Source organism: Typopeltis vanoorti, chromosome 2, assembly GCF_054136105.1.
Source record: "Typopeltis vanoorti isolate ZY-2024b chromosome 2, IOZ_Tvanoo_1.0, whole genome shotgun sequence".
Classification (NCBI taxonomy): Eukaryota; Metazoa; Arthropoda; class Arachnida; order Uropygi; family Thelyphonidae; genus Typopeltis; species Typopeltis vanoorti.
In genome coordinates this window covers 164,999,170-165,109,003 of record NC_143550.1, presented here as the reverse complement: position 1 = coordinate 165,109,003, position 109,834 = coordinate 164,999,170, and the positions used below count along the sequence as shown (strand labels likewise).

The 109,834-nt window shown below is 34.6% G+C and overlaps 1 protein-coding gene and 1 pseudogene across 1 annotated transcript; one reads left to right on the top strand and one right to left on the bottom strand.

Moving 5' to 3' along the window:
- The first annotated feature begins 5,609 nt into the window (after window positions 1-5,609).
- LOC150109612 (OTU domain-containing protein 5-A-like) lies at window positions 5,610-6,229 on the top strand (annotated as a pseudogene).
- Window positions 6,230-20,697: 14,468 nt separating this feature from the next.
- On the bottom strand, window positions 20,698-108,145 carry LOC150109611 (putative nuclear hormone receptor HR38). Its single transcript, XM_090409198.1, has 10 exons — window positions 107,444-108,145; window positions 68,217-68,311; window positions 50,035-50,276; window positions 43,189-44,066; window positions 40,454-40,637; window positions 36,169-36,298; window positions 35,699-35,859; window positions 31,123-31,325; window positions 27,263-27,441; window positions 20,698-21,405 (listed from the first exon to the last, which is right to left on the bottom strand). The coding sequence occupies exons 3-10, from the start codon at window positions 50,056-50,058 to the stop codon at window positions 21,149-21,151; spliced, it is 2,016 nt and encodes a 671-aa protein (XP_090265324.1). The 5' UTR covers window positions 50,059-50,276; window positions 68,217-68,311; window positions 107,444-108,145; the 3' UTR covers window positions 20,698-21,148.
- Window positions 108,146-109,834: the final 1,689 nt, after the last annotated feature.

The following is a 109,834-nucleotide window of genomic DNA, read 5'->3' as shown; positions in this document are numbered from 1 at the left end:
GGCAGATCAGATTATATAAAATTAGAGTTCAATATTCTAACAGTTAACTGATTTCCAGCAATTTTGACATGTGCACGGCTAACATTAAAATCTTAATGTTGTCTTTAAAATACTCATTTTGAATAAAGCACTAAATATGTAGAAAATAAAATCTTTACACTCACATGCTCCTAATCTACCAGTTTAATAGGATTTCAAGAGTCAGCCTTAAAAACAGGGGGGGTCAAACATTATTCCCTTGGAGTATCTTGTTTTGACTCTTTATTCTGGATGAAGTCCTCTGGAATGTCTTCCATAAGAGACGAATCCGCGTCCAGTAAGTTACTAGCTTCTTGAATCGGTTTTGATTCACTTTCAACGAGGCCATTACTTATGTCCTTCTCAGAGGGACAATTTATATTCGCCACTTCATTGGCTTCTCCTGGAATTAATTTTCCATTTTCAGCTATATCCTTTTTAGAGGATGGATCCATTTCCACAAATCCAGTGGATTCTCCTGAAGTCCTGCCAAGCGTTTTATTTTCAATGATGCAATCAGCATTTTCTCCCGAGTATAAATTGATTTTTGCTGTTTCATTCGGGTCTGTTGCTTCAAGATCCAGTTTCGATTTCTTATTCTCCGTGAGGCCAGCAACGCTTTCTGGGAAAGATGACGAATCTGTCAATTCCTTTGATTCCAAAATATCAACTCTCCTTTCAAGGATGTCATCAGTTATGTCTGCTCCAGAAGACGAATCCATCTTTGCAAATTCACTGCATTTTCCCGAAATATTTTCACTTAGACTGCCAGTTGTGTCTTCTCTCAAAGATAATTTGATATTTGGCAATTCATTGGAGTCTTCTGATGGAAGATCTAGCTTAGGTTTCTTATTTTCCAACCCATCTACTGGAGAAGATGAATCTGCGAGTTTATCCGATTCTTTTCCTGGAATATCTGATCTTGGTCTCCTTTCAATGAGGCCATTAGTTACGTCCTCTACCGAGGAAGACGAATATATCTTTGCAAATTGATTGGCTTTTCCTCCTGAAATATTTCCGAGGAGGCTATCAGTAGTTTCGTCTCCCAAAGATGAAGTCGTATTTGACAAGTCATTCGAGTCTTCTGATGGAAGATCTAGCTTAGGTTTCTTATTCTCTAAGCCATCAAATGGAGAAGATGAATCTGTGAACTGAGACGATTCATCTTGAATATCTGATCTTGGTCTCCTTTCAAGGCCTTCAGCTATGTCTTCTCCAGGAGAGGAGGACGAATCCATCTTTGCAAATCCATTGGATTTTCCTGAAGTACTTTCACTTAGGCTATCAGTTTCCTCCCCCGAAGACGAATTCGTATTTAATAATTCATTCGAATCTTCTGATGGAAGATCTAGCTTAGGTTTCTTATTCTCCAAGCCATCAACTGGAGAAGATGAAGAACCTGTGAACTGATCCGATTCTACTCCTGGAATACCAGATTTTTGTCTGCTTTCAATGAGGCCATTAGTTATGTCTTCTGCAGAGGAGGACGAATATATATTTACAATCTCCGAAATATTTTCACTTAAGCTATCAGTCGTTTCCCCTCCCAAAGAGGAATTCGTATTTGACAATTCATTCGAGTCTTCTGATGGAAGATCTAGCTTAGGTTTCTTCTTCTCCAAACCATCAAATGGAGAAGATGAATCTGTGAATTGAGATGATTCTTCTTCTGGAAGATCTGATCTTGGTCTCACTTCAATGAGATCATCACTATCTTGCATTGAGCTAGAGGAATTTGGGCTCTTCTCACATTCATTGGGGCCTACTCCTGGACCTACATGTGTAAGAGTCCTACGCTGAAATCCATCAGCATCCTCCTCTGAGGAAGAGGTGGATAAATCTATGTCTGCTAATTCATTAGGTTCTTCGTAACGAATCTTAAGAAGATTTACGAAAAGAATTTCGTCACAGCTAGTGTCCCGAATACTCGTTTCTATTAAAATTTCCCCATCTCGTGCTAATTTCTTCCGAACACTTTGATCCATAGGGTGCAAAGCACTTTCAAAAAGTAGTACACTGTCTCTGCAAGGTGTTATGGTTCGCCAGTCCCTGCGCACTAGGCAAACTTTACCTTTATCCATCAAAGCGAGCTGTTCTATCCCAGGATTCAAGATCACCACTGAACTGTTGACATTCATGAGCATGTATAAAGGATCAGCATCGAGCGCCCAAGCAGGAAAAATTGCACAGTGCTCTGAATTCGTTTCTACCGGTCCAGATTCCCACAAACAACTGGTCCTATCAGGATAGGAAAATTTCATCCAATTGACCCTAAAATATCTCTCTTCTTCTTCTTCGGGGACTACCGCTGCCATTATTTATAACCACTGATAACTTAGTCTAACGTTTTCCTCTGTTTGGAACACTTATATGTGTACTCACTCTTGAAAAATCCCTCGATCAGCACATGCGCTAAGATATCCGAAGAAGTTAAATTGGGGTGGCAGGTATTCGTTTTGCGTTTACCTTCAGTTTCTCTGAAGTCTGAGAAAGCCGACAAAGTTGGGAGGGGGGAGAGGCATTGTAGTGCTAATAACTTCCGAGCAAAAAGTTTTCTTACCCCTCTAAAGATTTGACCGAAAAATAATTTCAAATTAAAAAAAAAATACTGATATAACTTCAAAAGCCAGTATAGACTTCCAAAAAATTCCGTAGTATTTTAAAGAGACAAAATTCATTCTTAAAACTCCATAATTTTATTACTTTTAAACTGTCGAAATTTTCTAAGTTCTTCAGTGCATATCACTGATTTTAGTAACGTTTTTCATCTTCAGTTAATTTTTAAAACGACGTGTGGAAGGAAGAATATTTTATTATTATTAATATGTCATTAATAACATTTGAATGTCAATAGTACTGTTTGCTATATTGTTAATTTTCTGTTTCCCTGGCGACGGACATTAAAAGCTATACGTTATATAGTAATTCATAGCGTTTTATAATTTCTTTAGTTTTCTAATCTCTCTTTAGTGTCTACCATTCACTTCCTTGCATTTGTGATTTATCTTTATGTACCTGAATGATAAAGTTTAATTTAAATAATTTTCTTGCATTTTTATTTATTTTTTTTCTTTAGAAAAAATCGTCCATGCTTTGCAGACGCCCTGTCGATAAAAAAACAACTATCAGACCTGCTGACTTGATCTGCGTGTTTACCTTCATGGAAATGTAATGTTAAATCTGAAAGGGAACATCCACTGTTCGGGGGAAGGAAAGGGGGGGGGTGCAGGGTTCGACAGCATCAGGAGTTCAATATATAATCAAAATCAAGCATTCAACGCGTCATCGATTCAGATTGTTTTAATTGTCTCATGACCTCGTTTTCGGCTCCAAAGCTAAATACTCTTTCAAATAATATTAAATTAGATTTAAATCCGCATTAATCTTGACTTTTAATTCTGCTTAATAGCAAATTCAAAGAGGGAGAAAAGAATGTTAATGTTATAAAACTAATATTGCCTTTCAACTTAAAAAAAAAAAAAATCTAAATTCAGCACAGGTTGAAAAGCTGTAGCATATTATTAGCATGGTGATAGCCCAGACATAAACGGGAAATTTTTAGAGGAAAAATATGGTATTTTTCGTGCCTCTTCAAGGCATCTAACAAGCAATTTTCATTCTAGAAAGTGAACATTAGTTGATACGGTTTTTTGGCAAACATTTGCACTGCGTTGGCAAAGCCGATTTGGAAATGGCACCCATAGCATTTGGGTAGTGAAGCGAAATGTCACACTGAAACATCTAATAATATTTCTACTGATTATTTGAAAATAATAAATTTGATAATAATTAATTATTGCTTTATAATTGAACACAATATCAAAAACAAAAATGTGTTTTGGTTTTAAATCAGTGGTTAGCAGAGGCGTAGTGAGGCTATAGCCAATGTGGCCCCGGCCATAGGAGCTAATTTTACATAGGCGCAAACATTTAGATTTAAATTTTTTTTTTTTTTTTTTTTTTTTTTTTTAGAACGGCGCAATTTTCTTTCCTGGCCATAGGCGCCAAAATTCCTCACGACGTCTCTGGTGGTTAGTTTCAATTAATATAAATAAGCTATTTATTGATATATCTTGTATTCTAAATAAAACATCGGATTCCCCCAAGCAATTGTCTTATTTGTTTCTTGCTGTTTAAGAAATATAATATATAAAGAATTAAATAAGTAAGGAATCTGAAGGATTTTTTTGTCGAATTCTGACCAGTATTTTTGAACTTTTAACAAAACTAATCGTAGAAATCAAAAATAAAATGGTGAACTCACCTTCGGTTGAAAAGCCCTGATAAAGGTTCTTTTCGAAACTTTATCGTGACCTTCGAACCATGAAAAATCCTGTTCGAATTCGAATGAGATTTTTTCATCTCAAAACATCCAAATTGGCCCATGACCACACACGGACAGAACGCTTCGAGGAATGATGGTAGCGAGCACTGGCTGGTCCGGGCTAGGAAGTGGTAACTTTTGACCAGTACTTCATTTCGGTTCCAAATACCAATACAGGTAACTCTCGTTATCTGCGTTTTCGCAATAAGCGGTTTTATTATTACGATACTTAAGGACTATCGCTGATTCCTATCAAAGGTGCTGAAGCTACCGCGCATGCGCCTTCAGCCTCCTACGAATCTTCAATTTCAGCATCGCAGTTAAAGAAGATGTAGTTACGGTGTAGTAACCACATTAAATAAAGAACTACTTTAATAAAATAATAAAAATGGTCTCAAAAGCAAAGTTTGCGGACTATACAAAAATAAATAAATCTATTTTAAAACATAAAAAAATAAAACAATAATAAACCTTACTCAACCTACGGTATAGTGTACGATAGGTTTACAACTTTCATGGAGAGGAGGGGGGGATCACATAAAATTATAAAACTAAAAACTAAAATGAAAACTACGAAAGTACTTGTAATAGAAAATGCTTCCATAATGCTTTTTTACGGATCTCCTTCCAATTCATGCTCACGACTAGACCCACACTTCACCGGTCAGGCGTTCGACACCAAAATCTGTCAGAATAGGTTGGTCAATCCTTATTCCAGAATGTCTGGAAATGTTTGTGTTCTCGGAGCTGGTTTGGCTGTTTTCTGGGACGAAAAACCTCAGTTTTTCCTGGAGAAAACCCTCCACCACCGTATGGAACAGGCTAACTCACCTTAGTCGAAAGAGACCAGATAAAGGTTCCTCTAGTCACTGATGGGAATCGAAAAAGGTATTACCAATCATACCGCTCGTTAAAACCGACTGAGCTATTGAGATTCATTTAAGTATCTAATACAGGATGTGTGTGTGTGGGGGGACAGTACTGAACTTCGACATCCTCTTCAGAGGTATGCCGTATTCAGTACTGTTTTTTTTCCCCCGACATATTGTATTATTATTATTATTATTATTATATCAAAGTCCCGGCACTTTTCAAAGTGCGCATAGTCCTTTTCAAGAAAAGCCAGATAATACCTGTTAAAGTAAAGGTAGGAGAAGACCCTGAGGAAGATCCCTTAGTATATAAAACAGTGGCGATGAATACGACAGGCCTCATGAAGAGGAAATAGAAGAGAGGGAAAAGCTCTTTGAGGGAAAAAACTCAGAAAAAGGGTTACATCATTAAGAAGATGGATGAAGATGGTGCTTGCTTATTTAGTGCCGTAGCTGACCAAGTATATGATCAAGAGATGCATTCAGTTGTTAGGAAACTATGCATGGATTATATGTCAAAGCATTCAGACTATTTTTCCCAGTATGTAGTAGAAGACTTTGAAAAATACATTCAAAGAAAACAATGTGACCCTATTCAAGGAACCACATAGAAATGCAAGTCATTTCCGAAATGCACATTAGGCCAGTTGAAGTTTATCAGAGCTGATTAACCTATTTCATGGGATTCAGAAAACAGACAGTGATCCAATTCGGTTGAGCTATCACAGGAATATTCAATACAATTCAATCGTTGATCCCTACAAAGTAACAGTTGGAGTTAGACTTGATCTCCCATCCTTTAAACCAGGGTTTGCAGACAAATTTATTGTGAAATATGCTATAAGAGCTTCTGAAGATTTGGAATTGGAACAGGTTCTGCTGGAAGATAAATTGATAGACAACTGATTAGGAGGCCACTAATGAAGCCATCGAAGAGTAAATAGGAAGCGAATCATATCTTGAAAGGCTTAGAAAAAATGAAATGAAAACAAGGAAAAAGAAATCCTTGCAGTAACGATCAGCAACAGCTACTAGTAGTTCCAGTCTTTCATCTGAGAATATTAACGGAGGGATGTCACCTCAGACAGCAAGGCGGATATCACCTCGCCTACGCACAAATACCTCTGCATGCAACATCCCAAAGATGATAGAATGCCATACAGATGAGAAAATATTAAAAACATCAGAGAAAGGATTGAGTTCAAAAACAGAAAGCTCTGGAAACTGTACAGGAGCTCACTCATCAATGAAGAATTAGTAATTCTTCATGTGCAGAAGACTTAGGCCAAGAAGGCTTCTCCATTATTGAAACTGCAACATTTACGAACCAGTTTCCACCATCTGTGTTTGATCTTAATGACTGGGATGATACAGCCATTCTAGTCGTGTATTGGCACGACTAGAATGAACTATGGACTCTCCATACGATGAGCTTGATTTCAAGCAGTTATTGGCAATCTTCAAGCATGTAGGAGGCCTACTACAAAGGAAATGGCCAAGAAAGGTGGCAATCCACCAAATAGAAGAGGTTGAAACCACTTTTAAATTTTAAAAAAAATTTAAAAGTGGTAATTAGAGGGCTGGCTGAGACCATACCAGCTGAAGAAATAGCTACTGACCTCAGATCACAAGGCCTAGAGCCGATTAAGATATCGCGCATCTACCGAGCAGACAAGCGCCCTATGCCTCTGGTCTTGGTCGAGATCAGTAAAGATCATAGAGAAATTTACGACCTTAAAATAGTTTGCAGCTTGGTCATCAAGACTGAGCCTCTCAGAAGAAAGGGTTCAGCTGGTCACTGCCATCGCTGCCAAAAGTATGGGCATGCACAAAAACTATGCAAAGCGGATTACAAGTGTGTCAAGTGCGGTAACAACCATCCCTCACACACTTGCGTCAAACCACGAACCACACCTGCTAAGTGTGCGAACTGTGGCGCCCCACACCCAGCAAATTACAAGGGATGCTCACTCCACCCATCTAACCTGACAAGGACTAGGGAGGTAGTAACCCCGCCCACTCAGAAGCGAGTCACACACCTTAAATCGTAAATTAAAGTGCGGAATATTACACCTGATAAATCATATGCCTCTGTAGTTTCCTCATGCAACAAGCCGGCAGACTCCACACCGAGCAGCCAAAACTCTGCTGCAATGCTTGCTGCCACTTTGGGAGAAATGCTATCAGTTTTCAGCAAATCAAATCCAAACCAGGATGACACAAATAGATTTCTCAAAAATACCCAAGTCATATTCTCGTTGATTAATGGATAATTCGGCCATCACAATAAATTCTCTACAGGTTGCATTTTGGAATGCTAATGGACTCAGCAATAACATTCTAGAACTCCATGAATTTGTTATCCACTACAAAATTGATATCATGTTAGTTAATGAGACTCGTCTGCGGCCATGTGATAATCACAAACTAAGAAATTACTCGTTAAATAGAAACGACAGACCTAATGCCAAAGGTGGAGGTGCTGCAATCTTTATCAAGAAAAACATCCGTTACAATGAGATAAAAAAGATTCCTACAACTAATCTGGAAAAAACTGGCATAGAAATTTACAACATTAATGCAGGAAACTTAAAAATATATTCTGTTTATAACCCTCCAGGCAGAACTCTGTTATCCTCTGATCTTTCTCAGTTGCTTGACACTACTAAAGCAACAATAGTAGCAGGTGATCTAAACTCAAAACATCCCTTATGGAATAGCAGGTGTACCAATTACAACGGAAAAATCCTTTCCAATTTTGCTAAGTTGAGAAATATTATCATCGCAGTCCCGATTGAGCCAACGCACTATGGATCACATGGCAAGCCAGATGTATTAGATATAGCCATATTCAAAAACACATCTCATCAATTCCAGCTGCAAGTAGTTAACGACCTCAGTTCGGAACACAACCCGGTACTTCTAAAACTAGGTGAGAATCCGGAACTTATTCCCAGTCAGTCATTTACCAATTTCACAAAATTTAATGCTACAATCAACACTATCATGGATTCAGTGCCGAATATTTCCACTTGTGAAGAAATTGACGCAGCAGTCAACAACCTGGAAAGAAATATTCAAACTAGCTTAACTTCAGCCTCTTCTATCTCCACTCCAGCTCAAATAAACCAACTTCCAGAAGAAATCCTTGCTCTAATCAAAAACAAAAATAAAATCAGACGTCGCTTTCATAACACTCTGTCTCCTCAAGATCGCCAAGAGCTGAACAGAGCATCAAACTTACTTCGCTGTGCACTAAAAGACCACAGGAATTTGAAATGGGAAAGTAAACTTTGTTCCCTGACAACTGAAGATAAATCCTTGTGGAAGTTGGCAAAGGCTATCCGTACGGACCATTCCAACATCCAATCCATTCACGGAGAAAGAGGTATAGTTTATAGGGACGATGAAAAAGCAGAAGCCCTTGCTGAAGCTCTTCAACTTCGATGCATTCCTAATTATGCGCATGCGGATTTGGTCTTCATAGAGAAAATTCACCGTCGAGTCCGTACTGCGCTCCAGCAGCCTAACAACTGCGAAAATATCTGTCCCACTTCACCTAAAGAGGTCTACTCAATCATTAGGAAGCTCAACAACAAAAAAGCCCCTGGCCCAGATGAAATTAACAACAAAACAATCAAGGCCCTTCCGCACAAAGCTGTCATGCACTTGGAAGCAATCATAAATGCAATGCTCAGACTAAACTATTTTCCAACCCGATGGAAACAAGCAGATATAGTTCTCATTCATAAGCTGGGAAAAGCACCTCAGTTGCCGCAAAGTTACAGACCCATCAGTCTCCTTTCATGCTTGGGAAAGGTTGCAGACAAAATCGTCCTTGATCGACATCAGGATGTAGTGAATAATAACAACACAGTACTGAAGGAGCAGTTTGGGTTTAGAACCGGACACAGTACTACACATCAAGTTCACAGACTGGTTGAATTTATCACTACTGGATTCAATTGGAGACAACATACAGGTACTGTTTTTCTGGATGTAGCAAAAGCCTTTGACAAGGCTTGACACGAAGGCCTCATCTATAAATTATTTATGGCCAATGTTCAGCTGTCCCTTATCAAACTTATCGATTCCTTTCTAAAAAAACGGAAATTTCAGGTCAAGTTGAGAGGACTCAAATCCTCTTTAAAAAGAATCACTGCAGGTGTTCCTCAAGGCTCGTTGCTCTCCCCACTGCTTATTAACATCTTCGTTGCTGACGCTCCTATCACGACGTCAACCACCACAACTTACTATGCGGATGATATGGCAATTTTGAGTAGATCTCTCAGGTCGTACTTAGCTACACAGCGCTTGCAGACAGCAGCAGCAAACCTGGAAAGATATCTCAGGAAATGGAGAATATCTGTGAATGCTGACAAAAGTACTGCCATTCTCTTCACAAGACGGAAGGCATCACAATACGGAAAAGTCAAACTTTTCAACACAACTATTCCATGGAAATCCAGTACCAAATATTTAGGTATTCAACTAGACAGCCGCCTCAACTTTAACTCTCACATCTCTCATGCCTGCAACAAAGCAAACTCAGCAATTGCTCAACTCTACCCTCCTACTCAATCGTAGAAGCAAACTCAGCCCAGAAAACAAATTAAGAATATACAAGGCAATCATCAGACCCATTCTGACGTATGGGTCACCAGTGTGGAGCCACACCTCTCCTAGCAACATCAACAAATTACAAATAATCCAAACTAAATGCCTCCGAATGATCTTCGATACCCCGTGGTTTGTAAGGAACACCATCCTCCATCAAGACGGAAACCTGCCAGACATACCTACATTTGTTCTCCATATCTGCAACCAAGTACTTTACTCAAGCATCACTCGATCCCAACCTATTCATCCGTGAGTCATCAGATTACGATGAAAAAGACAAATGGAAACATAAACGCCCAAAGGCGGCCCTGATCACTGATTGAAATCTTTCAACACAGCCCTAAATAGGGCGAGCCAAGTGCTCAAAACATTCTTCCTCTAAACCGAGAATCATTCATACCGATGAAGGGATCAGAGTCCACGGGACTGATATCCATCAAAGCCACATCAGTTAACAGTTAACGGTGATTAATACCCTTGGAGGGTAATGGATGGCAATGCTGTAGCTAATGATGTCCTAACTGAGGCTCGGCTATTGCTGTTACCCTCCTGCCATGATCAGAGCTTTAATTCCTCAATAACGGGGAAGATGAAAAGCATTCTTCCTTCACCCCTTTAAGCCAGTCCTTATTATAAGGACTATAAGGAACGTTTTTAGCTTACCTCACCAGTCAAATGCGCGAACTGGGGGGCACCCACCCGGCAAACTACAGAGACTGCAGTCACTACCCTAAGAATAAAACAGACAAAAAAAGGAAACAGATCTCTCAACCCTTCCCGCAGGCACCAGAGTTGACGGCTCCCCAGTTGCCTGACACCCAACAAAAGACAACAAAATACCAGCTCTCACAAATGGAAAATACCAACAGACCGGAAAGCCACCATCGAAGCAGGACACACGCCGAAGATCCGCTCATCCAAAGATATCCAGCAGGACCAAATTCTTCCAAACATAAAAACAGTCATCACAGCCTCATTGGCAAACATGCTTCAAGACTTCAGTAAGTCAAACCCTTCACCAAACTCCACAAAAAGATTTCTAAAAGAAACTCAAACCATATTATCAATGCTTGTTAATGAATAAAACTAGATTACTCCTAGACTCACTACAGATCACCGCTTGGAATGCCAATGGCCTAAAACACAAGACACTGGAGCTTCAAGAATTCTCTCACAGATACAACCCTGACATAATCCTAGTTAATGAAACTCATCTAAGAGCTGCAGACAATCCAAAACTGAGAGGCTATACACTATATAGAAATGACCTACTGGACTACAGAGGTGGTGGTACAGCCATATTTATCAGGAACTGCATCAGGCACAATGGAATACTCATCCCCCAATCTCCAACCTAGAACTCACCGGTGTCGAAGTCCACACAAACTCAACTGGAAGACTTAAAATCTACGCCGCCTAAAACTCCCCTGCTAAGACCCTGCTATTTTCCGACTTGGATGCTGTACTAGGCACAAATAAATCTATCATCGTCGCTGGGGACTTAAACTCCAAATATCCTTCCTGGAACAGCAGAACCACAAATAAAAATGGCCGTATCCTCTTCAGCTACACAGGATTAAACAACGCCGTCGTAACAGGACCCACTGAACCAACCCACCACAGCCCAACTGGCACAGCCGACATCCTAGACATCGCCATCCTACACAACATCAAATACCAGCACAGCATTCATGCACTGAACGAATAATCATCAGACCACAACCCAATCCTACTTCACTTAGGGAACAAAGACCAGTCACCTCTCCCCCAAACCTCCATTATCTGGGAGAAACTTAGGAAAGTGCTACCAGAACACATTGGTTCGGTTCCCCACATAAAAGCCAAGGAAGAAATAGACACGGCAATAAAGAACCTCACCAATCAAATCAATAAAGCCATAACAGCAGCCACAGTATACACGATTACCCAGAAACAAAATCCTCTCCTGGAAGAAATCATGAACTTAATAAGGGAAAAAAACAGACAAAGAAAAAGATATCACAACACTTGTGCTCCCCAGGACAAAACAGCCCTCAACAGATTAAACAAATCTGTCCGAGAAGCTCTCCAGAACCACAGGAACCAACAATGGGACAACAAGCTCACCTCCATCTCCACAGCAGATCATTCCATATGGAAATTCCTAAACAACCTCAGGAACAAGAGCAAATCCCTCCCCCCTCTGCAAGCAGAACAGCACCTTGCATACACAGATGCTGACAAAGCCGAAGCCATAGCAAGAAACCTAGAGAAACAATGCAGTCCTGGATATGAGAACCTAAACATCAGCCATGTGTACAAGATCCATCGTAAAGTCAGGTTCACAGTAAATCGTCCCGATGTCAATCCAAGCACTATAATACCTACCTCACCTAGCGAAATAATCGGCATCATCAACCATCTCAAGATCAAAAAAGCCCCAGGTCCTGACGGCATCACTGACCAAGTCATCAAGGCACTACCACGCAATGCCATAGCACATCTGGCAAACATCATAAACTCCATCCTCAAATGGCAGCACTTCCCTCAGTCATGGAAAATAGCTGACATCATCCCAATTCACAAACCAGGCAAAGACCCACACCTACCTGAAAATTACCGTCCCATTAGCCTGCTATCCAATTTAGGGAAAATAGCTGAGAAAATCATCCTCATCAGACTCCAAGATCATGTCAACCAACTAAATATCATTCCACAAGAACAATTTGGCTTCCGTCAAAACCACAGCACCACCCAACAGATCCATAGACTGGTAGAATACATCACCACAGGATTTAATTGGAATCAACACACTGGAGCCGTCTTCCTAAACATCTCAAAGGCCTTCGATAAGATCTGGCACCAAGGCCTCCTCTACAAACTTATCATCGCTAACCTTCCACTAAACATGATACACCTGATCAGATCATACCTCTCCAACAGGAGGATACAAGTCAAAATCAAGGAAACAGTCTCAAACCAACGGAAAATCCTCACTGGAGTTCCTAAGGATCACTGCTAGCCCCGATCCTGTTCAACATCTATATGGCAGACATCCCTCAAAATCCTGTCACATCCACTATCACCCTTTATGCTGATGACACGGCTATTCTAGCCAGATCTCGCCAACCATATCTCGTTACCAAAAAACTACAAGATACCATCCTGAATCTAGAAAAATGGTTTAAAGACTGGCGACTACAATTAAACCCGCAGAAAAGCTCTTCACAAGAAGATGAGCATCCCCAAAGGAGACATCACTCTGTTCAACTCCAAAATTCCCTGGAAAACTGAAGCAAAATACCTCAGAATAATTCTCGATAAGCGGTTATGCTTCATAATAATATAAAATAAAGCTTCAAAAGTTATCGCCCAGCTATACCCCTTGATCAACAGGCTCAAGAAACAAAATTCTACTATACAAGACAGTGATCCGTCCCACAGTTATATACGCCTCCCCAGCCTGGAGCCATACCTCCAAGACAAACATCCTCAAGCTACAAAGACTACAGAACAAATGCCTGTGAATGATTCTGGACGCCCCGTGGTTCATCAGGAACGCCCAGATCCACCGGGATATAAATATCCCCTACATCTCTCCACTACTACGCTCCCTAGCAGAGAAATTCTTTATGAAGACATCTACGCATCCAAACCAACTAATACAGCAAGCCGGAAACTATGACAGTAATGACCACTGGAAACATAAAAGACCGAAAGCCATCCTAACACTCAACGACGAATAACCACTTCTGCCCACTCAAGGCGAGCTGAAATAGCTCACAAATCTCTCCCATCACTGCTCCCGAAACAGACAACAGGGAATATGAAAAGCGTCAAGCTTCACCCTCTGCGCCATATATGTCCTGCGTCCAAGATTTTAGCTTGTGGTGTGATCCCCGGATCGAGGTGAATCAATCGACCGTGAGATCCGGTGATTGATTCATTCAATCCAATACCCTTGGAGGATAATGGATGGCAGTGCTGTAGCCAATGAAGTTCTAACTGAGACTCGGCTATTGCTGTTATCCTACTGCCATGATCAGAGCTTTAATTGCTCAATAACACCTTATCCTACACTGTCCTCTACAGATAACGGGGAAGATATGAAAAGCATTCTTGCTTCGCCCCTTTAACCCAGTAAAAAAAAAAAAGAAAAAGTTTTTAGCTTCTTGTGTGTTGGCCGGGATGAGAATAGCCCTAATGCAGCTCATGCATGTACGAGGCGATTAAAATGGGTACGCTTGGAAGGCAATACTATAGGCAGCCAATGAAATTTAACTGAGGCTCGGCTGTTGCTGTTACCCCCTGGGACGCAGAGATTCGAGAGTTATATGAGTATGCTCTCTTAAGGTTTTTGCCTTAAGGGAGCAATTTGAGTCTCCGTGGAAAGTGTTCTCCGGCACAGCCCGGTGAGGGGCTTTGTCGGTGAATGCTTTTCTTCGGAATATGAGCGGTTCTGCTCGGTGGTGGGGGAGCCCGTCACTGAGTGGAACCAAACCTGAGTTGGATGGTCTTTCGGCCACTATGGAGTGATCTAGGGATCGTCCGAATTTTTAGAGGTTGACTTTACTTAAACATCGCCCCAATGCAGCTCATGCATGTCGTACGAGGCGACTAAAATGGGTACACTTGGAAGGTAATGGATAGCAATGAAGTTCTAACTGAGGCTCGACTACTGCTGTTATCCTCATGCCACGATCAGAGCTTTAATAGCTCAATAATACCTTATCCTTACACTGTCCTCTACAGATAACGGGAAGATGAAAGCATTCTTGCTTCGCTCTTTTAAGCCAGTCCTTATATGGACTATATAAGAAAGTTTTCAGCAGGATATGGCAGTGAGGGAGAGTCCATTGTCCTTCTAAGGACTTCTAAGCAACGGATGGCAATGCTGTAGCCAATGAAGTTTTAATTGAGGCTCGGCTAATGCCGTTACTCATCCATGACTAGAGCTTTTAACTCAATAACAATTCACACAGATTTTCTTCATTCAGATAGAGTCAAGGACTCAGTCCATCTCCCAGTCCTTTTTAGGAAGTTTTTAGCAGATTTTTGTGATTTGTTAGTTATAGTTATATGAAATAAAACTTCTACGATGATCTCTGTTTAAAACCCGGATCAATTTGATTCTTTTATTAATGTTAGTTTTCTTTCTCCTTAAAACACGTGCTTTATTTTTTTTATACTCCCCGAAAAATTTAACGCAGTGAAATAGTTTTGCCGATTTCTTTATACGTTGATATTTCTTCACATGTTGGTTAAGGTTTTTTTATTACTTGAACATAACTGAAATTAAAAAAGTAATTTTTTAGGAAATACTAATTTTTTATTTCAATTGTAAATTCTAATTTTTTTTTGTAAAATGTTAAATATTTTTATTATAGTTTCTATAGTGTTTTATAACAAATAAATGATTATTCGTTATATTAGGGTCACTGATGGATAATAACATTTTAATTAAATATTTTGTGTAATGACAGCAGATTTTGTTTTCAGTCATATGACCATGCACTTTAGCATCTGATGTCTAGACACTGGAGTATGAAGTGGAATGAAACGAACTGTAATAACACTTATTTTGGGTGCTATTTTATCACCATTATTTATCTAATGATTTGACATCGATAAACCAAATTTCTGGCTTTTGATTTATAAAAAAATAAATATTTTATAGCATAGGATTAAATTATAATAAAAGAAATATGTTATAAATCAAACAACGACAACAAATTTGTAAACACAATATTTTATTTGGATGACTGCATTTACTTCAGGTGCAATTTAAACAAAATTTAATATATTGTCACTTGATAAAAATATTTTAGAAGCCAAAGTTTTTCACAATTTTTTTTTATGAAATAAATAAAGCAATGCATTTGTAGATGTAATTTTTCTTCCCCTCTACAGGTCTGTATTTACAGAAATACCAGTAATTTCAAAATATAAGAGATATCTCTGTTACACAGACAGTTGGCAGAAATTGAAGACATACATATAACATTAAAATAAATCGGTGTAAATAATATAGCAGCAAATATTCCACAAATATATACATACATACATATACATACAAAAACAAATAAGACATATATTCGGTCAACAGTGATTAATAACTCTATCACAAAAATACTGTTTTGCAGATATTTACATATAATATATTTATTTATTTATATATATATATATATATTTTTGTAATCAGAAAAAAAAAAAAAACATAATTTCAGTGTGACATTCTTATGGTATCAAGATGAAACTTCCAAAATAAAGAATACTTCTTTTTAATTAGTCGAATGGCACTTCGTTTTACTAAATTAAAACTGAATTTAAAAAAAAAAGTGCCTATATACTACAATGGCAGGAAATGGGAAAAGGCAATTTATGAATATATAAATATTATTATATATATTTATTAGCAGGACGGCGACAGTAGGAGTTAAAGTGTAGTCGTTTGGTAATATGGAAGGAACAGAATATATAGATGTGGTCGTTTGGTAAAACTTATTCGTTTGAATTATTTAACCGAATGATCTATAAAAAATAAGCGAATATAAAACTTAGAGCAGCATGTAGAATTTATTATTTAATTTTTATTAAGTAATAAATTCTACAAAATTTATTTTTAGTAGATATTTCTGCTGTAAATGTAAACAAAACTAAATGATGGAATGTGATATTACAAAATAAACTAAAATGAAATTATAATACAGGGCAGTGGTAGATTAATGAGTATTCTGTAATAATATTTAATTATTATGTTAATTCTTCAGCGTATTAGTTATATTACAGTAATAAAGTCGGGTGCTTGCGTTGAAAGACTTGTAATGGAAGAATAGTATAGTTGATGAAATTATTTGTATATCTACAGGTAGAATTCAATGTTTAATGTGAAATTGTACATCATAGACTTGTAAGGCCTTACAATAAAGTTGTGCCAAAACTGGAACTCCACTCGAAGCACAGTGCTATAAATTTTGGTGTAGCTGGAACTATATGAAAGAAATCACTTAGCATACAACTGACTGATATACTAAATTAGATTTTAATGAATCTATGTTTATAATGAACATTACACATGGACAATGAAAACGCAGTTGACTAGGTCTGCTCACTCTCCGTATATGAACTTATGGTGTCTGCACATGCACATTGAGATAATACATTAATAATAACTCTCACTAGAATGAAAAAAAAAAAATAAGTACATGGCAATGTAGAGCTCTCTCTATATATAATACAGATAAAGTACACCAAAACAGTAAATGAACTCATTTTTTTTTCACTAGTTACTTTCATCTATGAAGGCGAGTGAACAGGTTAAGTGGCACCTTATATTTTTATAACAATTTTTTTTTTTTTCTGTCTGAGGTCCCTTTGTAACTTTACAGTTAGCATTACATGCCTGGGACCAGCTATGTAACAATGTCTACAATATATTAACAACACTGCCTCGGGCAGCAAACAAATAAACAAACAAAAAAAGATAATACACATTATGTTATTGATAATAACAACAGCAGAACAGTAACAGCTAACAGCGCATCGATTTAGGAAAGGTAGCTACATCAAAACCAGAAATAAAATCACATTATGACAGCAATCATAGCGGACTCGAGGAAATAATTTTTACATTAATATACGTTGATATATACGATGACTAGTTTGACAATAGACAGCTAAAGAAACAATTTGTCGTAAGAGGAGGAGGAGGAGTTTATAAACAGTAAGATTTTAGAAAGCTTAATGACATTTTACATGTAAAGCAGTGTCCTTAAGCAATTATAATCATTGTATTCGGAAGAGAACCATAGAAACAGTATTGTAGCTTGATAAATAGCATAATTCACTTTAAAATACACCTCTTGAAACACTGCATTACTTATAATACCAAACAGCAAGCCAGTTTCATCGCAATTACCATTTACAATGCTTAATTGAAGAATGTATATGAATATATGTGACCCAAATCCATTTGTGCGTATTTTAATCTATTTTGTTTATTTTTAAGTATGTCACTTATCATTTATACTTGGAAAAAAAATGGCGATATAAACCGATGACGCATAACAAGAAAGTAAAGTTATTTATGTTTTACTAATATGATGAAATGTACACACAATATTTTACATGCGAAATCTTTGATTTATTTTGAATTTTAATTATTTTCATGTCACAATTTGCAAAATAAGAATGTAAATTAAGTATTGTTTTTCCAGCCACGTTGAATTTAATAGTAAATAATAATTTATAATTTAAATATTACATTGAGAAATTTATTTTTCTACCATATTATTTTTTTAAACTCAAAATAACTAAACCTCGTAGAATCAAATAAAAAAAATGTAAATATGTTGTAAATAAAAATAAGAGCGGGGATTAAGTAGCCATATCAATCTTAATTTAAAATATTTAAAGAATTCTAATGTTTGATTCCCATAGCAAATTTTGTTTCGGTTGTATTACTATTTATAGAAAATCTTCTATAAATAGTAATATTTATATATTATAGAATTATATATTCTATATTATATATTATAGAATTATATATTATTTTGATATATATTATTTTGATATATAATAGTATTAAAAATAATAGTTTTAATACTATTATATTATATAATATTAAAAGTTCTTGAGGAAAGTTTTGTGATTAACTATTAATTTAATATTTTTATAATGATTAAGACATTCTTTAAAAAGATTTAATCATTTTAATGTTGTTTTTAATTTTAAATAAAATGAATAAATTGACTGAAGGATTTTTATATTATTATCTTAAATGAGAAATATAAATAATAACAATAATGTTGTTCTTATATTTAAAACCATGTCGAATCTTGCGTATTGTATAGAAGACAATTTCTTAAATTGTCAAATTTAAAAAACTGATCGACATGATTGTAACTAATTAACATAATTATATCTTTGGATCCCTGGTGGAACAGAGAAAACATAATTATTAATTTCAAGCACTTATATTACAGCAAAGGTTATAGAATATTCATTATTTGTTTCTTTACTTCTTTGTATCCATTGAAAAATTGAGCAGCGTTAATTAAAATTCTTGACAAGGGAGAAAGTGTCTTTCATATTGCTAACGGTGTGGTCCTGAGTTGGACTATGTCTACCAGTTACCAGTAATACAAGATATTAATTGTAAAAAAAAAAAAAAAAAAAAAACTTGGACCATATTCACATAGCGGCAAATCACTATACCCGATTTTAAATTAAAAAAATACAATATAAATAAACATTAATGTATCCGTCCCATTTAAAGTGAACTAGAACAAAAGTTCCTTGTCATTGATACATTCAAACCATATACCAATTCTCATGATGTGTCCACGTGATTCATTCAATGAGGCTATGTTTCTACTCCTGATGGTAATGCTCAATTACAATTTTGGAACTGCTAAGAATATCGATGTGAGAGAGCAATGATTGTCAAGATTTTCAGGATTTTGCTTCAAATCCTGATCGTATTCAGATCCAAACATCACCTTAAACGACATACGTTACAATATGCAACGCTAGTCTGTTAAACTGGAATAAAAAGGGTACAAATCGATCATGTGCTATTGTACTGGATCCTTTTTAACAACACTGAACACGAGTATTGTATTAGAGAGCTTTTGGATAGAGTGGACTCGGATGAGTACAAACGTAACTTAGCCTACGTGTATAATGTGGTATGTAAATAGTACCGACACTCACTATCTGATCTGGTTGTCTGAGTAGATATTGAGTCTCCTCTTTTCAATTTAGGCTGCGTATTCGATTCCATTGGGACATAATGGATTTTGCGTATTTACGTGGTACATGATTTTTATTAACGAACGTGAACCCACTGTTCTACTTATAGGAAGCCGAAAGAGACATGAATGATAACCATATTTGGTCTCTACCACAACTTCCGGATTTTTTAACCCTTAGTCCATTCATGATACTAAATGTCGTAGAATTTTACGACCTTACATAGGATGTACTTTAATAATAAAAGGAAAATGGTCTGAAGGGTCAATTTATTATAAAAAATGTTTTGAAATATTAGTGGAATCCACCAGACATCTTGAAACTCACAGGATCCATTAATGGAAGCGCGGTTCCATTAAAATAAGACGGATAACGCCTATGACCTCTAAGTGACCTATCGGACACCCAAAGTGGGATTAGTTACTCCAGGATGGTGTTTACCAAAATGAGTTGACTTCAAATCTACGTCTAAAAAACAGGTCAAACTGTATAACGATTACAACCAGCAGAAACGAACCCTTGGCTTATTGAATATTTCCGATATTTACCGAAGATATGACCATGAAATCTTAGGCCTCCTAGTAATTGAAACCTTATTTATTTATTTGTAAAGCATTTTATGCGTGTGTTTGCACGTTTTGTTTGTAACCTCTAATTCGTATGATAACATGCTAACTTTTAGATGACATTCACTTAAACAAAAACAGATAAAGATGGCACATGATTTCTATTCTTAGTTTGGAGTCGTTTGTCAACTCCCTTGCAAGACAGAACGAACGGAGAACTTTTACGAAGTATGCAGTTGTAAAAATGTGCTATCAAGGAACAATATTGTAACATATAAAATGAATACACAAAAAGTAATTAAAAAAACTATAAAAATTAAATACGTTTGGCTGATTTGGGTTGTAATGAAACCCTTCGTGAGTTTTGCTAATGCTTAAGTGACGCATGAAGGTAAACCCACCAACCTGAAGATCACATCGTATTGAATTACGAGCAAAATGAACCTCAAAGTATTCCAATCATATTGAAAGCCTCCCATATTAAAAATTTCTGCATTTTTTTTCAAATGCGTAAAATAATTTTTTCTAGCTCTAGCCAAAATATTATTCCATCAAACGTAATACATTACATTTTAAATTTACTTTAATAACTTTGTGTAATTAAATTGCAAGGAGACTTTCACATTGTAACTGTTTCTTTGTCAATATTTTTCACTTCTCGATACAGGCTTACTGTTTATATAAGCTTAAAAACAAATACACTGCAATAGGATATTAAACAGTAAATCTATTAATTCCTCCTCCTTCTCTTAGCGTATCCTTTTGATGCATCGTAATCCTTAAGATGATCCTCATTCAATTTATCTGAAGCACTCAGTCACTTTTTCTTTGTTTTTTTTTTTTTCCCAGGAACCACAGTTATTTAAACTTGTAGATATGTTTCTCTTTTTATTATTATTATTATATATATATTTTTACTAATCCTCGCTGATATCTAAACAGTCTTTGGCAAACATCTATGCACACAGCTAGGGACGATGTTGCTGTTGCATCTTCATGCACAGCACCAATCGGTGTTAAAATGGCAGGGCACGCACGAACATGTTTTCAATGAGAGGTGGAGCAGGGACTAAATCCTCCAGTTTCAAGTAAAAGATCCTTTGCAAACCTTGCATGCTGAGTGTCCTTAAATCGGGTAGTTTAGCCAATATTCGAGAAAAATAATGAGGCTTTTTTTGCGCTTCGCTGTTGTACGTCACGTGATCGCGTAAGGAGTTGGTTATGTTGGTCTGCAGCTGTTCCACTCTTTCTGGATGTTTTAGACCGTGCCTCTCTGCAACAACAAAAAAATAAAACAAATTAATCATATAAGGAATTGTTCTTGATGAAAAAAATATATGCTATCAACTTTCAGATTTATCGTTCAAGAAAATTATATGTGAACTTCTATAAAAAGTTAGTGGACTAGTTATTTCATTACGATTATTATTAATATTATTGCCACTTGTCTTCCAAGTAAAAGACATGATTCCATGTAACATAAAAAAAAAAAAAAACTCCTATATCACGGTATCTGCGAATCCCTACTCAGATACGAAATAACAGTCTATGCAAACACATCAAACAGCTACCTAACAAAATTAGAAACATTACACAGGAAAATAGTGTCAACAGTGATCTGGACACCTTACACGCAACAACCAATATCACCAGTACATGCCGAACACAGAATCCTGAGCATTAAAAACCTGAAACACTACATAACATTAATAAGGAATTACTTCAACATCACCTATCGAAACAACAGAGACACATATCGTATAACACGACCTGCAACAACTCTCTACATCCCTATCAACAACTCATACGGTTTTTTTGTGAAAACACATCTGATACCCACGCTACTCAACAACCAACCAAGTAATTTAAAACACATAGACAACTACAGAACATTAAAACACGAACTCTGGAAACTATACCAACACAGTTAATATACGTTAACACTTTTATACACATGAAAAATCACCAGCATCGAACGCCTACATTCCATCCATAAACAGTAACAACAACATAAACAGTGAAGGCTAATCCAACTCTCTTCATAAAAGCTAACCCTAGCCTTCGACGTAGGGGGAGGGGATTAGCCCGCTTCATTCAACTAATTCTCATAATCATATACTGAAAATTATTGTAATGTATATGTCAATACCGTGAATAATAATAGATGATAACACTGATATGAAAAAGAAGTGTATTTATATTTAAAGAAAAAAATATTAAAAAGAAATAAGGCACTTTAAACTGCGAACAGAATTTTCTACAGAGCAGAAAATGTAGTATGTCTTAATTGTACATGAGTAAATACTCTGTATGATGATAACAGAAAAAAATTATTATTGTTAAAAAAATTATTATATAGAGAAATTATATATATTGTTATTGTATATATTGAGTATAAATATGCAAAAAAAAAAAAACTGTAATAATCATTATTGTTAATATTATAATAATATACGTTGTAAACAATTATTATTATTTAAAAAAATATTATGTACGTGCAAGTATCTGTAATGCACAATTGTGTTCATGTAATATATTATAAATATTATGTATATATAAAAATTATCATTATTATTATTATATGCATGTATGTAAGATTATATGCATGTATCTGAGACATAATAAAATATTTACAAATTTTGAAGATAAACTACACAAAGCTATTTTAGATCTAAATGAGATATCCAAAGATTATGGTATGATAATATCAACAGAAAAATCCAAATCGATGGCCTTTAAAGGACAAGATCCAGTAAGAACTAAAATAGTAACAGATAACAAGATCCTTAGAACAGGTGAATTCATTTAACTACCTACGATGTATGATCACATATAAAAACGAAAAAGATATAAACGTAAAAATTGCAAACTATTTAAAAATAACAGGTGTAATTAACTCTATATTTAAACCAAACCTAGTTCAAAAACAAACCAGTCTAAAAGAATACAATACATTAGCCCTACCAGTCCTATTGTATGGAAGTGAAATCTGGACAATAAAACAAAAAGACAAACAAAGATTAACAACAGCAGAAATGAAGTTTATGAGAAAAACTGCAAAGTATACCCTATTTGATCACAAAAGAAATGAAGAAATTATGAAAGAATTAAACCAAGAACCAGTAATAGAAAAAATTTAAAAATATCAACATAAATGGATGGAACACGTTCAAAGAATGAAAACAGAAAGATTACCAAAACAAGCCTTAAAGTACAAGCCATTAGGAAAAAGAAAACCAGGACGTCCTCTTAAACGATTCAACGATGACTTCTAAGGCCGGAACAGGCCATACTAGGCCTAAATCCTTGATATGCATGATAATGATGATGATGATGATAATAAAATGTTTAAACAAAAAAAAAAAACTTTTACAAGACGACTTGGCCCTCCACGACATGGTCACATGCCCAATAATTCCCTTTGGCCTGAATGAATTTTTTCGATGCAAATAAAGAGAAGATCGAGAAACAATTTTAAAACCATTTGAGATCTCGTAAACAACATCCATCACCATGATCGCTTCCGTCCAAAGTTGACGATCTTTTAGGCAAAATTCCATTTTCGAAAGGCATAGTAATTGCAAGCAGAAGGTGCGATAATGAAAACAGTTTCAGACACAACAACAAATTGACTATACAAAATTACACAAATGTGCAGGAGCATCGTTTTGAGGCAAAGACTCGCCAGCCAGATTTGTTTCATCTTTTAGATAGAATTCTTAATCATTCTAACACACCTCTGTATTTCCCTCCGGTCCCATTTTGAAAAAAAAAAAAAAAAAAACTCTATGGATATCGCGATTCACACCATTTTACATACATTCTAGACAGTAAACTTAAATCAGACCCTATAAATAAATGGAACCGTGTGTGTGTGTGGGGGGGGGGTTCTGGGAGGAATTAAAACTTCCGAAGTCTAATTTGGAAACTTTCTTGGGCTAATGTAATCAAAGCAATTATTGAATGGTAGCAAACATTTTGTCTGATCGGTCACTTGGTTTATATTCAAAGGTTGACGTTCAAGACAGATGAATTAGTGTTGGAGACTGTGTAGGTTTGTATTGTAGGCGGTGATTAATCTTAAATTATAAATATATAAATAATTTTCTTTAGGATATTTTATTTAGTTTTTATATATTTAGGAAGCTCACTAAAATAATAAACAAATACCATTAATATCAACGTATTATTTTAGATATTATCAAAATATTTATAAATTAAAATAATTTATCATCATCATCATCAAATTCCTGCCATGTACCCTCAAGGGGTGTACAGGATATGACAGTACTACATGAAAAAATTACATCATTACTAACTTCCTATCTACAATTTCCCTCCAAATCAGTCTGTTACTTGTCAAGACTCCAACATTATCAGATCTTATATTTCTATCCTCTAAGGCACTTTGTACCGTATCAGTCCACCTATATCTTGGTCTTCCTCTGGGTCGTTTTCCTGCCAACCTGGCAGAGAACACTTGTTTTGCTAATCTTTCCTCTCCCATTCTATTTAAGTGACCATACCATCTGAGATTAGCTCTGCTAACGCATTCCTGGATGCTGACAATGTCAAGTTCTTTCCTAATATCCTCATTTTTAATATGATATTGCCATTGATGCCATCTGTTCACGCCTCTAATCTTTCTCAGGACTCTCATATCTGCGGTCTCTAGTCTTTGGTCAAGTGTTTTACTTCTGACCCAGCTCTCAGATCCATAAGTTAAAATTGGTTTGAACACAGTCTTGTATACAGCTAATTTAGTGTTCCGACTAATTTCTTTCTTATTCCATATGAATTTATTCAATTGACTTCCCACGATACCAGCTTTGCTGATTCTGTTGTCTATTTCTATATTTAGTTTACCATCTTCAGTAAAAATTGTGCCTAAGTAGCTGAAATGTTTTACTTGTTCCACAGGTTCTCCATTCACAACACAGTTGACATTTTCAATGATTCTGCCTATTTTCATTGTCTTTGTCTTTTTATTGCTGACTTTCATACCATATCTATTACAACAGCTATTCAATTTAGTCAGAGAATCTTGCAGACTTGTAGCGGATTTATTTAGAAGTATAACATCATCCGCATAAAGCAAAGAGCTGACATTAACATCTCCAATTTTGATATCAGGTTTAATACCACATTCCTTCATAATGTGATCCATATAGATAATGAATAACAGAGGGGATAATGTACATCCTTGTCTCACACCAGATTTAACATTAAACCATCTTCCTGTACTTCCTTCAATTCTAACTGCTGACTCACAACTCAAATAAAGACTAAGTATTGCTTGATATAATGCCCCATTGACACCATATAACTGCAGCGTATTGAATAGCTTCTCTCTTGGCACCTTGTCATATGCCTTTTCCAAATCGACAAAACTTAAATACCGATCTTTGTTATATTCCCATGCTTTCTCGACTATTTGTCGTAAAGTGAAGATCTGATCCTGACAGCCTCTATTTGGCCTGAATCCAGCTTGTTCTTCACCAAGCTTTTCTTCCACAATTCTTCTCAACCGCTTCTCAAGTATACTTGCATAGATCTTGCCAGGAACACTCAGTAGGGAAACACGTCTGTAATTCTCACCTTCAGTTTTATTTCCCTTTTTATATATGGGCACTATGAGAGCTCTACTCCAATCATCGGGAATTCGTCCCTCTGTCCAGGCTTTCTGAACTATGCAGTGCAGCCACTGTAAGACTCTTATACCACCATACTTCAGCATTTCTGGTCGAATATCATCTACTCCTGCTGCTTTTCCACATTTCAAGCCTTTGATAGTTTTTTCTACTTCAAGTATGGATATGTATTCCTGACTGCATGCCTGGTCAGTGTTTTTTATCACTGTGCTGTCATCACTGCTTGTTTCATTTAGCAGTTTTTCAAAGTAATTACTCCATACTTCAAGGATATCTTTTTCTCCTGTTTTCATTTCACCTTTATCATCTCTAATTCCTTTTACAGCACTCTTTCCTCCATTCCTAAGCTTCTTCAACAACCTCCAGAATATTTTGCCACCTTCTTGATATTTATTTTCTATATTCTTGCCAAAGTCCTCCCATGACTTTTGTTTAGCTAGTTTTACACACTGTTTAGCTTTCTTACATTTGTCTCTGTATTCTGTAAGAGTAAAAGCTGACTTATTTGCCAGGAACTTTTGATATGCTTTCTTCTTTTCCTTCACTGCCTCTTTAACTTCCTGTGTCCACCAGGGAGTTCTGATTTTTTTATCCTTGCACACAACCTCACCACATGCCTCTCTGGCAGAATCAATCAATGTTTCCTTCAGAGTTTGCCACTGAATCTCCAAGGTTTGATTCCTGTTCTCAAACTCTTTCATTTTCTTTTCAATAATATTTCTGTATTTTTGTCTACAGTTCACAATCTGAGAGCTGCTCGACTTTTATTCGCTTTAAAACTTTCTTACATGTTATTCTTTTCAATATGAAATTCAATTTTATCCTGCTCAAGACTAAATAGTGATCACTTCCAATTTCAAATCCTCTGTACACTCTGGTGTCCTGCACCAGGGAGAAAACATCACTATCAACAATAACATAGTCAATGAGACTTTTCTTATTCCTTGTCTCTTCTCTCCATGTGAATTTGTGCACATTTTTATGTTGGAACATGGTGTTAGTAATAACCAGTCCATGTCCTGAGCAGAAATCCAACAGATATTTGCCATTATTATTAGCTTTGCTCTTTTCTCCAAATTTTCCCAAAATATTTTTGTATGTCTCACAATCATTTCCTACTCTACTATTTAGATCCCCAACAAGGACCAACTTTTCCTTTTTCATTGTGTCAGTTGCTTTTTCTAAAGCCTCAAAAAATTCCTCCACTTCTACCTTAGTAGAACCTTCTGTGGGACCATAGGCACAAATAAGTCTCATTGTCCAGTTCCCCATTCTTATATTTGCCCACATTACTCTACTTGAGACTGACTGCCATTCAAGAAGATTAGCCTCGTATTTTGTGTTGAATACTATGGCTACTCCTTCTTTTCCTTGATTGTCATTGCCTGTAAAATAATTTATTAAAAATATAAACATAAAAATATAAAATATAAATGAATAATTTTGAAATATAATCAAGTAAGTTCTCGGGAAAGTTACCTGTTACTAAAGCCAAGGCACAAAGGCAGGCAAAGGCAGAGATGTCAATGTCCATGTTGTGTAAACTTTTCGAGAAGTCCAAAATGGCAGTGAGCCAGTCGCCAAAGCTCCTCTGACATTGGTGCCGGTGAAGCACAACTCCATTACAGAATGCATAGCTGGTGTCGCCTGGTTTCGCTCTGAAAATCGAAATAGAGAGAAAGAGAGAGAGAGAGAGAGAGAGAGAGACGATTAGCAAAAACTTTTCTACCGTTAATTTTTTAAATTTAGTTCTTAAAAATCAACAAATTACACCACTGATTTAATAGCAATATAACTACGTATCATATAAACATTACAAAGTCACATTAGCTCATCACGGTACTAAAATATACATTAGTACCATGAGTAAGCTAATAGAAGATTAAAAAGTAAAGTAACAAAAAAATCTGTTTTCAAGGTAAATGACATTTCACATAATTTTTTTATCATACTTAATTGGAGTAAATAAAATCAAGTGATTGTATTTAATCGAATTAATAAATTTTCATTTGAATTGTAAATTTATTGGTTTTTATTTACGTATTTAATTTCATTATATTTTTAGTCAATTTTATTTACTGCAATTTGTATTTATATATTTATATTTTCTATTTTCTAAATATATTTTCTTAAATTATATATCGTACATATAATTTTGAGTAATCTATTTCTTTTTTTTTTTTTAATTTTAAGTAATCTTTTTCTTATTTTTAAGTAAGCTATTTTTATATCAAGGCAATGAACCTATTTATTGTTTTTTGCTCATGTCACAACGAAAATGTCACCTTGATGATAAGTTGCCTACAAATAAGGGTTTGACAGATATACAGTATGACAAATTTTCTATGGTGTGGCTTATTTGTACTGTGTATAATGCCCTGTTCTTGATGCATTTTAAAGATAAGAGATTTTTTTACTTGTGAAATAAAAGTTTTAATTTCTTTAATTTTTGATTTATGATATATTTCAACTTTGCCAACCGCCATGCTAGGTATCAAATAATTTATTACGCCTGTGGACATTCTGCCCACAGGCGTACGATAACGATCAATGGGAATTTTGGACCATTCTTCCTGTAAGCATATGAGGTCCTGACTGCTGTGTGTGGGGGGGGGGGGAGTACACCCCCACACAACAATCCAGGCCTTGAGTACACCCGACGCTCCAGTTCATCCTCCGCAGATGTTCAATCGGGTTGATATTAGGGCTCAGCTGAGCCATTCAGGTGTGCTGACATTCATGTCCACAAACCACGTAGCAACAGCAGCTTTATGACATGGTGCCTTGTCTTGCTGAAAGAGACAATGGTTAGTTCCGTAGAAATACCACAAAGTAGGAAGCATTGCATTGTTGTCCAGAATGTTAAGATATCTTTCGGAATTCAATGTTTGTGGCACCATAAACAGAGGTCCGAGGCCAAATCAGTTGGGGTTACACACTCTAGTAAGAGACGTTCGGGCATCCACCATTCCTACACCTGTCCATCTGCTCCGTAGAGGGTGAAGTATGATTCGTCTCATATATTGAGGTTCAACATTGGAAATCCATGTTGTCAGTTTCGGTTCTGAATGTTTTTGTACAGATTTGTGTTCCAGTCGATGCATGGAACACTCAAACATGGCCGAGATGGAAGAGATGCCCGGCATTCAACGAGTCGGCCGACGACTGGCGGTTTTTACATATTATCCTTCGTAGCACCCTACGTTCATGTTCAGTGAGTGTAGTGAATCGTCCACTGCTGGTAGCACTTGTAGTTGGCTCCGTGCTCTTCCATCTCAGCCATGTTTGATTATCACTGATTGTTGACCGGGGATGGCCCAATTTGTCAAAATTCGCCAAAAAAAAAAGAAAAAAAAAAAGAGATAGGCCTGCAGTATGACATCCTATCACAACGCCTCTTTCAAACTTCGTCAATTCCCTTCTAGCATCCATTTCACCTGGACACAGTTGTACTGACTTGGAAGCATCATATTCCTCCAATTTATACCAGCTACAAACACTGACTCGTTACATGACAAGATGTAACTTGTCCATGGGGGAGTCCGTTAATTTCTTTCCAAGCAGCGTATATTTAATATATAAATATTAAATATAGTAAATTATATTAAATTATAAAATTCAAATAATAATAATAATTATTATTATTATTATTATTATTATAGTTAACTATTTTTGTTTCTATAATAATGAAATTCGTAATTTGATTATTTATCTTTTTTTTTTTTTCTATTGTGATCAGTTTCATTTATTATAAAAATATAAACCGTTTTGCTTTACAAGTACGCTATTTGTAAACCAAATAAGGATGGCAAAACAATATTCTTGTAATGAATAGTAGTTCATTACAATCACACTTCAATCACACGTCCAGTAGGCAGATGTCACTACTTGCAGTGTTGCCAGCAGCGAAAAGTCGACTTGTGGCGCCACCACAAAAGAAACTATACTGCATTAAATTGCATTATTCAGATTATTAATACAAAACGATACAAGTTTGAAACAAAGTAAAATAAAGAGCAAAAAATAATTATTTTAAGAGATTTCAAAATTTTAAAAACTAGAAACGGTCTATAAATTTTCCGCGTCCCCCCCCCCCCCCCAGTTAAGAATCACTGCTCTAGAGGGTTATTTTTATTTGAGGAGTTCGATAATTTGCTTAATGAAATATTTCATTCAAAATATTAATGGCATCCGAATATTCTGGTGGCTTCCTAGGACAACATTTTTTTTTTTTTCAACACTTAATAATATATGATCAAGTAGATCGTTGAAACTTCTGAAAATATGGCCACATTCACCTGGATAATAAATATTATCCATGTGACAGTAACGCCCTCATTTCTTTCTTGGATTTTCGTATTCGGTCACGATTTCAATAGTTACCTTTATCTTGAATTCCTATCAGTAAATAACTTGCATTTGAATATATCACTCATGTATACGATTTTATTAAGTATGCAATGCAATTCCTGTTGTTGTTTGTTCGCTTTTTTATTTTCAAATTCCATTCGATTGCCTTTATATTTAAAGATCATGCCAGATGTTCGGGAAGTTACTTTATGTGAACAATAACCTCCTTGATAATGGACTGGATAACTTTTCCAACAAAAAATGGTTTTAACTTAGTGATCTGCCATAACTATTAATTCGGAGATAAAGCTGAAGCTATGAGCTATCTGAATGTTATATTCTTAAACAAGACAATTTTTTTTTTAATGTGAATCTCACGTACGGAAAGTTGTAGATCTTTTGTACATTAGTACTGTCGATGCAGTAAGGTAAATACTTCATAAACTCTATTCTAGAGATCAAACATGGAATGTTAAGTGACTTCAAGCCTCCGATAAGCAGGGGAGAGCCTCACACGGGGCGATGATATCCATCTCCCACTTAAACACGATCACAAACATCTGTTTTAGAAGAACTTTATCTGAGTACCTCAAATCTACGATGTCTGCTAATTCTGTGTTATATTTGTTTGTTTTGCAGGAAAAAAAAAAACTATGCTAACACTGTATGAGAGAAGCTACCTCATCTATAAGTGAAAAAGCCCATATGAAGATAGTCTCAAGAGAAGAGACTATTCTAAATTATTAGTTCTCTATTTTATTACGATAAAGTTTTAATTAATCATATACTATTAAACCAAACAAAAGTTTTACCGTAATTTTATTTGTTTACTTTAATTTCTAGCAAAGTAGGTTGTTCGAATAGTTAACAATTTTCTCCCTATTACAACAGGGTTCAGATATCGTGTTTAAAAAAGCAAAAAGAAAAAAAAATGGAATAAGGATGTTGTACTATTGGTTTAAAATCTTAAGACAGTGCCAGATTCTTACCTATAAGCCAAACGAAGGGCAAACAGTTCTAAGCTGGCTGACTGAAACAACAGCTCCTGATCATCTTTGTCCAGATCAGCAAATCCAGGAATCTTTTCGGCAAATGTCCTGATCACGTCAATGGAAGAAGTGAGAAGATGATAAAATTGCTGTACCTTTTCTGCTTCTGTTGTAGGCGTTTCATGGCCCGTGGGTTCTCTGTACTAAAGAAGATCACAGTTATTACTTCAAGAAATGTTCATGTCGTATAGACTCATAAACAGACAAATATATATATATAATTTGAATCATTAGTCCTCTATTTATTACCTGTTTCTACTCAAAACGTCTAAAACTGATAATGCAAAACGCATTTATTTTAAGTGGGAGATGAATTTCAGAGTCCTGTTGAGAGCACCGCCCTGCTTACTGGAGACCTGAAGTGTTAAATGAGTTCCATGTTTGCTCACTGTAGCACAGTTTCCGAATTGCTTAACCTTTAGTCAACTATTGTATTCATACCAGTACATTATAAGCTAACAGCCTTTCGCAGGTGAGATTCACAATCAATTTGCAATTCGGCAATCAATTTTCCGAAGTTGAAAATATCATGGAAAATATCAAAGAATTTTTCAATGATATTCCCATCCATGAAATATTGAAAATATATATACACGATATAATTTTCCTAGACTAATCACTTTGCCACGAAGATTACATAATTGCTTCAGAGTGACCAAACATGATACTTTTCAAACCAGTTCGGATCTCCGATAAGCAGGGGTAATCTAGCGCCTGGGAATGAAAATCTTATACCCCTTAAAGATATTTACAAACATCCATGTCACAATGGGATTTGAATTCGTAACATGGAGGTTGGAAAGTGATCCAATCGGTTTATGCACTCGGCCAGGTAAGCTGTTTAACTTGCACAGTAAAATATCCGATATACAAATGTAAGCCACCGTGATATTCAACTGCGTTCACCAAACAAATAATTAGTTATTTTTTTATGATAACCCACTCAAGCAAGGTTAGAAATGTATATTAGTATCTTGAGAGAATCATGGGCTAACTAATTCTGGAGTTCTGCTCTATGCTGTATCTTTTTGTGAAGACACTTCAGATCGCTAACAAACGAAATGGTGGACTTCCACTGTTCGATAAAAATCATCTATTGTCTCCTAGACATAATAAAAATCATCCTAGACCTATCTAGAAAAATTACAATTATGAAAATAAACAGAGAGAGAGAAAATCGTTTTAAAAAAAAAGTTTCTTTCGTTCGTTTTTGATCCTGTTTCAGGTACCTTCCGACACAAATAAATCCCAGCCTCAGCACTAATAACGTGCTGTTGCATGGCTTTAATACCAAAGCCATGGTATTAGAAGCATGAATGACCAAAGCGTAATTGATAGCTATAACACAGAAACCTGTCACAATAGAGCAAACCCCTACATCCAGCCTATTTATAGCTATATCTGGCTACGGTTGCTATGAAACTTGAAATTAACCTCTCTCATCAGTTCAGTGGACAGCAATACAACAGCGTTTCCTGCAGGGCTGTATCGTTAATTATCAAGTTTTCTGCTATATTAAAGAGCTCGGTATTACACTTTTTATATCTTTCGTTAATTTTGGCACTAAAATTTCTGTTGTTTAAATTGTAATTGAAATCAGCAGTTCAGACTTTTGAAAAATTTCCAAATACCCTATTTCATCCAATTCGGTGGCGCCAAGGTGTTATCATCACACGCAAATGGTTTAAAGTGATCTAAAGAAGTTTAGACATTGTTATGAAGTTCGCCAAAAAATATACGACATGGCCCGAGGCAAGCAAATCATTTTGGCTTGAAAAGTAGTTTTAAAATATAATGAGAATTTAGAACTTTTTAAATAGAATCATGGTTCAAATATATGGAATTACTTAGCTGGTTGTATAAAATTATAAAAAAAGAAAAAAGAAGGATCTATCATAAGGTGACCATAACTAAAAATGTAGAGTTCAATAAGTAATGGTTTATTTTAAATGATCCGTCATCTATAACCAGTTACAGGCAGTTCGTTTTTGAGTTTTATAAATAACAATATTTCTTCTTTTTATAACTTCAAAGCATCCAACATGTTACCGTGTTGGTCGAAGACGAAACTGTACTATCGATCTACAGGATCATAGTAAATGGAGTTTTCGAAGAAAGAAAGAAGGAAATACGTTTATTTAAAAGAAGCCGATCGAAGTTTGAAGACCCATGCCATAATAAATATTGGGGGTGGAGCTTTCTTCGCATCATTTTCGTCAACACCTATTTCATGACAACTAGTTAGGTTACGAGCAGCTGGAGAGACCTGAATAAAGTAGGCCATGGACACTGACACATTTGATGGATTATCCTAAGACAACAGTTTCGACAGAGAGTGAAAAGATAACAGAAAACTTTATTAAAATATTTGCATGGCCTCTAAAAGACGAGGGGAGGAAGGAGAATGCGATGCGTTCAGAGTTACCTACCTAAACAGTAAACTGACTATAGACTTTAACCAAAAATAACCAAAAAATTGGGGGGGGGGGATGATACCATTCCATCGACAAGTATCGCCACCTGGTGCTAGTTATATAAACTAGATTTATATACTAGGGAGAAATAACAGATTTCTTCCTAATTAAAATGCAGAGTATACTTAAATGAAAGAATATATCATTAATTAGTCTTTGGATTCCTTGGAGGCATCACGTAATAAAGAAAACGATACATTTATTTTTTTATAAATTATAGAGAAACAATATTGCACTTAGCGATGCTTCGAAGTAACAGTATTATTATTATTATTATTTCGAAGCGTCGCTAAATGCAATTTTGTTTCTCTATAATTGATAAAAAATAAACTTATCGTATATCAATAGTGCAACTGATAAATGATAAATAATCAAATGCGAATTAAATGCACAAAGAAATAAAAGCCTTGTCACGTTTATTACACATATAAAAGGAATTTTGAAAATAATTACAAAAATTACAGTTTTTGAAACATACAAAAACTGCCGTCATAAGCAAGTGGAATAAGAATCAAATAACGTAAAGTTTTAGCTTTACGTCATTTGATTAAAAAGCGCCATCTGAAGAAATGAGTAGAAATATTTCAAAAATAAATAAGATAAAAACGATGAAATATTTGAATCAATCTTTAGATAAGTAAAGTTTGCTAATACCAATATTAGCAATGAATATCAGATCTTATTATTGTAGCATTAATATTAATAAGCAGCTATGCCAACAAACAATCGTTCCACTCTGAAATATTTATTACAAAATAATAATAATAATAATAATAAATAAATAAAAATACTTGCAGAAATTACATTTATACCATTAAGTGAACAACTCTCAAAGTTTTATTTATAAGTGTGCAATGCAAGAACACTTTGTCGTAAATTATTTACTAAACCGTAAATACATAGACGGTCTATACCGTGATTCTATATCAACTGTCTACGAATAGTGGTTGTATATAAAGATTTATGAAATCACAAAATAAAGTGTTTTCCATTGCTGAGTTGCTATTATACTGGTACTATGTGCACACACGCTTGGTGGTCAAGGGTGTAGCAACTTCAGCTCTCCCTGGTGCATTAGAAAGTGGGAGTTGTTCTTTACAGTCTAAGTTCACTTCTCTTAAGTTACAAGGCAGAGGAGTTCTTGCAATAAATGTAGTAAAGCGTAAAGTTTGTTCATATAAACTTTTATATATGTTATCCTTACTTGAAGGATCCCTCTTTCCTCTCCTTGAACTAGGATTGCGTGTTTTGGAATTACTGTTGATGCAACTAAAGCCATCAGGAGTCAGAGTTAAATGTATGTTAATTGGGTTCTCAGGCCAGTTTCTTTTAGGGAGTAACATTCATTCTAGAAAACTCATCTCCCACAGACGGGATGTGTGGCTAGTCTCTTAACTACTTATGAAGCAAAAAATATTCTTATGAAACAAAGTAGAAACAGCGACCACCATTGAAAATCAGGCTTAGGACATATTCAATTGTTGATTTGCTATTCACCTAATGAAATACTTGTGCAAAATATTGTGCAAAATTTTCATATTTTGCACAATCACAAGTACTTGAAGATGGATTCATTTAAATCAGCAACCCAGAATGCAACGTACTTTGGAATATTTTTTAATAAATATATCTTGTTGCTGTTTTTAATTGTATTTTACAACTTATAGTGGTACATGCGTTGGTCATCTATGCCAACCAACTGCTTTCTTCATATTTTCCATAAAGAGCGCTGATGAAGCAGCCAGATAGGTATTTTCGAACCTAATTGGTTTTGATTAAACCTCCAGTATATATTACAACAACTAATAAAAGTTTGCTATACTTATATAAATATCCTGCTGCTGTATAGCTCATGATAGTACATAATAATAATAACAACAACAACAACAGCAATAATAAAGTGGAAAAAATTCAGCTACTGTACCTCTTTAAATCCCATCCAAATAAATGAAAATAAAAAAAAATAATTAAAAAATTAAATGCAAAACAATATAAACAAGAACATGCATTATTTTGTTTTAATTTTGTTTAAAGCAATTTACCTGCGAATAATCAAAACTGGATAAATCTGGAGTTGTATCTACGTGGGCTCTCACTAATGCGGTGATTAAACTCACTGGGGGAGAAGGCGGAGATTCTTGTGGAGACTTCGGCTTCGAAGGCAATCGACCACGACGTCCTTTTAAGCTGTCAGTCCTCACAACTGTTGAAAGAACCCTCGTTTTAAATTTATGAAGAAGAAGAATACGAAGTAATATAGTTATGTACACTAACAATCAACAGCTCCATCTATTATTCACCTTAATGACTTACTGAAACAGGATATGCGCATTTGTTTGCTCTCTCTCTCTCTCTCTCTCTCTCTCTCACACACACACACACACACACACACACACACACACACACACACACACACACACACACACACACACACACACACACAATCTCGAAAATTTACTTACAGTATTTATTTTATACTTTAAAATAACCAAAGATACTTAATAGAACGTACCTTCTTTAACCATCCCGACTGTTAAACACTTTTGAAATCTGCAGAATTGACATCTGTTGCGCCTTCTTTTATCGACTGGACAATCTTTACTTCCTAAACACACATACTTTGCTCCTTTCTGAACTGTTCGCTATAAATACATAAATGATGGCATTCGAATAAACATAATAAAATTTCCATAAAAAGTTATGTAACTTTGGAGAAATTAATGTTGATGTTAAAATGTGCCTTAATGCACGATAGAGTTAAAACTTTTCAAAGGGAGGGGGGATTAATTCACATAAAAACTTACTAGTAAATAAACCTAGTTTGAAATATCGTATTTAAATTCTTCTCTAGAACAACTTACGATTTTTACTCTATTAGTATAATTACATTTATTATTATTATTATTATTATTATTATTATTATTATTATTTCGGGCAACTCCAAGGAGTTGACAGACTCATCGAGGGAGGCCCTAACATCATGTCAAGAACAACTATTCAACATTCACACAGCATCTATCATACCTCGCCTTGAACTCATTCACAGTCATGGCACCCACAACAGACTCTGGCAGCTTATTCCACTCATTCACCACTCTAACTCTAACACCCCTGCTAACCACATTCTTGCCCAGCTTCCATGTATGGCCCTAAGTCCTCCCACAACCAGTCCTATTCTCAAAAATATCTTCTGGATTAATCTTATAGAAACCCTTCAGTAATTTGAATGTCTCAATCATATCACCCCTTTTCTGCCTATCAACCAATTTTTGCAACCCACAAATCTTCAACCTGTTCTCATAAGGTTCATTCATATAGACCTGCTTTTGGTCACTCGTCTGGATCCTCCCCACCTCCTCCCCCCATCAAGAAGAAACCGTGGCGCCCATATCTGCGCAGTACAGTAGTCTAGATAGGGTCTTATCAAGGCTCGATACAGAGGAACAATAACTTTTGTCTCTGCTTGTTAAAGTATTTTTCAGCAACCAAGTGATTAGTTGAGCTGATTTAGCCACTTTTGCAATGTGCCCCCTAAACTTCAACTGCCTATCCACCAACACTCCCAAATCCATGGCCTCATCAATCTCCTGGAGTACGGTTCCACCAATGTGATATACTGCTGCTAATCTTTTCACCCCAAAATGCACAACCTTACACTTTGCCACATTAAATTGACATCCATTTTCCTTAGTCTAGTCCTCGAAACTATCCAAATCATCTTGCAAAATTTTGACATCCTGTGTACTCACTATTGCTCTACCCAACTTTGCATCATCAGCAAACAAGAGAACACTTCCTCTCAGATCCTTTCCTATATCGTTAATGAACAAATTGAAAAGTAGTGGTCTAAGAACCAGAACCCTGCGGCACACCACTAGTCACAAGCCGTCTTTTGGACTCTACTCCTGAATAAACCACTCTCTATCTCTCCATCAACCACCCTCCTATCCATCTCATCAACTCTTTATCCATCCCCATATGCTGCAGTTTACTGATTAGAGTTCCATGTGGTATCCTGTCAAAGGCCTCAGCAAGGTCCAGTAGAATCACTGTAAACCCATTACCCTTATCCAGTTCAGCCGTCACTGTGTTATAAAACGTGAGCAAGTTACTGAGGCATGATCTACCCTTCACAAAACCACGTTGTTCCCCATAACTTTTTTCTCTGCTTGTTAAAGTACAGTATCCCATTTTCATCTATCCAATCCTGTATTCTTCTCCTGACTAATTTCTCCAAGACCTTGACAACGATTCCTGATATGCTAATCGGTCGGTAATTTACAACAGCAGTCTTGGAACCTTCTTTATGCAGTGGAACTATTTTCCCCCTCTTTCAACCCCCTCGGGACTAACCCAGACCCGAGACTCAAATTAAACAAAATGGTCAAGGGTACTGACAATTCTTTAGACGCTTCACGTACGACACGAGCTGGTATACCATCCAATCCCACAGATGTATTGACATTGAGGTTTTGTAATAGACTACTCACCTCCACTTCATTCACCACAATTCCCGTATAATCTATTGGTTCATTCATTACTGCAATGTCACCACCTGGATGATATATTCTTGCAAAGTGCTCGCTCATTAATTCAACTATATCAACTGATTCGGTTACCTCCCTACCATCGGCATTCTTTAAAATCATTCTGCCATATACATTTTTTCTTTTACTTGCAACATATCGAAAAAACTGCTTGGGATTCTCTTTAGCTTGCATGGCTAATGTTCTTTCATAATCCGTTTTTTGCTTTTCTTACTACACTCGTTACCCTTCTCGCCTGCGCTTTATACCGTTCATGTGCCTGCCGGTCGCCTTTCTCCTTAAATTCCCTCCATAGTAGATTTTTTTTTTTTTTGCAGCTCAAGCGTAATGGTGTTATTCATCCATTTAACCCCTACTTGATTTATTACTAGAACTCTAGGTATACAGTCAGCCATTGCCTCATGCAAACACTTCCTAACTGCCTCCCATGCACTATCAACATCTAGCCCTTGCAATTTTACATGCCATGGCAGTGAACCAATCAAACTCCTAAGCTTGTCATAATTACCAGCCCGACATTAAAATATATAATTACATATTTTAAAATGCATTAAAATAGTCATAGAAAACTTTAGAATAAATGACCCGCCTTGTATTTATCACTGCCAAAATTTGTTTTAATTATCACTTGAATTCATTAGTAATACGCAAGCAACATGGCAGACGATTGTTATCCGGTTAAGACCTCTAGCGAGAGAAGCCGGAAATGTTTTGCTTCCATCTGCTTCTAGCCGTTATTCTAGTAATTATACTGTGCACTCTTTACTTCTTTTTTTTTTTTTTTTTTTAATTCGGATCAGTGCGAAATCCCTGATTATTTTACACAGTTTTTTTTTAAATTTTATCTTAGTTTATCAAATTTATAAAATCTGAGATAATTATTAAAAATAAAATAACGAACTAAGCAAGAGACATTAATAAATATGTACAGTTTAGTTCTTGAAGTTGATGTAACGTTGCATGCAACTTCTCATTTTCTCTTATTATTTAAGGAAAATTAACTCTTAAATTGTCTTAATGTTTTTAATTTATGAAATGTTTTTTTTTTTTTTTAGGAACGCGTGTGTCGAGAAAGGAATGGAATATATATATATATATATATAAAGGAATAAAATAGCATTTCAAAGATTATTTTAAATGACTTAACTTGTCACATATATTACAGTGCTTATAAGTTTTCAATATGCATTATTTTAAAAATCTGTTTCTTTGGAACCTTTCGCTATTACAAAGAAACAGATTTTTAAAATAATACATATTGAAAACTTCTTTTCAAAGTAAAACATTCCGTTTTAACAAATATTAAAATGTTTTAAATATTTAAATGTTTACATTTAAATTATGAACAATATGTAATTAAATTTATTATAATATATAGTATAATATTATTATTACTACTTTTCGGTACTAAACATTACCGTGTTCGGGTTCGTATATAATATAATATCATCTGATATATTTAGTTAGGTTTAATTAAAACGAATAGCAGGTGCGTGTGTAGCCTTATGGAAAGTTAAGGGTTTCTAACAGAATACCGTTACAAGTTTAATTCTGTTGCTGACTACAGAAACGTTTTCCAGGAGTTTTTTTTAAGTGAGTTTCCAAATAAGGGAGATTTTTATGCCGAAAAGTCTGGTGTTAAACCTACAACTGATAAAAACCCATCGTAGAATTTAGACTATTTCAGAAAATAATACGCTTTAGGATTTAAGATCACGAGATGGCGGCAGCTGTCTACCTTACTCTCCCCGAGATGCTTGCAAAGATCACTAGGGACTGTAAATTCCGCTGTCTGATAAGGACAAATACAGCTTCTCCAACCTCCCTGATTTCTAAAGATTAGTTAGGGATAGAAGAGTTCCACGTATACTTCGGGAATCTCCAATAATTAAAAATTTTTAAATATTGTTTGGTTATAATTTGTAGATCGAGTTTTATGTAAATATTATAAAATTATGCAGCTTTTATAAATTAAAGTGAATTTTAATTTAAGAAAACTGAAATCTTATTCAAATATTATAGCACTAAAGAAGCATCAGAATTTTTTTTATCAATAAATGGGAAAAAATGTTATTTTTCTTGAGTGAAGAATAGCAGAATTTAAGCATGAGCGATCCAAATTCTGGATTCCACTGTTTTATTTGATATGTGAGATTGTAATCACTTTTTCACGAATGAATAACATATTCATATTTCATATATTATTATGCTCCAGTAACTAACAACAATCCGGTATTCACCAATATTCACCTTGAAAAATCCTTTACAGCCCTCGCAAGTACGAACTCCATAATGCTGACAAGCTGCATTATCACCACAAACTGCACACAGCTGCGACGGAGAAGGTGCTGATTCGCCCCCTGGCGAGGATCTACTTGAACTAGATGTTGCAGAAGGCGTGGTTGGAGTTGTTGGAGTTTGAATACCTCGTATACTGTAAATATAAATATAAATAAAATAAAATGATCGAATTTTTGATGTGTTGGAAAATGAAAGGAAAAGAAAAGTTAAAAAAAGATGACGGGGGGGGAGGGGAATTTCGTTAAATCTTTAAAAGTTACCGGAGACACATAAATAGATTGTGAACATATTGATTAGATATAAGATATTTATTTGTAGTATACTGTTTGAAAAAAAAAAAAGTTATCTTTCAAGCATTGTGCTTCAAATAATCATCAGATCATTATCATATCATGAATGGACAAAAGGTTGTCACAAACTAGAAAGGCGACATGAGGCAACTGCCTTACTATTCATTTCAGGCAGCATTATCTAAACTAGAGATTTATTGAAATAAATAAAATTAAATAAATTTAAATTTATTTATTTATTTAAATCACTCCGATTTATCTAAATAAGTAAAAAAGCTTTGATGGGAACAGATCCATAACAGGTAAAGTTTGTAAACAAGAACCAATCCTTAAAGAGTTTTTGGCAAAATCTGAAGAAAAAAAATATTTAACTCAACTAGGGAAAGGTGAGTGTTTTTGCAGAAAAATAAAAATAAAGAATTCCATGGTGAATGCAGCATGAAAGAAAGACAAACGTTTGCCCTCTAGCATAGAACGTTAAACCAAAGTCATGGAAAGATTGCAGAAAGATACAGAAAATAAATATCATGAAGTTGACAGCATGTTTGATTGGCTAAGAATGCGTGGAGATGAAGGAAATTTTACCATAGAAAGAACTAATTATCATAAAATTTATGTAAAAGCCAAACATGAAGATATTCTGGATTAGCAGAGTAATTACTTTGACAGACTGGTAAATCAATGACAGAACAGTGGTAGAAGATACTCAAGAGGAATACAACCAGGAGTACACGCATCGATACATGAGGTAGAAATGCTCATAACAGAAACCTGAAGTGTACAATAGTAGCTGGAGCAAGTGACATTCGACTTAAATTGTTGAAATATGGTGGTGTAAACGTTCTACGCTGTATAATTCAAAAGGAATGATTACAAGATTGAGTCGAATTTTATAAAATTAAAAAAAAAATAAGAAGAATAAAATAAAACCGAATACGAGAATTATATAGGAATTTCCTTCCTAAGTTATCTAGGTGTAGATTTATGTGCACATGTATGAGAAAAAACTAAGAAAAATTGTTGAAGGGAAAACGAGAACATGTTGGATTTAGGTCGAACTGCAATGCAAGACCAGATTTGACCAGCAGTTGCTGGTGTACTCTTGTCTTGGAAGGAAGTGGAGAAATGAAGATAGTTCAGTACATTGTCCACGAAAATACTTTTAGAATACACATAAGGTAGCATGTCTAAGAGAGAGAGAGAAAAAGAAAAATAGGATTGCATCTGCGAGAGAAAGTTGACCATTAATTTGATTATCCTTTTCTGGATAGTACCAAACATTTTCAGGAAGGTTTTAGGTGCATTACTCCAAATCCGTAATTACTTAAAAATATGTAGTATTGCAAAATTGGGTGGATTTGGGATTTGCTTTCTTAATGAAGTGTTCTCGCGACTATAACCTGCAGCTTTTCAAAAAAAAAAAAAAAAAGGTTGATAAACTTGTTTTCTAACCGTCACCTGTATCTCACACACACGGCACTAATATGCTACAGGTTCGTCTCCCTTTTAGGTATTAGTTCAATATAAAAAAGTTGAAGTTCTCAGGATTGTTCTTGCTTCACTGAAGAAAAGCAAGGTGATCAGAGTTTGAGTCATCGTAATGGAAGACCTTAAGACCTAATTATAGCCATAATTATATATTACAATGGAAGGCGTGTAGTGCACAACCACTCGAGTGATTGTGCACTACACGTTTTGTCAAATGAAGAATAGAAATGGAAACTTAGATTAATAGTCTCACATTATTTTTTATAGTTAGGAAATTTGAAAATTATAGAAAAGTGAATAAATATTTAATCTTGAAAAAGCATAATAGATGTTTCATGTACAAAGTACAAGGAAATCTAAACACTTCCCTTAATTCTTTTATTGTAACCTAAATTTGTTTTCTTTTATGGAATGGAAAAACAAAAGTAAATTTAGTCATAGAAAATAATTTTTTTACATAAACAATTTTTTACTCCAACTTTGGGAGTGCCATTTCTTTGGTATCCTACACTACAAGTCCTATTCACTTTTCTGCATTCACGATTTATAATTTTTCTAAATATTTAAATCCGCTCTTAAGTGAAATTAATTAAGTGAAATTAACATAATTATATATTAGAAATGATATTTGCAACGCATATGATTAAAGTATGTGATGTGAATTATATACTTTAATCTGCAGAACATAAACAGAAAACAAATACTTGAAATAATTATATTTCGTAAATCAAGAATTCCATTACAATAATAATAATAAGTATTCGTTTTGTAGCCTAGGGATCATTAACTATAGCAGTTACGTCATAAATATACTAGTAGTATGGGATTGAAGCAACTTCTGAAGTAATATTTTTAATTTTTTAACCAAGAAATGTAAGCCAGATAATGATTATAGTATACACTTACCTTGATTCGGAGGTTATTGAAGTTGGAATTGTCAATGATGGTCTCCTGGATCTCCTGGACGTTGTTGGACTGTGATGTGATGTTGATGGCTCAGGATGGAATGGTGGCAATGGTGCTGTTGGAGTGGGCGGCAGACTGAAACTGCCACTTGGAGGAACATGAGGCATTTGAAGGGGTTCCACGGGAGAATACATCGGCAATGATTCTTGCTGTTCTCGCTGCTGCTGCTGCTGCTGTTGTTGCTGTGCTTGTCTTTGGGAAAGATACCCTAATTGGTGGTACATAGTTTTACTTGTTGATGGATACTCGGTTGAAAAGCCACCGGAAAGAAAAGCTTGAGTGGATGCTGATGTTGACGCATAAGTCGAGTGCTCGGCCCTTTCCGGTTTGAAGAATTCTTCTCTTTGCTCCATCTGACTGGCAAGTGGAGTATAAGAAGCGCTCGGAGGCTGAGGTTGGGGAAGAGGTCCCATAGAAAGCTGAAAACTTTCGCCGCCCATCATACAACTTTCTTGCGGTCGCAATTCCTCAAATTTAAACGAAAATACCCCTGAATGAGTAATTTCTCGCCTATAGCGTGGAGAATAAGTTTCTTGGAAACTGGGGAGGGGTGGCGAAGTGGACAATGTTGATATCGTTGCTGTTGGTGTAGAACATGATATGGTAGTTTCTTGCGTGCACGTCGTTGGCACGAACTCTGAATGAAACATCTCTGGAAAGTCGCTACCGCTGCTCTCTGGTGGCAGTGAAACGAACGATTCAGTAGAGGTTCCAAATTCTAATGGAGGGAGTTTGAATTCTTCGAAAAGGGATTCTTCTCCGAACTGAAAGCTGCATTCAGGGCCGAGGATACTACCCAAGCTACTAAATGGAGTTCCCTACAAATAAACATAAACAAATATATAAATAAAAATCCACATTTTAGTAAGACAAGTCTATCCAACTTCATTTTGTAGGAAACAAATACAGGACATTATACGATATTTAAAATAATTTCCGTTATTAAAAATAAAGCATATATACGAGAGTAAATAAGAACGTAAAGGCATTTTTTTTTTATTAAACTAGAAACGTAATTGGTTTTATGTCCTCGTCATCAAGTGAAATAAAGTGTTTTGGATGACCAAAAAAATACTAATCACTAGGGCTGACATTTGGGCTGAATGAGTGGACGAGGAATTTTTTTTATTTATTTAAATGCTGGAAATATTTCGATGGTTTAATTGGCTTAATAAGGTGATAGTGCCCTTTTTTTTGCAAAAAAGGTTTTATTTTCAATAATGAAATACTGTGAATTGGTATAATGAAAACACTTATAAAAACGGAGGAAATCTCACGTAAAAAACTTGCTTAATGTGAAATTTTCGAAGTACAATAGGCATCGTTAGTACAAGATCACAGAATAGCAACTAACATTAACAAATGTAAGAAAACTAAAAAAAGTCCATAATTTTCTAACTTGTTTTAAAAAATTACATAAATACATACACAGACAAAATAAAGTTATGAAAGATTAGTTGATTTAAAAAGTACTGTCTCCCATAAAGGGAATAGACGTAGACTATCGGATCTGTTTAAATTAGGACAATGAAATTTCACAAGTTTCTTTATAAAGACGTTTTCTGAGGAAACGTCTTCTATGAAGGACTCTTGTCTTGTTCCAATGAACTCTATGTTTAGTGCCAGCATGCTCCGCAGGTCCAGAATGTTCAGGCGCATGGTATTGAATATAAGACTTGTGTTCTTCTAGACGAATAAAAACAGATCTTCCTGTTTGTCCGAAATACGAAACCCCACAAGAGCAAGGAATCTCGTTGAAGTCTGGATAATTGAGAGGTGTAAGCTTGTCCTTAGGAGAAACAAGGACAAACAGGATTCAACAAAAATATTCAATGGTTTTAAAACTTTCGCTATGCGTTCACTAATGCCTTGCACACATAAGAGATAGGAATGAGAGTTATTTCTTCTGTATTTGAAGAGGTAGAGATACCTCTTCAAATACAGAAGAAGAGAAACTGTTAAAAGCATTTTTTTATGAAAGAATCCTTAAAACCATTAGACAAAAAAAAAAAAGATGGAATTAATATCGTAATTCTTTCTGTAAAAGTTCGTCTAAATTTGAGTTCGTTTGAGTTTTTCTCCGTTTGTATAATTCTTTTAGGGTTTCAGTTTCTTTATTTTTTAACCGTTTTACTCATTCGAAATGATTAATTTTTTGTTTAATTTTATTTTTTAATCAAATTAATTTTTTTTTTATTGAGCTAACATATTTATTCGTGAACTGTACGAGACACAATAAGCACCAACAACTGGAAACACGTTTAGACTTGTTTATCTTTATCTTCATTGTAAATGTTAAAGCAAAATCCTTATTCTATCACGTTTGTATTTTAGGATTATTTCATAGATCAATATTTTGTCTTTCCTGAAGAGTATACAGAATTTTTTTTTTGCAAACCCTAACCATGAAATCAATTTACTGAATCTCGAAAAAAGATTTCTTTCCAATCTGTCTGAGAAAAATCACGAGATACAGAAAATATTTCATGATGACTAAAACAACACAGTACTGAGTCCTGGGATGATTTCAGTAGCATAACTACGAGGGTCATGTCAAACGTTTGCGCATGCATAGTCAGATCGGTTCCTGTTCCGCGAAATAAGTCTTCACAATGGAGGAAGAATCGGACTCAGGTCGAATATCGCACTACTTTTGCATGGTAATGAGAGGCCACATGTTTCATGAAGTATCTGATCTTATAGAAACGCATGGATAGCAAGAGCTTCCTCATTTGCTGTACAGTCCTCACATAAGCCTTCCAAATCGATTTTTGACTCATGTTAAAATGATGATCCAGACTTTTGTAAATTAAATTATTATTGTTGGTGGTGGTGTTGCGGGTATCTCCATGGAGTCAGAAGACTCATCTTGGTGACCCACAAACCAATATTCACCCAACACGTATCATAACTTGCGTTAAACTCATTCACAACTACCTCTGACAATCCATTTCAATATTTCCCCACTCTCCAAGCAAGGAACCTAGTTTGCTCACCCTTACTAACCACACTCCTAAAAATAAATAAATAAATTTCATAATTTACGTCCGTCTCTTGCATTTTCAAAGGGCGTATAATTCTAATCCTTGTATAATTCGGAATGGTAAAAAGAATACTAGCCCCATCTTTGCCGAGTTCATATGTGGGAAAAAAAAAAAAAAAAAAACTGTTGCCAGAAATTTCCTAATAACAAGATTTTAGTTTTCTGATAAGTGATAAATAGCTTGTATATCTAATGGCATTTACTGAAAATAAGCAAATGGGCTATAAGTATTGATAATAGATTTTTCAACAAAATAAGAAGCGATAAATCATAACTAGAAAAATATCAAATTCTATTTTCCCTATGCTTCTCTTGCAGTCTGCTAGGAAAAAAAAAATAAAAAAAGAAAAGAAAAGAAAACATTAACACAAAACTTTTACAAAATAACTAAAACTAGCACTTTGCTTCCGTAATCTTTTTGCCTCTTAAAATGCGCAATAAAAAGTCCAAAAATTTTGGTGCGAAGTTTGTAAATTTTTCAAAGAAAATAAAGAAGCAAATGAATTATTTTAACTATACTTGTGAGCATTGAGGGTATCGATTTCTGACACGTGACATGCATCACCTTGGTTACGCTGTTAGCCTTTTTATAGGTCAAGGTTTGCTATACATAGACGTCAAACTTTGATGAAGTAATAAGGGTTTCTCTACTTTGGTACGCATTAATAACGATAGGTGGGGCCTTTCGTGTTTAAGCTCATCATGGCGGCAGAGTTTCTTTGTTATTATTGCTTTTACATCGGGATCGTTTTGGGGTAAAATATGTAGGAGGAGACTATTTTTAAGATGAAATCGTAATCCTTTTTTTTCGTTCCCGTGAACAGTTCCAAGTTTAAGCTATTGGATATACATAACAGAATTTAGAACAAGTAACACTATTCAATAACTTTGGATTCTAGAATTATAACCTGAAACTTTTTAAAATAGAAATTAGATTTAATTTTTTTTAGCTTTAGTAAAGTCGATATTGATATTTAATATCTATATTTTCTAATATTATTGAAATTTTATATTCTGATGATTTATTAATAACTAATTTATTAAATAGAAGATTAATAAGCACATTAATAATTTATTTAATAAATTAATTACTATATGATGTCAGGTTAGCCGAAGGAAGTGCATTTATCTCTTCTTCGCATATCATAAGATTTTCTAAAATGTGACTGTTCATTTTTTGATATTATATTTAAGCTACACGTTCTCTTTCTGTTTTCTGTGGTTTTTGTTTTCTTAGATTTTTTCTTTTTTCATTTTTTTACTGCATACTGTCCCCCCCCCCGCCCCCGTGAGCATTCCGGATTCGTACTGCAGCGTAATATTATGTCATAAATCATGCACTATAAGATGTTTGGGTGTGGTCTGGAAATACATAATTTCTTCTACAGAGCGAGAATGACCGAATCTCATCTTGAAGTGGCGTATTAGAAAATTTTGTCGTTCGGATGATTTATGTACAATTACAGAAACAATCTCACGTTTTGTTATTTCTTGAGGTATAATTGCACTTTATGTGTCTTTTTAAATGACTTATGGTTATTTTATGATGTTTAATAATGTAGTATTTTAAAAACCTTGACGCAAACGTGCACATAAAAATATGACGTTTTTCTTTTTTTCACCATTCGAGGTTGTTAAACTTCAAACATCAAACTCGTCTGCTTTTATTCGTATGTAGATAAACACAATGCGCCACGCCTCGGCAGTTTTGATAAGTATGTTTCGCGCCTGGATCACAGGTTTTGTCCAATAATCAATTTATTCCCTTGTTTCTCTCTCTCTCTCTCTCCATTAATCTAAAAGCAACTGCTAAAAAAACTAAGCACGTGCCCAGTACTTAGAAATATTAATAAATGAATATAGCATATTATTCTTCCACACGTGAACATATATTTTCTTATTATATTTTTCGTTTCTTTATTTATGAGAAGGTATAGAGTTGACATCGGCAGTTTGGAAAGCGAGATGTTTATCTGAAGTGTCAATTTCAAATGCACAAATATTTGTGGGGGAAAAAAAATTTTCCCCCACATTGCCGGATAACTTAGATATGTTGGCTCTTCTCACTGAAAAACACATATTTTTGTTGTATCAAAACCGTATTTTCTAAATTCTTATAACAAATTTTAATTCAGTGAAAATTCACACCAATAATAATATCAAATATCTCAAAAGCTAAATGTATGAAGTCGATTGTAAATTTAGATCTTAGGAAACTGCCCATAATACACATTATTTTTAATTATCATCACATAATAAAAAATTATTATGTCAAGATTCAGTATAACTGAAATATATTTGATGCAGCTGTACTAATAAAAACAAAGTGGAATCTTAAAGAAAGCGTTTTATTCAATATTGAAAGAGCATTTATATTAGATTTTTATTATTTTTTATTAATTTTTTATTAATTTTTCTTTTAGATGTACTTTTTATTACGATATTATGTAGGATTTACTTTTCGAACGCATGCACGATGAACTGTGGGTCTGCGCATGAGCGTAAATCAGGATTAGGATCGACTTTCAGATTTATGATATCCCTAAAATTAATTGGAATACTCCAGCCCCCATCAAAAAAATAAAAAATGAAAGAAAGAAAAACACTTAAAAATTATAGTTTTGAGTGAAATTCAGATTATAGTATTTCGATATTTGAATAAGAAATTATTTCAACATTATTATGGTTTTTACTAATTAATGATTTCAGCTTGTTGTTTGTGGTGCTAATTAAGTATATTTTATAGTATTCTTTATAACACGAAATTAATATTTTGAAATTGAAATAATTCTTCGTTTTGTTTTGTTTTTTTCAAGCAATTGAAATATGTACATTTTACGGTTAAGATTTCGGCAGAAAATGCAAGTTAAGCACAGCACTTTTACTTGTATTTATTTACCTTATCAACAGGACGTGCTAACTCTAATATTACTTATGAACTGTCAAAGTGAGATGCGATTGATTGCCGCTCCGACAAACTGATAAAGCCATTTAATTTCTTGCTGTTTTAGTGGCCTTTTTTTGCTGGAATTTTAGTTTAGTTGGAATTAAGACTGACTATGAGACGAGTATATTACGTCTCGAATTTTCAATGAATAGATGTTTACAGTGAGCTTGTGAGGGCTGTGCATAGGTACTATTTGGATACGAATAGACAAAGTTTGATTCGTATCCGTGATCTCCTGTAATATTATGTCTATTATTATGCCTATTATTGTTATTAGGAGTAATAGTAGTATTTATTATATACTGTTTTATTCCACCACTTGACAATATCATAAGCATAGAGATAAAAAAAGTAATAATTAAAATTAAATTAATTTTTTTTTCAATGCACAATGCTTTTGCTTATAGTTTTCCCAATAAAATTATTTGTATTTTGAAATTTTCATTAGTTATTGATAACAATATCAGCAGAAACATTCGAAAATTATCACATAAACCAATACTTGTATTAATTTTTTCAGATCTTTACGAATTTTTAAATCATATTTAAGATTTTTAAAATGTGTTAAATGTATATTTGCTAAATATATCAACATCCCATTCCTTGGCTGTAGATATTTATATATGATGCACATGATTAAGACAACCAATTAAAAACTATAAAATATTTAAAAATAAAACAAACCCTCCACTCCCTCTATTCAAGCACTAAAATGAAATCGAAAAGAACTATTAAACATTAGTAATGTGGTTAATGATCAGTTGAACCATCATCTAATTTGTTTCTTTAGACTTACTTGGGGTTGTTGCAAAAGAAGCATGGCGGACTCGGATGATGGCTGGGTTTCTGAGGTTGGGGCCGAGGTTATTGGGATTTCCAGCTCGGTTTCCGTAGAAATTAGACGACTAGAAACAGAAGGGGTATGTTCCGGCCCTGAGGTAGCTAAAGGTTGACTGGACGACACAAAAGTAGGAGTACAGACAGGAACGGAGGTTGTGGCACAGCTTGTGGTTGTGACCGGGCTCGTCAGCTCGGGAGCTATAGCAAAGAAAGAAAGAAAAAAAAAACATAAATCTCATTTCGTTTTCCATGAAAAATATATCATTTGCTCATGTCTATATCTTAAATACAATTTATAATTCATTAACATTTAAAATAAATTTTCTTTTTTTTATAAAAAATTTAAACAATCATCATGTTTACTGCTTTCACAAATGTGGAATTTCCTGCCCATCCCTCGTAGGGAAATTTATCAACACCAAAGACTCGCGTCTCTAAACAAGTCTAGCTTCCTGTACATACCGTTTTTTGAGGGGGGGAAGTCTTGTATAATGAAAGCAACAACCAATGATTAGCTTAATCATGAATTCCCATAGTCCAGAGTTCTACCATTAATAAACCACAGTCTAAATGGTTTTCAAATATTCCATGAAGTCTGAAGTACTTCATATGCTAATTATTCTCATTTTCCGTAGGGCACAGTTTGTAGACAAACAGGAATTTTAATAGCGTTCAAACACAGTAATTTCAACAAATTAATATTACTGTTATTAATTTAAATGCTATTTAAAAACTTATTATCATTTACATGATTGTTATGTCCGCATGAAATATTTAGCATTCAAGATAATGAAGGAATGATTATGATTATTTTTTATGTGGTCCTATTTTACGAAAGATCGTAAAATCTACAGTACATCAGTACTAGTTACCGAAGGAGGGAAAAGAGGTAGATAATCTCGGAACCATGATTTAAACATGCAACTTTTTAAGCCACTTCGAAACTCCACTAAGTACGGTGGTCTCACACTGGGCAATGAAATTTATTTCCTACCTAAAGACACTCACAAACATCCATGCTCACCGCGGGATTCGAACCCACAGCCTGTTACAGTGAAAGTACGCTAACCATTTGGCAGGCATAGCGTCCATCAGTCAATTAGCCTACTATGTCCTTGATTGAATTCAATCAAAGGGTAGTGGACTAATGATGATCTACTTCTTTCCCCCGAAGTCATACCAAATCTTCTTAATATATGCTTAATGATGTCATATTTGTCTTATGAACATTAGGATCCTTCATCTGATGATCTTAATGCTCATACGATTAATATGACATCATTACGCAAATATTAATAATTAATACTATTTTTTTTTATTTTTTATTTCGAGCTTGTAGCTGATTCCAGTATAGCATGAATCTTATACATTTTGAAATGTTTTAATACAAAAACAGGATATAGTAGGAATATGTTATTATAACTACTGGACTTCTATGATAGTTTTATCAATGGCTTTCATATAGTTAAAATTAATAATATATTATTTTGCTTATTTTGAAATAATAAATCGTCAAGTATTTTATTTACTTTTAGTCTCCAACAGACTCAAATATTTCGAAAGGGTGCTCTGCACTTAGGAAAGAATAAAGTAGATATATATAAAAAAGCAATATATATCTAATCGTTTATAATTCATGCGTTTTAGTAAGTGATTTTTATGACGTTAATTCTCGTATTAGATTAGTGTGATATTACAGTAAAAAGGTGTTATTTTAGTCTTATTGAGCCAACCAACCAACCAACAAACAAAAAAACAACAACTAGTGGTCCGAATTTGGGCACTACAATCTCAAAGAATAATTTTCGAGCTTTTGATAGTTTGAAGTATGAATTTTCAGAGAATTTTGCATCGCTTGTACAATTTTCTGATTGTGTTTAGTTTCTTATTTTTTCTAGAAAAGAATGCAATATTTAAATTTTTTTAATTAATTGTGAAATTAATATAGTACACAAAAACGGAAAGATTGTATCGAATAATAAAGTTATGTTTCTTATGAATGTCAATGAAAACTAAATAGTTAAATTTATAACTTATCTGTGGCCAGAAGGATATGTTTCAGTTAGTAGTTCTGATTTCCGAATTCCATGTTTTTAACCAGGTTAAGTCAAGCCAACGTCTTCTGTTTAGATAATAAAACTTTGATCACGTTTAATAAAATTGTACACCTAGAATAAAACCATGCACATTTATTTCAGTAGGTATTATGGTTTGTGCTAATTTGTGTTATGTGATTCAGATGCTTGGAACAGTACGTGCGATAAACCAGTCGTTGAAGGGGGAAAATAAACCGACAGTACCTGGAAACTTGCATGAACAATGGTATCATAATATAAAGTAAAAAATAAATAAATTTAACTTCCTATGCTTAGTTAATATTACAATACACTTTCAAGAGAACTGTAGAATGGACTCACATCAAATAAAAAAAAAAAAATGTTCTGGATAACACGTTAACATTTAACTTTTTTCTTGAAAATGTTATTGTAATATATTAAAATGTAGGATGATTATTGTATTTTACTTTTATGTTGTGAAAGTATTGTCAATCAAATTTCCAGGTATTTTATAATTCATTCTTCCCCTTGAGAGAGAGAGAGAGAGACTGCATTTGACATAAATGATTCCGAAAATTAAGTATGCATATTTGATATACAAGTGTCACTAGAAACTATGCTAATATAGGTTTGCCCATGATTAGCTATACGATCCATAATTTCCCATAAGAATCCCTCTTAATGCGTCTCTCCTAGGCTATGGGAATCTTTTAAAGATAAAAAGCCTTTCTCTCCTGTCACTCTTTTTTTCCTTTTAAACTTGATCAAAATATTTTGAGATCCGGAATACAGTATTACTTCCAAACAAATATTTGCATATGTTGCACACACAATTATGCCTACACACAAACACACACACACATACAGATGCACATCGGCCGATTCGAAAACACTTGCTTTCGGAAATGAAGTGGTAAAAACATGTTAGAGTTTGGAGCAGAATTCGGAGCCTTGACCTGCCAACAATACTAGCGTGTTATAGGCCATGGCTTTCATGACCTATAACATGGCGGAGATTACTATAAAAAAAAAGAAACATTGAAAGGCATCTAAGATGATAAGACGATGAGATGCATTTATGAGGGGTCATTAATAAATAGGCATATATATATATATATATATATATATATATATATACAGGGTGTTCGGGATAAATTTGACATATTTATAATTAATTATATTTTTCCGTAAGTTACATGTATTAACACACACTTCTCTTCATTTAAAAGTTTGGACCCTTCTTCATTCATATACAAGATGTCAGAAAGGATGGATAGCTGGAACCCACCTGAATCATGGAAGAGAATAACTTGTATCATGATGATTCGTGCCCGCCATCAAAATAAGGATATTACGACTGCTGCCCAATGCTCCCTGAATACAGTAAAAACAATCAGGCATGAACTAGAGACTTGCAATGGTGACTACGAGGATGTAGCAAGAAGAAAGATCCCTAGCAGACGATCTGATTGCGTTCGTACAGCAGAATTCCTCGCAAATCTGCAGGAACAGGTGTTGAAGAACCCTGGCATTGGAATTCGGGCTTTGTTCGTGGAGTTGCTAACTGTAGTCAAGCCCTGGATAACAAGGGTAGGCAATGGTAGGCCGTATGTATGGCAGCAGGATTCGGCCCCTTGCCACACCTCTGGGAAAAGTCAAAAATGGTTGTCTGAAAATTTCTACGACTTCACCAGTCCAAATGTTTGGCCTCCAAACTCCCCAGACCTTAACCCCATGGATTATTTTGTATGGGGCGCAGTTGAAAAAGACACCAATCGCACTTCCAGTAATACAAAAGCCCAGTTAATGGATAAAATTAAAACAGTTTTTGCGGCCCTTCCCAGGGAGACTGTAGCATCAGCTTGTTCGAGGTTCCGAAGCAGAATTGAAGCTGTGATCGATGCTAATGGTGGTTATTTTGAGTAAATCTTGTTGATAGTATTGTAATTAACTCTGCCTGTAATGTTTTTTTGTCAATTCATTAAATTTAATAGATACAAAGAAGATTTTCTTTTTCCTTACGAAACTGTCAAATTTATCCCGAACACCCTGTATATATATATATACTCTAGCATTTGAATGATAGTATTTAGCTTTACGGCTGTTTGAGGATAGCTATATATGCCACCATCTAGGGAAATGATTACGAGCAAGGTGGTTTGGTTTCCCGTTGCCTTCCTTGCCGTACTATCCTATGACTGTAGCATGTGTGTTCACGGGGTCGGTTTGCCTTCTTGTGGGATGAAAACCCCCAGATAAACTAGTGAAAAAACTCTGCTGTCCAGGCCCAAGACCGGCTAACTTGGCTATGACTGAGGAAGATCCTTCAGCTCCTCACATCGTCGACAGGAATCGAACCTAGGACACTCCTTCTCCAAGCATATGTTGCGAAGCCCATAGCCATTAGGCCAACCGTACGGGCAACTGCTTCATGACGATTGTTTTACGATTCCAGTTCTTCTATGTAGAAGGCAAAACAGTATTATCATCCATAGAAATCATCCACAATTTCTCTTTCCACATTGAGATTAGTAGCCCGTACTCTCCCCAGTTTATTCATTGTATACACATAGAAGCACGTCTGTGCTAATGTAATTTAAGAACCTTATATGATAAAGAAATTATAGTTCTGATTTAAAAAAAAACATATGGGAAATACAAATTAATAACTAGAAGCCCAGAGGATGATTTGTGAAATTCATTTTCAAGTATTTTCATAGCGAACACATATATTAATTAAGAAATAAAAAGGAAAAATAATTACAGGAAGCTCTATATAACCGATGAAAAACTTAGCAATATTGAAAAAAAACTAACAACAGCCCTTTTTTCACTCCTATTCCATTAGCGAAATATAAAAGAAAAATTAGGTAGCAACGAACTTATATCGTTGCTATGGTAACTGTACAACAAACTGGAGGTACATGGTTCTTACCTAATAGCACGCCCACAAATGGACTATCTACTAATGCTGAAAACTCATAGAGGTTCCACTTGATAGAGTTATAAATTAACTATGCGAAACCATCATTTAGTCGATCATATTCTCGAGCTTTGATTAAGCTTCGAGGTAGGCGAAGTTATAGCTATAAAACAAATTTCTTTGCAAAGAAATGTTCTCTGACCTCACATATCACGGCTTCTATTAGTGTTCCACTTCAAAAAAATCAGTGTTATCACAGGAAAAGTGACGATAGACTCTGATTCAATGAAGTACTCCTAATCTCAACTCCTACCAAGCTACAGTTATCAAATTCACGCTTAAATTAATGTTAGCTTTCGAGTTTTAACAAGTGATAGGAAATCTGATAGCCCACTGCCGTAAATAAGGCATTATTTATTTTGTATACGCTGTCAAATTTTCTTAGTTGCTTCTATGAGGATAACAGCTACTCTGCCATCTGCAGGCCTTTTTATTGCCTTGCAACGCAACTATTCCCCATGTAACAATATTTGAAAAAATCACAGATATATTTGGAGAATATGATTAACTACTGGGCTTTGATTAGTTTGTTTGATCACCACTGTTGAAAGAAATATTTACAAAAAAAAAAAAAAAAAAAATCCTGACCAGTTATCGTGAATTGATTTGGATATTAAACAGCACACTATAATTAATGTGTTCTTTTCTAGTAGTTTAATTGGCAATTTAAAAAAAATAATAAAATAAAAACAATAAAGCAGATCAACAGTAAGATCTTGATTTTTGTTGATTTGGTGTTAAAATACCACAGACAATTAACCAAGTAGGCAGTATGAGTCCTTGGACTCCCTGGAGGTGTAATAATAATAATAATAATAATAATAATAATAATAATAATAATATATTTTAAACTGAAAAATCACATTTGTATTGGCATACAAAATAAATAAACAAATACCTTTAACAGAAGTGAAAAATATTATTATTTACGAAAATAAAGAGCCAAAAGGCTTCAGTTCGGCGATGCAAAATTATATAAATCAAGTAGATATTAAATCCAGCATTATATCAAAGCCGAATGCATTAGTATTATTGTTATTATGCCAACACCTCCTGGAGTCAAGACTCATCAAGGGAGGTAATAGTAATACACATTCTAACAGAGATAATTTTTTTTTTTAATCATACTTCGTCTTAAATTGGTTCAATTTGCGCACCCACCACTTCATTTGAACTTTAAGACGTTTGAAATATCAAATGGTTGTATGCATATATTCCAATATGAGAAAAGATCCCAGTAACGTAAAAAAAAGCAAACGAAATAATTCATTAATTTTTATAACATGTCTTACAATTCGTCAGTAGTGATATTTAAAATATTTCAACTTGATTTAGAAGGAATATTAATAAAGGTCACACACCGATATATTTATTGCTATATTTGAATATAAAAGATCATCATGCATGGCAAAGAGTAATATTTAAAATCATACCAAGAGCATGTTGGATTGGCAGCTTAAAAACAGGCATAGAAAAATTTTCGTAATGTGTCAATTAGCAACGATCTGAAAATCATAACTATTAAGGTTATTGGACGAGAGCATGCGTAAATAAAAAGACTGAAAATAATACGAGTATCGTAAGCGGAGATTTGTGTGCAGGCAGACGATTAAGTGCTCGAATGTTATGTAGGGGGCGCGAGTGTTAAGTTCACAATTTTTGTCGAGAATTGCTCGCAGTATGCACCTGGCGCTGTATTGGTAGTCTCGTCAACTGTGTTCGGCGCTTCGGAAGTGTGTTGCGCGATATGGTTAACGATGTTTTTATAAAAGCAAAAAAAAATTCCGTTTTCGTAAAAAAACAAGCACGTTTCGGTGATATTTTTGAATATATGTTTAGATACAAACAACGTTACCTAATTATCCGCTGCAAATTATTATTATTTATAGCATTCCAAGTAAAGTTAATCTTGTTTACGATAATATTAATAGGTTTTGGAATGTTATTGGCCTGCACAATTTCGTTTGGTAGAAATATACTTATTCAGATATTCACTTATATTGAAATATTTAAATGAAAATAAGAGATAAAAATGAGAGGATCAAATGTCGAATGCAAGCTTCGTTACACGTTTCATTTGTTCCATAAACAGAACTATTGAATTTGGAAAGAAATGGGTAACATCAAAGATATGTGGTCTGTTTACGTCTAGTCTGATATTCATTATTCTCAATGCAACTTTCTTCCAATTTCGTCTACAGATATTTATAATATTTACTTATCCGCTGTCCACGTTAATATTTATAAATAATCAGTTTAGATATCTTTAAAATTAAATTGTTTTTCTCTTTATAAGAAAATTTACGAGTTGGATATATGAATAAATAATCTATATGCATTATAAGAATTTTATTCTGAAGCTGTTGAAACAAACTGTTCAAGTTTATCCTCACAGTCATATTAATATATATATGTGTGTGTGTGTGTGTGTGTGTGTGTGTGTGTGATAATCGGCTTTTACTCGGTTGTTGAGATACATTTTAAAAAATATAGATTTAATGAGTTCAAAAACCGAGATAACTTATAAAGATTTTAATGAGAATAATACTACTAGTTCGGCTTATAACAGCCTTCCTCAGGTATTCATAAAGGAAAAGAATAGTAATAAACATTGAAGTATCTAAACAAACTGGAAATTACAGATAAAAATTGCCGCACATAATGATACATAAAAAACGTTGTATTTTTTCAAGTTGTTCTGGAAGTTGTGTGTGTGTGTGTGTGTGTGTGTGTGTGTGTGTGTGTGTGTGTGTGTGTGTGTGTGTGTGTGTGTGTGTGTGTGTGTGTGTGTGTGTGATTTTTTAACTTGGGGATACTGTATATTAGGGTTACCAAGTAATTTTATAAGCTTGGAAAATTTATGGAAAATACTAAGAATAGTGATCAGAGCTTTACCCACCTTAACAATGAGTTGCCCTGATGGTGTACCATCTTTAGACTTGAACTATGTTTCAGGCGCAAACTTAATTGTTTGCATACTTGGGATTAGGAGTTAAATAACCAAGCTTATAAAATTACTTGGTAACCCTAATATATATATATGTATATATATATATATATATATATTCAAAAAACTTTAATGACTGAGATGACCGAGATTACCCATTTCTTTCAAAAAACTTTAATGACCGAGAGATAAAAAGATGACATGGTATATTTAAAAAGATACTACTGTTAACAAGTTTCGTTGAATAGATCAACATCTTCAGGTATCACAAACAAAGAAATATATAAAGAATTACAGAGACTTAAAATTGTAATAACAGAACAAGCACAAAAAGACAGTAGCGTGTTTGAAAACAAAATGCGAGCTCGAGTTCCAAACAAACGTATACTACGCGCTGTCGCGAGTGCGCCAATACTGAACAGAGGCAACGTGTGCGTCAGAGAGATTGAAACTTAGGCTGTTGTTGATATGAGAAGAATCTAGAGAAATTTCTCTAGATTCGACAGTCTTTCTTTCGAGCTCATCATAGCACATATGGATGTTAGAAGTTTGAGTCCAGTTCACAATGTGTTGGCGGCCTTCGTCTGAGTTACCTGAAAAGAGAACGTGGCTAGAGAGAGCGCTGGCTCGAGTCCTGTTATAGGAGATATCTCTACGGTGTTCTTCCAGCCGTAGAAGGATGGATTTAGCAGTCTGGCCATAGTATGGCTTTCCACAATCACATAAAATCTTGTACACTCCAGGCAACCTAAGTGTCAATCTCTCTGACGCACACGTTGCCTCTGTTCAGTATTGGCGCACTCGCGACAGCGCGTAGTATACGTTTGTTTGGAACTCAAGCTCACATTTTGTTTTCAAACACGCTACTGTCTTTTTGTACTTATTCTGTTATTACAATTTTAAGTCTCTGTAATTCTTTATATATTTCTTTGTTTATGATACCTGAAAATGTTGATCTATTCAACGAAACTTGTTAACTAGTAGTATCTTTTTAAATATACCATGTCATCTTTTTATCTCTCGGTAACAGTCATTAAAGTTTTTTGAATAATATTCCAGCCGAGTAAAAAAAAAAAAAAAAAAAAAAAAAAAAAAATTATATATATATATATATCAATCCTTCACACGAGAGGTCACAAAACCTAGAACACAATGACGTTGAAAGAATCTGTTAATATGTTTCAGAAACAGCTAGAGGTCGTAGTTCGTGGAGAGGGGCGGCAATCAACAGAAATATATATAATGAAAGAAGAGGATAAGTTCATTGAATAAGTTCGAAGTTGAATTGTGTATGGATGTTGACCAGTAGTTACTTGTGTGTGAGAAAGTAAGAATAGTTGTGAATGCTGATCAGTTCGGAGGAGCAGGTCCCATAAAAAATGCACATAATATACAAAACAAAGCATCTGTGAACAAGCGATTGGTGTGTGTGTGTGTGTGTGTGTGTGTGTGTGTGTGTGTGTGTGTGTGTGTGTGTGTGTGTGTGTGTGTGTGTGTGTGTGGTGGAGAGAGAGAGAGAGAGAGAGAGAGAGAGAGTTCATCTATTGAGCCGATTGCTTCTAGATAGCATCCATCAATTTAGGGAAGTTTTTGATGCATGACCTCAGGTTAGACAGATTTAGAATTTGTATCGTGTTGGAGTTGTGTTTTGCACGAAACGAAACACCAAATTTTTTGAGGCCATGGATGTGATGTGTTTGTGCATGGAAATAATTTCGCGGTTATTGTTAATATCCTTGGATTAGAACATGGTTCGTCATTTAAATCCGATGGCCACGAGACCATTGCTTTCAATATAAGTGGAAGATCATTCTCTGGAGCAGTAATGTCGTTGGACAAATTTTTTTTGCAGGAGAATTAAACCATAGATCTCTGGCAGGAGTGTTTGGGAATGATCTCCAGCTTCCTTTTTATACTGAGATGCATATCAGCCACATTATTCTTGACAAAGCATCACTGTTGTTTTGTTTTGAATTACAGCCAAAGCAACTTAGGCTGTAAGAACATTATTATTATTATGTCTGTTTATTGCTTCTCTTCGTCTTGCCTCTGTGCATCTTACTTAGAATGAAAAACCCTCCACCTCCGTACGAGACTCGTTAACTCACTTTCTCTTGAAAAGTTCATATAAGATTTTTCACATCGGTTTCGATCCCGGGTATTTGCAACCAAAAGGAGTCGTTACCAAGAAGACGCAGGGAACCAAATCTAGTGAATAAAGGTGAATGGGAAACCTTGGGGATGCTGTGCTCAGCTAAGAATTCTTGGACACTCAGAGATGGCACACTGTTGATGTGCAAAACCAGATACAGAAACATCATTTCAGAGTTGGTTTCAATACATTTCGAATGTCTGGGAATAGTACACAGTGTGATTCATTGCTTTAGGGAAGAAATTTCTCATTTGACTTTTTCCGGTACATTTTGAAATTTTATATATCTAAACAAAAAAAATGGAATCGGTAAAATTATTATATGAATTGTGTTACGAAGTGTTCGATATATCATTATAAAACTAATTATAATTTAATTTGATTCAAATTTTAATAAAACATGGTTTAATAAAATAAACAGCTGAGATATTTTTTTATATTATTTATATACAAACGCTGCGTGGATATTATTCAATCCTTTGTGGTCTAAAAGAGAAAGAAAAAAGTATAAAATATTACAGATGAGCACTCGAGGTCGTTGTTCTTTCATTAACGTTAGCGAAAAAAATGAAAGTGAAAGAAAAGGCTTAATATGCTGATTAATATGAATTTTAAGCTCTTAGATTCTTTCAAGTGCATCCAACGATAACTAAATTCAATGATTATTATAATTATCGATATAGATACGGAAGTGATCTTATTATAGTAATCCACTCATCTTCTGGACTACACAGACCGCCTATCCGCTATCGTAATATCGTTTGGTAATTCGTTTTTGCTATTTGCTCGGCTGGTTGAGTTGTGATAGCAATTGTTTAAACGACCAGGTCATAGACCTCGATGGCCACGTTTTTGCTGTTATTAAATGTAAATCCCGCTTGTATATGGAAAAGAACTAGTTGAGGGGACATCGGCAGGTGAAGCGATAGATCTTTCTCTGTAAACTGGCAAACACTGACAAAAGAAATAGCGACCTCATATTTTTGTGCAGTGTACCAGCTTACAATACTTTATTTTTTTATGCCGTCACTATTCCGAGACTAGACACCGTACTTAAATGTATCGTCAATATTAGTTGATTCTCGCCCACAGGCTGCGGGTTCGAATCCCACCGTGGGCATGAATGTTTGTGACTGTCTTTAGGTGAGAGAGAAATTTCATCGCCCACTGTAAGACCACAGCTACGCTTATGGGAGGCCTGAAGTAGGATTTCTCTACACCGGGATTTCCGGACTGTGTAAAAAAATAAATACAAAAAATTAAAAAAAAAATATTTAGCTCAAATACTCGCAGATGATCTGAAAAAATACCATATTATTCAATAAAATTATATGATTTTCAAAGAAAATGTTTATATTTCGAATAACTAATCTTAAAATTTGTTTCAAATTACATAAATTATAGCAAACGATATTTTAAAATTGAGATTTTCAGTTTAATTTATATGACATTAATGTAAATTTACATTACATTAATGTAAAGTTCATTTCACAATAAATCACTCTTTATAATATAAAAACGTGACGATTTTAAGGTTAGAGTTTTTTTTTTAATTTTTATTTTCTTTTTTTGCTCCACACCCGGTAAATATCTGGTAAGAATTTTCTTAGCGATCTATTTTTGGTAGTCGAACGTCAATGAGTCCTACTCGCTGTGTTTTCATTAGCAAACGCATTTTCATCCTTTTGCTATATAATACACTTAACACGTATTCCTTTTGGCCCAGAGAACATTCCTGCGGACGTCAACGGCCAGTAATTGCATACTAAAATTAGAAGAACGGTACATGAATAGCCACCTTCGCATTGTAGAAAGTAGTATCGATCGAACGGAACGCGTGTGTGTGTGTGTTGACGTCAAAAGTGTCTCTACGAACGCGGCAATTTCGATCTGGTATCTCTCTCTTACGTCACATGACGTGCCGCTTTCTTTGATCTGTCAGCCCAGAATTACAGCTACATAACAAATGATAGGTGTCTGTACTCTTTCAGTTCGTCAGTCTGTCAGACATTCGCGTCAACGCCCATTTGTGACGCACAAAGCCCCAATATACACGTGTATGTAAAGGATGAACAGTACATGCTAGTTCTATAATAAACTAATGAAGTAAGAACTAACTTGGCTTAATTGATTGGTATGTGTAGTGGATGATGCTCAAAATACGGCACACCTTCTGCTTTAGGATTTCTCCACTACATTATTTTTGATCTCTACGGGTTTATCTTAACGTGTTTAAAAAAAAAAAAAAGTTTTATACAGTACCAAAGATGATCCGGAGATGATCTGGAACATATTAATAAAAAATATTTATCCTTTAAATCTGATACGAATCCTGGGAAGAAAGCAAATATAATTTTTTAAAAATAAGTTCAAGTATTGAAACGTAGCACAAAAAAAAAAAAAAAAAAAAAAAACAGCAGACGACATCAGAATTAAGAGAAATTGTCAAAACAAAATGGTTTCACATATATGTATAAATATTAAGGATAATTGCTGTAAAGCAATAATAACAATAATCTATGGTGATTTAACCTGGTCGACAACCAAAGTTAGGAAGCTCTGTGTTATTTTTTGAAAAATCCATTAGCACAGAATAAAAAGGAAAAAGGTTTTTTGTTTGAGCGACTCCTGGTGATATAAATATTTTGTTCACCTTCATTACCTTCATCGGCTTGTTCTAGATGACTGCAAAATATCCTAGAGATTTGCAGGCTAGCTGAAGATAAAAATGCATATGCAAAATAATTAAATATTTTCTATTTAAAAATCTGCAAGGAAAGATTGGCAATCGCTCATTATATGATTACAACCTAACTGTTGCTAATAATACTAAATATATAAAAATGAGGATATTTTAAGAGAAATAGGAAATTTGGATAATATTTTTAACGGTTGAGATGAAATGGCATAATAATTTTACTATAAAACAAGATATATAGCGTAAGATATACATATACATATGGAAAAAGAGGGAGAATATAAATGTGGCCTAGTTCCATTTCGCCTTATTGTTTTAGGCCTAAAGAACATATTTGAACATTACTAAAAATAAATAACCCCAAAAACTGTATTCTAATTTTTGTTTTCTCTACGACACGTTGTGTGGGATAAGGTACATTCATTTCATTGTAAATTCTGTCAGTTAAGTATTTGTTTTCAAACTAAACGTGTCGGATTTACACTAACAATTGATATTTAGTCGGCTGTATATGCAAATTCTAAGCAATATTCTTTTTAAAAAAGTTTCATAGGTTAACTATGATCACAAGTGGCAAAGGATAAATATAGTCCTCGTAATACTCACTTCTATTGGCAGTGGCAACTAAGGGTTCCCTAAAAGATCCGGGACATTAATCTTGGTCCTTTCTTGTCCTAGAAGGTGATTGGAATGATTGCAGGAATGTTACGTTTTGCCCTTTTTGTTTTTGTCCACCTGTCCTCTGATCACACTGGAAATAAGATTTCGTCGCGTTCTCTGTATATTCGAGTTAAATAAAAGCTCCCCGTTGTAGATATGACGCCCATTGACCTCGGAACAGAGAAATCGGAAAAGAAATAATACTGTAGGCTGAAACAATAAGGCTTAGGATCTGGCCACACTGTAAACATAATATTAACACGGCAGGCGAAGTATTTATACATATCAGTCTCTAGATCCCTGCAAGAGAACACCAATTAATATTCCCTTGCTCGTATGCAGACACACGTGACTCGGGATGATGATGGCCTTGCCGATGGCACGAAGAAACACTGACTTTAAATATGCCAAGCCCAAAAAAGGAAGAAAAGGTCCTGAAACAAGAGAAACTAAGTTTAACAAGTTTGGCTGGTCCCTAATCCAACACCCGGAACCAACCTGGTGGGGTAGCCGTAGCGCACACTATTGCCGGCAGCCTATGCCGTGGCCTCTTGACAGACTCCCAGGTGAAGGTCTCGTAGTAACTAGGCAGCGATGGTGACTCGTGGCTATCCCGGTCCACCGCGAACGCAACGCACAAGTTCGACATCCAAGATCTCAACCTCTTCCTTTACACGCGGTCTTGCTTCTCCTACTACTACTACATAAACATCTCTCCATCATCAGTATATATTCAAGGTAGCTCGGTTGTTAACGTGTTCCAGGGGAAACTAGTGTGACGCAGGTTTGCGTGACGTCATAGGAAAGTATGGGCTGCACTGGGTGACCAATCTGCTGTAGCGCTTACAATGACTGTTTGAATGGTTGGTTAGCGTAGATGACGTTGCAACTACCACTGCCTGTTGACGTCAAAAGTGATGTAGCTGCCAAAAACTTGGGTTTGTCACGTGCGATATTAGACAGACTCCCTCTGCTTGCGTATTGCTATTGATCCAACCACTACAATATCGATCTTCGAGTAGTGACGTCAGACAACCCAAACTTTGCTTGACAACAAGGAAAGTTTGCTACGGGTGTGTGTCAGATACACATGTACATCGACAGAATGAACTCTCACCTTAGTAGGATTTCGCAAGGTGAAGGTTTCGCTTCCGTAATTCTTTCCGAGGATGGACAGAACAACCAGGGACTCTCCCGATGAGCTACGTTCAGTGGTTTCAATGAAATTACACATCCGTCTTTCTACGGAGTGCATACTGTCCCTGCCTTTTTTTTTTTTAATTTATTTACTGAGTAGTCGTAGGTGGTTGCTTAAAAAAGATCGTAGCATAATGCGCTATTACAGGTAAATTTGCTTTCCTCATTTCTATTGTGCTCACCGTTGTTTACAAAGAGGAATAAATATCTACGAGAAACCCGACTAAGTGATATATTGGTGGGTGGAAGAATTGTGAGTAATGTAGGATTTATTATTAATCATCTGTAATTGTAAATTCAACGAAGAGGTGCGGTATGATGAGTTATTTTAACCGGATTCAAAACATCACATATCGCCTGAAAACATAATTAAAATAATAATATTATTATTTGTCTTCATAAAGAAAGAAACTGTTTTTATTATTTTTATTTTCTGTTTGTTTGTAATACTACGCATTATGAATGTCGAAATCGTCTGCTTTTGCAGTTATGACAAAATTTGAAATCCCACATTCTGATGACGTAGTTAGTGAGATTATTTGAGTGGAATTCTTTTGGTATAATTATTATATACTCTAGTACTAAAAATATGAGAGAGAGAGAGTGGTATTTTTGTATGATGTACAGTTTTGTGCAGTTTACATAATTGAATGTCGATTATTTTGAATATTCGAAAATTAATTATATTAACGTCAACAATATTACAAGTTCGATATTTCTGTTTTGAGACAACATTTTTACTGTTTTTGTTTGGCGGCCGGAACTTTAGAAACCAAATTTTTGGATTTACTTCTATCCAATGTTCCGGAAACATTTATTAAACAAAGATTATAGCTGGCACGATTTAAATGTTAATTAATTTTTCTTAGAGCTAACAGCAATGTCCACGTGAATAAAGACAGTAAATATTCATTTACACATCAAGACAGAAAGGAGATTAATTTTTCTTGTCTTTTTTTTTTTTTTTTTGCAATCTTTGACTAGTTTATATCCTGACACAGTTTACTTTTCTTGACCTTGAGAAGGTCATCTGTTTATCTGTGTCATTTTTTTTTTTTTTTTTAATTTGGCGTTTTTCTATTATAAACTGATGACTTACTCTAATCAATTTATAATAAAATCTACTCGATTTTAAATCACTCTAAGTTGGTTTCTCATAGAATCAATACGGTAGCTCTCTCCACTATCACTAGGTGGTCTTACAAAAATTGCCTCATTGACAAACTAGCTAAACAAAAATAGCAGTTGACTTTTATAATCCATACACAGTTCAGACATATCCCTTTAAATTTGTTTTCACACTTATAAAGCGATTTTAGATTATACTGTTGGGTGTCGAATATGCAGACGAGACGGAGTCCTAATACGTTCCAATGTCACTTATGAATACCCTTCATAACAGGACTTTTTGACATGATAACGTAAATTGTCCTAAAGCGATATCGATCCCTGATTCAGTAGAGCTGGCGTCATGCCAAAACGCTCTCGTGTACAATAATCGGTGTGCACGAAGTAGTTCGTGATATAAGTTCTTGTCTTAGATTTTCGGAACGTGAGTTGTTTAGTGAAATCCTTCGTGGTTGCTGCAGGTCCATCCCAAATCTTTTCCGGGGTTCATTAATTTCAATCTCATAGGGGAAAAAAAAAAAAGGATTATTAAATAGAAAAAAAAATCCGATGTATATATACAGTTTATAGTCAACTGCACTATAGAGTTTATAGAATGAACAGAAAAAAAAAAAAAAACTGACTCTACTACGGTGAAACTGTACTTAAATACATTCACGTTTGAAGTTATTTTAAGCTCCAAGAATATCCGTAGCTGAGTCAGTATGGACGATGCTCTTTAACTTGAAAGACCTGGATTCGAATTCCGTCTACAGGACGCGAAGCATCTTTACTGATTATCCCTTTGCCCACAAAGTATTCCTGGTGAGATTTTTGCAGGGTAGCTCACTATTGCTTTTCCCAACTCTCTCTCCCCCCCCCATTTTATCCGGGCTCGGAACCGGTATATGGTTGGGATGTATTTATGACTACAATCCATGTGTATTCAAGAGCTGGTTTGCCTGTTCTGGGGGACGAAAAACCAGAATTTCCGGGTGAAACCCCCCCCCCCTAAATTCGTATGAAGCCGGCTAACTCACCTTTTAGTCGAAAGAGACTAGATAATGGTTCCTCACGTCACTGACGGGAATCCAAGTTTCATTAGGGCTTTTCAAGCAAATATGAGGTGGTCGATCTCATACTGCAATATGAAGCAACTCAATATTGAACTTTAAGAAATTCGCACATAATTTTATCACTAGTATTGTTATTAAAACAAACTATTTTAGTCAAAGACATTAATATATTAGATGGGTAAAAAATATTATCTGTTTCCTTATACAACTTCAAGATGGCAACACAAGGACATCGGAAAGGCTCGTCATTAGTTGCGAGTATCAGAAAGACTTAGAGATTACAGCAGAAGTACATTGCTTCACCCATCTATCTTCCCCATAAAAAAAAAAAAAGAAACAAAATCAAAACAATGCCATCAATTAAGAAGATCATGGCAAGAGTGCGCTTCCTGTTCAGTTTCTACCACAATAGCAGTGTGAATCTATACACTACTGTAACATGATGTATCCGTTAAAGCAGGCTGTACGTCGCAAACATCGTGGATTGATGCGTCGAAACGACATCATGCTACACACGATAATGCCTTACAACTCATGCGAGTGATTACAATACTACAACAGAAGTGCGTGTGTGTGTGGGGGAGGATATCGATCGTAGGTCGCATAGTTTTGATGTTGCACCCATTGATTTCAATCGCTATGTGGATAAGTAATATGTACCAAAGTAGGCTTATGTGTCATATATGCATGCCACTATGTCAGAATGAAGGCCTTCACATATGCTACCTTATTTCTTTCTTTATTTTGAAATGTCTTGGTAATTACTTACATCAGTTGAGGTATTTGTGCACTTATTTTTCTCTAAAATGATAAATTACTCTGAAAAAATACCTCTATAGGATGGGAATTGTCAATACTCCTTCGATAAGTGAACATAATAAATAAATCCAGTTATGCATTTTATTCCCAAAAAACACTTTTTAAAGATTCGTGGCCAGCCAATCGTTACCCATGACTGTCCCCCTTCCCTCTCCCTTTTTGTCTAACATTATATGTAATACATGTGGAAAATGGTGCCAATATATCATAATGTTGCACACATTCAGAGGGGGAAAAGTCATGGATTTTACTGTTGATGCAGCCATTATATAAAGAACGGAAGTAAATGTCTGCAAACATTCCAGGTGGCGCAAAGATAGCTCTGCGAAATTAAGCTATTGTTTTACTTTGTCTAAAGCGTAGTAATAATAAAATTATTCAAAGCTTAGAATTATCATTTCTTGCTATTGCGAATATAAAATGTTTAATAATTTTTACTTACGTCATAATTAAATCATAACACGTATCCAGTTCCGTATCTAATATTGAAGAGATGGACTGTAAATTTCTTGGGAACAGCAAGTAAAGAAGGATATGCTAGAAATAAAATCACTTCATTATTTGGGGAGAAAAAGAAAGAAAAATAAATTAAAAAGCAGTAAGTTAATTATTTAATTAATGTAGTATGTACAGCACTACATCAGTGTAATACTGTATTTGAGTATGTACCGTGACATCAGATACTGAATGATACCCACATAAAGTGAAAACTTTCATAAACCTTTATTTAGGCCTCATGCGAATATTCTTGATAGAGATATATATTTTACACCTTCACCTTATTATGAATTTAGCTCTACGGTATGCCGCAAAAAAAAAAAAAGTACTGAATTTCGACATCCCCTTCAATACACGTGTAGAGTCTACCATTACATTCAGCGCAAGGGTGTTGACGTTGGAAGAAAAGACGTTTATTTTTGAGCATCATTATTTTCGTTCATACGGAGTTGATGGTCCAAGCCTACGACATGTTTGTGAGCAGTTCATCGTTTGAAGGAATGGGTATTTCACCATGACCCGCCTTCAAACCTTGATGAATTAAGGGATAAAATTACACGATATGTCCCAACCCTTGTTCTCCAAGATGACAGAGAACCTTCGCATGTGCTACGGAACCTGTCTTGAAAGACAACGTGCCCATTTCAGCATGTAATCTACTCTCGACCAAGATTCCACCGATAGTTGTGGAAGTACATATCATCATATGTAAACATATATTTCTTTGTTAATAAACCCGTTTACTCCTTAACATATATCCTTGTAGTTATTCAGTACTTTTTTGCGTCATAATCTATAATTGTAAGAATTATTTGATTAAGATAATATGGAAGGAATAATTATTTGTCTGATGGAAGTGTTTTAAAGAAGAGGCTTATGAAATAAGTATTCAGTCATTGAATGAGACATTCAATTCACTTTTCTGTAAACATTGCCATCAAAGAAATAATTGCCCTTTACCTGATATCTTAATGGCCCAATATTCCTTCTGCCTAAACAACCAAATTCATCTTCGCCTTAATTTATAATCCTACTATCCTTTGGGTAGTCTTTCTCTGAGGAGTACAAACGTCTATTAGTAGTTGAGAAAAGTTTCCTCATTTTCAACATGATACTGGTGTAGGGAACCAACATCACTAATGGAATGTTTCTGAAAGTTCTAAAGGTGTTGTCGTTAAGCGAATTCAATACAGTAATAAAATTATGTAACTAAAATAAGCAATATCATAAATAAGGTATGGATTGTTTATTTTTGATATTGTAGCGATCGGTGGTTTCTACTCCATTGTTATCTGATAATTCCACAGACATCGTTCATTTAGGTGGTGGATGAATTTTGTTATCCAGTGTGACACTACTATTCAGAAACTATAAATTGTAGTCGTTACAAGAAAAGTCAACAACTTTCTTATTTCCTTCATGGCTCACCCAGGATACCACTGTAGGTTTTCAACCTTTCGCAGAGAATCTACTACATTTAAATAAAAAAAAAGAGTTATTTTTCAATCGAGAAAGAGGTCGAGTTTCCGTTGGCTCTTTAGAGAATATTTCCTGTGCTTTATTCCCTTTCTAAATCAGTTAGTCGAAAGCAACGAGATATTCCATCAAAAATAAACAAACCAACCTTTTATATAATCATAGAAATTCCCAGCTTATGCAATGAATTGTCACATCACGCAAACAAATTCTGACGGATGATCTGAGAGATCCAGATGATACCGTTCACTATTATTCAATACAGAATAAAAGGAGGAAAAAAAATAAAGGAAGTAGGTGATATATTTGGCATTGTAACATTCCACTGTAGAACCAATATCATGTCACAATTCTTACAACTAACAAATATAATTAATATCTTTTGTTATTCTACAAGCTACTTTATTAATGACCAACAAAGTTAGGCCTAATGTTATCATTAATACAACAACCTATAGCAGTTGTTCAACTGAGGGCCGTTAGGCTATACTAACCCGTGGAAGAATTCTGGTGAGTCAAGTGCTTTTAATATTTAAAAATATTAATTTATGAATTATTTAAAAAAACAAACATTATTTATAAATATTGATATTTAAAATATTAACAGCACGCGGCAACTTTGTAGTTAATCGTCAGGTGGAGTAAGTCAGTCGGTAATATTCGTAAATCTTCGCGAAGATAACGGTTTGGAGCATAATAAGTAGGCAGACGATAACCAATAGCCAATCACCTGAGAGTAAGCGATGTTATATTTGTACAGCGCATTGCTAAATACATATTATTTATTGTTTTGAGGACACAATAGATTTTTTATATAGTAATCTTAAAAAATTTTATTACTTATATATATTTAAGTAATAAATATATTATTATTACATATATATTACAGTAAATTAAAAAAAATAAGTAAATATTTATTTATTTATTTTAAATTTACTGTACATGTCTGTATAGTAAATACATTTATAATATTTTTTAAATTCTTCGTGAACTGTTCTTGTTATTTATTTTGTTTTGTGAAATGGGATATTGTAGTTCCGAAACGATAATTTCATTTGAATTTAATTTTGGAATAAAATTTAATTTACTCTTTAATTTTTATTAGTGTTAATTTTTATTCGTATTGGGAAACACTCGACCTTAAACATAGGCTAATTCAAAGACAACCAAAAACGGAGCTCTCCTATGGTATTAAGTGTTCAATAGGTCTACAAAAAATTATTATGATTGTCTTTTAAATTCAGATGACCATTTTTGGAGTCTGTGTGTTGAATTATATATTTAGGGAATTCCTAATTACATATTAATGATGTCACTAGCGATTAAACTTAACTTAAAAGACCGTAAAAATTAATGAGTTTTATAACTGGTGAAGAAACTGTATTTATCACTCGCAAAAAAGTAGCTGGCTAGATATCAAAACTAATTCAGACAACTAAATACAGTCTTCTGGCGTGCTACTGCAATCTTTCTTGTTATCACCTTTGGAAGATGTCGTGTAAGCTTACATAGTTGTGTCTAGTCTCTGAAAATAGTAACGCCTACAACTATACTCCACCTCTTCCTTGCAGATTATGAATAGATAGTTGTCTACTGTGTAAAGGTATTAAGTAGCTAAAAATAAACGATGCAATGTAGATTTGCCTTTCTCCTATTCATCCCATCATAATGGAATCATTATTATCTTTTAACGCTACTGTCAGTTAACTTCTTGACGTTTAGTTATCTCTATTTTAAACTACGGTGCGTTGCATTCTTCTTTCTCTAAGTGGTGGGTTAGAAACGAACGACTTCCTTAAGCGTTTAGAAGTCATTAAGCTGTTTAAATAGAGGAGAGGAAAGTGCATTTTATTTTTTTTAAAACCTATAATGAATGATGGAAAGTTGCTTCAAGTGTTCCATGAATCTTTCAATTTATACACTTTGAAGAGTGTAGAAAAGGCATCCATTATAGTTTATCACGAGACTGACTCAGAAAATTCAATAATAAAATCACTTTAAGAGAAAAAAATTCTAGATTGATTCTTTTAATACTAGTGAAGTTTAAATTAACAGCATGTTTTTAGCTGAATATGTCAGGGTCCTCATAGCTCAGTATCGACGATGCCCTTTGGTTTGAAAAAAAAAAAAAAAACATGGGTCCGAATCCTGGTTTGGACTCAAAGAACCTTTATGAGGACTTTTCTTATATAGTGACTTATTTATGACCATTAAACCTAGAACAGTTTTTGGCTTATGTACTATATAGACAGTTTATTTATCTAGTGAAACAGGCTTATTTCACTAGATAAATAATTTTTTCAATTGAATTTTCATATAAAATAAGAGAATATTGTTTACTATTAAGAAAATTTCTGTTATATATGACACCTATTATTTTAATAAATAATTCTCTTATATAAATAAAAAAAAAACAATGGTGATGTTTCTGACTTTTTTTTTTTTCATTTAGATAAAAAAATTCCGATTTCCTGTGCCTCTCTTTGGACCATCTCTTTTAATATCTCCTTATAAAGGAAACTAAAAATCTCCCGTAGAAGACATTCTGTACTATGTCAATAACTTATATATGTCTAATATAATAGTGGTATTTGTGCACGCAACATTTGTGTTGATGACATCATCAGAAAATATGATACTTTTTTTGTTTTTCCTGTGATGATCACTTTGTTATTTCTCGCCTTTCTCGCTAAGTACACGTGGTTGCACATCTCTTCAATGAAACAGTTTAAAGAAAAGGTAAACATATTTAAAATTTTCCGATCCAGTGATTACGGATGATAATATCGATACATCCATATTTAGAAATTATAACATAAAGCAGTAACTGCTGCTCAGAAACTGACAATAATTCCAGCCTGATCACGCCTACTTGAAAAGCGGAAATAATTGACATCATAAAGTACTTCAAGAATTAAAAAAAAAAGCTCCAGGTCCTAATGGTATCACAAAGTTATCAAATTATTACCCCGTAAAGCTATAGTATATCTTACTAACATAATAAATGCAATCTTCAGACTACAATGTTTTCCTTTTTCTTGGAAAATTGCTGATATAGTCCCAGTACACAAACCGGGCAAAGACCCACATCTACCTCAAAATTATCGTTCTATTAGCTTGCTTTCAAATCTAGGTAAAATTGCTGAAAATATCATCTTCTCCAGACTCCAAGATTCGTTTAAAAGTTTTCCCACATTGTCCCAAATCTACTTTTTTTCCTGATACTATTTTTGATATAGTCTTTCTTTTGTTTATAATTCACTCGAATACTCACGGAAATGTTGGCAGAGAGAAAGAGGGATGAATATAATACTGGATTCTTTTAATCAAAACATTGTCGAAAAGTTCCAAGTACTTTAAAATAGTCTTCCCCTTGAAGATTCTTCATGGTATTACAATTTACTACATTTCACTGTTTTAGTTATGATAACGAACAGACAATTACTGGAAGGTGGATAAGAATAAGATATCCTAAATATCAGGTAAAAAAAAACTTTTTTTTTTCTTGAATTCTCATATTTGTGCAAGATGACATTACTTTATATGAATCTCCAAAAAACCAAACACAAACTACTTGGCTCGTTATTTAAAAATATAATAATAATCATTAGCAATCAGTGGCGCACCCAGAGGGGGGACCAAGGGGCCCGGGCACCCTCCAAAGAAAAGGAAAAAACACTAGAATAATTTCCAAAAATCTTTTCCTAATTAAAATTCATTTTTTTTAATTATGTTGTGTGCTACTTATGAATTAGCGATCACTGCAGATGCTCAGTTATAGGTCGTATGCGATGTGTGGTGTGTAGACATAACACATCGCATACGACCTATAACTGAGGTCGTAGGTCGTATGCGATGTGTAGTGTGTATTCGCAAAACGTCTACTCAACTCGCCCCCCCCCCAAAGGTTAAATCCTGAGCGCTCGGCCTCCTCCAAGATTAAATCCTTAGTGCGCCACTGTTAGCAATTGCCACGGACAAGCTTTACATTAGAATCTGCTTAACAGCTTCATGTAATTTCCTATAATGCCTATCTTTAGATTTAAAATTAATAAGTGTATTTATATTTGCATCCCACCCACGAAATCTTATAGTACCTCAGTACTGTACGGCAGATGAAGGCTAGATAAACCAGAAACCACGCTCCATATATTAAACAGAAAAACAGTTGTGCACTCACACCGGGCGTATACGATGTAAATTGTTTATCATATTATTTATCATTGTGTTGGTTCATTAAAACCACAGTCGAAACAACTATTCAGTTTTAATTATACTGGATCATTAAAGCTGTCATAAATTTCTTATAAATAAATTGGATTATATCCAAATTTTGGTGAAATTTTATTTGTAGCCCAGTGGAATGACACTTGCGTTCTCTGCGCTAAGCCGCCAGAAGGTAGACTTAAGTCTAGTCGCCGACTGGATGAGCTTTTTCTAAGCCTTTTTTCGACCGGTTCCCGAATTACTCAATCTCTGGCGCTAGCAAACCAGTTTTTCTCTCCTGGATACTCGGGTTTTTAGTCCCGTAAAAACTCAAGAAAATCGACCGTAGAACTCACATTATTTCAGAAAGCAAATATCCCGTAAGGGTTAAGTGCCAAGAGATGGCAGCGCTCGTTTGTCCGTCTCTTCATCGGTTGCCGCTTATAATTAGTGATAGTCCAGCTATCTCTGATTGGCTACCGGTGGAGATTGAACTGCCCACTCAGTCTCCAAAAGCTAGATAAGGTTAAAAGGCTTTTCCTACTCCCTCTAGGGGAATAAAAGGAGTTAGGTGATTATTATTATTATTTGTATATTTTAAATATATAATTGTTGTAGTTGTATACTTAAATATACTGTTAAAATGGAACTGATTTTTCAGTTTTTTTAAAAACAAAAACACTTTTTTTGAAAAACAAAGTGTGTGGATAGTACCAAAGAATGCTTTATTTTGTTCAGGTCTGCAACTTCAGAAAAATTGGGGAAAAAAAGTCTGTCTAAGATAGAACGAATTATAAAAACTTCAACTGAAGCTGAGTCAGCTGGCCTCTTATTAAGTTTTTTAGCAATAATAATATCCTCGAAGCCTCAGCAATTTCAGAGCACTCCTATACAACAATTTAAAGCATGTTGCAGGTTGTTTACAACGTTTTGGATTGCACTATTACAGACTTATATCCCAGTTACATTATTCCAAACATCGCTTTCTGCAAGGTTTATGACAATGCATTAATATTTGTTGTCACTCTGATCTCAGTTCGTCACCCAAGATAGTATTGCTGTTCTGTAGCTATAGCAACGATGTCTCAATGGATTACCAATCAGATTTGAGGCGTGTAAACCGGACCGACCATAAGTTGTTTCCAGAGATATTTCATTTTTGTTATCTGCAAACATTCGATTTGAAATGAATTATTCTGGTTAGCGACTTCGAGATCCGATCAAAAAAAAAAAAAACTATTGAGATAAACTAAGTTTTGGGTAAACCACTCTTCCGTGGAGCGATTCGTGATTTGACAAGTCGGAACAATTATTAAACAAGCCCGTGTTTCGTGTTACTTGTTTAGTTGTTCAGTGCACGTGATTACTGCAGACAGAATTTGATGATATGAAAGCATTTGGAACAAAATGAGCACATTACGTTTTGCGAATAAAAGTCAGCAACCAAAACCTGAATTTTCACGGAAAGTTATAAAAATCATGAGTTCTTCTGTTGTTTTAAAGATAAATATCGGTTGAAGCAACCACCTGAAACGTCTTTCTGCTGATACAAATAAAGAATCAGTGACTGAACTACGAATGTTGTCTTTCAGACTAAGAATATCAACTCACTGATACGTATTCTTATACTGTCAATCAAAATAATGATTTGAAAGATATTTGGAATTGCGGCCAAAAGCCATTAGGGCTTTGAGGATGTGTATATTATGTATGTTAATTGCGTGTGTTATTTGCGTGTTCTTTTTTTATTTTTTATTTTTATTTTATTTTATTTTTGAAAAATAAAAGAAAATGTTTTTTTGTTTGTTCGTTTGTTTCCCGAGAGTATTAACAACTCAATTTTTTGACTAACTTTTTAAAACAAAATCGAATACACAGAATAAAATCCACTTAAACCAACACAGAAAACTACTTAAATACATTTAAAAAAACTTATTTCTGAAAAGAAATGGAAAATTCTCGTAACTTTCTGCGCATAATTTTGCTCATAGTAAGTGCGCAGAAAGTTACGATTTCCTGTAGATATCATTATTATGAAATAAATAATGATATTTAAGCCTTTTCTTTTTTTAATGTAAGAGGATCTTTCAACTAGCGTTATAACTTACCGCCGTATAAAAAGAGGTCGCTTTGCCTTGTATAGTGTGTAAATCTAACCTGATTATGGTTCTTAGTTTAAGGTTTACAGCTAAACTAACGTATTACGGCACACCTAGCCGTTTAAAATATAAATAAAATAACAATTTATTATTTATATTATATTTACATAATATTTATATTTATTTAAATTTATATTATAATTTTTATTATATTTTTTGAATGGAGATACTGTATTTTGTAATAAATACGAATAATAGGACCGAGGATATTACAACAACCAAAATGGAATTTTTATTTATTTTTTGCATAGCTGGTTATCATACTATAAAAAGAAATCCGTAATTTTCTGTTCCTTTTAGCAGACTTTTTTTTTTTAAATCAAATCACCGCAATGGGTGATAACTACGAGTAGTGAGGAAGTAAAACTGGGTTTGCCAGCTTTCTATGTCTCCAGTCGGATATCACGTGCGATGGTAGATGGATCTTTATCCTCAAACTCGACAAAGGATGTTTGGGTACTTTAGGGTTCTAATTCGTCAGCATTCACTTCTGTTTTTACATCAGTAATCTTCCAATTAATATATCCAATATATATCCAATTAAGAAGTTACAGTGGATTCTACTTTTCCTTTTCACAAACCTGCGACTACAGAGATTATCAAAACTTTTATAATAACTACGTATACAACACTAAATTCTGATCTCCATTCTCAATTCGGTCTTATTTCTTACAGGAGCCCCATTTCTTCCATTCTTACTTTGGACAATATCCAAATCTCTGGACAAGGTGAGATTTCTCTCCTTGGGATAAACTTAATATCCAATCTTTCTTATCATTACCCACAACTCTTCTGCATCCAAAAAAATTCCCTTTGGTTCAAGGAGTCGCTTCACTTCTTGAACAACTGCGAACTCTGCAAATCGCAAGCCTGTCTGTCTATTAAAGGCTTTTTCTCAGATTTTGGAGTGAGAACAGTTATCCTTGACAGCGCAAAAAAAGAACAATTTTAGGCTGATTAAGAATTTGTCTCGTTAATTTACCCAACTCTCCATACTGTGTGCCTTTTCTTCAGATATTTCCATGGTCGTTTCGTTATAATTAGCATCGGTAAATCCCCACTCTCCTATAAATATGCTAAAGCAAGTATTGCTACTATATAACAACAATAACAACAACACGTTTCCATAGTTCAACTGCAAACTTAGAGAACATACCCCCTCCCCTCATTGTTCATTTCCTCTAGTGTACTTTCCTTTTGAAGTAACCGTGTTTCACTCCCCTATAGCGCCTTTTATTTCCTTATAGGGAATAGGCAAAATGTATGTTTATTCTCCTACACAGCGCCTTTTATTTCCCTATAGGGAGTAGGCGACATGTATATTTGTTTTTAATATATTTTTAATATTCAAAAATTCCTAATGTATGCCTACATCTTATACATAATTTATATTGACCCAAAAGAAATAAATATAAATGAAAATAATTTAAGTATAACGCTTATATTCTTTAATTTGGCATAGATAAGATAATGAATTGGAGAATAATATGGATCCAGCAATATTTTATAGCCAAAAATAGAAAGAAATCTAAAAAAAGTTTCGATAGTTTAAAAATTTACTAGAGAACTTTAAGTTTCTTTCTATATTTGACTATAAAATATGGTTATATCCATAATATCCTCGAATTTCTTACAGAAAGTAAGTTCTGATTCCTGAAAATTATAAAGATCTTGATTAAAGAAGATATTATAGTTCGATATATTTATTATTTCTTCAATAATGGCTTATTCTGTTAAAATAGATGTTACGTATTGCTAGCTCAAAATCTGTTTTGTAGATGCTTTTAAATCGATATTCGAGAGATATCAAATCCCATAGATATGTAAAAGCCAAACTTAATAATGTATATTTTTATATTACTTAAAATTTGCATATTTTTAAATTTGCATATTTGTAAATTATATAATTTATCAAATACTTTGTTGGTCCCAAAAAGTTAGTTCCTGTTGTATCCTATCGGAGTTCCGGTATCCGATTATTGCTTGTATGGAAATCACAATACAGAGAAAAACCACTGAAGACTGCAATAATAATAATTAATAGAAGAAACTGATTAATTGTATTCCATGTATCCACAGAAGCATTGTAATGTCAGCATCCTAAACGTGATTTCTTCCCACACAAAGATGGAAAATTAGATTAATTTTTTGAAGCACGCCCTAGCCACGCTTTTGCTTACGTCACATTCTCATAAAATTAGCAAATTTAACCTCTAAGAACGCCAAGCACATTGGCAAAAGGACTGGATTTTTCCACTTTTTTTTCTCTACCCACTATGACTACAGATGAGACGTATAAGGAAAAATAATGAGTACAGGTTACAAATATGCGCATGTGCATACACGTGACCTTGGGGAAGATTTTTTTTTTTTTTTTTTTCACCCGAGTTGTAATGCGTGGTTGCTCAAGTTCGTATTAACAGGGCGAAAAGCCTTTACTACGAAGGTCGCCGCCACTCTTGCTTTTTGAGTAACTGGGAAACCCGTCTGACAAGTTTGGTCTTAATTCTGCATAGACTTGCCTATTTTACGTATTGACCTTGACGTCTGTAAGCTTAAAACTTCAAAGAACTGGTTACCTACTAAGAGAGAACTGGATTTAGGGAAATCCTGAATAAATTGACGCTATATCTGTACGTTGGCGTAGATTGGGGGGAGGGGGCTTTCCAAGATTGCTGTCGTGGGGTACAGGATGTAGCAAGTTTATTTTTATAACATGTTTACTATTGCTTTTTCAATAATGACAAAGGAAAAACTCTCGATTGGTATTCTCTTCATAAACAATTTTTATTTATTTATTTCAGCTGTTTATTTTTATTACATAATTCGTATTAATAAACACTCAAGTCAATTGACTTGGGAAAAATTATTAGGCGATGTTACTGTTTAAACATTGATGATGTTTAGCTAAATACCAGGATATTCTACCATAGATCTTCAATAGTCTTTCGATGTATTAAATTAAGGCTAACTAAAAATCGATCGCAAAGTAATTTTACACTCCTTCAATAAAATTTAAGCTAATAAATGTTATTTTTTCGAAAAGTCGCAGAAATTAGCTTCTAACTTCTGTGCAATCGATTTTGGGAAAACGATCGCAAAATAAGTTTGCAAAAAGATTGGAAAATTATATATCAAAGTCAAATTCTACCTTTTCCCACAGCATGTAAATTCAAATAGATATTCTATCACTGAGGTTAAAGCAAGAAACAAATATCATTCAAACAAAAACCTTATAAAAATCTCTCCCATTCACTTCTTCAACATTCATATTATACAACACCAACTTAAATAATATCCACAGATCTGATCGCTTGTTTGTAACTGAACTCCAAATTACTGCCCCAACAAACACAAGCTATCTATCCCCCTGTATTCTTTCTTCCACAAGAAACATATCTTTGCCATTATGCAATCTGGTATTCCTTGACAGAGGATACCTCATCTAGAATGCCCTCTTTTTGGTATAGCTCAAGATTTCTTTTCTTCATTACGTATCATTCATTTGCAGTCTTTACCAATCCCTAATTCTGAAAATCACTCGACTTCTTAACAATGAAGAAAGGTTTCCTGCAGCCCAACTTCTTTAACTGCGAAGTCATCTTTTTTAGTTATTTTAATGTCCACAACTCCAAATGACTCCCTTTTTCTAATTCTGTTGACCAAGCTAGAAGAAAATTCTGAGGTATTTGCTGTACGCAATGTTTTAAAATAAAATTGTTCACACCCCGACCAGAATTTCTGACAATCGTCTCCACTCCTCAACATCCTGAATCTTTTCTTAACCAGTTTCCTTGTACCCTGTTTAAAGTACCATCTCTTCTTGGCAATTCAAATCACATTCTCATACAAGTTTCATCTCAAATGGAACATTCAAATGCAATGGAATGTTCAGACTACTGGTAACATTATCTGGATCTACATATTTGTTGGGATAGTTTCACGGAAATCATTCATGTTGAATTAAGTTCTTCATTCCTATTCTGTTCAATATTCCCGCTCAGTATTCAAGCCGTGGTTTTTCAAAAAAAAAAAAAAAAAAACATAAAGAAAAGAAAAACGCATATCGTAAGTGGCTTGTGACAAAAACTCCAGCTTCATTCCCAGCCCACAGTAAAACCTTCAACATTTGTAAAACAGTCATTAACAGGATTAAGTCTGACTTTCAGATCGTTAAATGTTGAAACCTTGCCCAAAAGGAGTCATGTCTTCTGGTCCCTTGTAAAAGCTGTTGTGCGCAACTTCTGTGCGTCTGCCTACTGTCCAAAAAGTGTTGTAACGTCTTGGTTCCTTCTCATCCAACTCCCGCATAGATGACCGAGCTAAACTCTTGGAACACATTGCATTATATGTTTCCAGGGTCGGGAAGGACACCGGATGCATGTGATGTAAAACATCACAAGTGGCTATAATCAAACCATTGACGTATCGCTCTCATCTCACCTCTGGACATGTGCCATGGAACGATCCGGAGACATTTGTGTTCTTTCACTCAACATTGCCGAAGTACTTGATAGGTTTTGAATCGAGCTGCTCGGCAATCTCCTGTTTTATTTATTAAACTACAATATGTTGCATATTGTTCGCCTTCACCATTTGTAAGGGAATTGTCAATTTTCTCTTGGTTCGTTCACTGCGTGTAATCACACGTATTCTCTCTTCAGATTTACCTACTAATGTAGGTGTTCTTAAGAACTTTGTTATTTCACCACCTTCTTCCTCATGTACATTAACGAACTTTCTCTGACCATAAACCTATTCACAGTTTTGCTGGTAATAGCATTCTATTCATCCTATTCATTCACATCATCCTACGCATACAACAAACCTTGCAGTGTTCAAATATCTCAAGTTTCAAGTTCATCTACCATGTTTGCCATAAAGATTGATTTCCACTTCAACCTTTAATGGGCTAATAACAACCCAATCACTAATAAATGTTGCTTTTAATACAAGACATGGAAATACGTATTTCGTTTTTTTTTTTCTGTTACATAGTTTCAGCGCCCTCTACACAGAAAACGAAATACGTTTGCATTACTTATATAAAATAAATTTCACAAATTTAATTTATTATCGTAATCTATAATATTCGGTAAATACATGCGACTGTTACATTTTACACTTAATTGCAAAGCAAATGTCCTGCTGTTTAACAATATATTTTCTTATCTGTCAATAAAACTTATGCTGCATTCCTTGAACAACATTTTCAGGAATTGCATAGCTATCTATATTGTCAGTTCTGCCACTATAGGTCTCTCGTTCTCCACAACTTTAAGAATAACAAGAGTGCACGTGCCAGTGAGTCAACAAATTTCTACAAAGATGTCCTTCGAAGATGGAAGAAGTTAAACCCAGTGAAGATAGGATCCCTTCCTGAAGTCTTGATGGAACCCATCTTCCACAACACGACGGTAAGGAACCCCCATCACTCAGATAGAGATTTTCTTTACTCCATGGAGCTGGCGAGACGTGAGGATCTTAGGTGATATTCTTTCTTTTCCCGAGCCTTACCTACCATTTTCCAAAATCACTCACAAACTTGGAATACGGGAATCAGGCTGAGTAGATACACACTGTGAAATCAGCTTTTCAAGCTGCTATGCCTGATAACATAACTGAAGAGGGTCTCATCCTCCTGACGCAAGATTGATTCGGCGCCTATCTTTCTGATAAAAGCCAACAATGCATAGGAAAAACTTACACCCTGCAACATAAACAAAATCTACAGCACTCTAATACAACAGTCCAACCGAAGCACTTCCGTGGAAAATTCTGCATCATCCTACCAAACAATACTTCACTGGGACCTACCATATCGCACAAGAGCCACCAAACCCGATGCAGATATTCAGTGGAGAATGTGGCACAATGTACTACCCACTCCAACCATATTACGGAAATTCAACCCAGATGTTTCAGTTAATGTCTGTTCTGTTACTGAGCAGGAACAGTTCAGCATATATACTTAGAATATCCCGTCAACACCCAATTAATCCGTTTGTCTCGGGAAAGGCAGCCTTAACCTGCGGTTGTCTCCATACAGAAGAGGAACATCTCAATCTTGTCCATGCATAGTCAAAAAAAACCATTCGATCTGCAACTACCTCTTCATCAATGCGAAAATAGTAACATACAGTTTCTATCTTCGACACACAAGACTAGGCAGCACCACAGTTTCACAGAGTGACGCGGTTGACTAACTCCTTGCAGCCTTCAAACAAAAGGTAAGAATTCAATTTTACATGAACATCATCACCATAGCAGAACAACACATCAGATCTTTTCTAATAAGACTGGAATCCACGGAATCAGCTCCTGGCTGAGCAAGGCGACTGTATCACAGTCCACCTTCCAACATAGAAGTGACATCATTGCCCCCCCCTCCCAAAGAAAGAGATTTTCGTGCTTAACCATGTGAATAATGATAATCTCTCACTCTCATGTAAATATGCAATATTGTCTTGTAGCAACTGTTATTTTCTTGTAAGGTATAGTATCATGTGTCAAAACAACTGTTAGCAGTATGAAAAGTGTAATATCGTTTTATGTAATTTATCTCAACAATCAATGAGCATGTAACCACATTGCGGTGAACCAAAACCGGTTAATCCTATACTTAAGATTGTTATTCTTAATATATATATATATATATTTCACAATAATTATAATATTCCCTATTATTATTATTATCCCCTAAATTATAATGTTCCCTAATTATAATATTATTCTTATTGACTAATCAAAATTACTTTCAAATATCTCTGTTTAATAAATCAGACTGCCAACTAATTGATTAAACAAATTACCTGCAGATATAGGTCTTCTTGCTTCTTATCTTTTTCCGGAATGAATAAATCAATGGCATCTATGATGACGTAAGAAGCTCAAGTCACATGATAGATCAATAATTATACGTTGGAAGCGTGCCAATGATTTTTTATTTAATCTGTTACACAAATGGGTTTATCAAAACCAAGACGTGTCCTGCAATCCTTCAAATTAAAGAGAGGTCACCGTATCGAACCTGTATACTCTTGCATCGTGTTCGCCCTGTTGCTAAAAGACACGAACTCTAGACAGCTTTGTATAATATCATCACCGTGTTAATTGCCCATTATCTTTAGCATATACCTGTACCTAATTCTTTTCGTACTTAAACTTGTTCTTCAAGGACAGGAAACAGCCATCAGAATAGATTATAACTACGTAGGAAACCATTCGATCCTACGAACAACACGTGAATACACTATCGGTATTCACAAGTGTTGCATTGTTTATGATATATGGGATTCGATGATCAGACAAGTTGATGATGTTTACAGTGCACTTAAAATTTTCTTAGAGTTATGTGTATTGGATAGATTTAAATAAATAAACTTGACAAAATTGATTGCTTAAAATGATCTCTTGTCTTGAACGTTGGACAGCCAATTTCAACTACTGATGGCTAAATACTTGATAAGTTTTAATTCTTTAGAGTGCCTTCCTTTTACCGAATTTGTGAACAGTAGATCCATCACTTATCATGGCAGATTTCTGTTTCCTTATATATCATATCTACTAATGAGAAGTCAAAATGCCCAGGATCAGAGGGGCATGAAATAGAAAAATATTGAGAGAGAGAAATTCGTCTGTTTAAAAGTTCCCAGGTAAGTAAGTATTACTAAGTGTAGTAATGTGATCTCACCCTCAGAACTTTAGATACGTGGATGGGCAAATATGTTATATATTCCTGGAAACTTGCTACAGGAATCGAATATACTATATTTCAAGGATAGCATTTAAGCAACTAACAAGATATCACACCGGTTAATGAAAATCATCTATTCCTAAAGACTTTCATAAACATGTATGTTAGAGTGGAAGTCAAACTCGCAGACTGTTGGTTGCGTTGTGGTGTCGTTATCCACTCAGCCATCAAAACTGGCTGGTAATCCAGATCTTAGCAACTTCGGAGCAGACATTTGCATTCTGAAAGAATATTCCTTTGGCAGTTTTCTCATGTTGTGAAAAAACATTATGGGGGAATCCACAAGAGGTAAATTTTAAATGACGATGAGAAAATATCTCAAAGAATGCACAGAAGTTTTTCCTCTTCATGCTGAAAACTGTGTAATGTATTCATTTAGTAATACTGTTCTTCCTTCTCAACTTACTCATTCATATTTATTGTTTTGTAACACAAATCAGACCTCTTCCACAGAGACACGGTAATTTGTCGTGTATCACAGATGAAACACTTCCCCACCCAATAGAGGCATAAAACTTGAAACAATTTTGGAGACCACTTTTTGAAATCCTTGATTGAATTCCCTCAGAAAAGGGCCTCTAAAGACGACCAGAACTATTATTTTCATGCAAGAGAACAACACTAAAACTGCTTCCTTTCATCAGGACTTCCTTGAGATCATCGTTAGTTATGTGCCATATTCCAGTCACATGATGGATCATTTTGATGCTTCTCATGGATTTTTTTTACTTACTTAATCAAACGAACAGTATCGATAATAATGACTTATACAACTGAGACACTTTTAGAAATGCCATAGAAAAAGCACTGTTTTCTAATCAGAGTTCTGTTGTTTTATTTCTTCTGGATGAAACAGATAAGCATGCAGTTTCTTCGAAAGGTCATAAGTACATTCTTATTCCATCTGGTGCATGTGTTGCATGAATCACTGACTAGTGACTGTAGTTCAAATGCGTTGTTTGACCATCGGCACGTACGGACTCTTTTGTCGCAGACGTTGACTTTGTTGCGAGATGTGGAAGGCATATCTGCTTACGAGGGTTGAGGTATATTCCTTTTCATCATTTCGTAAACGTTCCTTTGGTAATTTTCCAAATTTAACGTAAAGTTTTAATTAGTAGCGAAATTCGAGCAACACGATTGTATACGAAAAGGTAAAGTAATCAAATGATACTAAGGAAATATGAGAATGGTTTTCCTTTTCAATCGTTTTCGACCGTACGTGACTTTGTAGGCATTGCCCACAAAGTATTCCTGGTGAGATTTTTACTGGGGAGTTCACCATTGCTTTCCCGAAACCTCCAATTTTGTCCGGGCTCAGGACCGTCATATGGCGGTGACATATTCATGACTGTAATCCATGCGTGTTCATAGGATCAGTTTTCCTGTTCCAGGGGACGAAAAATCCGAGTTTCCGGGTGTATTTCTAAAAATCCGAATTTGAGCCCAAGAACTCCTTTTGGTTTGGCAAAACTAACTTTAATTAGTTTTCCCAATTTGGCTATTAAGATAATTTAAATTGACATTGGCAACCATCAATCCTTCACTTTCTGTTGCACCTGTTAACACAAAAGCAGCAGTTGGCCAGCATCCCTTTAGTGTGCAACTGCAAACACACTTCTCTTTTATTCCATCTACCTCTGTCTTCTGGAACAACCTTCCTCATGAAGTATTCCCAAACGATTACATCCTCCAACTCTTTAAGAAAAATGTCAATAGATCTCTTCTATCTCAAGTGACTCCAATTTAATTCGAATTGATCAGAATTGTTTTCGATTTTGATCTTAATCAGACCCTTTTAATGGCAAAATTAACTAAAACAAATTTGTGTGCAATGCAAGAAAATCGATCTTAGAACTCACTATTTCAAATAATAATATGTAGAGTCAGAATTAGGGACCATGATATGACGGTTGTTGTTTTCAGTACACTCCTCCCAGGAGGTCTATTAAAATAACGATAACCTTGGAACAGCTGCTGTCAACCACTCTTCAAGAAGTTAGACCTAAACGGCATTTCCTACTTCCTTTGAGAATAAAAGGCGTTACTGGATTTATTTATTTATGGCATTCTTGTACAGTAAGCGATTTCAATTATGCAAATCATTTGCTTTATTTTTAAAACTCAATACTGTCTGAATTTCTTGGCTTTACTAATTATAATTGTGCTTAACACAAAATTCAACTTTGAGTATTTTATGTTTAAAAATTATCAGTCTTACACGTGTTCAAGTGGCCATGTAATATATGGAATTCAGTGATTTGACAGAGAAATTAATGATATTTACAGTGCACTTTACATTATCTCGGAGGATGTGTGTCATGTACAGATTTAAATAAAAAAGTTTACAAGACACCTGCACAATCAGCGTCTCTCTCTCTTGAACAAGAGAGGCGCTGGTTGTGAATATATTGAATTTAACAATACAGTACTTTTTTTTTTTCAGAAGTAAGACGTTAGTGAACATTAATATGTAAAATAAGAAAAAGGTTTATGTTTTTACTGTATTTTTCCATGAATGTAATTCTCTAAATCTGTTTCATCAAATAAAACAAAAGTGTTCACTTGTTTACTTTAGTTACAGCACTACAGTGGATAATGTTAAGCTGCAAACAGCATCCCAGACGTTCAAACAGCTGCAAACAGCATCTTTAAAAACGTTCCTTGCGTCCCAGACAGGACTCGAACCTAGGTTCGAGTCCTGTCTGGGACGCAAGGAACGTTTTTAAAGGATTTTCAACGGATATAGAAGACTGTGTTAAGAGTTCAACTTCGCGTGAATTAAATGAAAATCCTAGTTTTGTCTGTTAAGTCACAGGGCCAAAAATGGGAAGCGACTTTTTTTTTCAATATTTTTCTTCCACGAAGGCTAATTTTTATTTTTTTTAAATTTTTATTTTTCCTAAAATAGTTCGTATTGAAGAATCAATGACCCGATGAAATTCACACCATCTACCCATGAACAAACCCATTCAAATCCTGATGTGATAGGAAATAAATAAATAAAGTAGTCCGCTAACGTCACTTCTTTCCCAAAGGGAGTAGGCGATGCCGTTTAGCCCTATGATTATTATGATTATTATTATTATTATTATTATTATGCAATGTCCCACAGAAGAAAAGCGACAGAAAACAATAATAAACGAAGAAATAGTCAACCACGAAATAAGAAAAACAGACTGGGAATACCTGGCATCAGATTCAGCAGATATCTTACAACAACATATACAACAACATTAAACTCACACTGGAGGAAATATATAAGAAAGCTACAAAGAAAGTCAGAATTCGTTCAAAAACAACACAAAATCCTTGGATAACACAAAACTTAATCCTAGAAATACACAGAAAGGACGCTTTATGGAAGGAATTAAAACGATATCCAAATAACAGCTTTAAAAACTAAATATAAGATAACAAGAAATCGCCTTACAACACAAATCAGAAATGCAAAAAGAAGCTGCTACAGAGACAAAATAACTCTGCACAAAACAACATGAAACAAACCTGGCATCTGATCAATGAGATGCTAGATTGTGTTCCCAACACACACAGTCCCCGAAACCATAAAACACAGCTTCATGAAAGACGCAAAACCTATCCAATAACTAGCAAATGATTTTAACCAATACTTTGCAGACTAGATCCAAGAATTGCACAGAAATATTCCTCAATCACAAAACGTGACCCTCCACTTGGACCACAATCAGAACAGACATTATGGTTCCCAACCATAAAAGAAGCAGAACTTCTCTCAGCAATACATCAAATCAAATCAAATAAAGGCCCAGGAATAGATGGTATCAGACCTAAAGATATAAAGCAACATGCAACTATTTTAAGTCCTATCCTACTAAAATTAATAAATAAAATATTTAAAACAGGACAGACACCAAGTATGCTAAAGACCGCCATAATCACACCATGTACAAACATGGAAAAAGAAATTTAATCAGCAATTACAGACCCATAGCAACATTACCAATTAATCAATCAAATTATGGAACGAATCATACTGAAGAAACTCACAGCATACACTGAGATCTTTCATATTATCCCCAAAACACAATATGGTTTTCAGAAAAATAAGGGAACAACATCTCTCTTGGAAGACTTCACAGACGTAATTAATACCGCCTTAGTCAAAAACAAAATTGCCATGGTAGTTTTTATTGATCTAACTAAAGCATTCGATACACTCACACATCAAATCTTGTTAGAAAAGCTGAGGCATGTTGGAATAGACGGGCCTCTGCACAGGTGGTTTACAAACTACCTTCAAAATAGAAAGCATATCACACGTATCGGGTCAAACCGGAGCAGAGAACTACCAGTAACCTGTGGAGTACCACAGGGAGCTGTATTCTCCCCAACTCTATTCAACATTTACACGCACGATATTAATCAGCTACCATTTAAAGGTGAGATATTCCAATACGCAGACGATACAGCAATAATATCCATCCACAATAACGCAAGCATAGCCCAAACAAATATGCAATATGATATAAATCTGTTCATAGACTGGCTCACGAAAAACTCCATACACCTAAACTCAGAAAAGACAAAATTAATGATATTCAGAAATCCACTGACTCGACCAGTTATTAATAAATATATAACCATCTAACATCCACTTTCCAACAAAAAAAAAATACACAGAACAGCAAAACCGCTACAATCACTCAGGTTGAAACAATACGATACCTTGGAATTTACTTCGATGCAGATATGAACTGGAATAGCCAACATAAACCATCTACACAACAAACTCCGAACAATAAGTGGCAAACTCTACAGGTTAAAAGACATAGTTCACATACGCTTAAAAACACTAATATACAAAGCACTGTACCAAAATATACTAAGATACGCTATAACAACGTATGCTTTCTGTGCACCCTACAAATTAAATAGATTAATGTTGCTACAGTACAAAATAATAAACTAATCTTTTCGGAACAAAGAGAAAATAACGACCTTATATACACTGCAATGTCAGAACACAAAATAATAACAGCAAAACATTTATGTCACTATGCAGCTTTGTTGAAACATTATTTCGATGTCAACTACAGCATAGTCAGAAATACATACCGTATAACAAGACCTCAGACAACTAATTATATCACATATAAATACAATAAGAATTAAACCAAGAACCAGTAATAGAAAAAATTAAAAAATATAAACATAAATGGATGGAACATGTTCAAAGAATGAAAACAGAAAGATTACCAAAACAAGCCTTAAAGTACAAGCCATTAGAAAAACGAAAACCAGGACGTCCTCTTAAACGATTCAACGATGACTTCTAAGGCCGGAACAGGCCATGCTAGGCCTAAATCCTTGATACGTATGATGATGATGATAAATACAATAATCACTACGGAAAGGCCACGCGAAACTTCTACATCCCAGATATGATAAACAAATTACCTTTTGAATACAGAAACCTTACAAACTACAATAGCCTGAAAAGAGCTCTAAGGACATACTATGAACAAGAAACACGCACCCAAAATACCATGCAAACTTAATGAAACACAATATATTCGTTCAGGCTTCCAGTTCAGCGACGCATCAATACATTCCAAGTTTTGTGTGTGTGTGTGTGTGTGTGTGTGTGTGTGTGTGTGTGTGTGTGTGTGTGTGTGTGTGTGTGTGTGTGTGTGTGTGTGTGTGTGTGTGTGTGTGTGTGTGTGTGTGTGTGTGTGTGTGTGTGTGTTTCTCAATCATAGATTTCGCAGCTTCCCAACACAGCAAAAAAACAATAAATAATAACCAACTGGTGTCATCCTCAGATAAGCTTCGAGTATGAAAGCAGAGAAATTAGTTCTCATCCAAGATGTATCATATGTTACCAAATGCATGTAATGTACGTATCACATGTAAACCGATGTATGTAATGTATGGATTATATGTAAACAAATATATGTAATGTAAGTATTATATGTAAACAAATGTAAGTAATGTATCATGTGTAATCAAATGTATGTAATAACTGTATGCAATATAGAGTGATTATATCCATTGATATTGTATATATAGAGTGTAAAATTGCAAAGAAACATCTGTAATAATCATCATTATGAATATTATAATAATATACGTTGTAAATAGTTATTGTTATTATTATTATTTAAAAAAACTTTATGTACGAGAAAGTATTTGTTATGCATAATTGTGTTAATATAATGTATGTAATTTATCTGAGCAATAATAAAAATGTTAAAAGAAAAAAAATTATTGAATTTTATTGATTTATTGAAGACTGGAAAGGTAGCTAGTGCCCATCCTTAGCTAATCAGAGATAACTGGCTGAAATCTATCAGGGATTTTATAGGTATCTGGGGAGGAGAATACCGCAAACAACTGCGCGATTTCTTATCACTAAGAAGAGTAAGATGTGTCATGCTATTTGTTAGTTTCCTCCTTTGATTCCCTATTCCCACATACCCAATTTACTGATAACGATCCTTTCCTTCATGCTTACAAGGTGATCAAAATAGATCAAAAAATTATGGAAACAACTACCACGTTAGAGTAAACCTTTAGTTTAATATAAACCAAAATAAACACTCGACGTTTCGACCTTTACGTAAGGTCATACAAAGAAACAAGCTGCACTACAATCTACATAGTATGCTGAAGTTACTGACTAATCGTTACAACTATTGGCCTGACCTCTGGTGTAAAACAAAACCTTACTACATGAAAGCTAGAGTCGTGTTATTATTATTATCTATCAGGTTATAAATTAAATTAAGCTAGAGAGCAACATGTTCAAAAAAATTACTTATATAAGTATACATATAGATTACAATAAACAGTATGAAGAGCCAATAAAAGCTGAAAATTGCTTAGAGTCCTAAAGTCTGGGTTTGATGGAAAACTAAGTTGGCTGAATGTGTGCCATCAAAAGTTTTGGGATTTTTATGCCGCCATTATTGTTAAGATTAGGGTGGTTAATCAGTTTTTTTTTCACCAGAGGTCAGGCCAATAGTTGTAACAGTTGGTCAGTAACTTTAGCATACCATGTAGATTGTAGTGCAACTTGTTTCTTTGTATATATATGTGTATACTCCAGATGATGACCTTCATGTGAAAGTCGAAACGTCGAGTGAGTGTTTATTTTGGTTTATATTAAACTAAAGTTGTACTCTAACACGGGAGTTGTTTCCATAATTTTCATGATGTACGGATAAGGATCTTTCCCATTACGCAAGTTCCCGGTCTACTATGCATTCCAACTTTCCCATCTGAATACCAGTTTGTCTTGTAGTATTTTATCAAACTCCTTCGAAAAATAAAGAAAAATGCCTTTATAGGCATTTCTCCAGTGTCATCTTACTATAACATGAAACTATGTTACTGAAACATGACTGCCCTTTAACAAACGAATGTTGGCATTAGAGACACCCATTTTCTTCAGTCCACTCTAGCATTCCAACCCTAATCAATTTCTCCATTACCTTCACCAATATCCCTGAAACACAAAGTGATCTTTAGTTCAACATAGTTGTTTTGACACTCTCCCTGTCTATGCCATATCTCATTCGCACATTCCTTTTGACACTGGCAATATCATATCAAGTCATAGTCTTATCAACATGAAGTTTACTTAATATCCCAAACACTTCATGTTTATCAATTTGCAGTTTCTTATCATTCTCCATTTTTATCCAATGGTTTCCCCTTTCTAAATGTGAAATTGCACTGACAAAATCTCCTTTAATAATATGTTAAACATTTGATAATTTTTTTCACTCATGTTCCAAAGGATTAAGTTTGAGCAATAATTCCAAAACAGCAACATTCCATAACACTAGACCTCCAAGAAAAAAAAAAAAAAAGGTTACAATTTCGATTGTAGTCTCCGATTAGAGGAACTTTTTCCTACGCTTTTTTTTTAAAGCTATTTCCTGAGTTAGTCGAGCTTTGCTACAAACAGATCTTTTTCTCGAATTTTTAATCCGTAACTCATGAAAGTCGACCATAGAACCAGAGCCGGCGCTAGGGTCTTTGCCGCCCGCATGCAATGTCTATCTAAGCGCCCCTGTAATCCGGGCGTGTGTGGTTCTTTTACAATAATAAAAATTTTAATTATTTGAAATTTCTTAAATAAATTTTGACAGAACAGCCACACGTTGGTTCGCTAAATGTAACGAACCAACGGCTGTTAACTAGCCAGGATAATGTTAAAAATCCGAATATTCAAAAAATTCTCAAAAGTTAAAGCAAATTTTGACAAAGCCACTTCACTTTAATCGTTGAATCTAATGATACAGGGATTATATTCGGGCCTTCTCACCGACCCGAATCGCTAACAAAATTAAAATGAATCTTAATTAAAGTTAAAATTTATTTGAACTAAAGTTTAAAAAATTCTTGCATTTTACAAGTTACTAAATTCTTAGTAACTTATAAAAATTATTAAAAAATTTTTACAAGTGGAACTATCTTTTAGAAAAATAAAAGAAACTCAAGATAGATGAGAAAATAAGAAAAGAATTCAGAAATAATTAGAACATTTAATATAAGTATTCAAAAAATAACATCTTTACAGAATAACAGAACATAAATTAAATTACATAAATGTACTTGAAATTATTTTAATTTAAAATTTTAGGGTTTTTGATTTCATATTCATAAAATTAGAAATAATGGTCTTAACGTCTAATTCCGCACATATATCATTTTCAATAGCTATTAACGCCAAACTAACAAGCCTTTTTTTGTGACATACTTGTTTTTAAGTAGGTTTTAATCAATTTCAACTTGGAAAAGGAACGTTCACCGCTCGCTACACTAACAGGTAAGGTTAATAGTATTCTTCAAGCAATTGAAAAGTTAGGGAAAGATACATTATTGGACACAATAAAATTAAGATTATCGAAAGGGTTTTGAATATTTAAATTATCCTTCCGAAAAATATCCCGGAAAGCACATAACTCGTCATACAGTTCTATTGCCTTCAAGAGAATCTCTAAATCGTCACAATTTTTTCGTAAATCTTCGTTATTAATTTGTAGTAATCTATACAAGAAATTGAAATTATCATAATATGTCTTTAGTTGTTCAAAACGTTTTATTAACGAACACATTGCAACGTCTAGAAGTGTATAAAACACATTCACTCTAAATTTATCTTCTGGCGATTGTGGCGTTTCGTCATGAAGCTCGTAGTCAAATTGTCGTGTCTTCTTTCGTCGTTGGACTTCCGCACCAGTTTTAAATTCTTGTTCTCCGTCCACCTCTTCACTCAGTTCTTTTGCCATTTTAGAACTTCTTTAAAATTTGTGTCTGATCGATACTCTTGTAAGAATATTTTTAAGTTTTCGATAGATTCTAAAGCAAGTGTAATGTTCATATTTTTGTCTTGAAGCATTTTACTTACAGGGCTTATTCTGTTAAGTAAATCATGCCCAGTTATAAGAGAGCAAATAAATTTGTAGTCCTTTATTTTAGCACATAATGTTTGTGCTTCATGCTGAGTTTCTTTATTAAAATTTACATTATTTAAAATTTCAAAACGTGCATCGTAAATTTCTCGTAACTGATATCGTAGAGGGAGATTGCATTAATTTTACTCTCCCATCGCGTTTATGATGGCTGTTTCACTGTTAATTTTTTTACGAACTTTAAAAGGATTGCCCAACGTTTGTAAAAGAATGAAAAGAAATTGTATATTTCTTGAATAATTGCAAAGAAACTAATTGTATCTGCACTCACTTTCACTGCATCGTTAATGATTAAATTTAGAGTATGAGGAGCATATGGCACGTAAAAAGCTTGAGGATTTTTGTTTAAAAGCAAATTTTGGAGCCCATATTTTTTCCCTTTCATATTTGCCCCATTGTCATACCCTTGACCTCGCATGTCTTCAATGGGAATGTTCCATTTCTCCAGTTGTTCCATTATTGTTGCACATGAACCACATCCGTTGGAATCTGATATATCTGCAAAACCTAAAAAGTTTTCCCTGATCTTGACAATTCCATTGTCACAGGAAACAAAGCGAATAATAATGGTCATTTGTTCTGTTATACTTACATCAGGTGTACAGTCTAAAATTATGGAATAATATTTAGATTTTTGAACTTATAATAAAATTGTATCCCTGATTGCGTTACTTAAAGTTTCCAATATTTCCTTTTTGACTGTCTTTATTCAAATAGTGTACCCTATTGTTTCGTTGTAGGGTCCTTTCAACATGATTTTCCATAACGGGATCAAACTTCGCAAACAGTTCGACTAATTTTAAAAAATTGCCGTTATTCCTTTCATATAATTTATCAGATGATCCGCGAAAAGCTAAATTTTGGGTACCAAGCAATTTTATAATTTCAATCAAGCGTTCTAAACCACTCGTCCAATGTTTCTTTTCCATTGAGTCTGGCAATCAATAGTAGTTTTGTTTTTTAAATTTTGCGAATTTAAAATCCTTCCATTTTAAGAAATTTTTCATGTGAGTTAAACTAGTCTCACGTCTATGCAAAGTTGTACTTACATTTCTCCAATCGTTTTAACCTTATACAAGACTACTTGATTCGGCAGGTGCGAAAGGTTTGCAACAAAAGCAAAAAACAGAATTTAAAGTTTCGGAATAAATGAGCCATGTGTTCTTGACACGAGCTCACCGTTTTCCAATTCGGCGACATGCATTATACATGTCGCCGAATTTACGACCGAATGTATATATTATATTTTTTTTTTGAACAGGCCCCATTTCAATTAAAACAACTCGTAAGTTTTCATCACTATTTCCCCATTCACCTGGATCTTCTAAATTTACAAAGGCTAACAATGGGTTAGTTTCGTGGTCAACTACAACTAAATCTTCTCCTAACTGTTTTTCACTTAAATCATGGGTCTTTTTATCTTGTTCAATAGTTGCAATAGTACTTTCATGAAAAAACTGGATGATGTGCACGGTTCATCAACTCTGATTTCTGATGTATCGAGTTGGTTACAATCTGCATCAGAATATTTTAATATTTTAACAAATTTCTTAACATCTGCTTCTTTCACAGCATGGCGCTTACGATTTTGTGCACCAGATAACGTTTTTTAAATTTTTGATTACATTTCGATTTTATACCCACAAGATATTATTACACAACACGACACAGAGACGAAATAATAGTTCGCACTGCGCTACTGTCAGTAGCCTACTGAGATGCGTACCACATGACTGGCTAACTAGCAACAAATGTTTTGTACGAAAATTCGATTCTGCACATAAAAACCATTTCACTTTAGATAGACTGCAGTAGACACAACATTCTGTAGGCAAGCATTTAGCCTGCTCTCGCTGCAAAATTGTAAACAGTCGGCTGATCGAAGAGGCAGCAATATACAATTTTTTTTAATTTTTATTCGGTGTATCCGGCCTTATTTATTTTAATATTGATCATTCTAAGAATTTTTTTGTTTTCATGATAAAAAATTATGTTTCTTAAAAATGAACTTATGAACGGTTCCCCGGCAGCGGCGCCCGCATGCTCTGCATGTCCGCTTCCGCCGGCCCTGCATAGAACTCACACTATGAACTTATCTCAATCTTAGTTGTCCAGATAACTAAACTATTCAAACCAAGCAATAACTGTTACTTAACATGCTAAATATAGTTTCCAATATACTAACGTATAGTCTGGAAAAAGTAGTACTTATTTCCTAAATGAAAATATAGAATTGATTTAATTATTTCTTATGAGTTTACATGTATTGCAGAATTAGATTTTATTAAGATGAAGCAATCGCCAAAGTTTTACAAACAGTAAATATTTTAAAACAACATACTAATTATTTTGATATTTATTAGTTCAAATAATAAGAAATGCAGCGTGATATATTTTTCAAAGTAATTACTTTCATTAGTTGAAATCTTAGTCGGGAGTACAGAGAACGTCATCTAGCGGTCTTGGGAAACAATTCTATAACTGCGTAGGATTGAAACGGAGGTAAGTCAATGTAAGAGTTTTAAAGTTTCATGCGAAATGATATTTGTTGTGCTAATTCATTAATCGTTTATATCTCTGAAAATCATGTAAAATTATAAACAGATATCTCAAAATATGTGTTTTCTAACTGAAAGTAGGCGATATTAACTATATTTAAAATACCAACCGAAAGCGATAAACACTTGTACAGAAGTCTGGCAGCACTGTTTAAGACGACGTTTACAAAGTGTAGTACTTTGTTGACTATGCCAGTCCTGCCACATTGTTAACAACCACTCGATTTTTTATAATTACATATGCCAATCTTAGTAACTGCTCCAGCAAGCTTATTAGACTTTCATGTATTTTTGCGGCTTAGTCAACAAACGGGTAGTAAAATTATTTTGAATGTGTTAATTTCGCAATTAATATCGGTTTATATGAGATCAGATTGATTTATATTCATCTTAAAAAAAGAAAAAAAAACAATGACAAAATTCATATTTAGCTACTTGTTTTAAGTAGCTAAAAACATTTTTAATTGTTTGTACATACATTTAAGAAGTAAAAAAAAAAAAAGAAAAAAAGTCAACACTTAACATGATCTACTTGCTTTTTTTTTTTTTGTTAGCATCATCATCATCATCATCATCAAATTCCTGCCATGTACCCTCAAGGGGTGTACAGGCATGAAAAAATTACATCATTACTAACTTCCTATCTACAATTTTCCTCCAAATCAGTCTGTTACTTGTCAAGACTCCAACATTATCAGATCTTATATTTCTATCCTCTAAGGCACTTTGTATCGTATCAATCCACCTATATCTTGGTCTTCCTCTGGGTCGTTTTCCTGCCAACCTGGCAGAGAACACTTGTTTTGCTAATCTTTCCTCTCCCATTCTATTTAAGTGACCATACCACCTGAGATTAGCTCTGCTAATGCATTCCTGGATGCTGACAATGTCAAGCTCTTTCCTAATATCCTCATTTTTAATATGATATCCACATTCCTTCATTGAGGCCATCTGTTCAAGCCTCTAATCTTTCTCAGCACTCTCATGTCTGCGGTCTCTAGTCTTTGGTCAAGTGTTTTACTTCTGACCCAGATCTCAGATCCATAAGTTAAAAGTTTGAACACTGTCTTGTATACAGCTAATTTAGTGTTCCGACTAATTTCTCTCTTATTGCATATGAATTTATTCAATTGACTTCCCACCATACCAGCTTTGCTGATTCTGTTGTCTATTTCTATATTTAATTTACCATCTCCAGTAAAAATCGTGCCTAAGTAGCTGAAATGTTTTACTTGTTCCACAGGTTCTCCATTCACAACACAGTTGACATTTTCAATGATTCTGCCTATTTTCATTGTCTTTGTCTTTTTATTGCTGACCTTCATACCATATCTATTACAACAGCTATTCAATTTAGTCAGAGAATCTTGCAGACTTGTAGCGGATTTATTTAGAAGTATAACATCATCCGCATAAAGCAAAGAGCTGACATTAACATCTCGTATTTTGATATCAGGTTTAATACCACTTTCCTTCATAATGTGATCCATATAGATAATGAATAACAGAGGGGATAATGTACATCCTTGTCTCACACCAGATTTAACATTGAACCATCTTCCTGTACTTCCTTCAATTCTAACTGCTGACTTACAACTCAAATAAAGACTAAGTATTGCTTGATATAATGCCCCATTGACACCATATAACTGCAGCGTATTGAATAGCTTCTCTCTTGGCACCTTGTCATATGCCTTTTCCAAATCGACAAAACTTAAATACAGATCTTTGTTACATTCCCATGCTTTCTCGACTATTTGTCGTAAAGTGAAGATCTGATCCTGACAGCCTCTATTTGGCCTGAATCCAGCTTGTTCTTCACCTTGCTTTTCTTTCACAATTCTTCTCAACCGTTTCTCAAGTATACTTGCGTAGATCTTGCCAGGAACACTCAATAGGGAAATACCTCTGTAATTCTCACATGCAGTTTTATTTCCTATTTTTATATATGGGTACTATGAGAGCTCTACTCCAATCATCGGGAATTCGTCCCTCTGTCCAGGCTTTCTGAACTATGCAGTGCAGCCACTGTAAGACTTTTATACCACCATACTTCAGCATTTCTGGTCGAATATCATCTACTCCTGCTGCCTTTCCACATTTCAAGCCTTTGATGGCTTTTTCTACTTCAAATATGGATATGTATTCCTGACTCTATGCCTGTTGAGTGTTTTTTACCACTGTGCTGTCATCACTGCTTGTTTCATTTAGCAGTTTTTCAAAGTAATTACTCCATACTTCAAGGATATCTTTTTCTTCTGTTTTCATGTCACCTTTATCATCTCTAACTCCTTTTACAGCACTCTTTCCTACATTCCTAAGCTTCTTCAACAACCTCCAGAATATTTTCCCAACTTCTTGATATTTATTTTCTATATTCTTGCCAAAGTCCTCCCATGACTTTTATTTAGCTAGTTTTACACACTGTTTAGCTTTCTTACATTTGTCTCTGTATTCTGTAAGAGTAAAAGCTGACTTATTTGCCAGGAACTTTTGATATGCTTTTTTCTTTTCCTTCACTGCCTCTTTAACTTCCTGTGTCCACCAGGGAGTTCTGATTTTTTTATCCTTGCACACAACCTCGCCGCATGCCTCTCTGGCAGAATCAATCAATGTTTTCTTCAGAGTTTGCCACTGAATCTCCAAGGTTTGATTCCTGTTCTCAAACTCTTTCATTTTCTCTTCAATAATCTTTGTGTATTTTAGCCTATAGTTCACATCTGAGAGCTGCTCAACTTTTATTCGCTTTAAAACTTTCTTACATGTTATTCTTTTCAATATGAAATTCAATTTTATCCTGCTCAAGCCTAAATAGTGATCACTTCCAATTTCAAATCCTCTGTACACTCTGGTGTCCTGCACCAGGGAGAAAACATCACTATCAACAATAACATAGTCAATGAGACTTTTATTATTCCTAGCCTCTTCTCTCCATGTGAATTTGTGCTCATTTTTTATGTTGGAACATGGTGTTAGTAATAACCAGTCCATGTCCTGAGCAGAAATCCAACAGATATTTGCCATTATTATTAGCTTTGCTCTTTTCTCCAAATTTTCCCAAAATATTTTTGTATGTCTCACAATCATTTCCTACTCTGCTATTTAGATCCCCAACAAGGACCAACTTTTCATTTTTCATTGTGTCAGTTGCTTTCTCTAATGCATAAAAAAATTCCTCCACTTCTACCTTAGAACCTTCTGTGGGACCATAGCCAAAGATAAGTCTCATTGTCCAGTTGCCCATTCTCATATTTGCCCACATCACTCTTCTTGAGACTGACTGCCATTCAAGAAGATTAGCCTCGTATTTTGTGTTGAATATACTATGGCTACTCCTTCTTTTCCTTGATTTTCATTGCCTGAATATAACATTTTGTATTTATTGCTCAGAAATATCTCACCAGTTTTTGTTCTTTTTTGTTTCAGTCACCTCTATTATGTCGATCTGGTACTTATCTAATTCCAATGTTGGCTTCATTGGAAGCCAGAATTAGACCTGTGTCGTATTAATAATATGTATGTAATCATTTGCCCGAATTTCTCTTTTTTATTTCATGCTTTTGGAAATACGATGTGTATAAATTATGATTACCATTTTAATGTCGTAATATCATCATGAAGAACGCCACGGATCAACAGACGTTTTTTTTTTAAACTTCTTTGAATCATTTACGACGTATACGAGTTGTTTCTTCCTTATACTAATATTACTTGTTTTTCAAGTTTTTTTCCCCCATATTGCGACAAGTTACAACGTTTCAGAAATTTATAGAATGTATTGACTTGCTGGAATTAGAAAAATGAAGTACGCTGAAAAATGTTATTTAAATGTACATAAATCACTTAACACTCTGACAAATGTTAGGAGGGGCAATAGGTTAATAATTTTCAAATTTAAAAACCCCCTCTTCTTGACATTGGAAATAATGGAATCATATTTTACAAGAAAAGATTAAAAGTACAATCCTAATGAGTACAAGGACAAGAGCAAAGAAGAAGAAAAAAAATCCCGAAACGGCACCTCCCTCTTTTCGCATCGCCAGTGATTCCCATGTTCAAAAATACCTCAGGTCATAAATGCTGCAAAAGTAGCCCAGCCTACTTATAAAAACATTGGCATTCGTCCATCTCGCCGCATTTGGTAGAAAAGAGGGAGGGAAAAGGCGCGTGCCTTGTACTAAATCTGGCGAATAACTCCGTCTACATCATTTGGGCGACACTGGAGGTGGGTCGTTTCGTTGCGATTACGGCAGAGTGACGTCAAACGGCTAAATGCGATCCGCAAGTATTTTGTCCGATATTAACCCTTGAAAAGTGTAGGGCACACTGGAATGTAATCGGTTGCTAGGCTGTTTTGCCTTTACATTGCATGCAGGAAGAATGGATTCGAGCACGGCAAAAATCAAAAACTTCCCAAACAGAATTCCGTTAGTACTGCTGATTTTTTGGAGAATATTTTGTACGATGGAATTTGTTTTTCCCTTTACTTCAGGGCAAAAATCCGTCGAGTGAAATAATTTTCAGGTTCGCTTGTCTGTCGATTAAAAGTAACTATTTACGCTTCTGTAACTCTGCGCGGTTAAAATCCATCGATTACCCTCAACTAATGAAGTTATTAATGCACATTATAATTATTACGAATGTTTTATAGACGAAACTAAGTCCACGATCTTTTTGATAGCCTTTTGTAATGGATTACAAAAGATTCAAGACCGATAAAATGAAGATTTCAATGGTGTTCCATCATTATTACAGTTAATAAACGGTAGTAATGTTAAAATGAATGAGAATTATTCAATTTCAAGCCTACTATTATTTGCAAGAACCATTAAGGAATTATTTTAAAAAATAGCATCAGCGACCAGACATTTTTTTTTCATTCATGCAATCACTGAAGCGCGCAAATGGAATGTTTAATAATACCATAAATAAATAACTAAATAAAAAACTAAAGTTGTTACTTTAAGTTGTTAATTTAAGAAACTAGTCTCCACAGTACAGTTAATGGTTTAATCCGGATTAAATTATCCTCTATTTTCTGCGTGATCGTTGTCCTGGAAATCGACGTAGTGTGCAATTCAAAAATCCCACTTAATTGGGCCAAAACAGTTGATTAGCGGACTAGCTAAGATATCCACAAGCAAAAAAGGTAATCGGATCCTAATTTATTTCTTATGTTGGTGGTATTTGTGTTCCATATTCATTGCTTTGCGTCCAGTGCAAAGTCTAATAATCAAAACACCTCAGTTTATGCTAATACAAACATAGTTGGAACCTCTTAGTCTGCGCTTACTAAATCAATAAAACTTCCACCAATACTGAAACAGTTTTGGTTTCTCATTATTTCATACTAGAAGAATCAGCAAGTGGTATTTTGGTTCTTTTTTAAGAAATGTCCAAAAACCACTGTGAAAACCAAACCAATAAAACAACCACTGTGAAGTCATGAACTATAATGACTTTTACTACATTTTTTTGTTAATGCTTTCATCCAGGAACCATCTGATATATACGCCACGTGACATTGTCTGCCAGTCCGTCTAAACATTTTGATATCAAGTGTTCAACAGAAAAAATGAAAGTACTTTAAAATGCCAAAGATAATCAATAAAAATATGCATAAACTTGCCTTTTATAAAAATGGAACTTATTTTAATGCGATACTTGAGCTTGTTGGCTTTTGCAGGTTTCAGCAATATCAGGTCTAATATGGAATATAGCTACCCTCATCTCTTTGTCTATATTAGTAAGTCTTTCACGCTTTTCAGTTTTTATATGGGTTAATACTGCGAAACAGCTCACACAAAGATATGATGTTGAAAATTGTAACAAAATGTTCAGTGCGCTTGTGGAGAGAGCAGGCGTTCGGCTTGGACAAAAATCCAAAATTCCTCAAGAGATATTTCAGAGAATTTCAATTTTAGAGTACGATTCGTTGACAATAAAACTAATCGTTCTTCTTCTTCTTAACGAAAATTCACAATCGATGTATTAACTGTGCTAAATGGATTTCGTGTCCAGTCGTAATTGGGTGTATTTAAGGAAGTAAAGTAACTTGAAATATTTTCTTCCAATATTGTTAATTGTTCTGTTATAACGGAAATAATTCCCTTGTAACTAGTTCGCGAACACAAGTGTGCTTTTTTTTTCCCCAAATGATTCTAACAGAGAAATAAATGTAATTTGTGGATGTTTAAAAAATGTTTTTTCAAAGTAATAATATGTGTATTAATTTATACACATATTATTAATAATATGTGTATTAATTATTATTAATGTGTATTGCTACATAAATGCAATAATATATGCAATATATTTCGGTTCTGCCCCTCATGACAGACAATTAAATATGTCATATTTTTATATCTGCTGATTAGTTTGCATTTCTTACTTCACTTATTTCATTTATACATTTTAGTTATCGGTCTGATCACCCGTATCTAGTTCATCAATAGAGAATAACAAAAATAAAGGACGCATTTCCAATTATTCTAGACGTAATTTCTTCTTTATCTTCGAAGAGCTGATGCATCATTTATTCGCTTCCCTCCAAGCATTTCTCATTATTAAATTCTCGTCGCACTAGCAACACAAGGCAAATTAATTACGACAGTCTTGTCAAGAGTGGAGGTGTACTATTATAAGCTGTCTTTATTCATTCTGTTAGCAGCGTCTCTTGTCTATTTATAGACATGTCGCAATCCGAGGGATGACATTTCTGTAAACAAGTACTATCTTAACTTGTCACCAAAATCGCTGTATGTTGCGTATTTTAGAACTTGCTATCTCGCGCTAAGAACAGCTGCAGAGCTTAGAAAACTTTGCAGTTGTTAACCTTTTCGTCAAACAGAAAATCTTTTAGTAGAGCACGTATGGAGTCGTCATCTATATTTATCATAATACTAGGCATTTTTCAATTGTCTGACGTTCCATCTACGTCACGAACATGATCTATACTGCATTCTTAAATGCACCAGATCACGAACACACAACTCGGTACTGTACGTGACGTCGCCATTCCTTTGACGTGTAGTCACACTGCTGACGTCAAGGGATCGGTTCCAAGTGTGACATGATTTTGTGACGCAAATGGGAGAGGTATGGGGATGCCATGGTCATGAGGTACGTCACAAAGCTCACGCGAAGGCCAAGGTCACATGCCATCGATTAGATAGTTTTGGCTGTCGAGTGACGTCGCATGTCTTATCATAGGCTGAGCCCTAGAAGGAATGTGAGTCATTTTTACTTTCCGAAATGACTGGAAGTGTCTATCATCAAAAAATAGAAGGGCTTTTTAAGGTACTGGGAATTACTAAGATAGCTGAGAAGATAAATTTAAAAAATCCTCCAGTGGAACGTAGAAAATAATATATCTGACCCATTAATTTACCTGATATATTTTAGGAAACAAAAATAAATAAATAAAAATAAGAATTAATAGAAAATTATTAAAATAAAATTATTTTTCTGATGTTAGTTATTAGCTCTACACTTACAGCACTTAATACTAACTTTCCGAAACCTTGATTTTTTATGATTATAAAAATATGACACTAACCGATTTTTATTTTACCAAACCATAATTGGTTCACATATGACTAAAATTATAATTAATTCCGAACTATTTATTTCCAAAAAATGAGGAAACTCCCTGCTTTTGACCCTAGTTTTTACACAGAGAGAACAGATATGCTACATGCCGTGCAGCCTCTCGTGTGTGTAGGGTTGATATATAACATAAAGCTATATTTGTAAGGATTTTTATGTATACATTCTCCTAGGTAGAGAAAATCAATTTATGAAAAGAAAACGTCTGTCTAACTGTATCATCTGCTTTCACTATGTACGGAGTTATTCCAAGAATGTTTATTTTTAAATATCTTCAAAAAATTCATTCTCCTTAGAGGGAATGTTTATTGCGACGTGTATTGGTCCATCGCTCGCACCCCTGTCAGCAATGAAATCTTCCATCTGTGGCGCCTGGATAAGTAGCTTTAGCGCATAATTCTCGTGCAATGCCGATAAAACAGGAAGTAAATATCTTAACGTTAAGGGTTTTGAGAAGATATTTTCAGTTATTTCCTTCAAATGCATGTGGGTGGATCGAAGTTTTCGATGATATGACCAGGAAATATCGAAAAGGTGTAACCGTGAAATGCGACGCAGGATTCACAATCCCGATCAATGTCGTAAGTACAACTACAGTCCAGATAGAGTTTGCTGGAGAAGGCGTTAGCAATAATATGCATTCTTTAAAGGGGGGGGGGGAATCCAATTGCTGTCATAGTGTGGGATTATATTTGTCGATATGAACTAAATAAGTTAACGTTATCAGGATTCGCATTGTTGTAAAAGCCAAGCAGTGATTTAACAGAAAAAACATTCCACTAAAAAAGTTCTTCTGGTAATGTTATATTTTAGGTATTCGCTTTAATTTGTATATAACGTCTAAAAGACGGAAATGTATTCGTTGATTATATTTTAGTTGACAAAAATTTATTATCCTGAAAATGTACGATATATTTTCATGTTGTAAATAATAAGTCTTATGATTATCGGCACACTTGTTTTATTTTTCTGTCACAATCTCTTTGTGTACATCCACAGAAAAAAATACAGTTAGTATTTGTTTTGTGTTTCTTTGTTATCTTGGAATTTTGTCAAAAATATAGATAACAATGTAGTAATTAATGACAGCACATATTTCGTTAGGCAACTTTCCATTACAAATAAACGAAATATTCTACGCAGAAGAAAAATAAATAAAAAATATAAAAGAACAGCACCACCAGAACTAAAATACGAAACTCAGATCCGTTAGTAAACAAACTCCGTGTCTAAAAAAAGTGATTTTGCTTCCTTTCGTTTAAATATTTGTAACTTTACTACTTCATATACGTAAGTTTTGAAATATGTTTTAATTTTTTGTGACAACATTTTTTAATTTTTTTTTTTTCATTTTTCTCTGGTTTGGCAATAATAGCCTATAATGCATTCGCTGGCGCATGGTCGCCTTAGTAAACATAACACAATCAGCTATCATTCCTTTGCTTCTTATAAAATTATTAAAAGTTTGAAGTGTATGAATGACAAGGAAATTCAAAAATCCGATATTTGTTCCTGGACGTTAAAGGAAGAAAAAATTAACCCTAAAAATTCTGAGGAGTCTTTCTGACTATGTGGACAACTGTCATTAGTTACTGCTGGTAGATAAGTAAATTATTAAATATATGTTAAATCTGCTGATCCGATTAAAACTAAAGTAGAAATAACTTGATAAATTTTAGAAGCTAATCCTACGTACCAAATTTCACTAAAATCCATAGAGCAGAGCGGAACGGCGTCATTACTTAAAGTTTCTAATTGTTTTGAAAATAAAAATAATGTGATAATAACCAAGACTAAAATTCTTAACAAATTTCATTACATATCAAAGTCCAGTTAATTAGAGTAGAGTTATTACTTGGAATAGTTTAGATAGGTTTTGCTACTATAAATAATCTGATTGATTTAAATCAAAACCGTGAGGACTTGAAAATTTTAGTGCAGGCAAGGCAAACAAAATATGCAGGCAAGTAAACAAAACGAATATAATAGACCTTTGAAAAATGTATAAAATTAATTTAACATATGCTTATTTATTTCATTGCTCCAAAATTCAAGTTCAGTGACTAGTCTGTTTCAGATATATCTTAAAAAAAAAACTGTAAAAATTTGATTTCGCTTTTTAAAATTTCAGGGAAGTCTAAATTAACTTTCTTTCTTTTTGTAATTTCTGTTAGCTTCATTGTCAAGATGCACGCACCTAATACAACAAATGGCAATATTGTGGAAAAGCAAGACCACCAGAGCAGGTAATGTTGCGTGTTACAGTTGCTATGACGACGTAGTTCGGGTCATCACTAAGGGCATGCACAGGTGAGCCGAGTAGATAAACCAGCAGGTAGCAGTGATGCCTGTAGAAACCGCAGTTCTGCTAAGGCGTAAAGATTGACAAAATAATGAAAGGCAACCATGAAAACCATTAAGTTGTTTTGTGTGATTTCTTAATCACAAAAGCTCTAAGCTGAAAAATAAGTCTTGCAGTTATTACAATGTTTTGTCAAAATCAGAGCCCATATACTCCATTTAGAAGTCCTATTAGCTGACGTTTTTATGGCAATTTCGTTCGCGAAAAGGTTGATTTTCAACTTATTGTAAATTAGGTAGTTAAGGGTTAGATAACCAGCCCAAACACGACACTGTTCAAGCCACTTCGGGCTTCCAATAAGCAGGTGAAAGTAATGGCCTCACATCGGGCGATAAAATCATCTGCCGTTCAAAGACATTCACAAACTTCCGCGCTACATTGGAATCCCACATCTTGCTGTTTGTGTGCTGAGATCCATCGCATGCATTGGGCTCACCGAGATGTCAAGAAACAATAATAAGCTGTTTGTAGTACCTACGTTATAAACATAATTGAAACCTGTCATAAATGTGTTTGGAAAGTTAATGAAATTTTATCCAAATGCCACCCACCTACACTGTGAACGTCATCCTGTCACTCGCTGTTCCGGAGCACAGGTCTTTACTTGTGTGTTATCGCACAAAAACCTCACAAAGATGTAAACATCTCGTTTCTTTCTTGATTTACCCCCCCCCCCCCCATTTTTATCGGACTTCTCGAATATGAAAGCTTATCTGAATGAAAGTGACTTCTATCCATCATCAGAACAATCAGAACTAATTTGGTTAAAAAGAGACGGGAAGGTATAAATATAGCTATGAAAGTTTCATAGGATTTCATATATTTTAGTTCTAAAATAGCCTGAAGGGTTATTTATTATTCAGCTGATATTATCCTACAACAATGACATAGATCACTGACAGATGGGGCTATTATTTCTGGGTGTTGATGTAATAAATAATTGAAACAGCATACCTTTCATATTGAGATTATCTTCGTTTACTGTCTTACTGTGGATAATATAGATCCTAGCTCGAGATACATTCGGCATAGTTTGCAAAGACTCCGCTTAAATAAACTAGTAATCTCTCTCTCACAGCGTCAAGTATATCTTACCATTCGTTACTTCAGCTCAAAGGTCAACCAAAATACCATCTAAATCTGTGGGACTTACTATTTATTATATTACTTCATCTCACCAGGGGCTATTTACATACAAGGTATCCTCAAAACATTCTCAACTTTTCTGTACTTAGAATTTTAATATAAAAAAGAACAAGCACTGTTTTAATAATATCATGTTTCATTCGCATATAAAATACCGAAGTTAAAATTGACAGCATTTTAATTAATCTGTTTAAAATAACAGAACATAAGCAGAAGGAAAGATAAAACTAACAAGTTTTTTTAACTCCTTAATCATTAACAAGATCCTTTGATTTCAAATTTTTACGTCAGGGTAATTAATAATTTGTTTTATAATAAGAACTCCTGAATCATAACAGAAGACTTCTGTGAAAAGAACATTGAGAGGGATTTTAGAAAATCAGAAGAGGGAGTAAGAAATAGCCTAAGGGACTGAATAATAAATCCGTCTACTTACCCTCCTGTTGATTTGTATAAGCACTAGTAAATCCACAGATTATAAAGGTACAACTTCGCTGACTTTTGAATGAAGCTTGTCAAAAAGAATCGTATCCATTGGCAATCTTTGCGAAGGAATAGTTTAATCACTGTATATCAAAGAAAAGAAACTAAACCTTTGATCTGGAGGTCAACTCACCACCACTTAATTCCTGGATAGAAATTCATCATCAGCACATTTCGTAGGAATATCCGTAATAAATAGACACATAAATAATATGATTAAACAACCTTGAACAATTCAGCTGTCAGCACTTCATAAATTACTTATGTTTTCTCTCAGTTCTCTTCACATTAAGAAGATCGTGACCTTTTTAGCGATGATTAACGATTCTCTTGAAATGCAGAATTACTAATATTGACACCACAGGCCTCCATTTAACATATTTTACAGAATGTGAAATAGCTGAATAGACAATGATTTATCTCAAGAACTATACGTTTTATTTATGACATTTGTAATGCTGGTGTTGTCTAATACTGTGGATTTTTTCTTCCTCAGCATGGAAGTAAAAAATACAGAAGGTTTAGTTCTGCTTTCACAAGAAATCTTGAGTGCAATAGTTGCCAAACTCCGGTTTAAGAGGTTCTTCATAAGAGTTGTAATAACTGTTGATATTTTTCTAAGTCCTTCAATTAGCACTTGTTCATGAGCCATTTGTTAATGTTGCTTTAGTTCGTGAAAACCACAAATACACCTATTCTCGAAGAGTATCCCAACAGCTACAAAAGCTGTTATTCTTATGTGCAGTAAGGGACTTGTGCTAGTGATGGCTGCCTATTTATACCCAAGCACGCTTTTAAAAAAATAAAAAAAGTGAGCAACAACAACGTCTAAAATAGGTTGGCGTTTTTGCACGTGGTTACTGATCACACAATGACGTACTTCTCTACCTCAGCGAGTGGGTAAAGGGGGAAGAGAGACCGCAAAAAAAAAAAAAAAAAGATCGCTGCCGTCAAAAAACTGCTGACGTGATTAACGCAACTGTAACAAGATCTGTGTGGAGCAATTATTGTCTAGTAAGTGCTCGCCAAGGACCAACAACAGTCATTGGCTTTGAGGTGGCGAAACGTTCATCGGAATCTAAATATAGTCACGTACGGGGGCACAGGTGGTGTGCATTTAAGATGGTGTGGGCATAGTTCCAAGGATGCTAGTAGAGGCACGTGGACATGTTGATCGCTTCGTATCGAAGTGTCTCTTTGCTCTATAATTAGATGAGCAATTTCTTTCATTTCAAGATGTCTGTTCTCACTGTAGCGCCTGGTTATTTCCCCCCTCCCCACAGTAATTATAGACGAACACAATGAAAATAACCGTCTACTGTAGAGCAACTTTCTATTGCGTTCAAGATCCCGTGAATCTTTCACCATCACAAGTTATTTCCTACTTACAACGTACCTGCTTACAACTAATTTTCATTTATTGGATGGTTTACTTACTTAGTGTCTTTTATTATTTAGGTGATACAATGCGGTATTTCATTAACAGATCTTGAAGATAATTTCATAGTTTTCCAGTAATTTGTCCTGATAAGTATAATAAATTTAATTTATTCCTTTATCCAAGTGTATGCAAAGAAAATTTGCGCCTGACGTATCTTCAGGACTGAGGCAACTCGTAGTAAAGGTGGACCAAGCTCTCATCACTTCTTGTCTCAGTATCTCCCATAATGCAAAGCACATCTCCTTGCGGACATGTATAATGCTATACATTAAGAGAAGGGCCACTACCAGAGTTGTCTCAGTCCTGAAGATACTTCAGGCGCAAACTTTGTTTGCATACACTTGGATAAAGGGTTAAACTTAATTTATCATAGTCTAACCAAATGGAAAATAAATTTCAAACGTCTTGATAACTAACAAACTATTTAGTATTGCTTAGATCCACCCTGAACCCACATTCTGAACCATCAGGCTCGAACCCACATTTATGGTTTCGAGTCATGGTTCCTGAACAATTAATTCTTTCCCCCGTCTTGGCTTGTAACCTTTTTATTATTATTATTAATCATATAAATTCAAAATTTTTCTTGTCGAAATTTTTACATTTTATGAAAACGACATTTCCCCAACTTGCTATTTTTTAGCACTGAAAAAAACGTTTCAAGTAAAGACTAAAAATAAAAATGCCATATTGCTTCTGTTTTCATAACATTCTGTTCTTGAGAGAGTAAACTGATTGAGATTTGGCTCTGGAGCAACTAACCCAAAAAGTCAAAGGTTTCTTTCATATCTTTCTGTGGTTAAATAGAGGCTGTGCAAAATTTTGAATGTGATATCTTCACTGTGGATATATTTGTTTATGCGTTATTAACATTTCTCCTATTAGCAACGAAGAGATTCCAAA

Excerpts from the sequence above, each read along its gene's own strand:
- LOC150109611 (XM_090409198.1), bottom strand. The coding sequence starts at position 50,058 with ATGCTTCTTTTGCAACAACCCCAA. Across the intron at positions 35,860-36,168 it reads AGTCGGGATGGTTAAAGAAG|TTGTGAGGACTGACAGCTTA; the intron begins GTACGTTCTATT and ends TTCTTTCAACAG. Across the intron at positions 31,326-35,698 it reads CCAGTTTTGATTATTCGCAG|TACAGAGAACCCACGGGCCA; the intron begins GTAAATTGCTTT and ends GATCTTCTTTAG.